At 39.5% G+C, this 144,179-nt stretch overlaps 4 protein-coding genes and 1 long non-coding RNA gene across 6 annotated transcripts; 2 read left to right on the top strand and 3 right to left on the bottom strand.

Moving 5' to 3' along the window:
- Positions 1-42,549: 42,549 nt before the first annotated feature.
- IMPA1 (inositol monophosphatase 1) lies at positions 42,550-71,909 on the bottom strand. Of its 2 annotated transcripts, none has more exons than XM_026012953.2 (9): positions 71,524-71,909; positions 68,864-68,929; positions 68,364-68,497; positions 66,189-66,293; positions 64,644-64,689; positions 62,354-62,462; positions 60,827-60,935; positions 45,100-45,251; positions 42,550-43,996 (listed from the first exon to the last, which is right to left on the bottom strand). In XM_026012953.2, exons 2-9 carry the CDS (start codon positions 68,924-68,926, stop codon positions 43,881-43,883), a joined length of 834 nt encoding a protein of 277 aa, XP_025868738.1. In that variant the 5' UTR covers positions 68,927-68,929; positions 71,524-71,909; the 3' UTR covers positions 42,550-43,880. The 2 variants fall into 2 exon arrangements, with proteins under 2 accessions (XP_025868738.1, XP_072590523.1); XM_072734422.1 differs by lacking the exon at positions 71,524-71,909 and adding an exon at positions 69,775-69,865.
- Positions 71,910-77,656: 5,747 nt separating this feature from the next.
- Positions 77,657-80,961, bottom strand: SLC10A5 (solute carrier family 10 member 5). The gene is given in 8 exon segments (XM_072733699.1): positions 77,657-78,170; positions 78,172-78,336; positions 78,338-78,386; positions 78,389-78,694; positions 78,697-78,774; positions 78,777-78,881; positions 78,884-78,933; positions 80,927-80,961. Coding segments are annotated over 8 exon segments (1,215 nt in total). The 3' UTR covers positions 77,657-77,743.
- ZFAND1 (zinc finger AN1-type containing 1) lies at positions 80,355-100,922 on the bottom strand. The gene is made up of 8 exons (XM_072734423.1): positions 100,695-100,922; positions 95,248-95,290; positions 93,638-93,677; positions 91,249-91,376; positions 91,072-91,163; positions 90,066-90,187; positions 81,595-81,750; positions 80,355-81,506 (listed from the first exon to the last, which is right to left on the bottom strand). The coding sequence occupies exons 1-8, from the start codon at positions 100,747-100,749 to the stop codon at positions 81,336-81,338; spliced, it is 807 nt and encodes a 268-aa protein (XP_072590524.1). The 5' UTR covers positions 100,750-100,922; the 3' UTR covers positions 80,355-81,335.
- A 371-nt stretch (positions 100,923-101,293) lies between these two features.
- LOC140595176 (uncharacterized) lies at positions 101,294-102,857 on the top strand. Its single transcript, XR_011996594.1, has 3 exons — positions 101,294-101,607; positions 101,745-101,868; positions 102,033-102,857. It is a non-coding gene; the product is annotated as an uncharacterized lncRNA (long non-coding RNA).
- Positions 102,858-115,316: 12,459 nt separating this feature from the next.
- On the top strand, positions 115,317-142,195 carry CHMP4C (charged multivesicular body protein 4C). Its single transcript, XM_026012962.2, has 5 exons — positions 115,317-115,677; positions 134,484-134,661; positions 137,648-137,762; positions 140,916-141,081; positions 141,270-142,195. The coding sequence occupies exons 1-5, from the start codon at positions 115,488-115,490 to the stop codon at positions 141,329-141,331; spliced, it is 711 nt and encodes a 236-aa protein (XP_025868747.1). The 5' UTR covers positions 115,317-115,487; the 3' UTR covers positions 141,332-142,195.
- Positions 142,196-144,179: the final 1,984 nt, after the last annotated feature.

Below are 144,179 nucleotides of genomic sequence, written 5' to 3'. Positions count from 1 at the left end.
ACCTCTACCTCCTTTAATCTGTGTCTCCTTCAGAGTAAGGAGATTAAACTCGAGACTGCAGACTCAGGAAGGTGCTAACTTCAAGACCAAGTAAGCAGTTGCAAGCTATCATAGCTCACTCAGAGCCCAATTTATCCCAAGGAGTTTTTAGAATGAAATATGTTCCTTTAACTCTTAACTTTAAAAAAAAAACTAGCCCTTTGCTAGTTACAGAAAAATTCCATCTGGGTGATAATCAGAATTTTCTTTACTATTACCAAGTGCTTTCAAATATCCTATCTTACATGAGGAAGGATTATTCTCTTTTTATAGATGAAAAAACTGATTTCAAAGAGACTAAGCCACATAGATAGTAACTGGTAGAGGTCAAATGTGAACCCAAAAGTTCTTTTTCTAAAAATATCTTAAGTGTTTTTCTGTGCTCTCGTCCTTTTAAATTTCATCAGTCAAATTCTGGGGTCGTTTAAAGCCATGGCTTTGAAATTGGTGAAACAAGTAACAAACCCAAGGCAAATGTTAATTTTCATAAGCCACTTAATGCAGATTTTATAGGATAAAACCAGTTTAAAGGTTATTTCCTACTATTCTCCAACAATTATTAAACTTGTCACAGTACACATTCAAAACTTTTCTGTTGTATTGTTTTATAAAACATTCCATATGACTATAACATTGTCTTTTAAATGCTGAAACTAACTTCCCTGTGTACGTGCTCTGTCTTGACTAGAACATAAGAGTTTTTAAGAACAGGGCCACTTTTGGTTGGTGCCAAGGTTGAGGGATGAGAGGGATGGGGAGACAGAGGATCTGGGGTTGAGATCTGGTCTGGTTAACTCAGGTGTCCAGAGAGGGCGCTGGAATGTCCATAAGAAGCCCTTAATCTCAGATGTGCCAAATATTTTGCTAATAATTAAAATTGTACTATGTTTTAAACTTGAATATGCCTAGGATGACATTTGTAAAACATTAGGTGACCCTAACTATGTTTTAGAATCATCTATATTGGCTACTTTTGAGAAGTAACAAATATTCCCAAGCTCCCATGTCAGATAAACAAAAAAGGCAGCAGGGAATGTTTGAGGAGGAATTATAGACAAACTGGCCAACTGTGCCTTGACCCACAAAATTGCACGTAGCCTAAAAGGCGCTGAGTCAACTGGGAACGATCTGATATTAATGAGCAGAGAATCAAGAAGAACATGAACTTCCTGCCAATTCAGGCAGGTGGGGCCATTGCAGTTACTGTCTCCTGATCGGCCTTCACACAAGTTCAGACCTGACCCTGCTCTTGCAGGGAGAAGTTCCCCAGTGCAGGCAACCACAAACTTAGTCCTCTGATCCCATCCTCACCCAGATCTACTAGAGAAGACCTTTCATCTCTCCTGTGGATTTCCTCATTGAGACACCTGAAGAGTCCTAGGTAGATGACATTCTCCCCTAGACCAAGACTTACGTAAAAACCAGGAGGGCCACATTCTGTTTTCTAAATGAATACTTTCCCCCGGCAGGTAGGTGTCTGCTTGAGTGACTAGGAATTAGGTGCTCAAATTGATCAAACCAAGTGGTTTCAATAAAACTTTATTTTTAAATAATATCCTAATTTCTATTTCTCTACTTGAGTGTACAGGAGGGGAATAGAAGAGCAAACACCAATAAAAAAAAGAGCAGAGTAAAACAAATCATATATCCAGAATAATAAAACAAGCCAATTATAGACAAAACAATACATATGGACATTTTACCAAGAGGCATGAATAAGTACATAAAAAGCTGTCCAGACATTAGAGGAATTCAAATTAAAACCACAGAGTAAGGGGATGCCAGAGTTGCATAGTTGGTTAAGCAACCAACTCTTGATTTTAGCTCAGGTCATGATCTCTGCTCAGCTTGAAGTTCTGCTTGAGGGTCTTTCCCTCTGCCCTCGCCCTGCTTGTGCTCACTCTCTCAAAATAAATAAATAAGTCCTTTAAGAATGAATGAATGAATAAATAATAAATATATAAATATAAAAACCACAGTGAGATGCCAGTATACACCTGTTAGAATGGCTAAAATTAAAACAACTGACCATCTAGAATATAGGCAAAATATAGAACAATTGAACTCCTAAGATGTGCTGATGGGGACATAAAATGGTACAGCCACTTTGGAAAACACTTGGGCAATTTCTTAAAAAGCAAAAAAAAAAAAATAATAATAATACAGCTCCTATATAATCGAGCCATTCCATTCCTAAGTATTTCTAAGAAAAATGAAAGCAGATGTCCATATAAAAATGTGTGCATTAATATCTAGTATTTGTCAAAAACTGAAAACAATCCTAATGGCCATCAATGAGGTGAATGAACAAACATGGCATATCCATACAATGGACTACTACTCAGCAATAAAAAAGGCATGAATATTAATACACCCAAAACAAGGATGAATCACAATGTAACTAACCATAGTGAAATAAGCCAGATATTTCTTTTTCTTGATTTCTACTACTATTTTTCTGGATTATGTCCTCAAGTAACATATGAAAATGATGCCTGGCACCTAAAGGAGCTGCGACCTTCCATATTGCAAGTGGTCTTTATGCTCTTCCTAGACTTCATTAAATTGTCTAGAGTATAGAATGCTAGGTTAAAATTATTTTTCTATGAACATTTTACTTTTGAAAAGTCTAATACACAAATTCAATTTCTTCTTCTATGCAGATCTATATTTTTTTTAATCTCGGAAGAGGTTTCTATTTATGCCATATCTTAAAGTACTGAATTTTCATGAAGTTACATCTTGATGAGGGTCTTCTTTATTTAATCTTCACTTCACTTGGTAGATTGCTTCCATAAGAAGGTTCTCTAGCTCTCGGAAATTCTCTTAGTTTTTTTTTCTTCTCCCTTGATTTTCTCCCCTCCCCAGCCTTTTGGTTTTGTCTTAATTCTTTTCTTTCTGAAATTCTTACTATACAACTTATTGGTATTTTGGCTTGACCTTCTGTTTTGTTTTTTTCTTTCTATATTTTCCTCCTTTTTGTTTCTCCGTTTTACTCTGTTTGAAATCATTTTATAACTGTAATTCAAACCCTTCTAAAAAATGTAGGGGGAGGTAATAATCATAGAGTTAATTCCTAAAAGCTCTTTTTTTGTTGTTTTATGATTGCCCAATTCTTATTTTATGAACACCACATCTTCACAGTTCTCTTTGAGGACAAGAAGTAGAGTTCACAGATTTAAAATCTTCTTTTGTTCTCTAAATTACCAGTTATTTTCCATTTTTTCCTTGGTCTTCCAAATGGTGGATTTTCTTTTTATATAGTAATGTTTGGTTGTTCTTTTATATTTATATTTTATGTTCACTATTTCAAGGTAACTGATGTAGGTTTTCTTTCCTGCTGCATATGCATTTCACTTTCCCAGTAGGGAAAAGGCTCCATGTTAGGCTGAATAGGGCAGAAATCTCCCAAATGGAGGGAGCTTAATAATATCTACCCAGACAGTTCTTTAATTCTTTCCTAGAGAGTTCTAAGTTCAGAGGAAGGTATGTGGGAGAAGAATGTGGGAACCAACTGACAAAGTCATTTCATAACCAGATTTTTAATTAACCCCTGGGTTTTTTTTTTCAACTTATTTTGAAACAATTTTAGATTTACAAGAAATTTCAAAAATAATACAGATAATTCCCATGTACACTTTACCCAGATTCCCCCAATGGTAACAGCTTACATAACATTATAAAAGCCAAGAAACTGATACTGGTACAATACTATTGATAATATAGACTTAGACAGATTTCAACAATTTTACACTATTATATTTTTTTAATTTTTATTTATTATTTATGATAGTCACACACATAGAGAGAGAGAGAGGCAGAGACACAGGCAGAGGGAGAAGCAGGCTCCATGCACCGGCAGCCCGACGTGGGATTAGATCCCAGGTCTCCAGGATCGCGCCCTGGGCCAAAGGCAGGTGCCAAACTGCTGCGCCACCCAGGGATCCCTACACTATTATTTTTTATGCTGCATAGTTCTATGAAATTTTATGATATGTGTAGATTAATGTAAACATACTAACAGAATATGAGACTATTCTATCACCACCAAGAAACATGCTTCCTGCTATCCTCTTATAGTGACCTTCTCATCCCACCCCAACCCTAAGCCCTAGCAACTACTACTTTATTCTTCACCATTAAAACTGTCACTTCCAGAATGTTACATAAATGGAATCAAATAGAATGTAATTTTTTGAGATTGGCTTTTTTAGCTCATTACAATGCTCTTGAGATTCATCCAGTTATTTGCTTATTAATACTTTGTTCTTTTTTTATTGCTAAATAGTGTTCTATAATATGGATTACTACAGTTTGTTTATCCAGCCATGCATTGAAGGACATTTAGGTTGCTTTGAGTTTGGGACTATTGCAAATAAAGATGCAATGAACATTCATCTGCAGGTTTCCATGTGAACATAAATTTTCGTTTCTCTAGGATAAATACCCAGGAATGTAATTATATAGTCAGATGGTAACTCCATGTTTAACTTTTTTTTTTAAGATTTATTTATTCATGAGAGAAACAGACTAAGAGAGAGAAGCAGAGACACAGGCAGAGGGAGAAGCAGGCTCCTTGCGGGGAGCCCGATGCAGAATTCGATCCCAGATTCCTGGATCACAACCTGAGCCAAAGGCAGATGCTCAACCACTGGGCCACCCAGGCATCCCTCCATATTTAACTTTTTAAGAAACTGCCAAACTTTTACAGAGTGGCTGTACCATTTACATTCTCACAAGTAGTGTATGAGAGATTCAGTTGTACTGCATCCTTGTCAGTATTACCACATTTTTTATTGTAGTCATTCTAATAGGTATGTAGAACTTTAATTTGCATTCCCCAATGCCTAATGATTTAGAGCATCTTTTCATATGCATATTTGACATATGTCTATCCTCTTTAGCAATATCTTTGGTCCAATCGTGCTTGGGTTGATTGCCTTCTTTCTATTGTTCAGAGGTCTCTATATTTTCTGGATATATATCTTATAGTTTAAATAACTGAAAACTCATTCCTGAAATGAGGAAAAAGAAGCAATCTCCAGGAACGATTTTTCAAATTAAAAATGTGTTTTTCACTTGTTTCTTCATTTTCTCAGCCAAGAGACAAAATACTTAGGTTGACAAATATGCCCTGAGAAAATCATCAAATAAAAATCTCCTTGACAGCAAATGTCATTTTTGATGCAATTCATTTTTGATTCTCACTTGTCTGGCACCTGTTAAAGCATTTTTCGGGTGAAATATTATACTCTTACTGGCATGTTACTAATTATCTTTAAACACGTGAATATTATTAATGACCATGTTCATAAACATATTTTGATTGAATTGCCTTGAATTAGGATAAAAATGAGATGACTTTGATAAATGACTGAAAGTGGGATTTCTTGAGAAATTTCTTTGATAATATGAAGTCAAAGCTTTGAATATATTTCAACAATAATCTGAAGATGGGCTTCTATCCTTAAAGAAAAATATAGGAATGCCCATTTTATTTCTATTTATTCTCTTTAATATGCTAAAAAAAAAAAAAAACAACAACAACAACCCAGAGTAACAGTTGTTTCCTAGAAGCTATTTCACAAAAGGAAATTGAGTGCTCTTTTGAGATGAGGCTGAGATATAAACATACTGATTTTAAATTTATTAAAAAAAAAAAAAAAGAGTGCAGGGCTCAGACTACAATTTCACTCAGAAATTTCCAGGCTTTTCCACTGGTGTTCTCAAAAGGCTATGACCATCTCACATTTCCATTCCTCCACCCTCAGTCCTTCCCCATGTCCTCAAATCATGGCACTGAGGTCAGTTTTCTGGCCATAAGAGGGGCTTCTGTTGGCATCTGCTGACATCACTCTCACTGGGGTTGCCAGAGGCTCGCAACCATTCTGTTCTGGCAAATGCTATTTTAAAGTCAAGGAAATAACTTTGTCTGGCTTGGGTCAAATCTTGGCATTGGTAAACACCAGCGGTTCTCGGTAGCAGAGCCACTGACATTTGGACATGATTATTCTGTTTTGGGGCTGTGTTGTACAGTTTTGGGAAAGAAGAAAATCTTGCCATTTGTGACAACATGGATGAACCTTGAAGGCATTACACTAAGTAAGATAAGTCAGAAAGAGACTGACAAATATCATATGATATCACTTATATGGGGAATCTAAAAAAGCCAAATTCACAAAAACAGAGAGTAAAGTGGCTGCCAAGAGCTGGGGGGCGGGGGGGTGAAAGAATTGAGGAGATGTTGCTCACAGGTACAAACTTACAGTTAGGAGACAAATAAGTTCCAAAGAGCTAACACACAGCATTGTAGTAATAGTCAACAATGCTGTATTATATACTTCAAAGTTGCTAAGAGACTAAATCTTAAACGTTCTCACCACAAAAAAGAAACGCTAATTATGTCACATAATGGAGGTGCTGGATAATGTTATGGTGGCAATCATACTACGATATATAAATATATCAAATCAACACACACAATGTTATACGTTAATTATACCTCAATTTTTAGAAATAAAATAAAATATAAAAAGCATTTTCCATGCCCTGAAAAAAAGAAATAAGCATACTTAAGCATAGCTTCATTGACCCAAATCCCAGTTACACTTGCTAGGTCCTAATTCTTAGAATTAATATATTTGCAAATCTTCAGGTTCTGAATATAAGTATGCTTACGTTTTAAAAGAAAAAAAATTTAAGAACTAGAATTTGGTGCTACTTTTTAGTTCAATGTATTAATGCTTAAAATTGAAATTACTAGAATTATATATCTTTCAATAATGTCTAGTTTACTTTTTTCATTCATAGCAACTCCTAAGCATTAGCCAAACTAGCAAAGATTGACTTTATTCTTTTTTTAAGATTTTATTTATTTATTCATGAGAGACACAGAGAGAGAGAGAGAGAGAGACAGAGGCAGAGACACAGGCAGAGGGAGAAGCAGACCCCATGCAGGGAGCCTGATGCGGGACTCGATCCGGGTCTCCAGGATCGCACCCTGGGCCAAAGGTGGCACTAAACTACTGGGCCACCCGGGCAGCCCATAAAGAGTGACTTTAAAACTTAAACATCTTTGCTCTGAAGATATGAGCAACAAAATAAGCCCCTAAATAAAACTGTTCCTTTGATTCCAGGGGCACTAGTCTATTCAAGAACTGCTTTGTTGTGCTCTGTATGAGTAGACAAACATGTAATGCTGGCTAAAATGAAGGCTTATCACAAAAAAGATAAAAAAGACCAGCGTCTAGTCTCCCTTGGTTGTTTTAGGACTCACCCCGTGGAAGAAGTTCTATTTCCCCATTGAGGATGAAGATATTGGTCACAATCTATCCCCTTGGAGGTTCCTATTGTCCCAGTAAAACAAGCTTCTATCAACTGCCCCCAGAAGCACGCTGGGTACAAGTCCTGCCTGCGCTTACCCTGCCCCATTGTCCCCCGTAATGGGCCTTTGTGCCCATATTTCTGAGGTTGGCTAGAAAGAGAATATGTAGTCAGACAAGGGACTTTAGTAAAACACACAGCAGAATAATTTATCGAGACATTAAATTCGATCTTATTCTCCCTATTCAGTAAGACAGAGTGCAAATTTTTTTCTCTCTTCCTCATGCTTTTTATATAAGCAGTTTCATCCAGGAGACTTAGGGCCTTTTTTTTGGCAGCCTGGCCTGGAAGATGCCCTGGAGCAAACCTCCAGGACCAGGGGAAGAGGGGGTTGATGGGAGGGGACAGACTGGGAAGGGGTTGGTTTTCAAGAGTGGTGGAGGCCCAGGCTCTTGCTGAACTCTAATGGGGGAGCCAACAAAAGCAGATGAAGGCTGGGTTGGATACCAGGAATGAGGGAGGAGCCAGCTCAGATGGGCTCTTGTGCCTCTACTCAGCCTAAGTGGGCTGGAGCCGCCCACCAGCTGAACTTGGATGTTTGGGGGCTGGGGGAGCATTACTGTGATCAAAACACCTATTCCCTAACGTCCTTAATTGTGAAAATACCCTCCTGCTTGACCCTCAGGAAAGGGGAAAAAGTTCCCCAAACCTGACTGGGATCAGAAAAATAAAGCTCACAACCAGACCAGATTTAATTGGATTTTGAACAAATGAAGGAATGTGACATTTCTCAGACGCAAGTATTATGCAGCAAATCCATTGTTACTACAATGCCACACCCGCTGCAGCTGCTTAGGGGTTTCAACCAGATGCCTCCAGAGAACATTTAAAAAAAAAGAAAAAATCTCGGGACACCTGGGTGGCTCAGTGGTTGAGCATCTGCCTTTGGCCCAGGGCATGATCCTGGGGTCCTGAGATGGACTCCTGCATGGGGCTCCCCACAGGGAGCCTGCTTCTCCCTCTGCCTATGTCTTTGTGTCTCTTATGAATAAATAAAATCTTTTTTTAAAAATCTCTTAGCAAAGATTACTGCTTACAGTGGGTAGTCAGAAGGGCTTTCAAGCTTGTTTAACACACTCACAATTTATTATTTATTGATGTGATCAGTAGAATGAGACACGTGAGAATTAAACCTTACAAGTCTCATTTCACATTAGACAAAAACTGGGTTCTAAGAGAGCTGGGAGGTCATAATTGTTTAGTTCTAAAAAACCAAAGTGGAGGACTGGTGTGGAACACCACACGTTCTGCAGGAAGACCTCATTTGGTAGAAGTCTCACGGGGAGAATCAGCTGTGGCTTACGATGGTACAGGATGGGCTACCGAGGGCTAGAGACCAAAGTACAAATAGCAGATGAGTGAAGCCCAATTTAAGGTTGAGCCTGAGAACAGCAAGAGGGAGGAATGATTCAAGGATAGCCTCTCAGGTGATATTGTTCCCTTTAAACTTTATATGGGGTTGGCCATATACTGCATTTCCGATCCTTAATTTGAAACTTCATAGGATTTTGTGCATAGATTTTCCAAATGCTTAAGATAATTCAATTCTACAAATATTTACTGAGTATCTACTGTGTATCATGCATTATAGTAAACACGTGGGAGAGAGATAAAGGTGAAGAAGGCGCAGTCCCCTCTCTTCAGGAGCTCTCAACTTCGTGGGAGAGATGGAAACAAACATAAATCAGTCTAACACAGGAAACAGTAGGTCATATATTAAAAGAAAGGTAATAGGGGCACCTGGGTGGCTCAGTTGGTTAAGCATCTGCCTTCGGCTCAGGTCACGATCCTGGGATTGAGCCCTGCATCAGGCTCCCTGCTCAGTGGAGAGCTGGCTTCTCCCTCTGCCACTCTCCTTGCTTGTGTGCTACCCTTTCCTCTCTCTCTCTCTCTCTCTCTCTCTCTTTCTCTCCCTCTCTCTCTCTCCCCCAAGTAAATAAATAAAATCTTAAAAAAAAAAAAAAGAAAGTAACATTAGTAGCTAAGATTTGTTGAGAGCTTTCTAAGAACCAACCACTAATATGTGCTACAACATTCTAAGGGATGTATTATTATTATCCCCACTTTCTAGATGAAGGAACTAAAGTCCAGAAAGGTTAAGAAATATCCCCAACATCAGATAACTAAGAAGAGTAGATCTGGAATTTGAACCCAGAGATACAGATCCCACAACTCAAGCTGTTAAACTCTGCTGTGAAATACAAGTAATGTGTGATAGTAGAACAGGATAGACCAAGGTCAAGTCGTTCATAGAGGAGAAATCAGGAACCAATAAAGACTTCTTGATCCTTCTACTTATTAGGAGAAGAAGCAAAATGGGCAAGCTCTGTATTAATTTCATTTTCAAAGGCAAATACATTCCTATTGCTTATTTATATTCTCCATATAAGCCAAAAGGTTATTAGATTTTAAAGTCCTTCAAAGAGAAAAGAAAACTGTCATTTAATTATCTTGGAAACCAATATATTTTTCACATATTTTTCCCCATAGATAGATATTTTTTCTTATCCCCGCAGGGAAAGTATAATGTTCTTTTTTGTGAGTTTTGTTTTTTTCCAATATACTTCTTTTTGTTTGTTTTTATTTACATTCCAGTTAACAGACAATGTAATATTAGTTTCAGGAGTAGAATTTAGTGATTCAACACTTCCATACAACATGCAGTGCTCACCACAACAAGTGTACCCCGCAATCCCCATCACCTATTGAGCTCTGCCCCCTCACTCTGTTTTATTTAGAATAATATAATCTCATTAGTCTATCTTTATGTCTACAACTACTATGATGTCTACGTAGAATAGTATTTACATTGTTCTTTTCTTTCAAACAATCTAACCGTTTGTGAGAAGAACCTGGGTGGCTCAGCGGTTAAGCATCTGCCTTCAGCTCATGGAGTGATTCCAGGGTCCTGGGATCGAGTCCCCCACAGGTTCCCTGCTTCTCCCTCTGCCTATCTCTCTCTCTCTCTGTGTGTGTGTGTGTGTGTGTGTCTGTCATGAATAAATAAGTAAAATCTTTAAAAATTAATTAATTAACCCTTCATGAAGCCCTGATCTTTTTCCATCTTTGGGAGACCCTTATCAATAGTTTCATATAAACTGAATGGGACGAAGGACTAAACAAAATAGAGTGTGTGACTTTTCTAGAGGTAGAGATTCCTCACTGGAGGAGACTGGAATAGAACATGTAAATTCACTCCCAGTCTTGGGCTTAAGCAATACCGAAGGGCAAAGTAAATGAGGTTTTGGCAAAGCTGATGGAATAAACGTGGAACAATGCAAATAGGTGAACAACAACAACAAAATCAATGTAATGTCTCTGAAATCCTCCTGTAAGAAATTTTATTTTATCCCAGGACCCTGGGATCATGACCTGAGCCAAAGGCAGATGCTCAACCCCTGAGCCACCCAGGTGCCCCTATAAGAAACTTTATGTGAGGATTATTCACACCCACAGTTGCCACTTTTTAGGTTTTCTCTTTATAAAATGTCCCTTTCTTCATCTTCATCCCAACGGTACGTTACACCATAATGTGTCATTTGTACAAGGAGAGTCACTTTGTAGGCGTAAAGAAAGCTGTATTAGATAATCATATGTATTCCTTTCCTGTGGCTGCTAGAGCAAATTCCCAAACTCCCATCTCCTGGGTAACTTAGAGCCATAGGAATTTGTTCTCTGGGTCCTGGAGGCTGGAGTCTGAAATCAAAGTCACTGGACCAACATCCCAACGTCAGCAGACGTACCTTCCTTCTGGTGGCTCTGGGGGAGAACCCCTTCCTCGCCTCTTCCAGCTTCTGCTGGAATTTTGGCAGCTTCTGCTGGTGCTCAGTGGCTCTTGGCCCCACCACTGGATGTCTGTCCTCACATCACCTTCTCCTGTGCATGTGTGTAAGCGCCTCCCGTTGCCTCCCTCTTATGAGGACACTTGGTATGGCACGTAGCACTCCCTCAGTTAATCCAGGGGAATCTCCTATCTCAAGATCCTGAATCCCATCTGTCAGGTTGTGTGGGGTGTGTGTGCAGGCATGCATGTGTGTGCCCCTGTGGATGGAAATAAATATCTTTTGCTGTTCAGTTAGGGTTCCACTAACTGAGTCTCCTTAGGGGTCTAGATGTCCTAGGCCCTGGCCTCTGCCCCCCAGCTGTCACACTGTTGTTTGATGACCACTGTTTGTGTGCCTCAATCCAGCACCTGAGGCCTGTTTCTTGTGTCTTCTGGCCTGTGGTGCCATGTAACTTGTGTGGGGACTGTGAGGTCACAGCTCACTCACTACCTACTCTCCAAAACGGGAAACTTCTCTAATCCTCAGTGGCTTGACCCCCCCGTCCCCCCAAGTACACAGCAACACAGAGCCCAGGCCCCCAGGGTCCCTTAATATTGAGTGGCTTTCTCTGGGTGCTGGACCTCTGGGGTGCTCTGGGGCCAGGAAGTCTGTAGTGACAGGACCTCAGGGGCCTCCGACCTGGAGCTGATCATGCACCTCAGCTAAACCATCATTCTTATCTTAGACTCGGGGATGGCTCCTTAACAGGTAGGACGTTCACTGACCCCAATCAGGGAAACAAGAGCTCGTCTGCCCTTGGAAACTTATTGAACCGTGGTAAGGCTGCAGCATCCGTGGCCAAGAGCGATGCAGCTTGGCTCTGGAATTACTATTGTGACCAAAGACTCAGCCCCCATTGGAAACCCCATTGGGTTCAATCATAAGCAATATAATCCTGCCATCAGAGGAGGTGAGCCCACGCTTCCAGATCTTTCTCTACTGAACCTGGACATGCCCAGCTTCTGGAGCTCCAGAATGAGAGCCCATCTGACCACAACTGGTGCTACTTTGCTGCTGAATTCCCAGGCTTCCGTTATTAAAGGTCTTTGTTTGCTTCCTTCCCTTCCTTGCTTGCTCACATTCTAGCAAAGTGCCTCTCTCCTTGCACAAATGACACAACGTTCCAGTGGAACCTAGAGTGGGCATGAAGATGAAGAAGTGGACATTGTATCATGAGAAAATGGACAACGTGGCGACTGTGGTTGTGAATCATCTTTAATTATCTGCCCTTGTCCCATGCATCGTATTTGAAATCCCCGAGAGTTTTAGGAGATGGTAGGAAAAATTGAGTTTTGCACGCTCAGCGTGTCAGTGTTAACCTCCTCCTCATTGGGCCATTGGACTCGTGAACCAAGTTTCGAGACCCGCCTCCAACCCGCCTCCAACCCTGGCCTCTGACCCCCCTTTGGTTGTGCTGTTGAGGGCAGTTTGAGGACTGGAGGAGAACGGTTTGTAATTCCTAAATTGCAACAACAACAACAAAAAAACCTCCTAAATTGCTATAGCAGTTGTTGATGTCATTGTGTTTCTGGGCGTTTTCAGGAGACCCTCTCTGTTTGAACAGTCAGCTTGAATGCTGATTTTATCAAACTGTGTGAAAGCTCTTCCTGTGTCCCTCCTAAACTATCAACCTCCTCTTGCTACTTGGTTCCCAAGCTCATAAACTATTTCTCTCTCTCTCCTGAGCTTCCCTGCAGGCTTTCTTTCCTCAGAGCTCATAGGAATTGTTTTCAAATATAGTTTATAAAATCTCCAATGGTAAAGCCCTTAGTCCCCATTACCTGCCTTCCTCCCCTTAACTTCATTACAACCTGTCTCTCCTCAAACAGTCCTAAAACTTGCTCGTTTCCAAAACCAGAGCTTTGCAGGTGTTCCTCATCTCTTTCTATCCTGATTACTCTTCACCTTCCCATCTATTAGCCACGAGCCTACTCAAACACATTCTGAACTTTTCAAAAATTCTACCTTGCTCTACATCTCAGAGCTATTAATAGGTCCTCTAAGTCTCTTCCTTGCTACCTAGAAGGGTCAAAAGTCTCAGAGTCCTCCCTGGATTTTGTCAATGAGAAAACGAGGTTATGTCATTGGCCCAAGTGCTACAGCAAGTGGCTAAACACAGTAGGCAAAGATCTGGATTTTAGGTAGGTCATCTGACTTGGGTTCGAAGAGAAGGACTTGAGAGAGCCCCTTTGTCATATGGGTGGATGGACTAGAATGCGAGGGGATGCTCACTCAGGGCTCTAAGCTGCCATGACTCTTGGGAATCCAACAAAATGCAAGTGGCAGGGCAGTAACGGGAGGTGCTGAGCTTGGATCCATGAGAAGCCACGTCTGTGCCTCAGCACACCAGTGTTCCATTCCTGACTGAACTGGAGTGAATGCCATCTTCCTTTTTCTTTTTTTCCTAAAATGTGTGTAAAGTAGATAGTTTTAAGGGGAAAAAAAGGTTGAGATTTGAACATAAAGTGATTTCGATTTCTTCTAGCAGCTACCTCCATGCACATGGTGTTGGAGTTTCCCTTTCTTACTGGTTATTGAGTCCCTGCACGATTACTGGCCATAGTTTATAACTTCCAATAAATTTTGGTTATCACAGAAGTCTTGTTTCATCTTTCAAAGATTCATTTCTGTTCATTTTTAAAAATGAAATTACTAATTTAAAAAAAGCTTTCCCCATGATCCCAGGACTGGCTAGATCCAAATAGACAGGTCCTATGTTTTTCTTTTGGGGAAGGAGCATGGTTTGCTCTTTATGAAGCTTTGCCTTCCCCCCTCTTTTAGCTGCTAGCTCCCCCAGCGTCCTGAGAAGACTAAACATCTCCTTACTTAACTGGGAGGTGGCAGTTGTGTCCCCGGTTCGCCATAGCTGCTAACCTGGGTGTGATCCTTGGGATGGACACTGGCTCCAACCTGCCCTGCTCAAGCCAGGCTCGAGCCTTTGAAGCTTTCCTGGGCATTGTCCATTCATTCTTAAGTTTGGCCACCTCCACTGCTGACCCCTAGCTGGCACATTCACATGCCCTTCCTCTGTCTATGCTGCTTTGCTTCTCCTGCTAGATGACCACCCTAGTTAGCTTTCCCCCTGCTTAAGGAGAATGGGGGCAGATCAACAAGTCCCTGAATAACAGACATCTACTTAAGAGGCAAAGTGTCCATGTGCTTTCAGGCAAGGCCAAGCCTTATGAGGATTCTCCTGACACCCTTGCCTTTCTGGGTTTGGAGGAACAAAGCATCTGACCCTCTGCAAACTGCATTTCCTACCACAGGCTGCCTTCTCCCCTCTCAGTAGCATCATACTCCTTGAGGAGAAAGCCAGCTCCAACAGGTATGTCTCTAGATAGACTTTGGGGAGGTAGCTGGCTCTCTCACAGATGCCTCCTTGAGTTTGGAATTTGAATCATAGAATGACTTCTGTTCATAGCTTTGGGTCATCAAAATTTTAACCAACGTGAAAAACTCCTCACAGCATCGTTGTCTATACATATGTAATAAAATAAAGGCATTTCTAAAAATTGTTCTTATTATAACAAAGTAATTTTCATTTAAGTAGAAGTATGTCGGGGATCCCTGGGTGGCGCAGCGGTTTGACGCCTGCCTTTGGCCCAGGGCGCGATCCTGGAGACCCGGGATCGAATCCCACATCAGGCTCCCGGTGCATGGAGCCTGCTTCTCCCTCCGCCTGTGTCTCTGCCTCTCTCTCCCTCTCTGTGACTATCATAAATAAATAAAAAAAATAATAATAATAAGTAGAAGTATGTCATACCTGAGAGTTCCAGGAAGTCACATAATTGTCACCCAAGGAAGAAACCTGGGATTTACCTGTACAGCATGCAAAGGCTGCATTTACCAACAATCCCTGGAGCTTAGAGGATTACCAGGCCCTTTTGAAGATTAATGCTCTATTTATACTTCTTGTCTCATCATTTCAGCATATGTTCAACACTGGTTTAACAGTGACCCTATTTATACTTTATAAACTCCACCCATGCATATGAGATAGAAAGTGGTTTTAATGAAAAAATGTTATAATTCACAAATTATCTGGATCAAGCATGCAAGAAAATGTGCAAAGGGATGCCTGGCTGGCTCAGTTGGTAGAGCATAGAACGCTTGATCTTGGGACTGTGCATCTGAGCCTCCACATTGGGTATAGAGATTATTCAAAAGTAAAATATTTAAAAATATATGCAAAAGATTGAATACTGCCAAACTTTGATTTCTAAAATAATCAAGAATATTTCCATAATTTTGAGCATCATAATTTGAGTACCCAAAGATTAAGAAATGAGCAGATACATGCCCTTCATAATACATACTGTTCTTTTTGCAATTAATTAAACAATGATTTTCTTTGATTTGTATTCCTCTTTTAAAGTTTGAAAGATTATCTGAATCACATTTTGAGTAATCGTTTTGGCGACCACTTAATTCGATCTGAGACTCTTTTTTTTTTTTTTTTTAGCAATCTACTTAAATTAAAACAGGTGGGGCCTCAGGCTCTACTTGCTCCGTTTTGACCCTTTTGAAGAGCTTCACCTTCACACGTGTTGGGAGATTGACTCATGGTGGGTAGTGTTCTCCCCCTGGTGGACAAACAGAAAAGGAAGCCTCTCTTCATTTGAGGATTAGATTACAATTTTTTTTTTTTTTTTTTTTTTTTTTTTTTTTTTTTTTTTTTTTAGCATTTTCTACACTTTTATTCTGTGATCATGATTAAAAATTTTCAAGCACGCTGTTTGGGGGGGCTTAGTTTCTCCCTAAAAAGCTCCACTTTGTTACATTCAAGTTACCAAGACTCCATCAAGCAGTCTATGGATCTTTTTCGTTGTTTAATTTTATCTCCACTTTTGTCTTTTTTTTTTCCTTTATGGTTCTCTTCCTCATTAAAATTATTCAGCCAATAATATTTCTTAAATGTTGGCCGTGTGTCAGGCACAGCTCTAGGCACTGGGGATGCAGCAGTGAGGGTGATTCAAAACCCTGGCACTGGGAGCTTATGATAATGTCAGATCGTGTTCACTGTGCGTTCCCTACATACCAGATTATGTACTTAGTGATTTTAAGTATTATTTAACTGAATACCCCCAACAACCCTATGTGGAAACTGAGAGGCTAAGCAGTTTGCCCAAGACCCAAACCAGGTAGGGAGAAGTTTGCAACACCCCCAACCCCATGGGAACTCTGAACCTTGTGGCCTTCATTTGATTCTCATTATAGCCCTTTTTTTTTTTAATTGCCTGTCTCCTCTGACTAACAGATGTTCTCCATGAGGGCAGGGACTGTCTGCTTGTTCACCATAACCCAGAGCCTAAATCCTGCCACAGCTCTTCTCCAGAATAATTGGTTAAATGGCTTCATGGTAATGGAATCAATGAGTTGAAAACTGAACTCTGGACTGATGGACTTCAAAGCCCTTCTCACCAAGGGACTCTACTACTCCAATGAGACTCCAAAATAGCAACCCTATACTCATTGGCTCATCTGAATTATTTTGGAATTATACATCCTCTCTATTTCCTTAAAGAAAAGGTGAAGACAACAGATCTTGTTCTAAAATGAACAAGATCTGATTCTTTAGATTAAAAAATCTTTTTTTTTTAAGATTTTATTTATTCATGAGAGAGAAGCAAAGACATAGGCAGAGGGAGAAGCGGGCTCCCTGTGGGGAGCTCGATGAGGGACTCGATCCCAGGACCCCAGGGATCAAGACCTGAGCTAAAGGCAGATGCTCAACCACTGAACCACCCAGGTGTCCCTAGATTTGAAATCTTTGAATGGATTTTCATTTGCCTCCTACTCTGAATTTTACAGCTAGGGAAGACAGGAAGAAGCCAAAGCAACATTCCCGCTGGGCCTAGGGGATCCCCCCCTTTAAAAGCCATTGATGCCTTGCGGTGGAGGATGGAGGGTTGAGCAAGATGGTGGAGCAGCCCCTTCCCGAGCTACTGAACCTGCAGTGAGTACCACCTGTGCCTGTACAAACAGGTCAATCTCCATGGTATTTCCCTGGTATTAGTTATTTTATAGGAGTTATTCCCAGAATCATTATATACCCGACATCATTATTTGCCACTTGCCAAGTGACTTAAGAGCATGATGGCCATCATTCAAATCTATTAACCTTTCTTACTGTGTTTGCAAGTAATCAGCAGCATTCTGGTCTCAGTTGCCTGGGGCAGAATGGTAAATATTGAAAGAGTAGTCTTGTCATTTGAAGGGCTTCTGGCTTGAATAAATGTTTGCTGAGGCTGCAGCGATGCCCAGGTGATTCCTTGGCAATAGAGCAGGAATCACCTTCCAGCACTAGGGAGAGCAGGAAAGATCACCAGATGCAGGGACAGCTTGCAGGGTGGATGGCTCCCAGCCTACCCTTTAGGTTTGTAGTTTAAAGAGGAAGTGCTGGTGTCTGCTCCTATTATAAGAGACCTAGTGAATAAAACAAACCAAAAGGAGAAAACAGAAAAGTGATTTCGGGTGACAGTTGTTACACGATGACAAGAAACATCCCAAGGGAATCTTGAACATCACAAATCAGAAGGCCTAGCCTATCATCCAACCTTTATTAAGATCAAAGGGATAGTTCTTCTCTAAGTCTCTTGTAGGGGGGGAGTTAGCTCTGTAAAGGTGAGTTTGCCAGTTAATTCCATACAGTTCTTCCTTCATTGCACACAAAGCTCTTCTCCCCAGGCAGATTGTGTTTACAGTTGATAACCACCATCTATTCTCTCCAATCTCTTCCTTCTCTCTTTTCCACCAGCCCATCTTCTCCTACAGTGCAAAACTCCTTTAAACCTCTACGCAAAAGTCTCTCACATTTTCCTAAATCTCCCTTTCCTACCTGTAGGTGCCCAACTGCCCTCTGGGCATCTCTCTTTGAACTTCCTATTCTTGCTCAACCTGTCCCAAACTGAACTCATCCCAAAATCTGCTCCTACTCTTTCTAATCAGTGCCAAAGTCCTGAGCCGGGTTTTGGATGTCCCTCCCTCTCATGAGTTCCTGGCTGCCCTCAGTCAACTAGCACTCACTCTTTTCTCTGAAATTCTTTTAATTGGCCTCCATTAATGCCATTCCTGTATGCAACCTGCCCATTCATCTTTTTAAGCACAACTGCTGTCCATCTCTCCGCTGCCCAACAACCATGAGTAGCCCATTAGCAATTTAGAGAGAGACTCCCTGGCCCAGCTGCGCCTCCAGAACTCTTCACAATGGAGAGTTCCTGGATTTACCCTGAATGCCCACTAAACTGCAGAACTCCCCCTCTGCCAAACCAACCAGTCCTCTCCTGTCTCCAGGTGTTCCCACAGCTGCTTCTTCATGGTATGCTGGTCTCAATTCCATCTTTCCCAATTCCTTCCATTCTTATGGCCTTCAACTCAATTCAAAATCCAGTTTCCAATTCCTCCTGAGTCTTTCTCCCAACTCTTCATAGCACAATGTTGTTGTTCCTCCCATCACACATTGCTTATTTTCTTCCTCTTGGTATTATAGTTATTGATTTACATATCTTATTAGACATACATGCCATACCCCTACCCTGCACATATGCCCCCCCATGACCCACAGACAACCCCCACCATATTCACATCACACACACCCCATACCCCCCCACCCCCGACACACACACACACACACCATGCTGGAGGTGGTGACTTATGTAGTTAGGGGAAAATAGCATCTTTGGATTGTAACTCTAACACCTACCTACATGGCTTTGGGCAAATTTCTTATCTATTCTGGACTTAGTTCTCTGATGGTAAAAAGTAATGCTCAGCTTTTTCAAATTAAATTAAATGTTTATTAACTGCCAGATGCTCACAAAATGCTGGCTAATTCTGGCCCTTGTTATTCTATCACCCTTCTTGTCTGCAGATCATCTTACCTAGCCCATACCTTAGACAAAATAGTTTCTCAGAATGTTGGTTGTATTGAAAGATCTTGTCTTTAGGTGGACCTTTTGCTTAATACTTATCTCAAAATTTAGTAGCAGTTTGACAAGCATTGTGTTGACTTACAGGGCACTGAAGAGCATTTCCCAATTAGATTTAAGACTCCAGGGTTTTCAGCTGGACCACACTGACCCACTTCCTACCCAATTATTGTAAAGCTGATCTTGGTATGATGAAGACTAGCTGTCACTTCTGTTTTAGAACAGATGGATCTGTATGACAAATAGATATCCAGAAAGTGAAAAACCGGCAAATGCATTGAAGCCTAACAACATCAAGTCTGGTTTCTAAGACAGAGAGCCAGTGTCAGACTACATCAACCCAAAGGCTCCCTGAGGTCATTTAGCTGAGATGTCTCAGACTGTGGTCTCACCAGAGCTTCCTCCTGGGAATGATTGAGGAAAGTAAAACAGGAGATGAAAATCTGGTTTTCCCAGCCACAGACACATGAGCAGTCATTCAGATAAATAAAGCAAACAGTTACCCATGTGTTACAATTCCCAGGCTTCATCCCACTGACAGTGATTCGCAAAGGCTGGAGGTTGTAGTAAAGACAGAAGGGCAGAGAGTACATTTCTCTCACCGAAACATATCCAGACAACCTAGGGGTCCCCTTCTCTTCTAGTAATTCTGAGAATCACTCTCTAAAACTCCTATAAATTTATGCCTACTTTGAGGATTAAGTAAAGGAAGACAAGCAGGGATTAAGACAGAAAGGTTTGGGGGCCAACCAGGAAAGGGCACAACAGAGAGAAGGGTAGTCTCATCAAAACATCCATCCACATTACTGCTTCAGACATGAGTTTTCTAGCTGGTACGTGTACCACGAGTTTAATGAAGAACAGCAAAGTACAGTTGCTTTTTGATAGAAAAATTTAAAAATCATTCACTAATTAGCAGTACACTAGTTCTCTAGTTCACACTCTTGTCTTCTCCCCTTTCCCCCAGGATGAGTGAGCGTGTGTGCTCGTGTGTGTGTGTGCACACACATACATGGGGCTTTCTCCAGGTCAGCCAAAGGTGTTTACTCTGCATCTGTTGCCAAGAATATTTTTTCTCTATAGAAGCTGAGTGCAATAATTACTTACATATTTGTCTGGCTCTCTGCCTATCTGTTTCTTGTCATGTTCCAGAAAGAATTTAGGATGGCTTATGTGGTTATTGTACTATGATAAGAATTTTAAATTGGAAGTGAGGTGAAAGAAGAAATAAATACAAACCAAAGATGCAAACACAAGGGGACAGGAAAATAATTAAGTATAATAAAATGATCTATATACCTGCTACCAGTGAACCATACATTTGCTTTGTAAGCTTTCCAGCGGCTGAATTTAAAAATTAATCAATTACATAATTCTCATCTATAAGAGGGATTCCCAAACTTTTGTGTGTACCTGAATCACCTAATGAGCTTCTAAAACTATAATCATTCAGGCCCCATCAATAGATTTTAAAATTCTGTATATCTGGGGTGAGATCTTGGAGTTTATCATTTTAATGCATTCTTATTAATCTCTCAGATAAAAGGACACCAATTTCTCAGGGCAAGAACAATTATTCCTGATGTTAAGATCTACAGGACTTTTGGGGTGCCTGGTGGCTCAGTCAGTTAAGCATCTGACTTCTGCTCAGGTCATGATCTCAGGGTCCTAGGATCCAGCCCTGCATTGGGCCCCTCAGTCAGCAGAGAGTCTGCTTGTTTTTCTCTCCTTCCCTTTCCTTCTCCCCCCGCCCCCCAGTGGTTTCTGTGTCTCTCTCTCAAGTAAATAAATCTTGTTAAAAAAAAATCTACAAGATTTTCTTCTAGAGATTGACAAAGAAAACCTTGGATTTCACAAGAAACACTTTTACAGAGCTTCAAGATGAATTTCAGAGGTCCACAGGTTGCTGCTTATAATAACCTTCAAAATAGGCTTTTATGTAGTTATATGAAAGTAATTATGTTGAGAGTTGGTAAAGAGGGGACAAGAAACAATAATGTTCTCCAGGAACTTAATTTTTGCTAGTTTGCCCTGCCCTGGAATAGGAACTAAAAGGATTTTAAATGAGAAAAAAAAAAAAAGGATTTTAAATGGACTCAATCCCATTATCACTATATGGAGCCAAAAAATTAAGAGCTCTTTAGTAAGTATGTCAGCAGAGTGTGCAAGCTACAGGGCTATGTCAGCACTGAGGTTTCTCTACAAACTATAATATGAGTTTGAAGAAATGTAATCTAGTTAATCTTATCTTGTAAATTTATTCTTGAGGAGTCGTATTGTTTCCCAGTTTGAATTCTAGTAGAGAGGCGAGGCAAAGGGCAGCATGGAGTGGGAGGGTAGAAAAAAGTGAGCTCATCCTTATCATGGACATTGTTCTTCATGAGACCCAAGTCTGTTTTTAGTGAATTCAAATCACTAAAAATTCTCGATGTGGTAAAGCTCTTATGATACACACGAACTTTGTGTGATCTTGTAAAATTTCCTTCATTTCGATTTTGTAGCAAAACAGACTTAAGTTTTATTGTGTTTTTCCTGTCTCACACCTTGTCACCTTGAAACTGAAGTGAATCTGTAATATTTTGGGGTTTTCCATGTTCTGTTTTTTAAATAAATCAAGAATTAGTTGGGGTGCTCTTTTGTTTGTTTATGAAAGGGACAGTTAGGGCTGGTTTTAGACCATTTATGATTTGCAGGTGTGCACAAATTACTGCTTTTACCTGGGTACAAAATGACATAAGAAAGACGCTATTAGATGTTGAAACCTCACTCACTTGTTCAATAAATATCTATAGAGAACTTGGTATTTGCCAAGCACTGAGCTAGATAATAACAATATAAGAATAGCCAAGGATGCCTCTATGGTGTTTGAAGTCATATGTCTACAGTCACAAAGAGAGGCATAGCATAACATAGTGTGGTAAATAGTTTGAGGAGAAAATGTAAAATACTCAGGAAACAAAGCTGTACTTCATTGGTCAGGGAAGGCTTTTGGGAGGAAGTTACATTAAGCTAAGACATAATGTGTGGGTAGAAATTAAACGTGAAGGTGGGGTAAGCATGATTTGGATGAAGTTCAGTATGAAAGATAAGAGAGAAAACAAAACAAAATAAAAACCCTCCCAGCTCATTGTGAACATTCATGAGACAGAAGAAGGTATGTTGCTGGAGCTGAAATAAATCTAGTCTGACCTCTACATGGCATATGTAGGATTGAGGGTGAAAAGGTTGGGAGATAAGGAGCAGGGGCTAGGTCTTGAATAACCTTATAATCCATGTTAAGGAATCTAGACCATATTCAAGAGAAATGGGGAGCACTGAGCTGGTGATCGTTTATTTGCACTTAGAAAGATTAAAACTGAATCTCTCCAGTCGTTTCATCATGTATAAATTCAGGTGAAAGATATTGATCGTTTAACACTTGAAAACCTAAGGTAGGGAGAGAAATTTAGAATGGAGAACCCAACTGCACCTGGAAAAAGTCTAAGACATGTGTGCCTGTGTCAGCTGCTCTGGGGATGCTAACTTAGTGGGGGCTAGGCTCCTTTGAATTCAGGAATGTGAAGGTACTTTGGCTGGTTGTGAGATCCTAATAAACGATCGTGTTAATAGAATCGTCTTATAATGTGCCTCACATACCCTACCTCTGCAGTTCCATTATCCAAGCAAACACAGTCTCTAAGGAGAAGGGGAAATGGGGGTGCAGACCCAAGCACCCTCTGCCTTGCAGGTTGGAGATGTGACAAGATCCCTAAGAAAGGTCAGCAGGATATTTGTAAATTTTTTTTATAATGAGCCAATTATTTGACAGGAACATTAAAATCTATTGGTAGAAAGGTGTTCTCAAGTATAATAAGGAAGGACAAATATTTTATTTCATATAGGCTTATGATTAACAAAACCCTTTCTAAGGCGAAAGCTGCAAGAGGACTAAAATCCAGGCCATTCTATATACAGGGTATTCATGGCTCTGCTTAAAATAATACGAATTGACCCATAATACAGAGTAATTCAATTTACGAAAAAATTACCCTGGTTTTAATGCTATATTTTTAAACTCGAATATTGGCTAATGAGGTTATTTAAAGGAAAAATGTTCCTGAAATGAAAATGCTTAACATGATTCCCTATGCGTCGTCTGCCATCTAGTGTTGATTTGCAGAAATTAAAAAAAAAAAAAAAAAAAAAAAAAGCTGGTACAATAATTTTCAAGTCAGGCTCACCAGGTGACGAAGGGATGATTCAAAACATTTCGATGTTAAGACATCAAATTATACTTTGAGACCCTCTGAGGTTTGTGGAAGTGAGGGAGTGATGGGTGGATGGGAGAGTTGGCTGTTGGTAAGACGTTGGTTACTTCTGGGAAGCAGGAGTGTGCTCCTAATGGTTCTCAATTCTGTCTATACAATAGAATCACCTGGGAAACTTTTAAAAAATACAGATGGATAAGCCACACTGCAGACCAAAAAAAAAATTAGATTCACTCAAGTAGAACCCAGCAATGGCATATTGAAAATCTCCCAGGTTATTCTAGGGGCACTGGGTGGCCCAGTCAGTTAAGCATCTGACTTCCGCTCAGGTCATGATCTCAGGGTCTGGGGATCAAGCCCCACATCAGGCTCCCCGCTCAGCAGAGTCTGCTTGTCCCTCTCCCTCTGCCCTCCCCCCACCTCATGCACTCTCTCAAATAAATAAATAAAATCTTTAAACACACACACAAATCTCTCAAGTTATTCTAATGTGCAACCAGGGCAAGTAAGCAGCACCGGGTAATGGGTTAAGACTGTGCAATCTAGCTCTATCTCTACATGGGTTTCACCACTTAGTTGTGTGACTTTGAACAGGGAAATTAGGATAATTAACATCTATGTGCCTCAGTAAAATGGGGATAACAACCTCTTCTTGGCTTACTGTGAGGATTAAATGTCATGTGTTCAGCATAATGCCTGGCACCTTGTGTTCAACAAATGCTAAATATTAATACAACTTTATTATCAAGGAAAATATTTTAGGAGATTTTTAAGGGAATAAACAACCCAAGAGATATGAACACATGAATATGGCATATCAGAAATTAGAATGTGTTACATCTGACTTCTTTAGTGTTGACCTGAAGTGCTTTATAGCACAGTAAATTATTCTCAGTCATCCCAGTCTTTATCCATGGTTTCAAGATGCCCAATTCCCTAGCACACTTCATTTATCCTCCTTGGGTCAGATGTCCTCTCCTAAATCAAGGGGCAGAACCACATCTCTACATATCTTGTGACAGTAGTCACAGTCCTATGTGTTAGTGGTACCTCCTAAGAAATGGAAAATCACTGTGACCTAGAGTATCTTTACAATCAAAAAAGATCTATTACTATTATTAAAAGATCTACAACTACTATTATTAGTACTGTGGACAATTTGGGGCAGAAAGAATATCATCTGAAAAGACTCAGAGGAGCCCAGTGAAGAACAGGAGTTTGTTTGGCTGGGTATCTGATGGGAATAGTAGGTGGGACCATATTACTCTTTTTAAGATTTTATTTATTTGACAAAGAGCACAAACAAGGGGAGCAGCAGAGGGAGAAGCAGACTCTCTGCTGAGCAGGGACCCTGGGATCATGGCCTGGGCCAAAGGTAGACACTTAACAGACTGAGTCACCCAGGCGCACCCCAAAGTGGGACCATATTATAAAAATTTTGGTTATGACAAATTGGATGTCAGGGACTAGGGTAAAGGAAACATCAAATGTAACCAGTTCTAAAAAATAAAATAAAATAAAATAAGATAAATAACAAATGCAACCGGTTCTAATTTGAGAGTGAAAGCATGCATTTGAAGGTGGGGAGGAAATGCATACATTACGAGGAAGTAGCAGAAAATTCTGAGCAGAAATTCATTAGTTTGATTAGAGACATGTTGAGCTGATAAAAGGAGATGACGTTCAGAAGGCAATGTCCAGCAAGGAGCTAGAGATGGGACTCCTGGGTGGCTCAGCGCTTGAGCATTTGCCTTCGGCTCAGATGGTGATCCCAGGGTCCTGAGATCAAGTCCCACATCTGGCTCCCCACAGGGAGCCTGCTTCTCCCTCTGCCGTGTCTCTGCCTCTCTCTCCCTGTGTGTCTCATGAATAAATAAAATCTTTTTAAAAAAAAGGGGGGGGGGATCTAGAGAAACAGTGACTACTCAGAAGGGAAGTGTGGGCCTTGCATCAGGATTTGGGAATCAGAGGAACAGGTGCGATAGCTGAAGTCAGGCACACACATGCATTTTCTCAGTGACTCGATGGAAAACTGGACCGAGGATGGCATCCTACAGAGTGGTGTCATTACCATCGGAAGAGAAGCCACCAAAGGGGCTGAGAAGCAGTGGACAATGAGGAAAATTTTAAGTGTGATTTTTAAAAACACAGAAGAAGCAAAGGGAAAGAACTGTAGAGAGGCCAAGTTAAAGGCAGGAAAGATTTGGCTTCTGTAAATTGGGACCTCACTGCCAACATCAGGAAGGGCAGGCTCGCTGGAACCATACGTGCGGCCAATTGCTTCACACCCTGATTGGTATTGCTGATGGCTTATTCTGTTTGATGTTGATGTCACTGGGTTTGTTTTGTTCTCATTCTGGCATGTGTAGTGGCAGATGATTAACTTGGATGTCTTAGATAACATACTATTGAGTACTTCCACATTTGCTTATTATTTGCATACATATTCTTATGGAGTATGTGTTCAAGTTATTTGCCTATTTGGTAATTATCTTTTACCTTCATTGAAGTGTAGTTGGACACACAATGTTTCATTAGTCTCAGGTGTACAACATAGTGATTCGAAAACTCTGCTTTATGCTGTGCTCACCCCCCAGTGTAGCTCCCATCTGTCCCCACACAGCACTATTACAATCCAGGGACTGTATGCCCTGTGCTGTACCCTGTGTCCCCATGACTCATTCATTCCAGAACTGTAAACCTCTACTTGGCACCTCCCTTCACCTACTTTGCCCATTCCCCCGCCCCTCCCCTCTGCAACAATTAGTCATCTGTATTTGAGTATGTTTCAGCTTTTTGTTTATTCATTTGTTTTGTTTTTTACATTCCATGCACAAGTGAAATCATAAAGAATTTTTTAAGGTTTTATTTATTTATTCATGAGAGATCCAGAGAGAGAGAGAGAGAGGCAGAGACTCAGGCAGAGGGAGAAGCAGGCTCCCTGCGGGGAGCCCGATGTAGGACTCAATCCCAGATCTGGGATCTTGCCCTGAGCCGAAGCCAGATGTTCAACCACTGAGCCATCCAGGCATCCCAATCATACAGAATTTCTTTCTATATCTGATTTTTTTCCCCACTTAGCATAATACTGTCCAATAGGTTCAGTCATGTTACAAATGGCAAGATCTACAGCAATTCAGCAGTGTGGCCGGATACAAAATCAGTGCCCAGAAATCAGTGGCATTTCTATACACTAACAATGAGACTGAAGAAAGAGAAATTAAGGAGTCAATCCCATTTACAATTGCACCCAAAAGTATAAGATACCTAGGAATAACGTAGGAATAAACCTAACCAAAGAGGTAAAGGATCTGTACCCTAAAAACTACAGAACTCTTCTGAAAGAAATTGAGGAAGACACAAAATTGATGGAAAAATATTCCATGCTCATGGATTGGAAAAATTAATATTGTGAAAATGTCAATGTTACCCAGGGCAATTTACACATTTAATGGGGATCCCTAGGTGGCGCAGCGGTTTAGCGCCTGCCTTTGGCCCAGGGCGCGATCCTGGAGACCGGGGATCAAATCCCACATCGGGCTCTTGGTGCATGGAGCCTGCTTCTCCCTCTGCCTGTGTCTCTGCCTGCCTCTCTCTCTCTCTTTGTGACTATCATAAATAAATAAAAATTATTTAAAAAAATAATAATAATAAAAATTTACACATTTAATGCAATCTCTATCAAAATACCATGGGCTTTCTTCAAAGAGTTGGAACAAATCATCTTAAGATTTGTGTGGAATCAGAAAAGACCCCAAATAGCCAGGCAAATATTAAAAAAGAAAACCAGAGCCAGGGGCATCACAATACCAGATTTCAGGTTGTACTATGAAGATGTGATCATCAAGACAGTGTGGTACTGGCATGAAAACACAGAAATCAATGGAATAGAATAGAGAATCCAGAAGTGGACCCTCAACTCTATGGACAACTAATATTCGACAAACCAGGAAAGACTATCCATTGGAAAAAAGACAGTCTCTTCAATAAATGGTGCTGGGAAAATTGGACAGCCACGTGCAGAAGAATGAAACTAGATCACTCTCTTATACCATACACAAAGATAAACTCAAAATGGATGAGAGATCTAAATGTGAGACAAGAATCCATCAAAATCCTAGAGGAGAACACAGGCAACACCCTTTTTGAACTTGGCCGTAGCAAATTCTTTCAAGATATTCCTATGAAGGCAAAGGAAACAAAAGCAAAAATGAACTATTGGGACTTCATCAAGATAAAAAGCTTCCGCACAACAAAAGAAACAGTCAACGAAACTAAAAGACAACCTACAGAATGGGAGAAGATATCTGCAAATGACCTATCAGATAAAGGGCTAGTGTCCAAGATCTATAAAGAACTTATTAAACTCAACACCCAAGAAACAAACAATCCAATCATGAAATGGGCAAAAGACATGAACAGAAATCTCACAGAGGAAGACATAGACATGGCCAACAAGCACGGGAGAAAATGCTCTGCATCACTTGCCATCAGGGAAATACAAATCAAAACCACAATGAGATCCCACCTCACACCAGGGAGAATGGGGAAAATGAACAAGGCAGGAAACCACAAATGTTGGAGAGGATGTGGAGAAAGGAGAACCCTCCTGCACTGTTGGTGGGAATGTGACCTGGTGCATCCACTCTGGAAAACTGTGTGGAGGTTCCTCAAAGAGTTAAAAATAGACCTGCCCTAAGACCCAGCAATTGCACTGCTGGGGATTTACCCCAAAGATACAGATGCTATGAAACGCCGGGACACCTGCCCCCCGATGTTTCTAGCAGCAATGTCCACAATAGCCAAACTGTGGAAGGAGCCTCGGTGTCCATCGAAAGATGAATGGATAAAGAAGATGTGGTTTATGTATACAATGGAATATTCCTCAGCCATTAGAAATGACAAATACCCACCATTTGCTTCAATGTGGGTGGAACTGGAGGGTATTATGCGGAGTGAAGTAAGTCAATCGGAGAAGGACAAACATTATATGGTCTCATTCATTTGAGGAATATAAAAAATAGTGAAAGGGAATAAAGGGGAAAGGAGAGAAAATGAGTGAAAATATCAGTGAGGGAGACAGAACATGAGAGACTCCTTTTTTTTTTTTTTAACATGAGAGACTCCTAACTCTGGGAAATGAACAAGGGATAGTAGAAAGGGAGGTGGGTGGGGGTTGGGGTGACTGGGTGATGGGCACTGAGGGAGGCACCTGACGGGATGAGCATTGGGTGATATGCTATATGTTGGCAAATTGAACTCCAATAAAAAGATAAAAAAATAAAAATAAAATAAAACAAAAAACAAGTTGCAAAATCTCATCCTTTTTGTCTATAATATTCCATTTATATATTAAATTATATAATTTTAAAGATCTATAATCATATAGAAAAAATTATATATATTATATATCCATTTATATTTTTTATATATACTTAGAAAAAATTATATATATTATATATCCATTTATATTTTTTTATATATATTACATCTTCATTCATCTGTCAGTGGACATTTAGGTTGCTTTCATGTCTTGGCTATTGTAAATACTGCATTACACATAGTGCATATATCTTTTCAAATTAATGTTTTTGTTTTCTTTGGGTAAATAGTGGAATTACTGGATCATATGGTATTTCTATTTTTAATTTTTTGAGGGAACTTCATACTGTTTTCCTCAGTGGGAACATTAATTTACATTCCTACCAATAATGCACGAAGGCCCCTTTTCTTCACATCCTCACCAACCTCATTATTTCTTGTCTTTTTGATTCTAGACATTCTGATAGGTAGAAGATGGTATCTTGTTGTGGCTTTGATTTGCATTTCCCTGATTACTAGTGATGTTGAATATCTTTTCATGTGTTGCTTGAACATCCATATGCCATCTGGGGAAAATGTCTATTCAGGTCCTCAGCCCATATTTAATCAGATTATTTGGGGATTTTTTTGGTGCGGAGTTGTATGTATTCTTTACGTATTTCAGACATTAACCCCTTATCAGCCATATCATTTGTGAATATTTTTTCCCATTCAGTAGGTTGCCTTTTCATTTTGTTGATAGTTTCCTTTAATGTTCGAAAGTTTTTTATTTTTATTTTTTAAAGATTTTATTTAGTCATAAGAGATGCAGAGAGGAGAAGCAGGATCCCCACAGGGAGCCCGATATGGGACTTGATCCCAGGACCCTGGACCATGCCCTGAGCCAAAGGTAGATGCTCAACCACTGAGCCACTCCAGTGTCCCCAAAAGTGCATTGTTTTGATATAGTCCCAATAATTTATTATCCTTTTGTTTGCCTTGCCTTAGGAGACCTATCTAAAAAAAATGTTACTAAGGAAGATGTCAAAGAAATTACTATCTATGTTTTCTTCTAGGATTTTTATGGTTTCAGGAGTCACATTTAGATCTTTAATCCATTTTGAGTTTCTTCTTGTATCTGGTATAAGAAAGTGGTCTAGTTTTATTGTTTTGCACATAGTTGTCCAGTTTTCCCAGCACCATTTATTGAAGAGATTGTCTTTTTCACCATTGTATATTCATGCCTGTGTTGTTGTAGATTAATTGACCAAATAAGCGTAAATTTACAGGCTCATCAACCTTCTCCATTGGTCTACGTGTTTATTTTTTGTGCCAGCACCATACTGTTTTGATTACATCTTTGTCGTATATGGTGAAATTTGGGACTGTGATACCTCCAGCTTTGGTATTCTTGAGTGCTTTGGCTATGTGGGCTCTTTTGTGGTTCCATACAAATTTTACAGTTTTTTTGTTCTAGTTCTGTGGAAAGTGCTGTTGGTATTTTAAAGGCAGGGATTGCATTGAATCTGTATATTTCTTTGGGTAGTATGGACATTTTAATAATATTAATTCTTCCAATCCATGAGCATGGAATATCTTTTTGTTTTTGTTGTCATGAATTTCTTTAATCAGTGTTTTATGGTTTTCAGAAATTGTTTACCTCCTTGGTTAAGTTTATTTCTGGGTATGGTATTCTTTTTGGTACAATTGTTAGTGGAATTGCTTTTCTTAATTTCTCTTTCTGCTAGCTCATTAGAAGTGTATCAAAATGCAACAGGCTTCTACATATTAATTTGTGTCCCATGAGTTTACTGGATGCAATTATCAGTTATAATAGTGTTTTGTTTTGTTTTTGATGCAGTCTTTAGGGTGTTCTCTGTATAGTATCATGGCATCTGCAAGTAGTGACAGTTTTACTTCTCTTACCAATTTGGATGCCTTTTATTCCATCATCTTGTGTGATCGCTGCAGTTAGGACTCCCAGTAGTATGCTGAAGAACAGTGGTGGGAGTGGACATCCTCGCCTTATTCCTGCTCTTAGAGGAAAAGCTCTTAGTATTTCATCATTAAAGATGATGTTAGCTGTAGGTTTTTCATATATGGCCTTTATTATGTTGAAGTATGTTCCCCTAAAACCACTTCATTGAGAGCTTTTAACAAAAATGAAAGTTGAAATTTGTCACACATTTTTTCTACATCTATGGGTATGATCATGTAATTTTCTTCATTTTGTTGGTGTCATATGTCATATAGATTGACTTGCCAATATTAAACCATCCTTGCAATCCTCAGAATAGATCCCACTTGATTATGGCGAATGATTCTTTAAATGTACTGTTGAATGCACCTTGCTAATATTTTGTTGAGGATTTTTGCATCTATGTTCATCAGACATACTGGCCTGTTTTCTTTTTTGTGGGCTTTGTCCAATTCTGATATCAGGGTAATGCTGGCCTCATAAAATGAATTTGGAAGCTTTCCTTCCTCTTCTATTTTTGGGGGCTAGATTGAGAAGAATAGATATTAACTGTTATTAAGTGCACCTGTGAATCCATCTGGTCTTGTACTTTTTTTTTATTGTAATTCTCTTTGTTGCTGTTTTTCATTCCAGCATAGTTAACGTACAGTGTTATATTACTTTCAGGCATACAGTATAGAAATCCAACACCTCCATACGTTACCCAGTGCTTCATCACAAGTGCTATCCTTAATCCTCATCACCTATTTCACCCATCTTCCCACCTACTTCTCCTCTGGTAACCATCAGTATGGTCTCTAGAGTTAAGAATCTGTTTCTTCATTTCTCTCTCCACCCCCCTTTTCCCCTTAGTTTATTTGGCTTGTTTTCTAAATTCTTCATATGAGTGAAATCACATAGTATTTGTCTTTCTCTGATCTATTTCACTTACCATTCATGTTGATACAAATGGTAATATTTCATTTTTATGGCTGAATAATATTCCATTGTGTATATATACCACATCTTCTTTAACCATTCATCTATCAGTGGACACTTGGGTTCTTTCCATAATTTGGCTACTGTACATAACACTGCTATAAACATCAAGGTGCATATATCTCTTTGAATTAGTGCTTTTGTACATTTTGGGTAGATACCAAGTAGTGTGATTATGGGAACATATAGTAGTTCTATTTTTAACTTTTGAGGAACCCCCATACTGTTTTCCAGGGTGGCTGCACCAGTTTGCATTCCCTCCAACAGTGCAAGAGGGTTCCTTTTTCTCCACATCCTCACCAACACTTGTTTCTTGCGTTTTTGATCTTAATCATTCCGACAGGTGTGAGGTGATATCTCATTATAGTTTTGTTTCGCATTCCTCTGATGTTGAGGGATGTTGAACATTCTTTCATGTGTCTGTTGGCATCTGTTTGTCTTCTTTGGAGAAGTGTTTGTTCATGCTTTCTGCCCATTTCTTAATTGACTTATTTGTTTTTGGATGTGGAGTTGTATCAGTTCTTTGTATTTTTTGAATACTAACCCTTTATTGGATATACCATTTGCAAATAACTTCTCCCATTCAGCAGGTTGCCTACTGAAATAAACGGCAACTACTAATTTGCGGATTGTTTCCTTTGATGTGCAGAAGCTTTTTATTTTGATGTCCCAATAGTTAAAATTTGCTTTTATGTCCCTTGCCTCAGGAGACCTATTTAGAAAAATGTTGCTACTGTCTGTCAGAGACATTGCTGCCTATGCTGTCTTCCGGAATTTTGTGGTTTAAGGTCTCACATTTAGATCTTCAATCGGGCAGCCCGGGTGGCTCAGCAGTTTAGCCCCGCCTTCAGCCTGGGGCTGATCCTGGAGACCTGGGATCCAGTCCCACATTGGGCTCCCTTCATGGAGCCTGCTTCTCCCTCTGCCTGTGTCTCTGCCTCTGTCTCTCTCTCTGTGTCTCTCATGAATAAACAAATGAAATCTTAAAAAAAAATAGATCTTCAATCTATTTTGAGTTTGTTTTTGTGTATGGTTTATGAAAGTGGTCCAGCTTCATTCTTCTGCATGTAGCTGACTGGTTTTGTTAGCACCATTTGTCTTTTTCCCATTGGATATTCTCTCCTGCTTCATTAAAGATTAATTGACCATATAATCATGGGTTTGTTTCTGGGTTTTCTAGTCTGTTCCATTGATCTATGTATCTATTTTTTGTGCCAGTATCATACTGTTTTGATTGCTACAGCTTTGTAATATAACTTGGAGTCTGGAATTGTGATACCTCTAGCTTTGCTTTTCTTTGAAATTGTTTTGGCTTATCTGGGTCTTTTTATGGTTTCATACAAATTTTAAGATTGTTCTAGTTCTGTGAAAAATGCTACTGGTATTTTGATAGGGATTGTATTAAATCTGTAGATTGCATTGGGTAGTATACATTTTTACAATATGCTTCCAATCCATAAGAATGGAATGTCTTTTCATTTGTATCATCTTCAATTGCTTTCATCACTGTTTTATAGTTTTCAGAGTATAGAACTTTCACCTCTTTGGTTAAGTTTATTCCTAGGTATCTTATTTTTTATATAGTTATAAATGGTATTGTTAATTTCTTTTCTACTGCTTAATTATTGGTATATAGAAATGCAGTAGATTTCTGCATATTGATTTTATGTTCTGTGACTCTACTGAATTCAGTATTCTGAATTCTAGTATTTGTTTTCTTTTCTTGGTGGAGTATTTAGAGTTTTCTGTATATACTATCATGTCATCTGCAGATAGTAAAAGTCTTACTGCTTCCTTGGCAATTTGGATCCCTTTTATTTATTTTTGTTGTCTGATTGCTGTGGCTAGGACTTCTAGTGTACTATGTTGAATAAAAGTGGTAAGAAGGATGCCTGGGTGGCTCAGTTATTTGAGCATCTGACTCTTGGTTTCACCTCAAGTCATGATCTCAGGGTCAAGAGATCAAGCCCTGCATCTGGCTCTGCACTCAGCAGGGAGTCTGCTCAAGCTTCTCTCCCTCTTCCTCTGCCCCTCTCCCCTAAGCTCACTCACTTGTTTCGTTCTCTCTCTCTCTCTCTCTCTCAAATAATTGTTTTTAAAGTGGTGAGAGTAGATACCTTTGTCTTGTTTCCAATCTTAGGGGGGAAGCTCTGCTTTTTCCCATTGAGTAATGTATTCACTGTGGGTTTTCCATATATGGCTTTTATTATGTTGAGGTATGTTCCCCCTAAACCTACTTTATTGGGGGCTTTTATCTTGATGTTGTACTTTGACACATGCATTTTCTGCATCTATTGAAATGATCATATGGTTTTTATCCTTTCTCTTATTGATGTTATGTAATACATTGATTGACTTATGAATACTGACCACCTTTGCATCCTAGAAATAAATACCAATTGATTGTGGTGAATGATTTTTTTAATGTATTGTTGGATTCAGTTTGATAGTAGTTTGTTAAGAATTTTTGCATCTATGTTCATCAGAGAATTTGGCCTGTGGTTTTCTTTTCTTTTTTTTTTTTTTTTTTTTTTTTTTGTAGCGACTGTATCTAGTTTTGGTATTGGGGTGATACTGGCCTCAGGAATGAATTCTGAAGTTTTTGTTCCTCTTCCTTTTTGGGGGGAATATTTTGAAAAGAATAAGTATTAACTCTTCTTTATATGTCTGGTAGCATTTGCCTGTGAAGTTGTCTCTGGTCCTGGACTTTTGTTTGTTGGGAGTTCTTTGATTACTGATTCAGTCTCCTTGCTGGTAATCAGTCTGCTCAAATTTTCTATTTTCTTCCTGCTTAAGTTTTACTAGATTAAACATTTCTAGGAATTTATCCATTTCTTCTAGGTTGTCCAGTTTGTTGGCATAATATTTTTTTATAATATTCTCTTATAATTGTATTTCTGTGGTGTTGGTTGTTATTTCTCCTCTTTCATTTGTGATTTTGAGTCCTTTCTCTCTTTTTTTTCCCCCCTGATGAATCTGGCTAGGGATTTATCAATTTCATTGGCTTTTAAAAGAACCAATTCCTGGTTTCCTTTATCTACTCTACTGTTGTTTTCTTTTTAAGTTTCTGTATCATTTATTCCTGTTCTAATCTTTATTATTTCATCCCTTCTGCTGGATTTAGGTTTTGTTTTTCTTTCTCTGCCTTCTTTAGGTGTAAGCTTAGGTTGTTTGAGATTTTTCTTGCTTCTTGAGGTAAGCCTGTATTGCTATAAACTTCTCTCCTAAACAGCTTTTGCTGAGTCCCATTGTGTTTTCGTTTTCATTTGTTTCCATGTCCTTTTTTATTTCATGAAAACTTATTTCATGATTTCTTAGTTGATTCACTCATTGTTTAGTAGCATGTTAATTAACATCTGTATATTTGTGCTCTTTCCAGATTTTTTGTGGCTGTTTCCTAGTTTCATAGCATTGTGGTTGGAAAAGATGCATGTTATGAATCCAACCTTCTTGAATTTGTTGAGGTTTGTTTTGTTTGCTAATATGTGACCTATTCTAGAGAATATTCCATGTACACTTGGAGAGAATACAAGTTTTAGGATGTTCTAGGATGAATTCTGATGTTTTAGGATGGAATGTTCTGAATACATCTGTTAAATCTATCTGGTCCAGTTTGTCATTCAAAGCCATGGTTTCCTTATTGATTTTCTGTTTGGATGATCTGCCCATTGATGTAAGTGGCACTTAAAGTCCCTTACTATTGTTATATTACTATTGATTAGTTCCTTTATGTTTGTTATTGACTGTTTTATGTATTTGGGTGCTTCTGTGTTGGATCCACAAATATTTACAATTGTTATGTCTTCTCATTGACTGTCCCCTTTATTATATAATGTCCTTCTTTGCATCTTTTTACAGACTTTGTTTTAAAGTCTATTTTGTCCAATATTAGTATTGCTGCTCCTGCTTTCTTTTGGTATTCATTTCCATGATAAATATTTCTCCATCCCCTCACTTTCAATCTGCAGGTATCCTAGGTCTGAAATTAGTCTCTTATAGACAACATGTGGATGACTCTTGTTTGTTTGTTTGTTTTTTAATCCATTCTGTCACACTGTGTCTTTTGATTAGAGAATTTAGTCCACTTACACTCAAAGTAATTATTGACAGATATGTATTTGCCATTGCTTTACTTGTCTTGTGGGGTTTTTGTTTGTTAGTTTGTTTGTTTTCTTTTTTGTTTGTTTTTGTTTTTGTTTTTTGCAGCTTTATTTTTTTTAAAGTAGGCTCCATGCCCAGTGTGAGGCTTGAACTCATGACCTTGAGATCAAGACCTGAGCTGAGATCAAGAGTCCAATGCTTAACTGATTGAGCCACTCAGGCACTCCATTTGCAGTTTTTTCTAATCCTTTCTTCTTTTTCATAGTTTGTTGGTTTTCTTTAGTCAAGTACTTGGATTTATTACTCTTCATTTTTTGTATATCTATTACTGTTTCTGGAGTTGTAGTCACCACTGGATTTATGTATAACTTCTGTGTATAGCCTATATTAAGCTGATGGTCACTTAATTTTGAACTCATTCTTTACTCTTCCACATTTCAGATATTTGATATCCTATTTTACATTCTTTTATTTTATGAATCCCTTGGCTTATTTTATAGAAATACTTATTTTTACTGTTTTTGTGTTTTTTTATTGTTTATACCCTTACCTATTGTTTTTCCACTCAAAGAGCCCCCTGGAATATTTCTTACAGGGCTGGTTTAGTGGTCATGAATTCCTTTAGTTTTTATTTGTCTGAGAAACTAACTCTCCTATTCTGAATGAAAGCCTTGCTGGATAGAGTATTCTTGGCTGCAATTTTTCCCTTTCAGCACTTTGAATATATTGTGCCACTGCCTTCTGACCTGGAAAGTTTCTGCTAAAAAAAAAAATCAGCTGATAACCTTATGGGGTTTCCTTTGCATGTAACTGTCTTCTTTTCTCTTGCAATCTTTAAAATTCTTTATCACTATTTTTTTTTTCCTTTTTAATTACTGTGTGTCTTAGTGTGGACCTCCTTGGGTTGAATTTGTTGGGGAATCTCTGTGTCTTCTGAATGCAGATTTCTGTTTCCCTCCCAAGATTTGGGAAGCTTTCCACTATTATTTCTTCAAATACATTTCTGCCCCCCCTTTCTCTCCCTTCTCCTTTGGGGATCCCTATAATGCAAATGTTTATACTTGATGGAGTCACTGGGTTCCCTAAGTCTCTTCTCATTATGCAGTATTTGTCTCTTATGTGTTCAGCTTCATTATTTTCCATTACTCTTTCCTCCATGTCACTCTGCTTCCTGTAGCCTACTGTTTGTTCCACGTTTTGTATTTTTCATTTCATTTATTGAGTTCATCTCTCATATTTTTTATCCCTTTGTCAAGGGTCTCACTGATGTCCTCTACAATTTTCTGAGGTCCAATGAGTATCTTTATTTCATCACTTTGAATTATCTATCAGGCATACTACTTATTTCTGTTCTTAGATCTTCTGTGATTTTGTCATGTTCTTTGATTTGGGACATATTTCTCTGTCTCATTTTGTATTTCTCTCTGTGTCTGTTTCTTTATGTTAGGAAAGTTAGCTATGTCTTCTTCTCTTTAGAGTAGTGGCTTTATGAAGACTCAGAGGTTCTGTAGAGCCCTTCAGTGCAGTGTCCCCTGTTCACCAGAACCTGGCACTTCAGGGGAGTCTCCTATGTGTGTTGCCTGCATCTTGCTATTGTGTCTGAGTCACTTTCCCATGCAGTCCAGACCTCTGCTGTGACCCTCTGCCTCTTGTGGGTTGTGCTTACTCTGTGATGTTAGTGAGACCCACTCAGGCTGGTTCTGAGGAGGCAGACCACAGGGCTGGCCTTGTTAGCAAAATTTGTGCTGAGACACTAGTCCTAGGCTGATGCTCCAGATCTCAATAGCCTCCAGGGGCATGGAGCATGGAGTGGCTGGGTGAGGTGCACTTGGTGGTAAAAAAAATTTTGCACCACCCTCTGGGCTAAGGCCCAGCAGGCTTGAATTGGGTGAGTCCTCAAGAGAACGTGTGGGTTGCGTGCACTGCTAGCAGATTAGGTAGCAAGTGTCTGTGCCACTCCCCTTTGGCCTGCAAAGTCTCTGCTGAAAAATTAGCTGGTAGGTAGAGGGAAACTCCATATAGCTTTTTGTTTTTCTCTTGATGCTTTAAAAATTCTACTTTTATCTTTAACCTTTGCTGTTTTAACTATTATGTGTTGTGGTGTAGATGTCCTTGGCCTCATCTTATTTGGATGCTTATTTGGAGCCCTCTGTGCTCCCTGAACTGGATGTTTATTTCCTTCCCTAGGTTCAGGAGGTTTCAGCCCTTACTTCTTTCAAATAAGTTTTCTGCCCCCTTGTACTTGCTCTCTCTCTTCTCCTTCTGGAACCCCTATAATGTAAATGTTTGTTTACTTGATGACCAAAAGCTCCCCTAACCTATCATTTTAAAAGATTATTTTTTCTTTTTGTTGTTCAGGTTGGGTGCTTTCCATTACCCTGTCTTCCAAATTGCTCATCTATTCTTCTGCATCCACTCATCTCCTATTGATTCCCTCTAGTGTATTTTTCATTTCTGTTATTGTATTCTTCAACCTTCAAGTTCTTTTTTATACATTTTTTTTAATCTTTGTCAAAGTTCTCATTTTGTTCTTATACTCTTCTCCAGTCTGGTGAGCATTTTTACAATCATTATTTTAAACTCTTTATCAGATATATTGGTTTATCCCTGTTTCCTTTAGTGTTTGGGGGTTTTGTCTTGTTCTTTCATTTGAGCATATTCTTGTGTCTCCCTGTTTTGCTTGACTTTGTTTGTTTCTATGAATTAGGTAGAACAGCTGCTTCTCCTAAACTTGAAGGAATGGTCTTGTGTATGGTCACCTGCTGTGCAGATTGTGTGCCTGGTAACTTTGGCTGGCTGCTTGGAGCTGTGACTGGCATGAGGGTCCCTGGACACTGCTGGGGCTGCCTTGGGTGGGATAGCCAGAACTGAAGTGGGCAAGGGCTAGGGTGATCCTGGGACTCTGCACAGTGTCCTGGCAGGTCAGTTAAAGCTGAAGTAGGTGCAAGTTCAGAGGCCTTCTGTGCAGAGGTCACCCTGGCAGGACAGCTAATGCTAAAGTGGGCATTGGCTGGGGCAGTTTCTGGGTCCTCTGTGTAGGAGGCATTTTGGCAAAATAGTTGAAGCTGAAGTGGGTGCAACCCAGGTTGTCCCAGGGATTTCTACACACAGGGCATGCTGGCAGGTCAGCTGGACCCAAGGCGAGGCCTAGGCCAGGAAATCCTGGGGCATGCATCACAGGACCACCGCAGTCGGGGAGCTGAAGCTGAGGTGGGGCACAAACTTGGAGGGTCTTGGAGCATTCCACATAGGGGGAACCCTGACAGTACAGCTGAAACTAAAGTGGGTGTAAGCCCCGAGTGTGCTCAGCAGAGGGGGTCCCCTAGCAGAGTGATTGGAGCCAAGGCCGAGGCTCATTAGGGTGTCCCAGGACAAGGTGCTTAAGGGGCACCTTGGTGGGATGGCTGAAGCAGCTGTGAGTCAGGAAGTCCTGGAGTGCCCTCTGCCAGAGGTGCCTTAGGCAGCCACCTGGAGCCAAAGGGGTATGGGCCTGGAAAGTTCTGGGGAGGCTTGTGCTTGCTGTATGCACCTTGGTCTAACAGTGGAGCTACAGTGAGCATTTACTAAGACTGTCCCACCCAGCGTTTGTCACACTGGGGCCACTTTGGTGGGACAGCTAGGGCTGATAGGGGACAGGGACTGGGGGCTCCCTGAGGGGGAGGCCAGCTATGGCACCTGACATTGTTCCCACTATCAAGGTGGAAGGGGAATGTAAACCACGGTGCTCACCAGCCCCTTGGACCTGGAGAGTTCCAGCAGCTCCCTTGCCATTTGGCAGCATTCTAGGGCTAGTTCCTTTATATTCTATTTGCTCTTTTGAGCTGTTGCTTTTTTTGTGCCCCAGGGCTCACAGATCTGCTCAGTCCTTCAGTACTTATGCCATGTGTGTCCTGAGTGGGGGATTCCCTTCATTATTGTCTCTCTCTTGCCATTCTCTATTTGGTCTTCCGTTGTGTAGCTTAGCCCTCAGTTCTTCAGGAGGAATTGCTTTACACCTACGCTTATATAGGTGATTTGGTGTGTGGAGGAGGTGAGTCCAGGGTCTTCCTATGTAGCCATCTTGGGCGAGAGTCCTGATGACCTTTTTCATTAATAAGGAGTTAATTTATATAATCTGGATAGAATTGATCAGATACATTATTGCAAACTTTGGGGGTTGCCCTCTGACTCTACTTGTGTACTTAGATGATAAAATTTCCTAATATAGCCCAGTTAATTATCTTCCTTTATGATCAGTACTTTTTGGGGTCCTCTTTACCAAATCGTTGTTTACCACAAAGACGGGAAGCTCTCCTCCTATACTATCTTCTAGAAGCTTTCTTTCTTAGTTATGATAATCTGGAATTGATTTTTGTGCATGATGTGATCAAGATTTTTCCCTCTTTGGATGTTCATATTGACTCCACACATTTACTAAAAAGAGCACCTTTTCCTTATTGCATTAATGATCATAAACTAGACCAAACACATAAATTTTTAAACGATAGCTTTATTTGACACATACAGAGCACCAGCAGGGGGAGCAGCAGAGGGAGGGAGAAGCAGGCTCCCCAGAGCAGGGAGCCGAAGGTAGGGCTGGATCTCAGGACCCTGAGATCATGACCTGAGCCACTCAGGTGCCCTTATTTCTTAACACTATTCCATTGGTCTATGTGAATATTCTAGGGCTAGTAGGATCACTTATGGTACCTCTATAACAAGTATTGATCACTAGTGGTGTAGTCTTCTAACTTCACTAGAGTGCTTTACCATGGTCTTTGCTATTTTTGGCTCTCTATACTTCCATGTGAATTGTTAGCCCCCCTACCTTATGCCCTCACTCCAAACTATTAGGATTTTGATAGATTACATTCAATCTACATTAGTTTGACAGGAATTAACATCCGAAAAAGTGTTCTAAACAATAAACATGTATATTATTCTATTCAGATCTTTTAAAAAATTCTCAGTAATATCTTGTAGTTTTTCTGGGTAAAGAGAGCTCTTGCACATCTTTCATTACACAAATTAGACTAATTTCTAGGTATTTGATGGTATTTAATTAAGATGCATAGTATTTAAAAAGCTATCTTGTACAAAGCTACCTTATACAAATGATTTTGTACATTGACCTTACCTCTAGTAACACCACAAAAGACACTAATTAGAAAATCTAAAAGGATCTGCAAAAAACCTAAGTGGGAAATCACAGTGAATTAGTTTTATTTCTCCAATTTCTATACTGTCCTGTGGTTGGGTTTTTTTTTTGGGGGGGGGGCCTTGCATTTAAGGCTATAGATTTCTCTATAAGCAGTGCTTGACCTGTACCCATGAATTTTAATGTTAAATTTTCGTAACAAAAAACCCTGCAAACTTGAAGAACCTTGAAAGGGACAATGCAGGGTATAGAATCAAGTGATGAGCATAACATTAAAAAAGTGAATAGGGGGGTTGGAAGGTAAAGAAGTCCCTTGGAAACAAAAGCAAAGAGATGTTAGAGAAAATAAGAGAAATTCCAGAAAGAGGACAGAAAATGAGGAAGGGAGAAAACTATGAAAGAAGCAAAACACTACAGGACTTGAACTTTCCAGAATGAAATGACAGGAGTAATTAGCAAAAATGGATTGGGGGGGGGGGGGGGGGGGCGGAGAAGAAAATCTTATCACCAGGAAAATCAGGATTTTCTTTTGATTTCTGGAGTTTTCTAAAATTTTCAATCAATAGTACTTGTTTAATGGATTGCAAATTGAAACATTTCTCATCTTTAATTCTGAAGTGAGGCAAATTCTGAGGGAAAACTTTTCAACCTAACATTCTAGAACTAGCCAAACTATCAATGAAGGACTCGACATTTTCTTGTGAGATTTCAAAATTATACATTAAGCACCTTTTCACACAAAGCACCTGGAAGATGGGCTAACCAAAATGAAGGAATGAGCCAGAAAATATCAAGGACACAGATGACTGGACAGAAGAGAAGCAAAGGGAAGCCTCAGGAGGACTGCTATGCAGCACACTTAGCCAGTACCAAGTCACACTGGAAGAAAAGGAGGAGGGACCTCCCAAAAATGTATGTACAGAGGGAAAAGAAAACAGTGCTAAGGGAAGAGAATACCTGATTATGGTCAGACAAGTAAATAATAGAGAGGTTTTGCAATCCTGAGGAAAATGTATTAATTTCAGGAAGAATATAAGTTGCACAGGAAAGAAAAATATAATCCTCACACACTACTAGTTAGGACTTTAACTTAGCTAACCAGTGAATATAAACTTAACAATAACAAAAAAGATTACTATACTAGAAGGATGAAAAGGAAGAGATAAAAGTAACTCATGGGTGAGTTAAAAGTACAAAATCCTCCTCTTCTATAACAGCAAGTTAACAGATAAATAAAGCCAATAAATATGTAACAGTACATCCATCTTTAAAAAGATGGAGGTAAATACTAGAAGAAACTGCTGAAAGAGCTGGAGAGAAGACTCCTAATTACTCAAAAAATTTTCAAACTATTTTCAGATAACTCACTTGGTCAATCTTTTTTCAGTGTCCAAAGAAATTCAGCCTCAGATTCTTATCTAATTGCATTTAGAATAAGTCTTTTAGAAAAGTTGGGAAAACTGCAGGCAAAAAACCAAGAACATATAATCACAACTGCAAAGGTCAAATATTTACAACACAAAACCCCTAAAAGTAGTTTAAACTATAAGCTTTAACGACATTCAATCATACTTTATAATTTTATTTTTGAGTCTCAATTAAAATACATTTAATTGAAAAATTAACCGTAGAATATAGTACAAGATATTTTTATTGAACATGATCAACAGTACAAATACAGTAATTATACTCAAATCTAAGTACCACATTTTTAAATATATTAGATGTGCACAACAATAAAATTACCTACTTTACAGATGTACTTTTCATTTTATCAAATACAAGACTCACATGAGACCATAACAAAACCTAATACTCTGTTCAAGTACCCAGGGACAAGGCTAAGCAGTCAATTAACCTTTTAAAAAACTATGAACCAGAACAATTTTTAGTTTCATAAGCCAAAGACTATTAAGGAATATTTTAAGACTGAATAGAATCCAGTGGCAAAGAAATTAGTTTTGGGGAAAAAACATAGCTTAAAATGAACAAAACAGTATATCTACCAGGTTCTAGGTTTTCTGTGAACATTCAGGTCAATATGAACATCTTTAAAACATGAATATTGAGTTTAGTACAATTTTATAGTGTATCTAACTACAGTAAAAAAAAAAAAAAAATAGACCCCTGATGAGAATGATTTTCTGAAACAGCTTGTTTTACATAGGAACTTTAAAAGAATCCAAATAAATACTGTAATGCAGTGTCTTACAAAATACATTAAGTGCAGAATGTCCACAATTAGAAATGATAGCTAGCAGTACGATAATTGAAATGGTATGGCAATGTGAAATGCTACAAGGAATGATAATGTAAGATATGAAAATGTATTTTTTTTTTTACCTCAAAACCTAAAATAAAAATAAAGAGTGGTGAGCTCATTTCTTTTATGTTATGGAATTGCTACTTCCAAAATACTATTTCAATGCTTATTTTTGAATTGCCCATATTTGACTGGTACTCTGCTAGCTGCTATGTGTACACAGATGAATAAAAGAAGGTTCTCTGCAAAGAAAAAAAACTTGGTCTAGGAAGTAGCCATTATATTCTTACAAATTTAATTAAATATACCTTTGGGAACTAAAGACATTTTTTCCAAAAAGTTACCTTTCTAATTAAGAATGCTTATGTACATAGTCAAACTTTCAGAGACTCATATATTTAGAAACTCTACACTGCTAGTTCAGTTGATGTGATCGATACCTTGTCTCAACCACCTGTGTATTTTTCCCCAACATACTTACACACAAAATTTTTTTAAAACAATGAAATATTTCATCACCTATTCTTTCATACCTAGTCTTAGTAAAATATACAACAAACTGCATTTTAAATATGAATATCAAAGACCATTTTAACCAATCATATTTTACATCTGAAATGTCCTAAATTTTATTAACACCATCAGTGTGTCAGCAATTATGGGAAGATACAGCTGTGACTGAACATGTGGGGCTGTTGCAATCACTCTTCATCATCTCTTTGAAGTGGTATCACCTGAATTTCTTTGGCTATCCTTTCTGCTAATGTTTTACTATTTGCAGCAATTATTCTTCGTGACATCAAGTCAAATGGCCCACCTAAAATCAAACCAAACATAATTCCTGTAAAATTAGTATAGCAATATATATGTACTATGGTTAGTCATAACATTTTAATACTATCAGTTTTCTTAAAAAAAAAAAAAAAAAAAAGTAGTCACATAACCATAATGTTTAAGCTTTGGTAAGACATAAATGAGTTTTAAAAAATCTTTTAGTAAATACCAGGGTTTTTTGAGGGGCCGGGGTATGCCTCAATCATACCAGTCTAAAAAATATCCTCTAGTTTAAGGTTTTATTTAATATTATACTGTATGTTAACTAATGAATTTAGTTTCATCTTCTTCTTTCTTATGTTCTTTTTCTATTCTTTTTGTTACTCTTATTTACCTCTTTCATGTTTGGGAATCTAATGGACAGGAAATCTGACTCCACGGCATTTTCATATCATTTTCCTTCTCATTTCCTTATTTCTTTGTTGCCTTTCTCCAAAATCACTGGTTAATACTTTTGGCCCAGGTTCACTCCTTCACTTTATAGAATTTCACCATCAGTTCAAAGCAAGAAGTTAACCTCTCTAGGCCCAAAGCAGAAAGTAATGGTGGGGGAAGATCACTGTCAAATACCACCATAGTCACCAAAGAGCTCTTGGTACAAACTTCAGATTCAGTGACCTTCTATAATTTTCTGATAGTTTCTCAAAAGTTCCCAATACTCATGTTTGAAGAGGCTTAGTCATAGATCATTAATCCCACATTACAATTAGCATCTTGCCTCTATCTCTCAAAATGTTATTCTGATTTTGCAGAAAAATCACATGGCTTGTTTTTGCTTTTAATATATATTACACTTAAATTCTTAAACATTAAAAAAAAAAAGCCACATGTAAAGGAAAATCCAACAGAAAGAAAAATGCTGGGGCAGCCCCGGTGGCGCAGCGGTTTAGCGCCACCTGCAGCCCAGGGTGTGATCCTGGAGATCCGGGATCGAGTCCCACATCCGGCTTCCTGCGTGGAGCCTGCTTCTCCCTCTGCCTGTGTCTCTGCCTCTCTCTCGCTCTCTCTGACTGAATAAATAAATAAATCTTTAAAAAAAAAAAAAAAAGAAAGAAAGAAAAATGCTTTCCTGTCCCATAATTTTACCTGTCACATCCATTAGTACTCCACCAGCTTCAGTAACAATAATGCCAGCTCCTGCCATATCCCAACAGTGAATTCCCATTTCATAATATGCATCTGCAACTCCAGCTGCCACAAGGCACATATTAACAGCTGCAGTTCCAACACCTCGGATCCTAACAAATAACATTTAAAAATAAGATTAAAAAATTTTTCAACAGGGCTCCTCCTTTACGTGTTGAATTGACAAGTTAAAAAAGACCTAATTTTAAAATAAAAATACATAAAATCTAATTATATGGTACACTATACAGATGACAAAATTAATCCTCACAGAGTAATCATTTAGTAAGAAACACTAAAATTTTCAGGAAAACAGAAGAAAATGCCATCATTCTTTTATAATGGCAGGCATGTATATTCATATTTGTCTCAACTCAGGGACTACAGACCCCATAATACAAGCAGTCTCTAAGAGGAGTAAAATATGTTATTATTGATCATTGCCATATATGTACACATCAGTATGTGTGATTAGAGGGATAACAGCACACCTGGGTTCTGGTGTGATGGAGGCCTGCCTGCCTGAATAGAGTATTTCAGGTTTGTACCTCTTCCCTAATAAATTAAGGTAACTATGGACACTACTTGATAGCCATTACAATAATAACTGATTTATTTATATAATGTCAAATTATCTCCCCCTAAGATACATGTTACATGCATAGGTCATTTTATTGTGCTTTGTTTTATCACAAAGCACAGATAATTGCATTTTTTACAAACTGACGGTTTGTGGCAATCCTGCATCAGGCAAATCTATTGGTACTTTGTGTCTTGGTCACATTTTGGTAATTCTCATAATACTTCCAATTTTTTCATTATTTGTTATGATTGGTGATCAATGATCATGACATACTGAGAGCTCAGATGATTAGCATTTTTTTAGTAATAAAACGTTGATTTTTATTACTAAAAATTTTTAGACATAATCCTATTCTATACTTCATATACCATGGTATAATATAAACACAACTTACATGCATTGGAATACCAAAAAATTTCATTTGATTTGCCTTGAGATTAGTTGCTTTATTGTTGTAGTCTAGAACCAAACCTGCAGTATCTCTGAGGTATGCCTATATGTATAATGGAAAAGCATCTTTATAATGGTCTACCACTATCAAGTGATCTAACTTATTATTACCAATAATGGGACAACAAGGTATCAAGTACCTCCTCTTGCTTCTCTGGTATTCTGACAAAAATGTGTAACTCTAATCTTGAGGAAACCAGAGAAATCCAAATCAAGACACATACTACAAAATAATTGGCCTACATTTCTCAAAAACAGCAAGATCATAAAAGACAAAGACTAAGCAACTGTTCCAGATTAAAGAAAAAGAAAATTGATGAGAAATGACAAATGCAATGTTTGATCCTGGATTGAATCGGAGATCATTTTTTTTTTCCAAAATCCGAATAAAGTTTCTATATTAGGTAATATATTACTGTTAATTTCCTGATTTTTTTTTTTTTTTTACAATTGTATTCTGGTTATGTTAGGAGTATCCCCTTTATTAAAGGAACACACAAATATTTAAGAAAAAGCATTCATCATATCTGCAGTAATTTTCAACTGATTTTTACTCAAACTCCTTTTGTAATTCTTTAAACCTCTGAATATAAAGCAATGAGATCTGTTCACTGAAAAGGTAAAAACAGGAGCTGGGGAGAGCAGGGAGAGGGAGTGGGTAGGAGACTCCTAAACTCAACTCCTTCTACAGACACACCAAGATATAACAGCTACATCTGTGCAAATCACTCTGAAAAATGACCCAAAGTCTGGCAAAACAGACCTTCCAAAGTTAACTGTGAAAGACCACATCAAAAAGGGTACAAGGGGACAGAGATACAGCTGGGAACCAAATCCTCCAGTGAGACTAACCACAAATGAGAAGAACATCACAAGTGTGGAGAAATGAGATGATGAGACTCCATGCCAGGTACCCCAGGTACCAGAGAACCACACTGGGAAGATGGGTTCCCATAACATTTGGCTCTGATAACCACTGCAGCTTAACTTTGAAAGCTGTTAAAATCAGCAGGGTTTAACTCCAGGTACTTTAAAAATCAGCAGGCTTAGCTCTGGAAGCGCTGGAGGGCAATGGAAAACCATCCCTGCCCTAAAGTAATCTAAAATAAATAACCTATAATAAATACTCCAGCTTAGACACAGCATAGAAGCAGCAATTTGAAAAGCACCTGTGGTATACATGGAAAGAAACTGATTTACTAATCACAGAACACGTGCTGGAGGGGCAGGATCTTCAGTAAACTCCAAGAACAGAAGTATGGGCAGGCACCACTTCACTTCATCTCCCCAGCCTGAAGAGCCTGACATGTGTGGAAACCTGTGCAAACCTTCTCCACCTATTTTGCTAGCACTGCATACCCTCACGCTTACATTCAGCTGCAGACCCACCCCATACAGTTGCCACCCCCCAACTTGTAGGTGTCCCTCAAAAGCGGCTCCAGCCCAGCACATCCTACAAGCAGCCCCAAAGTGACAACTCCTTGGGTGGAAGGGAAGATAACGCAACACACCAGCACACCGAGTTCCAGCAGCCAAATCTTTTAGCTGGCCACCAAGGGAGAGTGCCCTGCAGATGGTATGCCTGTTACTAAAGCAGACAGACTGGGTACAGACATGTAGTCTGACTGTCCACCTCTCCCACCAATAAAAGCCTCTCAGGAAGCCGTGCAAGGGAGAGTGCCCTGCCCTCTGGTGTACCCATCGCTGGAGCAAACTGGATGTCAACACTTCCCACATACAAGCATGCAGTGGCCTCAGGCCCCTCAATAATGCAGGACCAAACCTGGCATGATGTGCCCACAGCAGGCAAAATAAAATAGGTCACTGTAGACTACTGGGCTGAAGGCACACGTGACTCAGCCACAACAGTAGGGTGAACACAGCCCACAGATGAGACACCCCTGGATGCCTGGTTCTGATGACCAGGGGGTATTGGGCAGGGCACTACAGAACCTTTTCTCCACAAAGCCACTATTTTCAAGACCAGGAGACAGAGTTGTCCTTCCTAATACACAGAAACAGAGTCAGATAAAATGAGGGGACAGAGGAATATGCCCCAAATGAAAGAACAAGAAAAAAATCACAGCAAAAAAGTTAAATGATATGGAGATAAGCACTATGCCTGCTGAAGAATTAAAAGTAATGGTCATAAAGATACTCACTGGACTTGGGGGGGAGGGGAAAGTAGATCTCAGATCTTCAACAAAGAGATAGAAAATATAAAAAAGAACCAATCACATAAAGAACTCAAAAATGGAAAAAACAAACAACACACCATAGTGAATCAACAACAGAACAGAGGATGAACAAGAACAGAAGACTGGGTAATGGAAAGCAACCAAGCTGGACAGCAAAAAAGAAAAAAAAAAAGATAAGGAAATTCAGTGATACCAACAAGCATAATAACATTAGTATTATAAGGATCTCAGTAAGAGAAGAGAGTAAGAAGTAGCAGAAAACTCGGGGAAAGAAACACATCCATATCCAGGAGGCAGAGACCCTCCAACAAGATGAATCCATGGAGGTCTATACTCCCTACATTATTGTTACTTTTTGCCACATTAATTATTTATCAAGAGAATTTTAAAAGCAGCAAGAGAAAAACAGTTACATACAAGGGAAACCTCATAAGGCTGTCACCCAATCTCACGAGAAACTGTGACTATATCATGACACCATCTTCTGGCCTACAAAGTGCTTAAAGGAAAAAACTTGCAACCAGAATACTCTATCCAGCAAGATAATCATTCAGAATAGGAGAGATAAAGAGTTTCCCAGACAAACAAAAGTTAAAGGAGTTCATTACCACTAACCCAGCCTTACACAAAATGTTGAAGCCAATTCTCTGAGTGGAAAATAAAAGGCCCTAACATTAAGACAATTATGAAAGGAAAAAATTTCACAAATGCAAACATCTAATAAAGGTAGGCAAATCTCTTATAATATCAGCATGTAGGCAAAAACACAAAAGCAGTAAAATGAATTATATATACAAAAATGAGTCAAGTATACACAAAATAAAATTATCTAAAATGTGACATTCATAAAATACAGGTAGGGGAGTAACTAGTGTTTTTAGAATCTGAACTTAAGTGACCATCAACTTCATATAGACTGCTATACCCACAAGATGTTATATATGAACCTAATGGTAACTGCAAATAAAAAACCTACAATAGATAAACACACAAAAAAGAAAGAAATCAAAGCATAACACTAAAAAGCCATCAAACCACAAGAGAAGACAGCAAGAGAAGGAACAGAGAAAAATAACCAGAAAATAAGTCACAAAATGACAGTAAGTACTTACTTTATAAATAATTAAAGGTAAAAAACCAGAATGCTACAATCAAAAGATACAGGGTGACTAAACACATTAAAAAACAAGACCTATCCATGTGCTGCCTGTAAGAGGCTCATTTTAGACCTAAAGACATACATACTTAATGGATGAAAAAAGATTCCATGCAAACAGAAGTGAAACAAAAAGCCACAGTATCAATATTCAGATCACACGAAATTGTCTTTTGTTAGTCTTTATTTTAAAGTCTAAGAAGGGCATTATATAATGATAAAGGAACAATCTAAAAAGAGGTTATAACAATTATAAATATCTATGCACCTAACACTGGAGCATCCAAATACTTAAAGCAACTACTAACAGACATAAAGGGAGAAATTGACAATAATACAATGGTAGGGGACTTTAACACAGTACTTACATCAACGTATAGACCATCCAGACAGAAAATTAACAGGGAACAGTATCTTTGAACAACACATTAGGCCAAAGGACAAAAAACATATAAATATATACAAAAAATATACACAAAGGACATAAAAAGATCTACACAAAACATTCCATCTAAAAACAGCAGAATATATGTTCTTTTAAGTGCACATAGAACATTCTCCAGAACAGATCACATGTTAGGCCACAAAACAGATCTCAATAAAATCAAGAAGACTGAAATCCTAACAAGCATCTTTTCTGACCACAATGGTATAACACTATAAATCAATTGCAAGAAGCAATCTGGAAAGAACACAAATTCACAGAGGCTAAACAACATGCCACTAAACAACCAACGGGTCAACCAAGAAAGCAAAGAGAATAAAATCTATGAAGATAATAAAATCTGTCCAAACTCCTGGAGATGCAGCAAAAAGCAGTTCTAAGACAGAAGTATATATCAAAACAGGCCTAACTCGAGAAACAAGAAAAATCTAACACCTAACCTTACATCTAAGAGATCTTTAAAAAGAACAGAGCCCAAAGCTAGTAAGGAAATATTAAAACTAGAGCAGAAATAATGGAAACAAACAAACAAAAAGGTCAATGAAACTAGGTTCTCTGAAAAGACAAAGCTGATAAACCTTTAGCCAGATTCATCAACAAAAACAGAAAAGACTCCATCAGAAATGAAGGAGGAGGGATCCCTGGGTGGCGCAGTGGTTTGGCGCTTGCCTTTGGCCCAGGGCGCGATCCTGGAGACCCCGGATCGAATCCCACATCAGGCTCCCGGTGCATGGAGCCTGCTTCTCCCTCTGCCTATGTCTCTGCCTCTCTCTCTCTCTCTCTCTCTGTGACTATCATAAATAAATAAAAATTAAAAAAAAAAAAATTAAAAAAAAAAAAGAAATGAAGGAGGAGAAATAACTGATAGCACAGAAATACAAAGGATTATAGGAGAATATTATAAAGATTATATTGGGCAGCCTACAAGACATGAATAAATTCCTAGAAACATATGAACATCCACACCTGAATCAGGAAATCTGAGGAGAGTAATAGCTAGCAATGAAACTGAATCAGTAATCAAACCCCCAACAAACCAAAACCTAGGATGAGATGGATTCACAGGTGAATTGAACCATTTAAGAGTCACTAAAATAAATTTTAAAAAATAAAGAATATATATTCTTCTCAAGCTATTCAAAAAAAAAAAAGGAAAGCTCCCAAATTCATTCTGAGGCCAGCATTACTCGGACACCAAAATCAGACAAAAACACTACAGGTTAATATCACTGATGAACAGAGATATAAAACTCCTCAAAATATTAGCAAACTACATTCAATAATACATCAAAATGATCATTCACCATGACCAAGTGGGATTTATTCTGTGGATGCAAAGATGGTTCAATATTGTCGAATCAATCAATGTTATATGCCACATCAGTAAAACAAAAGATAAAAGATCAGTAAAACAAAAGACCACTTGATCATCCCAACAGAAGCAGAAAAAATATGTGATAAATTTCAACACCAGGTCATGTTAAAAACCCAAAGCAAGGCTGGTTTATAAGGAATATATCTCAATATAATAAAGGTCATATATGAAAAACCCACAGATAACATTATCTGCAATGATGAAATACTAAGAACTTTTCCTCAAAGAGCAGGAATAAGATAAGAATGTCCACTCCCACCCCTTGAATGTTCTACTGGGAGTCCTAGATGCAACACTCACACAAGATGATGGAATAAAAGGCATCCAAATTGGTAAGGAAGAAGTAAAACTGTCACTATTTGCAGATGCCATGATATTATACTGAGAACATCCTAAAGACTGCATCAAAACAACTATTAGAACTGATAATTGCATCCAGTAAACTCACGGGACACAAAATTCATATGTAGAAATGTTTCATCTTGATACACTTATAATGAACTAGCAGAAAGAGAAATTAAAACAATTCCACTACCATTTGCATCAAAAAGAATACCCAGGAATAAACTTAACCAAGCAAAGTAAACGATCTCTGAAAACTATAAAACACTGATTAAAGAAACTCATAACAACAAAAACAAAAAGATATTCCATGCTCATGGATTGGAAGGATTAATATTAAAATGTCCACACTAACCAAAGTAATCTACAGATTCAATGCAATCCCTGCCAAAATATCAACAGCACTTTCCACAGAACTAGAACAAAAAATTGTAAAATTTGTATGGAACCACAAAAGAGCCCACATAGCCAAAGCACTCAAGAATACCCAAGCTGGAGTATCACAATCCCAAATTTCACCATATATGACAAAGATGTAATCAAAACAGTATGGTGGGCAGCCCGGATGGCTCGGCAGTTTAGCGCCGCCTTTAGACCAGGGCCTGATCCTGGAGACCCAGGATGGAGTCCTACGTTGGGCTCCTTGCATGGAGCCTGCTTCTCCCTCTGCCTGTGTCTCTGCCTCTCTCTCTCTCTCTCTCTCTCATGAATAAATAAATAAAATCTTAAAAAACAAAAACAGTATGGTGCTGGCACAAAAAATAAACACATAGATCAATGGAAAAGGTTAATGAGCCCATAAATTTACACTTATTTGGTCAATTAATCTACAACAACACAGGCATGAATATACAATGGTGAAAAAGACAATCTCTTCAAAAAATTATGCCGGGAAAACTGGATAATTACATGCAAAGCAATGAAACTAGACCACTTTCTTATACCAGATACAAAAATAAACTCAAGATGGATTAAAGACCTAGGTGTGACTCCTGAAACCATAAAACTCCTGGAAGAATACATAGGCAGTAATTTCTCTGACATTAGCAACATTTTCCCAGGTATGTCCCCTAAATCAAAAGTAATAAACTTGATCAACTTGATAAGCAAAAATAAACTATTAGGACTACATCAAAATGAAATGCTTTTACACACTGAAGGAAACCATTAACAAAATGAAAAGGCAACCTACTGAATAGGAGAGGATATTCACAAATTACATCTGATAATGGGTTAACATCTAAAATATATAAAGGACTTACATAACTCAACACCAAAATGACACAAATAATCTGATTAAAAATGGGTAAAGGACCTAGACATTTTCACAAAGAAGACATACAAATGCCAACAGACACATGAAAAGATGCTCAACATCATTAATCCTCAGGCAAATGCAAATCAACATGACAATGAGATACCACCTTATACTTGTAGAATGGTTAAAATCAAAACAAAAGAAATTACAAGTGTTGGTAAGGATGTGAAGAAAAAGGAACACTTGTGCACTGCTGGTGGGAATGTAAATTGGCACGGCAACTCTGGAAAAGAGTATAAAGGTCCTCAAAAAATTAAAAATAGAAAACCAGTAATTGTACTACTGGGTATTTACCCAAAGAAAATGAAAACATTAATTCGAAAAGATATATACACCCTTATGTTTACTCAGGCATTATTTACAATAGCCAAGATATGGAAGCAACCCAAGAGACCACAAACAGATGAATGGATAAAGACAACAGATATACATATAAATAGATAATATTACTTGACCATAAAAAAATGAGATCTTGACATTTCCAACAACATGTATGGACCTAGATGGTATTACACAAAGCAAAATAAGTCAGACAAAGACAAATACCATATGATTTCACTATATGTGGAGTCTAAAAAAATAAAACCAATGAACAACAAAAAGACTCAAACACAGAGAACAAAATAGTGGTTGCAGGGGCCTGGGGGAGATGGGTGAAATAGATAAAAGGGATTAAGAGGTAAAAATTTCTAGTTATAAAATAACTCATGGAAATGAAAAGTATAGCATAGGGAACAAAATACTTTTGTAGAACACTGGTGACAAATGGTGACCACTTACTGTGGTGAGCACTGAGTATTTTACAGAATTGGTGAATCATGATGTTGTATCATGATGTTGTACATCTGAAATTAATATGACACTGAATGTTTATACTTTGATTTAAAAATTTTTTTTAAAGTAGGAATTGATGACTACTGTATTTTTGTATCTAAAATACGAAAAATAAAAATGACATTGCACTCCAGAAGATCCTTTACACCAAGGCATTTTTTAAAAAATGATTAAAATCAAAAAGGCCTGGGTGGCTCAGCGGTAGAGCGTCTGCCTTCAGCTCAGGGCGTGATCCCAGGGTCTGGGATCGAGTCCCACATCCGGCTCCCTGTGTGGAGACTGCTTCTCCCTCTGCTTGTGTCTCTGCCTCTCTCTCATGAATAAATAAATCTTTTTAAAAAATGATTAAAATTATATGATACCTTAGATTTTGAATGTTTTACTGCCTATTTCTTACTGTATATCAAATTTAAGAACCAACTAGTAACAAATGCTAAACAGTTGTTTGACTGCTTTCCAAATACATAAAACCAAATTAACTTTAGTGACTCTTATTACTTTAAAGAATGGCATATTTTTCCCTTTTTCTCATGGGATATATGATAGTTCATAGCTCATTTCATAGAAAGTAGATACCAAGATCTTTCATAAATAACTCCTTAGTATTCTCTTCAGAGACAGAATCATAGGATGGAAGAACAATAGTGATACCTATTGGTAATGCTTCAGTCCATTTCTAATAAAGATCATGAGTTCTCAGGGAAGGAGGCTTATAGTCAGAGAAGAACAAAAAGAACATACTCTTTTAAGGACAAATATTACCAGAGAGAATACTTAATTACTGAATAACCAAGGCTGTGGTCTAGATTTTACAAACGTGTTCTGAATTCTTAGTCTGATCCTTCTATAGAATTAATATGGTACAAAATAAAAAGGACTATCTATCTTTGGTATCACAGAGATTTGAGTGTGCATACCTAGTTAGCTGCTTAAACTTTTTTTAATTTTTATTTATTTATGATAGTCACACAGAGAGAGAGAGAGAGAGAGGCAGAGACACAGGCAGAGGGAGAAGCAGGCTCCATGCACCGGGAGCCCGACGTGGGATTCGATCCCGGGTCTCCAGGATCGCGCCCTGGGCCAAAGGCAGGCGCTAAACCGCTGCGCCACCCAGGGTTCCCTAGTTAGCTGCTTAAAACTGTAATCTGAAAGTTTCCCCTTAAAGTTTTACTTTTCTTGTCATATAAATGGGAAAACCAACCTATTTTGGACCACCGTTGTAATAGTTAACAATAAATATACGCAAAGCACCTAGGAGAGTGCCTAACATATAAAAGGACCTCAAACTCCATGTTTAAGATGAAATTATTCCCAAACCATGATGCCAGAAAATACAGACGTAAATGGACATGACATGTATTTCATCTAAATAAGTCCCTAGGGATGCCTGGGTGGCTCAGCGGTTGAGCGTCTGCCTTTGACTCAAGGAGTGATCCCGGGATCCCAGAAATGAGTCTCACATTGGGCTTCCTGCATGGAGCCTGCTTCTCCCTCTGCCTGTGTCTCTACCTTTCTCTCTCTCTCTCTGTGTATCTCTCATGAATAAATAAATAAAATCTTAAAAAAAAAAAAGTAATTTCCTAATTAGGAACCTATTATTAGGCTGTTGCTATTTGTTTAAGGCATTCATTCAAATTATGACTCTTTAGTTTCATGTACATGTGTGCGTGTGTGTAAGTAACCCTTCCGAACTGAGATTGAAAAACTCAAAACTGGGCAGCCCCAGTGGCACAGCGGTTTAGTGCCACCTGCAGCCTAGGGCGTGATCCTGGAGACCCAGGATCAAGTCCCACATCAGGCTCCCTGCATGGAGCCTGCTTCTCCCTCTGCCTGTGTTTCTGCCTCTCTCTCTTTCTCTGTGTCTCTCATGAATAAATAAAATCTTAAAGAAAAAAAAAAAAAAAAAAAAGGAAGAAAAACTCAAAACTCAGCAGAACGCAAAAGAAATCAGTACATCAGCACTTCTACTTGGTAATATTTTCCTGGTTATACTTTTAAGAAAATCTAAAAATAAAAGGTCACTGTTTACTTTTTACTTCAGACAATGGAAAAATACAAGGTTAAAGTTATAAAGCACTTACAGCTCTATTATGACTAACATAAACATTTTATTGCCCACAGTTAAAGCCCTTGCTTCAAAATAGCACACTATAGCTGTAGGCTTTTAAAATCATATTGCTCTTCCCTCAAGGACATCGGTCTGGGAGGTTCTATACCTTCTCTATCCCCCTCTCTATTTATTAAGTAGGTTCCATGCCCAATGTAGGGCTTGAACTCACAAACCCCAAGATCAAGAGTTGCATGCTCCAGACTGAGCCATCTGAGTGCTTGTAGGTACGTACCATACCTTCTTGACAGGAACTCTTCTCTTTTTACTTATTAGATCTACTAAATAGATCACAAATGTAAATAAATCACAAATGTGCTTGTAGGTACGTACCATACCTTCTTGACAGGAACTCTTCTCTTTTTACTTATTAGATCTACTAAATAGATCACAAATGTAGTTTGTACCATGGCCAAACTATACATGGAATGTCCTGATTCCTAAAAGAAAATTCTAATGTTGGAGAAAGAGAATTGGTCTGGAAGCCAGGGGTCTAGTCGCATCTCCATTTACCTGTGTGATCTTAGGCAGTCACTTTACCTTTCTGAGCCTCAGTCAACTCACCTACAAATAAGTCTGAATTATCAGATGTTTTAAGTCAGTTCTAAGAGTGTTAAAGTCAGTGATTATTTTCAGAAGGAAAAAGATAAGCACAGCTGGTAGTGAAATAAAATCACAAAAGTCTGTAATTATTTTTCTCTTCTTTTCATGAAAACAATTACAATAAAAGAGAAATGCTATTTAACTATTAAATTTAAGAACCTCAAAACTCTAGCTTCTCTTAAGGACAAATGTATATATTTATTAATATTTGCTTTTAATTTTGTCACTTATAAAACTTCAATTATAGAAGGACTCTGAGGTTTGGAGAATAGTGGCATTCTGATTTAAAACGCACCATTACCTTTTCCCCAAAATAAAAATAAATCAACAAGGACAAGTAAAACCCACAGGACCCATTCCTTCAGCAGTTCTAGGAACCAGAAAACACAAATTCTCTACCTGTAAGTATAAGGAAAAACAAAAGAATCCTAATAGAGCATTGCAAGCTCGTGGATGCAGAGTTGGGGAGAGGAGGCAGAAAAGACTCTGTCACAAGGAGGAGAAGGAAGCAGAGGACCCAGAGGGCATACAGACAAAGCTATCTTAAGAAAGAGAAAGTGAGACAACAAATACAAAAGTGCTGAACATGTATAAGGATTGGTAATTTAGTCCTGCTACAGGGAAGGGGCTGGAAAAAAGTAGAACCTAAATTCACAGCTGCAAAGAAGCTGTACTTGGGAAGAGTCAGATAAGATTGCCCATATATGTAGAATAACCAATTAAAAAGAAAACAAAATAATAAAGCAATCAAGCTCTCAGACATGGAGAACAGACTGGTGGGTGCCAGGGGGAAGGAATTAAGGGGACTGGCAAAATAGTTAAAGGAGGTCCCAAAGGTACAAATTTCCAGTTATAAAGTAAGTCATAGGGACATAATATATTGCATGGTGACTACTGTTTTTAATTCTGTATTGTGAGGCACCTGGGTGGCTCAACTGGTTAAGTGTCTGCCTTTGGCTCAGGTCATAATCCCAGGGCTCTGCATTGGGCTCCCTGCTAGGTCGGAGCCTGCTTCCCCTTCACCCTCTGGTACTCTCCTTGCTTGTGCTTGTTCTCTGTCAAATAAATAAAATCTTTAATAATAATAATAGTCTATATTGTATATTTGAAAGCTGCTAAGAAAGTAGATCTTAAAAGTTCTCACCACAAGAAGAAAAAAAATCTTAACTGTAAGTGGTGATGGATATCAATTAGACTTCCTGTGGTGATCATTTCACAATATATACAAATACGAAATCATTATGTTGTATACCATAATGTTATCTCAATTATATCTCAATGTTAGATGTCAATTAATGTTAGATGTCAATTATATCTCAAAATATATGTCCATCATATCTAAAAAAAAAAAAAAAAAAAGAGGTGGCATCTCTTTTAGACAAAGAAGGAAAAGAGAAGTGAAAAAGTATGGATCCTGCAGAAATGAAAGAAACAAGACTGGCCAACCCTCACCACCCCCCACCCCCCAATTAAATAGATTATCATGGAAGAAACTGCAAAAAGGGCAGAACTGACAGCATAAGGAGCTCTGAAACCAGGAACCCTAATCACACAATGAATAGAAATAGAAAAAAGGAGACCACATCCATACAAAACTACAGACAGACAAACATCAGACAATTGCTAATGAAAGTGTTTGGGGTATTTTTGCCTGATAAAGTCTCCCACAAAAAGTCAACAATGAAGCTATAAAAAACTGAAAATCAATCCAACCCGGATTAAATATCCTCAAATATTTGTAAATATGGGGGCGGAGGAGGGAGTTAAATGAAAAATACAAAAACTACTGCAGAAATTGGGAGGCAGGGTTGGAGGAAGAAACAAAAAAGGGAGTTAACTCAGAAAAGAAGGTGCGGGAGAGGAGAGGACAAGATTCTATCAGGAATGAAAACTCAATTACAAGGTACCTGAAGAATAACAGATGCCAATAAAAATATAATCGAGGGCAATGAGGAAAAGCAAGACAGGAAAGTAAAAAGGACCAGAGAGAAAGTGGCTGAAAAGAAGACACAAAGGTAGCTGAACATTCCTAAGAGTGTCCTGAAGAAAATGAAAACTGAACAGAAAATGAAAACAGAAATAGTATTTAGAACTAGAACTCAAAAAAAAAAATGTTCCGGAATGAAAAAAAGACCTGAGTATACATATTAAAGGAGAAAACTACCAGAATGAGCAATTCCAAGATATATCCCTTGTAAAACTATTAGCTGTGAAAAATTAAAAGAAAAAAATTCTCAGTCTCCAAGTAAAACATGAATTTAAAAGCCAAAAACATTGGAATGGCATCAGATTTCTCAAAAGCAACATACTTTGAGAAGTTCATACTTTGGAATGTGCTAGAACTCATGGAATCCCAAGCACATGTGCTCTCAAGGAATTATAGAGGATGAGTTTTATATAAAAGTGACTCATAAAACCTTATAAAATGCTTCCCGTTCTTCCTTGAAGTCAAGCAAAAAAACTAAGACCAAAGGGTAGATTTGAGACTAAACAAAACAATCATATATTAATAAATGAATAGCCCTGTTTTATTAAAAGAATAAGTATTTAATTCATTTGCATTTTTTTTTAAAGATTTTATTTATTTATTCTTGAGAGACACACAAAAAGAGGCAGAGGGAGAAGCAGGCTCCATGCAGGGAGCCCAATGTGGGACTAGATCCCGGGTCTCCAGGATCAGGTCCTGGGCTGAAGGCGGCGCTAAACCGCTGAGCCACCAGGATTGCCCTTCATTTGCATTCTTAAGCAGAACTCCACTCCATACTGTAATCAAGACATACACTTAAAAAAGTTATTCAAAAAGGCTAAAAGAGTGAACCAAGATTTTACTAGGCAAATAGCAATAATAAGGAGGTAGAGTTTGCAATTTTGATGTCAAAATAGACTTTCAGTCTAAAAGCATGAAACAAGACAAAGTATACTATATAAAGTTAAAATTATACAAGGCATAAAAGTTGTATATAGGCATCACATAATGCAGCTTCCATCTTATATAAGATAAAAGCTCTAAAAGTTGCAAGGAGAAATAAAGAGAAACATACCAATTATAGGAGAATTTAACAAATCACTCAGTATCAGGCAGATGAAGTAGACAAAAAAACATAAGGTCAATCTTTAGGTTATATATCAAACATTGTACCCTTATAATGGAGAATATACTTTTTTTCAGTGCATACAGAACTGTCCCCAAAATTTAATCATGTAGTAGGCTCTATAGCAGATTCATTATGATGTAATAAAACTACTTAAATTAAAAATGAAATTTTAAAAAAATTTTTCTTTGTAGAAATTTAAGAACTCTTAGGTGAAATGGAAAGTACACATTACAGATTTTGTGAAAAATAATTATAATGAAAATCCTACGTATGAGAACCTATGAGGTACATTTAAAACAGTGGTAAGATAAAAGTTCATAGCCTAAATACTTATATTAATAAAAAAAAAGAATAAAAATAAATTCAAGGCAGAGAGAAGAAAAACTGTAAATCAGATTAATTAATTACAATCCTGGTTCTTTGGAGAAAAAAAGACAAACCACTAAAACTTTAATCAAGATTTACAAAAAGAAGAAAGTAAAAATATAGAAAATAAGTGACAAGGGGAAACTAATACAAAGAAACCAGAAATGAATTAAGAGTCTACTTATATTTTTCAATACAAATAATTTGAAAACTGAAAGGAGGTGGCTAATCCCTTAGGCTGTGGAAATATTCCAGATTAAAAGTGGCTAAAAGAGACATGATAAATACGTGTAATGTTTGACCTTAGGCTGATTCTTGCAAGGGAGAAGAAAATGCTACAAAGGACATTGTTAGGTCAACTGTCAAAATTAAATGTGGATGGTAGATTAGATAAATAGTGAATTTATGAAGTCAACAATTTACTGTGGTCATGGAAGAAAATATCCCTAATTTCAGGAAATAAAGTATTTAGGAGTGAAGAGCCATAAAGTAAGTAATTCACGCTAAAATAGTTAAGGGTAAAATACGGTGTTATATGTGCATGCACACACACACAGAGGGAATGATCAAATGACAAAGCAAAGGGATAAAATATTAACAGGTGAATCTGCGTAAAGGGTATACTTTTTTCCCCTATTTCAGTAAATTTTGTTAAGTTTGAAATCATTCTCAAATAAAAAGCCTTTTGGAATTACAAAATTAGAATTATGGTACTGATCCCAAGCTATTAATTAAAAATTTCATTTCTAAAGGAAAATTCATTCTTGAAAATTTTAAACTTTCTGGAGCTTCAAGAAAGAAATGAAAAAAACTTACCCATGAATAGGAATGCACAAAAGCTTTTCCAGATTAGAAAGAACAATTCTTACAGTCTCTGGTGCTCTGGAAGAGCCAAACTCTGTCACCAAGAGTGATTTGGTAATATCTAAAAGAAAATGTTTTAAGTAATCACTAGAGTTTAAAAATAAGAATTCTGATTTTAAAAATATGATGCCTGTAATTCAGAATAAAGATTTTTATCCCTCATCCTGAATGGTATCAAATTTCTTTCTAAGCCTTAAAGTATTAAAATTCTGATAAATTTATTAACCTCAAGTGACTGGTTTTATAATCATCAAAGAGTCTGCTTTTTAAATCATCCTCTGAAATTGTAGAATATAACCAATTTGCTTGCATGCATGACCCCATTAGTGAGAAACAAGCAAATATTATATAAACATTTAAAAAGTAGGATTTAGAAATAATTTATACATTTGACAGAAAACAAAAATTAAAGTGGTGGCTGGCCTCCATTTACTAACTTGACAGATTACCCCATGCTTTCCATTCTGTCTTTGAAACAACATGACTAAAAAAAAAAAAAAAAAAAAAAAAAGAAACAACATGACTGGGGCTCACGCCACACTCCATACTCTCCATTAACAGGCTTCCTGGTGTACCCTCCACTTCATCTCCTCCCACCAGGGTACGCTTAGTAGCTTGTTCCGAACATATTTACAACTGCTATTTCTCTAATCATTACATCATCTAATTAAAAACTGTAAGAAGCCAAAAAAAATTGTAAAACGGGAAAGGTTTGGTTTCTACAAAAGCTACTACAGTAGTTCGATATATTATAAGATGCATGTTTTTTCACATGTTAACATCAGCTTCCAATCTTTGGGGTCTTAGAGTTCAATAAAAAAGAAAATGAACTAAAAATCTGCTCTCCTAAAAAGTGTTTGAGGAGAAAAATTATAAAAGTGTAGGAGAATTATGAATGTAGACTGATTTGCAAGTATCTAAGTTCTTGCTGCACTGAAAAGAATCTGAAAGTACAAACTGCGAAAAATGTTAGACATGGTTTATGGAAAGAAGGTGCCTTGAAACTTCGGTGAGCTGTCACAAAGACAAAACGCCAATCATCAAGGTCATTAAAATGTATATACATCATTTTTAACGATTCTCAACATTAACAGACTCCCCCATCCCTCCCAATTTGTGGTCTAACAAGTCCTAGCAGCATCAGATCAGAGGAATTTTGACAAAGAATTTAAGATGTAGCATCTGAAACAATAAACCATGAACACCATGGGAGCGGGAAACCATTCTTATTCATCTTTCTATCACTTAGCAAGCCACCAGTCTGAAGTGGTGTTTGCTGGAGTATACCTGCTTTCCTGGCCTCACTACCACATACAAAACTGTGGCGGAAATAAAGAAAAATAAAGGGAAAATACACACAATTTGTGAATCTGTTAACAACTGGGATAAGTCCATCAATTAAGTAAAAAAAGAAAAAAAAAAACAGTAAAACACAGGTTTATAATATCAACCACATCAAAAATTAGAAGATAAACCTACCTTCTTGTTGTGAAACCTGCAGTTTTTGGCCGTTACAAAAGGCTCCTTTTCCTTTCCTGCCAGTATACATCTTATCCTCCAGGCAACTGTATACAACTCCAAATTCCATCTGCAGAAGGAAAGAAGATTCCTTTACCAAACCGGAGTATGTTTTATCATTAAATCAACGTTTTTAAGGCAGTAACAAAAAACCTGGTATACTGAAAATGTTTTCAAATAACTACTATGGGATACTTAAAAAATGCTAGTTTCCAGCTTAAACAGAGAAAGAGGTCATCACACTGGAATCCTGGACTCGTGTCCCATCCATTTCTCAACTTAGGAGCACCCACTTTGGTCTCTAACCTTCCTGCCTCAGATAGACAAATATTTCCTATTTTCTAAGGTGAATACTTCCTTCTGTATTGTGATTCCTACCCTCTCAGGCTTCTCTGAAAATCTCTAATCAGCTGATAATCTTCTCTCAGATTTCCATTCTGGTACGTTCACACCAAATTTCTACTGCCCTTATAAAATTTCCAAGATGTTATCTTCTTTTCCCTTCACTGCCAAAGGGTAGTCTGTACTTTGCCTCTCCTATTCTCCTCTTGATAAAAATTACAGTTTGGCTTCTGCCCTGATCACACACACTTCTGAAACTTCCTTGAAAGAGAATACCCATGAACTCCTCCCAAATGCCCACTCGGAAAATTGGAAATTGCTGACCATCATCAACTCTTCTTCATTACTTAATCCAGCACCCCCATGTTTCTGGCAGTACCCTTAGTCCTACACCTCACTAATCTATCTTCGTGTCACTTTTCTTTTTTAAGGGCCTCGTTCTCTGTCCAATCCTTAAATGTTGTGTAGGTCAGGATTCGTTCACTCTTTCACTTCTTTCATTTCCCTCTTGGAGGTCTGTATTCTTATAGGGTTTGGTCTTTGCAGTCCATACATTCAACTACCACCTATAACCCCCTTATCACATGGAAAAACCTATGCTTCCACTAGCCTTCCAGGAACCTCAACCAAAGAGGTCAAAAATAATTTACCACCTCATCATACCTCATTCCTTCCCCATGTGTCTGTCTTCTTCAAATTTTATCTTGAAAGCACTTCTTAATTTTGGCATTTCCTCGGCCACCCTCACTGCCCCATCTTAGTTGAGAATCACCTGCCATGCCCCTCTGGTAGGATTCTACAATGCTAGAATTATCTGTCACTCTGTTCTTGAAAAACTGCTACAGATTTTCTACTACCTAAAAACAAAATATAAATATGCTGGCAGAGACAGGCCACAGTGCCTCACAATAAAACCACAACTAATTCACTTCATCAATTCTGCTCCTGCCACTTTCAGGGTTTCGATCACAATGAACATCTCACTCCCCACAAACATCATGCTCTATTCCAAGTTGTTCTTTCTCATTAAAATGCTTTCCTCCTTTTCTTCTTTACCTGGAAAACTCCTAAGTTTCTAAAACCCAACTCACATAATCAAATTCTAAGACCACTTCTGTTATGAAGATTTCCCCAAACCACTCTTGGTAGAATTGGATATACCTTCATGTTCTCATGGCATTTTTTTCATAGTTCCACTACATATTTATCTGTTCGCACATCTAACTTTTGCATTAGCTGTGAGTTAGTTCAGTGGCAGGGACAGCACATTGCCCAGGGCTAATTTTATGCTAAAGGCTCCTTTAGCTTCTTTCAGATGTTCTTACTAATTAACACAACCCGTGCTTAAGATGTGTTTTTATTTTCACAGATTTAAGTCTCTTGAATTCAGGTATGTAAGATGTTAGCAAACATCATTCATCGTTTGATCAAATAGCCAAACAGCAAGGAAATGCAATAGCTACAGATTGTATTCTGCTGGGTTTTAGATATAGCAAGCTTTTGGGTTCCTGAACATACTCGCCATTTCCCAACCATGCTCTGGCCCCTACCACTTTCTGGTCTTTCTAAGTCTCCTTTCACTGACACCTACTAAGGCATTACCCGCTCAAATCCTACCTTTCCATTAAGCATTATAGATCACCCATCAACTCCTATTACATCTGACTCTATCACATACGTAATGGTGATTAAATACGGAGTTGCATTTCAGTTACTTGCATGTATTTTTCCTTTTAATTCTTGCTGCTCAGAAAACATTAAATCTTCTTTACTGGAAAAGGTATCATGCCAATTTTAACAGTTCTGCAGCTTACTTTGAAATAATGCAGCTATATAAATTACAGACACACATTTACTCTTTCTCAGAAAATGAGAGCAAGGCATTTTACCATAAATTTAAACAGCATACCTTTTTATTTACCGTAAAGCCAATGGAAACAGCTACAAAAGGAAATCTTAAAAAAAAAAAAAAAAAAACACAAATTTACCAAGATAAAAAAATTATTTTCAATAAACACATTTTTTCATAAGGTAAATGACTATATAATTTTTTCATATAAATAGTCTCACCCCTCCTCTCCCCGAACACAGTGTATAGTATGCAGCCCTTTGTGTAAATAATGGGAAATATAGGGAGAAGTAGTGGATACACATACATACATACAGGATATTTCTACAGGCATGAAACATCTCTGAAAGAATTCACAAGAAACTGATAACAGTAGCCACCTTCAGACTGGTCCTGGGTAACTGGGGTCAGAAGTTGGAAGGACACTTTGCACTGCGTGGCATTTTATATCTTTGGAAAGTTGAATGCCATGAATATATTAACTGTATTTTTACTTTTTGAAAATATATTTTACAAAGTCAAAAAAATTATAATTGTTCATGGTTAAAAAGAAAAGTTTCTTTTCTTGGGTCATTTCTCCCAGAGTCAGGACCTATAAACACAAGTATTAAATTATACAGAACAAATTGTTACTTGCCCTTCATACCAAACTTGGAGTTTCATATCTGAAAAGTACTGTTAGCTACACCTATTGCTATGGCTGTGTGACAGTTTGAACACATAGGTTATAATTTCTGACTCAAGAGTTAAAAATGAAGAAAATATGACAAAACGTGTCAACTACTGAAAATAAAAAATTTAAGAAATACTTAACCAAAATGGAGAGTTTTAACCAAAATGGGATCATAGTATACACACTGAATTAGAATCTTCTCTATAATATACCATGAGCATCCTTCTACATTAACTCTCCATCATAGATTCTAGATCTTGGTTTTACAGACTTTAACAATTCTGTATTAGTAAAGATATGTACAGCTACATGGCAACTTCAAATATAACATTTATGTGTAATCCTCCTGAATTAGGCTATCCAGGCTTTCTTTTAGTGCTAATATACTGAGTTACAAACTTACTTTGTGCCAGGCGCTATGCTAAGTTCTTATATAAAAGCACTACTTACTGTATCCCAAGAACAAACATTTCTATGAGGCAGGTACTACTAAAGTGCCCATTTTACACATTGAACAATAACAACTGGGGCTTAGGAAGATTAAATAACTTGCCCAACGTCACAAAGCCTATACAAGCATTTGGACTCAAGCTCAAGTCTGTTGATCCTAAAACCCATGCTCTTTTTAACAGTTTTCTCTCTTGGACTGAACCCCCTACATAGACAACATTCTTTATGACCCCCCAAAATTGACTCCATTAGTTCCTTAATCTCAAAGCAGCACTGTTGCTTGCTTACATTTTTATATGGCTCTACCAGTGAGAAAAAGAATAGTAAACACCTCAAACCCACGTTCATCATCTCTTCCATATTTGATGAAAATTCTGCATAAATACATTTCGCTCTACAAATGATACAATTCTCTAAAGTGTCTAGATCCATTCAGTTTGTCTATAAACAGCAATTATAATATTAACATTTTAAAAACCTACCTATGTACAAAATTAGTTGTTCCATCAATAGGGTCGATGATCCATGTAGGGCTGTCAGTTAAGATGCTTTTCTCCCCAGCTGCCACAGATTCTTCACCAATGAAACTAAAAGCAAGAATGACAAATTCCAAATCTTCATACTGCTTTCAACAGTGTTCAAACCTTAACATTTCCTTAGATTCAGTCTACAATATAATACATAAGCCCATACACTTTTCTATTGTTCCTTCTTTCAGACTGATAAAGTGAGAAAACTTTATTTCCCTCAGAGCCAAGTCACATGAAAAATTCAAAATTCTCAAATATAATAAAGGCGCACACATGTGTACACACACATTTGCTGCAGATAAGAACTGATTAAGGAAATGTGGTGATTTTAAAAAGAAATCCAAATTCCCTCATGTTCTTCTCTTTAAGAGGTAGAACCTAACACCCCTTGCTTTGAGTGTGAATTTGAACTGAGTGACTCTCTTCTAACCAGTAGAACAAAGCAGAAGTTACAATATGCAAAACTGAAGACTCATTCACAAAAAATGGTATTGTAGTTTCCATCTTATCTCCTCTTTCTCCCTCCAACCTTTTCCCTCTCTTGCCCCAGGGGAAGCCAGCCACCCGGTTAAGAGCTGCTCTAAGGGGCAGCCCCGGTGGCTCAGCGGTTTAGTGCTGCCTTGGGCCCAGGGCGTAATCCTGGAGACCCAGGATTGAGTCCCGCATTGGGCTCCCTGCATGGACCCTGCTTCTCCCTCTGCCTGTGTCTCTGCCTCTCTCTGTGTGTGTCTCTCATGAGTAAATAAATGAAAGCTTTAAAAAAAAAGAAAAAGAAAAAAAAAAGCTGCTCTAAGGAGAGACCCACAAGGCAAGGCAATGAGGGAAGCTGGTAGCCGAAAACCCATGAGAACTGAGGTCACCAACAATCACGTAAGTGAACTGTCAGGCCTAGTTGAGCCTACCACAGCCTGACCAACAGTTTGACTATAACTTTGAGATCCTGACCACAACCAGGCAGTCAAGCCACTCCTATATTCCTGACCCTAGAAAACTCTAATAAATGTTTGTTGTCTAGAGCTGCAAAGTTTTTAGGATAATTAGCTATGCAGCAATAGACAATATAGAGAACATTAAATAAATCAATGAAAAAGCAAAATACCCACCAAAATTACTGCGTCTAAAACATGCTGCGTAATAAATCTCAGGTGAATTTTGTAAGTGGTGCCTGGTTTCTACTTTCTTTATTATTTTATTTCCTTTATTTAATACAGAACTCTCCTAATCCTTATGATTTTCTTTCATCCTTTTTTCACTTAGCTGTAAACCTTTTTACTAGGAGGAACTATTTTTTAGCCACAGCTTTAAAAATGTTTTCTTCTCAACAGCTAAAATATCAGGAAGAGTTAATGGCATGACCAAGAAATAGAGAATGAGGGGTGCCTGGCTCAGCCAGTTAGGCATCCGACTCTTGATTTCAGCTCAGGTCATGATCTCAGGGTCGTGAGGTTCCCTGCTCAGCAGTGTCTGCTTCAGATTCTCTCTCTCCCTCTCCTTTTGCCCTCCCACCCCCCACAGCTCGCTCTCTTTAAATCTTAAAAAAAAAAAAAGCAGAAAATGGCAACTTTAAAATGATGACAATGTTTCTGCCATATGTCTCTGTGTAAGAGAGCCCTGATTTTAGTATTTTCTCTCAAACTCATTAAAGTTACTACCACTCCACCACATAAAAAAATTTTGCAATATAGAGAATACAATTTCTAAATCATGCCTATGGCAGACATTTGTCATATTAGCTTCCCAGCATCCAAACACTCCTCTTACTATCAAGAAATCCAAATACCTTGTTTGCTCCTTCCTGGCAGGCTGAGCTTGGGCAAACAACCTGAGTTCAGCAAGACACTCCTGCTCAGGATTTATAATCCTGAAATAATGAGGTAAAGGTATCTAAAGCCAACAGTTACGAGGCTACTGGTGGCATCTGAGGTAATGGCTCCTGTGGCACCTACAGCTCTGACTTCCATCCTGATTTCTGCCTAAGCCCTGCTCTTAGGGCCAACACTCTCCAAATAAATTCCTTCTCAGCTCTAGTTAACTAAAGTCAATTTCTGTGTCTAGAATCAAAATCTGTCTAGTACATTGGCTCCAACCTAAGTTTCAATTACCATGTGAAACTAAAATAAAAGATACCTGTGAGATGGATACTTTTCCTTTATGGAAGAGAGAAGCATTTTTTCAATTTTTTGGTCAGTAGCAGTTACCAAATCAGCTGGAGAACTTTTAATCATAACATTCATTTCATTTTTTATAGCTTCACGAACTACCTAAAAAGATTTTTTGATAAGCAAACAGAAAAGGCATAAATCATTTTAAAATCAAACTAAAAGATGAAACAGAAATGGTTTAAAACATTCAATCTGCTTGAAACGATGTTCTTAAAAATGTTTTACCCCAATGTAAATAAACTTTTAGTGGTTATGACCTTCTAGGTACAAAATCATACAATCTTACATCCTATTTTAAATCCACAATTATCATCATAAAAAGTTTAACAATATAATATCAGTATTGACTCCATTTAAAACGTTTAGTAAATGGAAAATAAAAGATTAAAATACATGTTTTATTTAATAGGACAATCACACTGTCCACATCCATCATATTATGGCTGATAAGATTTCAGTTCATACCTCTCCAGCTTGTCTTGCCAGGGTTACTGCATAATCCATGCATTCCTGCCAAGGATCAGCCATCTTCTAAACAGATTTAACATGTCAGGACAAAACAGTTAAAAATCTCTAAGTCTTAATTATAGAACAGTTCACAAAAATATCTCAATTAGCAACATACTTTCATTTAGGAAATGAATCACACAGTGTACAAAATCACAAATGTAATAATTGCCCTCTTGCTGATGTTAGAATTCAAAGGTTTTTAAGATTCACTGATAGGGGAGAATATTTCTTAGTGGACCTAAGACACTTCTAGTGTATAAACATTTACATTACAAAAAAAAAAAAAAAAAACACTCTATAAAGTGTTTCCCAACACTTTAGAACAGAGAAATAATTAACACTGGGAATGGAGAAATTAAAGCAGCTCTGAAAGGAAGGTACAGAAGATACATACTCAATTCTGATACTAAAGTACTCTGATCTTTCTACTGCAACATGTGAAGAAAAGAAAATTCCAGGACTACAAAAATAAATTTATTTCCCAGAAGAAACCAACATATTTTCATCTTCTAACCTGTCCAGCTTTCCACTGACTTCTGAAGAGAATACCAAAATAACTCACCATCAGCTTGACCACATTCTAAACTCAGTACCTAGGACACTGAAGTTTTTCAAGCTCTCAGACTCAGAAAAATGTGCTGTCATTTATAAAGCAATCCAAATTTGTCACCTTTATAATGGAGAATAACTGACACACAGTTTCACCTTAAAGACTACTCAAAATCCCCTACAGTGGTGCTCATCATGTAGGAAAGAGGAGCAGAAAGGAGGGGAGGGCAAAGAATAGATATAGTGAGCTGTTTCTGCTAGTAGTTGCTCTTTTTCCCTGATATTAGATTTTTTAATATAAAAGGGAAGCCACTTACTGAGTTACAGAAGTCAGGGCTTAGTGTCTCAGGAATCGTTTCCAAACTCTCTTTTTTCCATTCTTACTCCCATTCCTTTTCCAGGCTTAACAGAACCAAATTAACAGAACAATGCATCTGTTTTCTTGTCAGAAACTCTGCTCAAGCCACTCATATCTCTGCCTTCTAACAGCACGGATAAAACTCCTACCAATTCTTCAATGACCATTTCAAAAGCTACCCTTTCTTCTAGGGATTCCCCAACCAAAATTCATTATTTGTTTAATCATTTGAGAGCTATTTGCTGAATACCTATGACATGCTGCACTACATCATAGTGAGGAAAAGTGACCCAGTTCATTTACTTGCTAGTGGGGAGTCAGATAATAATAATAAATTTTAAAAAGTCAGGCCACATGCAAAACCACAAATGTAATAAAGGTTAAGTAGAAGTACAATGAGAAGCAGGTAATCAAAGAGCTTTCACCTGGCCTTAGGTATCTGATAAGGTTGCCCTGACAATGTGATTAAACCAAGATCTAAAGGACAAGTGAATAAGCATTAACTTACTCAATTACAGGATGCAAGCCAAGAATAACTAAAAGGCCTAGGTGTCACAGCTCAGAGATCAATGGAAGGAGGAGGGGGATGAGACTGGAGATAGTAGGGATCAGTCCAGGCAGGACCTTGGAGGTAAGATTTTGACTTGAGAGCCATGAAGAATCATTTCACCATGGCTACTGAAGAGAATGGATTGGGGCGGGGAGGGAAAAGTGGAGAGTAGGTGCTGAGTAGACTGGAGATTTAGATTTAGGATGCGGCAGTCCAGGGAAGACCTGAAGGTTGGCTTAAATCTGGGAGAGTGGAGGGAGAGGTGGATAAAGAGAAGTTGAGAGGACAGAGAAATATTTGCTTTGGGAAGTAAAGTTGGGGACATTTAGCAATAATTTGGATATGGGGTATGAAGGAGAGGAAGAAGAGTTCAATGATGCCCAGATTTCCCACTTTCAGCAACTGCATGGATTACAGTCACGTCCACTGAAACACGGAGTAACAGAAGAGAGTGGGTTTGGAGCTTTGGGTCAGAAGGGGGGAGATCAAAAGTTTAAATCCGGAGAGGATGAGAAGCGTTTCTGAAACCAAAAAGGGATGTCAATTAGGCACCTGGACTATAGGTCCCCCGCTCACGGAAAAGAGATGACCCGCAAATACTGCTAAGTCACGTGAGCAGGCAACGCCGGAGCCCGGACGACACCCCTAGGGAAGGAACTCCAGAGGGAGGCTCGGAGGACACCTCGGCCTGAAGAGCCAGGAAACTCCGTGCTTCACACTCAGGGGACCTGCCGCTTCCGGGCGCCTTCACTTTCCCGAAGGCGACGCCTGAGGCATCCCCGCCCGCCGCCCGCCGCCCCCCCGCCCCCCTCCCGGCGAGGCGCGGCAGCACCAGGGGAGCGGCTCACGCCGGGACCACCGCCACCCCGGGACCACGCCACGTGCCAGCCGTGCCAGCGCTCTCGGCGCTTCCTCGGAGTCAGTACAATGGGAAAATTCCCGGTGAGCTGCCCCAACGGTTGCGGGAGCAGGCGCGAGCGGACCCCGCAGGACGGGGTGGGAGGAGGCGCGGGGGCGGCCCTGTCCGCGGTGGCCCCCGGCGGCGGGGTCTGAGGAGAACCTGCGCGGATAAAGGGGCCCCGGCTGCGGCCTCGTCCTCGGGCGCCCCCGCCTCCCGCTCCGGCCTAGACCGTGGACTCGCACCGACGCGGGACTTACCTCAACTCGAGGTCAGGCGCGGGCGGCGGGCGGCTGGCGGCGGGCGGCGGGATCCGCAGCGGGGCTCTTCCTGAAGGAGCGACAGGCCCCCGGCAGGAAGTCCCGCCCGCGGCCCCGCCCCGTGGGCGTGGCCTCCCAGCCGGCGGCCGAGACCGGGTCAGGCTGCTCCCCGCCCTGCCCGCGGGCCTGCCCGGGCGGCTTTGGACAAGTGGCCTCTTTATTTTGGGTTCTAACGTCCGTTCTGCAGCCTCCGCTTTCTTCAGAAATTCAGAAACACTTGAGACATTTGTTTTGAGTCTTCATTGTCTTAAAATAATCCTGGCAACTGCATAGCGACTAGTGTTGCTCTGTAATCAGATTTTCCAGGCACCTGCAGGAAATGTCACCCGAGTCCTCTTCAAGCCTCCTTTAAATGAACGTGGTCCCACTGCTTTGGCAAAGCTGTTATAGCTAAAACCAGTGTAAGCCATGTGAAGTCGGAAGATCAAATCTTATTCCTTATTCAAATTAAAATCACTTCACACTTCCTACCTCAAATAAGCAGGAAGTCCAGTCTTTTTTTCTAGGGGTCTCAGCTGCGACCTCACGGTTGTTCTCAAGTAACTAAGTATTTTCAGTCCAAAGCGATTCCAAATGCCGGAACGCTGTCGTGCACAGGGAAGCCTGGGGCGCGGGTTCGGTTTTGGCGCAGTCGCACACTGGTCCCACGCAATCCAAAAGATTTTATTCGGTGCCGTGAGTTCGGATGGCCGCAGAGATCTCAGCTCCCGTGCACTGCCCTAGGTGGCCAGAGGGGCAATTCTTAAAGCTACAGTCATACCTACAGCCATTGTTCCCAGTCCAAAGATCATCCGTTGTTCCAAGGCCCTGGGGGTTAGGGGTCAGGTTCCAGCATCGGCCGGCCGCATACCTTGCCAGGACAAAATTTGCTTCCTGATGGGACATCCCGGTCACCATTCCAGACTTCCCTAAAGGCAAGTTTCCTCTTCTGAATCTTTGAGATATCCTCTCCTACAGGCTGACTTCCATCCATGACAAAAGTTCTAATTATGCTAAACTTCAAAAGAGAAAAGAGGTGAGATCCAATGCCCTTGACACTTTAGCTGACACCTGACTCTACAAAAAAGGTGGCTTTGGGGAAGATGGTCCTTTATCAAGCCACAGAGTGCTGAGGTCATCTAACAACAGAAGCAATAAGTGCCCAATTGCCCTGCATTTGAATAAAGAGGGACCACCTTGTTAATTCCTTTCCTAGCAATCTTGGGTATCTTGTTAACTCTACTAGAGTCCCCAGAGCTGATTTCTTTTAAAGGGCAACTCCTGGGGGGCGGGGAGGAGGAATCAGATTCCACATACCATTCCACTTACCAAGACTTTATTAGTTAATTACTTAGTGGGCTTTGATCTTAAAATGATAAAAATTTAAAGTGCAGGTCCTCAGGGATGGAGTCTCTAAGATACCTAACGAGATTTCATGTTTTGACATAACACAGGTTAGAATTGTAGATAGAACTTTTATTCTTGGAATAAAAGTCCTCAAAATCCTCAAAATCACCTCCTAAGGGTCAGAAAAACATTAAAAAATGTCTTACCCCTCTACCTCTGGATCTTTTGTCTAACCAATCCTGGCTATATAAAATGATTGGTGTGAACTCAAGTAATTAGACAACATGCTTTATACCTCTCATTCTTTAACAAAAAACAGACACTTCATCCCCATCCAAATTAGAAAATTTTACCATGCAAAAATCTGTCTTTCTTGATATATCTATCAAGAGAAATAAAATATATTCCTACTTCTGTCATGCATTTAGCTGCTCTTAAGGTTACAGATCATTCAAATATTTATTGAGAATGGGAAGCCCGGGTGGCTCAGCGGTTTAGCGCTGCCTTAGGCCCAGGGCCTGATCCTGGAGACCAGGGATCGAGTCCCTACATTGGGCTCCCTGCATGGAGGCTGCTTCTCCCTCTGCTGTCTCTGCCTTTGTGTCTCTCATGAATAAATAAAATCTTTTAAAAAATAAATAAAAAACAAAAATAAAAAATAAAAATCATTTTAAAAAATGTATAGAATAACAATAGAATTTACTATGTGTTAAGCATTGCTCTGAGAACCTTCCTAATTTAACCTTCACAACAATATCATCATACTTTCATTATCACCACTTTCTATATGAATTTGGGCCCAGGGAGAGTAAGTAACTTGACCAATGTCACCCAACTGGTGACAGAGCTAGAAATGCAGACCCAGGCATTGTCTGGTTCTAGAGTATATGATCTTGACCTTTATAGATAGCTCTCATTAAGCAGAGTTAATTAGCAATAAGTCTATTCAAGGCATTGAGGTAAATAAACACTGTAGGAAATTCAAAGAATAGTATTTGGTCCCTCTCAAGAAGCTCTTATTTTTGTTGTCTTTACTAGAAAAGGCAGCAGCTGCATGTGGTTATTCCCCATCAACCTGAATCTTTTTCACTTTATCCTGTAACTCTCCTTATGGTGCTAGGTCCTAGAGTTTTATGCCAGAACCACAGACTTAAGGCATCGAGCAAGATCTTAAACCTCAGTGGAGTATCTTCATTTTACAGATTTGAAGATGAAATGCAGAGAAATCTTATTTGAGATCACAAGGTTAATGATAAAATGTAACTAGAAATGCAATGTCTCCCAATCAATAAAGTATGTTCATGAAAATATATGTATGTTAAATTTGTATAAGCTTAACTAAAAACTCCTAAGTGGAGATTTCTGTTTAAGGGAATCAGTAAAATATTCTGAGTGGGCAATTATTATTTTATAAAGTGAATAATAACCATCTACCAGCATGCCAAACCAGGTCTTTTATAAATCTTGATATTCACATACTGGGTTTGATGAAGTTTAAAAAAAAAAAAAAAAAAAAGAACGAACTTAGGTTGTCACTGTAGTTGGCAAAATAAACAAAAATTCCCTAATACTATAGGTAAGACCGTGATTATCACTAATAGGAAAATGTTTGAAGTTTTAGGCTCCATATAGAATTATCAGATTCATATTCCAAACCAGTAAACATTTCAGGGTCAAAAGTTTAACCTATGATAAACCAGCAGCAGCTATCACTGAGCACGTACTATGTGCAAGGTACTGTTCTAAATACATCAAAAGTATGATCCCATTTAGTTCTGTGGAATTGCATAAAATTTCTGAACATGAGAAATTCCATTTTGAAGCTTCATTTTTCCTTTCTAACTAGTGGATTCTTGAACTGGGCCAAAAGTGGTAATTATTTTACAAGCATTTGCTAAACAGAACTGGCATTAGGACCATAAAACTGTTGGTATGAAGTTTATGAAGACAATAGTTAAGTAAAACATACTAAGATTAATTGGTGCTGTCAAATGAAACTAAAGTAAGTAATCAAAAGCAGCTCAACTGGTTAGTACCAATTAGCAGGGTTTTATTTTTCTCTTTATCAAAAGCATATAATTACCCTAATTCTTTCTCAGAATAACCTCTTGCGATCCCTGGGTGGCACAGCGGTTTGGCGCCTGCCTTTGGCCCAGGGCACGATCCTGGAGACCCGGGATCGAATCCCACATCGGGCTCCCGGTGCATGGAGCCTGCTTCTCCCTCTGACTGTGTCTCTGCCTCTCTCTCTCTCTGTGTGACTATCATAAATAAATTTAAAAAATTAAAAAAAAAAAAAGCTTCTTATCTTGGGGATCCCTAGGTGGCTCAGCGGTTTGGCGCCTGCCTTTGGCCCCGGGCGCGATCCTGGAGACCCGGGATCGAGTCCCGCATCGGGCTCCCGGCATGGAGCCTGCTTCTCCCTCCTCCTGTGTCTCTGCCTCTTTCTCTCTCTGTGTGTGTCTATCATAAGTAAAAATAAATAAATCTTTAAAAAAAAAAAAAAAAAAAGAATAGCCTCTTGCCTTCTCCATGAGTGGGACATTTTTCTGGTTGCTAACAGACTCTGTGCTCTCTGAATTGCAATTCTGAGACCCCAAATAAAAGGCCTTTGTTTCTTGTTCATTTTCACCTCCTTTTCTTGGTTGACAATTACCACAACAATCTGACAGAGTTCACATTATTACCTCCGTTTTTTTTAGACAAGGAAACTGGACTACAGGAAGATTCATTTGCCTACAGCTACAGGGTAAGGAAATGTGGGAGGCAGAAATGTGGGAGGTGCCCACACTATCTTTGGAGAAGAGTGCAAACTCGAACTAGATACTAAAATTGCCACTAAACGTTCAAAAGTGGTATTAAAAAAAAAAAGCACACTACTCTTTTGGGGCTTCATCTGTGCTTCAGTTGTTTATTTTTCAGTTGTTTGAACGAGCACATAGGAAATGTGCTAGACATGGGGAGTATCAAAATGAATATTGTTTATACTATCATATTACAGTGTTTATATATTATGATTGTAATTCTTATATCCAAGGTTTTATAGCAAAATAGAGTATGACAGGAATATGAATAGGTATAAAACAAGCCAAGTTGATTAAATATAAAACATAAAAAATTGTGAGAATGTAGAGAAAACGCCCACTTAAAGTGGGATTAGCAAAAGCTTCATGGCAAGGCTATTATTCGAGCCAGGTCTACAGGAATAGCCAAAATTTAGATAAAGTTGAAGCCTGCCCCTCAGTATGTAGGAACAGTGTGAACAAAGGCATATTCACAAGATACCAAATCATCCAGTTTGAATGGAGCAAAGGCTGTGGTAAACAGCCTTTGGAAGTGGAAGTGGAGATAAAACTGGAAAATGAGAGTGAAGTCAGTACAGTATAATAAACAACTGCCTTGCTAAGGAATACAGACTTTATTCAAAAAGCAAAAAAGATTGTAGCAGGGAAGATACATAAAGTTAGATTTTAGGAAGATTAATCTGACAGTGATTGGAGAGTGGACAGAGGGGACAAAAGCCAGTTAAAGGCTTAGGGAAGCAAGAAAAGCAGAAAAGTAGTGATATTACTTGGAATGAAGAGGGGATTGATGAAAAGATATTATAGGAAATAACTGGACTCTAAGGGAAGAATGAAGAAGGAAGAAAGGAGAAAAGGGGTAAGAGATGACCCTGTGTTTCAGGATATATAGCAATGTCTTTAGTGACACTTGTGCAAGACAAGAGGAGTACAGTTAAGAGCAGAGATGCTACATTTAAGACATTGAGGGGAAAAAAAAGACTGATTCTGATGGAGCCGATGAGAGATCCAAATAGGAATTCACATATTCATTCACTATATGAGCATTTACTGACTGCCTATTAAATGGAGAACCCTTCCATAAATACTTGGGATGTATCACAATCACTACAGAAGAGTTATTTTTTGTTCCTCTTTCCTGTTTAAAAGATCATAATAAGCCCAGGGCGCGATCCTGGAGACCCGGGATCGAATCCCACATCAGGCTCCAGGTGCATGGAGCCTGCTTCTCCCTCTGCCTATGTCTCTGCCTCTCTCTCTCTCTGTGACTATCATAAATAAATAAAAATTAAAAAAAAATTTTAAAAAAAAGATCATAATAAAGGGTCATATTCAGGGGGCGCCTGGGTGGCTCAATCAGTTAAGTATCTGCCGTCAGCTCAGGTCATGATCCCAGGGTCCTAGGATCCAGCCCCACATCAGGCTTCCTGCTCAGTGGGGAGCCTGCTTCTCCCTCTCCCTCTGCCTGCTGCTCCCCTGCTTGTGCTCCTGCGTGTGCTCTCTCTCTCTCACCAAATAAATAAAATTTTTTAAAAATAAAGCATCATATTCAAATCTAACTCTGTATTTCCAAACCAACACAGTTTGAAAAGTGGTCTCCTTCCTCTGAATTTCTGTAAATTTAACTGTCTGTACTATTCACGAGGTGTTTAGCATTCATTCCCCTAATATCAGGCTTTCAATCAGATCATAAAAAAGTATATTGAGGGGAATGCCTGGGTGGCTCAGTGGTTGAGCATCTGCCTTCGGCTCCAGTACTGATCCGGTACTGATCCCGGGATCCAGGGATAGAGTTCCGTAAAGGGCTCCCTGCAGGGTGCCTGCTTCTCCCTCTGCCTGTGTCTCTGCCTCTCTCTGTGTCTCTCATGAATAAATATATACATTATGAATAAATATATATAATATATATTATATATATTTAAAGTATATTGAAAACAGGCATCATTTTAGATATTCCTTGAATCTCCCACAGTACCTCATTCATAGCAGGAATTCACTAATGCTTTGTTAGACCAAGGGATTACTTTTTCCTTTCATATTCTATGATAAGGACACAACTTTCTTAGCCTTGTAGAACAGAAAGGAAATAGTAACCTTTCACATCCAGAACTCATGACCACTGTAAAAAAAGCCACAGAAGCTAAGTTGGTCTTGGACTGTGAAAAAGAGCTGAACAATGGCAAGAGCTGAGAAACTAGTATACCACTTTTGACAGCAATGGGTTTACAAACAAGAAGAGGCAACACAGAAATTTTAGCAAAGGAGTACCCAAGCAAATCCAAAGCAGGAACTTAGACACCCAATAATAGCACCTCTATGTTAACTATTTTTAGAAACATTCTGAAAGTCACCTAAATCCCTACAGATATTAAAATAAAATTCATAGTTCTAATTCTCTCCAGGAAGTTTGCTTTTTCAGGTATTCTACAGTTGACTATTCCAACTGATATAAGTATGAAAGGTATATATAATTTTAGAAACAGGAGTATTAAACGTACATGATAACCGTAACATCCTACAGTATATGTAAGAATTAGCCAACATCATTATCAGTGCCAAGAATGCTGATGCACAAGTTATCAAAATGGCCAAAGTGAAATTTCCTTCTAGAAGCAGAAGAAACAGACCTCACTCCTCCTGGACATGTGCAGGTCATTACAAATCCAAAAGCTCCTACAATGCCAAAATCTGTGTCCAGAGAAATCCATAAAATGGCATAAAAAAATATTGTGCAACTGCCCCAAGAATTATTGGCAAAGGTCTCTTTCATACTTTTTGAAACACCTGCAACCCAATATAGCAACCAAATGTATGTTGGTAGAATAAGCATCTAGAATTTCAGTCAATATGTATTGATGCCTTGAAAAGACTGTCTTTTCTTTGTTTAAGCACTTTAACATTATTTCTTGAATCTTGCCTACCTTCAGAATCCCATAGTTGAACAGTCAAATTTGTCTCTCCATCTTCATCTGTCACAAGATTCCTGATAAGGTTTTATTCACATTCATCACTTGCAGCAGTTTAAGATCTCCTCATTGCAAGAAGAGATAGCTAGAGTTGGCCACTCATCTCCATAACTTGATCTTACACTGATAGTTTCTTCAGTCTTTGTGAAAAATAGCATTTCGGTCTTTTCTATATTCAGAACACCGAGAAATGACTTCCTTGCTTATCCCAGGTCACAAATGACAAAAGCAGAGCAGTAACAAGTTTGCTAATTGTTCTGAAAGTTTAAATAAATCACGTATGAAAAAACCTAAAGAACATTCTTTGTATAGGTTCAAGTGACAGTCTGAGGTTTTTAGGTTGTTCTTGCTATCAAAGTCCACTAGGAGGGACTTTTGTGCTTTTCAGAATACGAAGCTATCTAGTGAGTGACACAACTTGTTTAACCTGTAGTTATGAAAATGTTAAACCATAGCAGAAACCTCATCTCTTTCGTCCGAAATTCCTCATTTCTGCTAATGAAAAACAGCCTCCCATTTACCCTTAGTGTCATCACTTTTTTTTTTTTTAAGATTTTATTTATTTATTCATGAGAAACAGAGAGAGAGAGAGAGAGAGAGAGAGTCAGAGACACAGGCAGAGGAAGAAGCAGGCACCATGCAGTGAGCCCGACGTGGGACTTGATCCTAGGTCTCCAGGATCAGGCCCTGGGCTGAAAGTGGCGCTAAACTGCTGGGCCACCAGGGCTGCCCAGTGTCATCACTTTTTAATTCTTTTTCTTCCTAAGAAAAACCCACACTAAAAGCAGTCCCATCCAAAAATCTCAGATACTGAGGAGGCCTATAAATAGGTATTACTATTTTATTCATTCAACTCAAAATCAAAATATACTGAACATGTTTACTGGGGCACTGAGCTAGGAACTGGGTATATAATAGCAATCAATCCAAAAGCAGTCTCTCCCCTCTTGGAGCTTAGTCAGGTAACCTCTTATCACTTAGAAAAAACTACAGTGCCCAGGGGTTACCTGAGTGGCTGAGTTGGTTAAGCATCTGACTTTTTTTTTTTTTTTTAAGATTTTATTTATTTATTCATGAGAGACACACAGAGAGAGGCAGAGACACAGGCAGAGGGAGAAGCAGGCTCCATGCAGGAAGCCCAATGTGGGACTTGATCCAGGGACTCCAAGATCACGCCCTGGGCCAGAGGCAGGTGCTAAACCGCTGAGCCACCCAGGGATCCTCAGCATCTGACTCTTGATCTCAGCTCTTGATCTTGGGGTTGTGAGTTTGAGCCCCCATTGCTATTTTTCCTGGTATATTTAACTTTAGTTCAATTCATGAGGCATGCGTTGATCACCTACTATATGTAAGTAATTATGAGAGATGCTAAAGTCTGTATTAAAAACTTTCTGTATCTGGGAATATATTTAAAGACTATTTCTACTTTTGGCCTTGTAATTCCTAATAAAAGAACCCCTGGAACATCTATATTTACTATCTACTCATTTGGTACTTGCTACACAGCTTTGTATTTAAGTATGCATATATCTCCTTATATCCACCATGGCAATTATAATCAAATTCTTATATTTAGTATGTACTCAAATAACTACCTTAATAAACATATATGTATCTGACAGAAGTCAGAAGTTATCTCCATTCCTTGCATGAAAATAATATTAAGAGATGAACATTCTGAGCTTAATTCCTTTATTTAATTATACATAAAGCCACTATATGGGACCTTGACAATTAAGATAGAAAAGGGACAAAGCCTTCCCCAACAACAAAAAGGGAAAATAAACCATTTCTATTCCTTCTATATAGTAGTACTTTGTTGAGTACTGATGGAATATATCAATCAGAAGCAATAATTTTAATGTGATGGTAAAATATAGTTCCTTTTGGTATATATTTTGCTTTGATATATATATAAAGATACTGTAATGAAGTTGTGCGACTTCATCTTACTCTCATTTGTAATACATTTATACAAAAAAAGAAAAAAAAAAAGGTAAATCCTACTAGAGGAGGACCTTTATCAGAGATATGCCCCAAAGCAGTTAGAAGACACCAAGACAACTGTTTCTTCTTCATAGGCCTGAGATTCCTCATCTAAAAACTTAGAAGAGTGAATGAGATGGTCTCTAAGTTTCTATGATTCATGTACACACATCAATGTATACATCTGGATATACAGTTAAGGCCATATATCCTGGCCTCATGATGCGAGGCTTGGCCATGTTACTTGCTTAAAGCAAAAGTTACATGTGTGTTTTCTTAAAGCCATCTCTTTCTTCCATTGCCTTAAAAGTAGCAATGACTCCAAACAGGAGTCATTCCTTCAGCTTTGATCCTAGAGTAAAGATGGTATGCAGCAGAATGTCATGACAACGGACATTAACTAAATGAAATACACCTTTTTTGTTGTTACTAAGCAGAACCTAATAAAAGCTAAAGACATGAATTTGCTGATAATTCAATGTCCATTCATAGTTAAACTTTAACACAAAAAAATTCAAATTCAATTTAAGAGAAAACTGATAATGTAAATTATGACATAATGGAAATAAGTTAGAAAGCAACTTTTAAAAATAAAATATATTGTATTTGCAGTAAAGGAAATTGACTTAACATAAAATTTTCCTTGTCATCTCCAGCTTGAGTCCTTACATGATTATTCCAAGTAAGAATCAACATTTTTTAAAAATTGTTCTTCATCATTAAGATATTCCAAGATAATATTTCCACCATTATATAAAGGGCAATCCTCCTTAGCAATCCAGGTTTCCAAAGTATGATCCAAGGGTAAGGCTTCTCCTGAAGTAATGTGACATAACCTTAATTTCTGTTAAAGAAAATAAATCATACTATTATAAACATGTTGGTACACAGTATCCTAAAGCTTTTAGGGAAAAATTATAATCAATTGTTACCTTAGCTGTTAATTTGTTATTGTCATTTTTAAGACTGGTTAAAGAAGCTGCAAAGTCTATGACCTTTCCAATGCTCCATCGGTGGCAAAAGAACATTGGTTTGCTCTTCTCTTTGCTCCCCTTAGGTAAGAAAACCTGAAAGTAAACTCTTTCTGTCTGCAAAAATAAAAAGTTAAAATACAGATTACATATAGAGAGAACCTCTTTTGGTTTGGTGACTTGTCTTACTCTCCTCCTGGTTAGAGGATTACCCTCTAGTGATGCAACGTTTAGTGGGAATACCAATCACAGAACCCAAGAATCTACCTAAATGCATGTGCATAAGACCGTAGGCTAGGGTGGTCTGTGCAAAGACAAACATGCGACACAAATTAAGCTAATCAAGGTCTTTTCCTGGTGATATGTTAAAAAACTAGGAGAAGGGAGGAGCATTTTTTTCCCCCAAGAAAAAAAAATTTTTGAGTCTTATTGAATTCAACCTAAAGTTGCCTGTAGCTATCCCTCCATAACTCTCAGCTATTCCTGAACTAATGTGGAAAAGTTTCCTCAAGTGGAAACAAATGATTCCAACACAAAAATGTCAAGGAAAGAGATGGACTCTTTCAACAGGATGAGTCCCAGAATCTGGTCATCCCTTGAGATCAAATCAATGCATCACTCCCCATTATAGAAGAAGAAAAAAAAATTGTTTTAAGCTAGTTGTTATCAAGTTTGTCACTTGCAATTGAAAGATTCTTGATACATATAACATTCACCTGTAAGACCTTACTACATATTTAAATACAGCAGGGCTCTTGAGAACAGAGGTCCTAAAAATAAATAAGACAATTAAGTACCTTATCAACAAAACAGAAGGTTCAGAGATTTGGAGGTTCCTATAGTATTTTATGCCTCTTATGCTTCTTTATATTGTATCTTCTTGCTAGATTAAAAAAGTGGGAGAGCAGGGTACTTAGGTGGCTCAGTTGGTTAAGTGTCCGACTCCTGATCACAGCTCAGGTCTTGATCTCAGGGTTATGAGTTCAAGCCCTGTACTGCACTACACACTGGGCATGGAGCCTAGTTAACAATAAATAAGAAATAAATTTAAAATGGGGGGAGGGGGGCAGGGAGGGAGAAAAGGAACAAAGTTGTTTGGCCTCTAATCTCCCCTGATTCCTAAAAATTGCTTTAAAAAAGTACTGACTTACAAACCAATTCATCCTATAATAAAAATTTTGGTATAACTGGACTATCTCTAAATTATACAGGAAAAATCACCATTATTCTAAGATATAATAGATTCAACACAATTTCCCTCTAAGCACTAAGGAATTTAGATTTGTTGAAAACTAATGGAATAGACCATAACAGATAACAAGTATTAAAAGAAAAAAGTCAAAAATTTAAGCCATGGGCCAACTCTATAATCTAATAGTTCCTGCTCCAAATTGAAGTAACAAGAGCTTAAATACAAAAGGAAAAAATTTTAAATCTATAGCCTCAGCAAAAAAAAAAGAAAAGAAAAAATAACCCTGAGGATTAAAAATGAAACAAATGCAAACAAGTGATAGGCCAGTTGAGCCACAGACTTTCAAAGCTCCAGAAGAGAAAGTAGTTGTCAAGAGTGTAGCTGTGGGTTAGTGGGAAACAACAGTGTCGCATGGAGATGAAGTACCTGGGTCAGGCTTACTGCCTGGAAGCAGAGACTAAGCATGGGGCTTCTGCTCCAGGAAAGGACACTCAAGAAGGTAATACTGAATGCTGACGTAAGCTACTGCTTACAAAAAACAGTACTTAGGAAGGCAGGGAAGCACAGATAGAACCCCTTGATAGTGAACAAAGCCAAGGTCTTCCAACTCAGTAAATAGATCCACAAAAATCCAAAAGTCTCTGTAGAGCAAAAGCACACACTGCCAATCTCAAACTTGGACTGCAAAGTCTTGAGTAGATGGGCCAGTGGGAGAAAATGCAAAATTGCTAGAGAGGGAGAAGTGAGTGACCACAGTGAGCAAGATAGTAAGAACCTCCTACTCAAGATGGACATGCAGAATCTATAAATGGAAATTCAAAACAAAGGTTTAACTTACTATGGGCAGATGAACTAACTTAAAAAAAAGATACTTTTATGGATATATCCATAAAAAAGGAACAAGAATCAAAAATAGGCAGCAATGAAACAAGACAAGCTATGAGGATCCAACGAGAAATCTACAAACCTTAAAATACAGTTTCTGGGGCACCCAGTGGCTCAGCGGTTTAGCGCCACCTTCAGCCCAGGGTGTGATCCTGGAGACCCAGGATAGAGTCCCACATCGGGCTCCCTGCATGGAGCCTGCTTCTCCCTCTGCCTGTGTCTGTTCCTCTCTATCTCTGTGTCTCTCATGAATGAATAAAATCTTTTTAAAAATAAATAAATAAATAAATAAAATAAAATACAGTTTCTGAAATAAACACAGACAGAAGAAATTTCAATAATCTTCAATAAAAAAGGTTTAACTGACAGATGTATTTGAGAAAGTCATCTAGAATGCAGCACAAATTGACATGAAGACAGAAATTATAAATATCAAAAACATGTCTAACAAAAGGTCAGAAGAGAAGGAAGCGATATTCAGAGATAATGACTAATTTTACAAAAGTAAAACAATAAGTCAAATTAAAAATATACCTCCAGAGCCAATCTAATTAAAATAAATCTATATGTAGAAACACTGCACTGAAATTGCAAAATATCTATGTTCTCTCTTGCTATTTATAATAATTTCTCTCAGTTTCTCCATTTCTCCCTTAAAGTTAGCCCATAATTTTAAGGTTACCCACTGGAGTCCGTCACTCAAAATCTTGTCTCATCAGACAACTATGAAAATCCTAAGAGGGTTTTTTTGTTGTTGTTTGTTTAAGTATAGTTGACATACAATGATACATAAGTGTACAGCATAGTGATCTGACAAGTTTATACATTATGCTATGTTCACAAGTATAGCTACCATCTGTCCCCATATATTGTTATTACAGTATCATTGACTATATTCCTAATGCTGTGCCTTTTAGTCCCATGACTTATTCATTCCATAACTGGAAGCCTGTATCTCCCACTCCCCTTCACCCATTTTGACTCCTCCCCCAGAAGTTTCATTGAATATAATAAAAACGAATAATATAGATGAATAAAGAATAAAACTAATAAGGAAAATATAGATAGGAATTACATTATCATATCTTAGAACATTCTATAAAGCTATTGCATCAAATCAATTTGGTACCGATATGAGTAAAAAAATGAGTGGAATAGAACAGAAAATCCAAAAATGGATCCAGTAAAACTAAATCTTAAGCTTCTCATTAATTGAAATATCAAATATCACTTTCAATCGGAGAATGGCAAACCAATTGTGATGGCAAAATTAGCTAAAAAACTGGAAGAAAACAAGATTGGGTCCTTAGCTCATAATATATGCTAAAAACAAATTCCAGATGGATTAAAGACAAATAAATGCAAGATGCAAAGAAAGAAAAATCCTAAAGAAAACCTTAGCATGATAAACTATTACCTGTGTTAAGAACATGGTTTCTGAAGCCAGCCCACCTGGTTTCAATTGGTAGTTCTCTACTTAGATGCTATGCTACTAGCAAGTTACTTAACCTTTTTGTGCCTGAATTCTATTAACTGTTAGGCAGAGATAACAGTACATGTCTCACAAGCTTGAGGATTAAATGTGTTAGAAGAGAGCCCAGAACAAAGTAAGTGCTATACCAGTTTTTACTATTATGCTTAAGTAATGAAACAACTACAAGGTAATTCGAACAATATTTTTGGAACCTTAGGGCAGGCCTTCTCAACCTTGTCAACCAGAAAATTCTTTATTGTGGGCATTGTCTTATGCATAGTAAGATGTTTAGCAGCATCTCTCACCTATGCCCTCTTTATCCATAGAATCCCCATGTCCAGTTGTGACAAAGCAACCCTTAGGAACAAAAACCACACTCAGTTGAGAACCACTGCTTCAGTGGGAAGGACACAGGAAGAGGATGTTGTGCTGGTTTTTCCCTTTATACATCTTTTAAAAGCTACACATGCAAAAGCATGTACTATGTTTGCAATTTTAAAACCATCAAATCAAGATTTCAAAAAAAAAAAAAAGAAATAATCACTAAGACTATAATCAACGGTTTCTAAACCAGAATAAAAGGAAATATAGAAAATGTTATCAATACAAAAGATGTGAGGAGGGAGAAATAATCAAAGGAAAAGGTTGATGAGCCAAAAGCCTAAGATGGAAGAAATATGTTCAAATATATCAGTGATCACAATAAATATAAATGGATTCAACTCACCTATAAAAGAGCGATACAATCAATCTGGATTAAAAAAAAAAGAAAGAAAGAACAAAGTCCAGCTATATGCTGCTTACAAGAGACACCCTAAAACAAAACACAGAAAAGGTGAATATAAAGAAATTTTACAGAGACATAATAGTTAACTATTCACTAAAAGAAAGCTAGTGAAACAATATTATCATTCAAAATAGAGTTGAAGGCAAAATTCATAAAGATATAATGAAGAAACTCCAAGTACCTGATAACATGTTTGGAAAAACCATTAGAATTACAAAAAAAGATATCTGACAAAACCAGTTATAGTGGGAGACCTTAACACCCTCAGTCTCAGAAACTAATAGATCAAGCAGACCAAAAATTAGTATGCACATACACACAGACATGCATACGAATACACACAAATGGGAGGGTGGCAGGAGAAAGACTACAAATGACAAAACCAAAAGAGCAAAATGTAAATAATTAGTTCTTTAGCACATAAAGAATATGGAAAAATTCTTTGTACTACTCTTATTAACTTTTCTGTGTTTAAAACTATCAAGTTACTAAATAAATAACCCCACACCAAAACGAGTAGGTTGAAAATAAATTCACTATTTAATATGGGAAGATGGAAAAAGAATACCAGATAATCTAAGCAAAGCAGATAAAAGGAAATATAAAAGCAGAATTTAGTGACACAGAAAAAAACAAAAACAAAACTCAAAAAACAAATACAGTAGAGAGATCAATAAAACCAAAATATGGTTCTTTAAAACAACTAAAATATAAATTCAAAATAACACATATGGGGGATCCCTGGGTGGCGCAGCGGTTTGGCGCCTGCCTTTGGCCCAGGGCGCGATCCTGGAGACCCGGGATCGAATCCCACATCAGGCTCCTGGTGCATGGAGCCTGCTTCTCCCTCTGCCTGTGTCTCTGCCCCTCTCTCTCTCTGTGACTATCATAAATAAATAAAGCAGTGCTCTTTTAAAAAACAAAACAAAAAAAAACCCTAAATAACACATATGCACAAACCTCTAGCAAGATTATTCAAGGGGAAAACAAAGAAAAGTATAAATGGAAAATACTAACAATGAAGTGGAATGCACTACGAAAGACGTAAGAGATTTTGGAACATAAGAGAATAAGCTGAACAACTATGTAACAAACTGGAAAATCTACATCAAACAGTAAGTTTTAAGACAAATTTATATTTACTAAAATTTGAGGTGCCTGGGTGGTTCAATTGGTTAACTGTCTGATTCTTGATTTCATCTTAGGTCATGATCTCAAGGTTGTGAGATCCAGCCTGAGGAACTCCATGTCAGGATCTGTGCTCTGAGGGAAGTCTGCTTGAGACTCTCTCCTTCCCTCTTAGCCCTGCCCCCTGCTCAGGTGCTCACTCTAATAAATAAAATCTTCAAAAAAAAATTTGCCAAAATTTCAGATGACTATCCAAATAAACCAAGAACTATTTAAATATTTTTTTTTAATTTTTATTTATTTATGATAGTCACAGAGAGATAGAGAGAGGCAGAGACACAGGCAGAGGGAGAAGCAGGCTCCATGCACCGGGAGCCCGATGTGGGATTCGATCCCGGGTCTCCAGGATCGCGCCCTGGGCCAAAGGCAGGCGCCAAACCGCTGCGCCACCCAGGGATCCCAACCAAGAACTATTTAACACAATGAAATAGTATTCAAAATTCTCACCTCAAAAAAAGCAACAGATTCAAAGGTTGTAACACCTTTTAAAACAACCCTTCAGGAATATATAATCTCCACTCTCTACAAAAATTTCAAAGAATTAAAAAAAGCCACCCAACTAATTTTATGTGTATAATCTTGGTACTAATATCACAACCACTACTAATATATTCGTTAATCACCTAGCAGTGCATTTTAAAGTAATTACATATCACAGTCAGGTAATTTACTGTGATATATGTGGGTGATTCAACAAAAAAATTGGTTAATGTAAAACATTTGTAAAGAAAAGGCACCTGATCATCCTGTTGGATGTAGAAGGGAAAAAAAAAAAAAAAAAACACCTTACAGTAAGAATTCATACCTATTCATGATATAAATTCCTAGCAAACTAGGAAAAGTACTGCTAACTTGATGAAAGCTACTACCAAAACTTTACAGAAAATATAGTATTTGATGATGAAATTTTAAAGTCATTTGCATTTAAGTGCAAAAAATGCTTAAGATGCCTACTGTCACCTACATTATTCAAGACTTTCAGGAGATCTCAGCCAGTGCTGAGAAGGGGGAAAGTTGGGGGGGGGGGGGGGGAGGAAACCATAAAACTGTCATTTGTAGAAGATATGGCTACACAGAAAACATCCCAGAAAATCTACAAACTATGGGAACTATTAGAAAGATTATTTGCTAGAAAAAAGGACAACATACAACAATGAGCAATAGTCAGGAAAATATATATATTTTTTAAAGTTATCATTTACAATAGCAGCAAAAATAATGAGGAGCCTAAAATATATAAACATGTATAAGCATAATAAAACATTAAAGACATTTTTAAAAAACCTAAAGAACAATTGGAAATCATAGACATGGATGGGAAGAATCAAAATTCTGAAGATGTCAACTGCCTCTAATCTAAAATTTAACATAATTCCTATTAAAATTGCAATTTCAAAGAGTAGGACAAAGTGATCCTAAAATTTTTACAAATGAATAAATTTTTACAAAAGAATAGATGTGGTTGAAAGTAAAGAATAAGGTAGAATGACTTCTCCCACTAATTATAAAACTATGATAATTAAAGCAGTTTGATATTAATGGAAAGACAGACAACCGAACCAAAGGAAATGAACTGAGATCCATAAATTAGTCCTACAAGTATGAAACACTCTGGTGTACAACAAAGGTATCAATGTAAGGACGAACTCTTCAATATCTTATGACAATCAGAAATCCCTCGGGGGAGAAAAAAATATTTCACTTACAAATTCCAAATGGAACAAAGAGTTAATAAATATTTTTAAAACTTTTAAAGGAAATTATAAGAAAATCTTAAACAACTTATTTCAAAAGGTACAAAACTTAAGGATTTAAGTAACTGAGTACATTAAAATTTTAAAGTCTGAACTACTAAAGAAATCAAAAAGACAAGTCATATACTGAGAAGATATGTGAAATCCACTTACTCAAAGCATTAGAATTCAGAATATATAAAAAGTCCTCTAAATTTTTTAAAGTGCCAAAAAAAACCCAATAGAATAATGTGCAAAGGATATGAATTCAGACATAAAATGGCCAATAAATCAATGCAAAGTGGCTGAACCTTATTAGTCACAAAGGAAATTCAACTTTATAGTTCAGTAAGTTTAGAAACAAACACTGAAACTCTCAGACACCACAGGAAGGAGATAAATCAGAATAACTACTGACAGCAGAAAGCTGATAGTATCTAGTAAAGCTGAAGATGAGCAAACCCCATGACCCAGCTTTTCTATTCTAGAGATATTACTACAGTAGTATTTTTCAATCTGATGGTCTCACTCTGTTAAGTGTTATAAAATCAACAATCTTTAAGATAAAACAAAATAGAACAAAACCCATCAGAGAATGTTAACACAAAAGGCTAATATATAGTATAAAACTAGGTATTACTTACTGAAACTGTGTTAAAGTATGTATATACATAGGTATGTACGTACATACTGGGAGATTACATAAAATACGATTGATATTATGGAGTCTTAAAGGTACCATGCTAGAAAAGGGTGGTTTTAAAGGGACCATCCATTCCCATACATACACAAGGATGTTCACTGTTGGAGCAGTTTATAACAGCAAAAGATAAGGAAAAAAATCTGAATCTTGTTCATTAGGAAAATGGATTAACTGTGGTATATTCATACTGTGGAATAATGTGCACCTATCAAAATGAATGAACCAGACTAAATATATCAGCACAGATAAGTGTTAAAAACATGATGCCAAGTGGGGAAAAAAAGGTTGAAAAAGAATACATATGGTTCACTGACAAGTCTGTGAAGTGAAAAACCTCAAAACTATATACCATGCAATACTAGTAACAATACATATCACGTTCAGATTAATTGTTACTTGATGGGTGGGAGGAATGAAAAGGGCACTTCAATTATATTTGGGAACACTGTTTTTCCAAATCTGAGACCAACCTGTGGCAATGACTTATCTCCGTCAGCACGCATCTTTAATTTCATCAACGCTACCTTTGCAGCTGTTTCACTATTTTTTGCACCTTTCCTTCGTTTACTTGCCGTCTCTCTGGTCTTGGAATCTAAAAAATAAGCTTAAGTATATAAGCACACAGAATTTTTAATTACATTTTCCAGAGTTCTATTATTAGTTATGGCCTTGAAATGTATACAGATTACAAACAATAGAGCTAGAGACACCACACTCTTCGTTGGTATCATAGTTATGTGACCATTATAAAAACACCATTAGGGCAGCCCGGGTGGCTCAGCAGTTTAGCACCACCTTCAGCCCAAGGCGTGATCCTGGAGACCCGGGATTGAGTCCTACGTTGGGCTCCTGCATGGAGCCTGCTTCTCCCTCTGCTTCTCCCTCTGCCTGTGTCTTTGTCTCTCTCTGTCTTTCTCATGAATAAATAAATAAATTCTTAAAAAAAAAACAAAAAAAAAAACATTAAACTAACCAGAGGGACGGTCTACGTCACAGATCTATTCTTCCTGGCACTTCAGATTATCAGCAGCATTCACAGAACAGCTGATGAGATTTAAGATTAGTATTTAGAGAAAGCAGACCACTACACTAGCGTTATGAGTGCCACTTCCAGCCATGATAGTTAACCAACTGACCTAAGTGGCCCAGTAAAAGACCATCTGGTAGGGTACACTTCCATGAGGCCATTAGGAACACCTTCTATACCTTGCAAGCTGACTTAAGAAGCAGGACTCTGTAACAGATACGTAGCAATAAGGAAACATGGGCAGACTGGGTGGCTTAACGGTTTAAGGCCGCCTTCAGCCCAGGGCGTGATCCTAGAGACCCAGGATCAAGCGCCACGTCAGGCTTCCTGCATGGAACCTGCTTTTCCCTGTTCTGTCTCTGCCTCTCTCTCTGTATCTCTCATGAATAAATAAAATCTTTTTTTTAAAAAAAAAAAGAAACAATAAAACAAGCTTTCTAGATACTTGCCAATAATGTCTTTAACAAGTTTCTGAGTGGCAACCATACGAGGCCTAGGAATTTCCAGTTTTTCACATTCATGATCCGATTGATGACGGTGCCTAAGAGCAACAGAAGAGTGACACTAGTTCATGTATTTGCATAGTACTTAAATATACACAGAATTTGAATGGTGTGAGTGATTACCTCAGGCAAAAATTCTTCTCACAATAAGGACATGTAACTGGCACAAGCTCTCTTTCTGCACAGTCCTTGAATGAGCATGGGTAAGATGTAGGCTTATCTGACTTCAGTCTCTCATGGATTACAGTTACCTGAAAATATACAAAGGACCAAGTGGCATTATATATTCCACATTTAAAGCAAAGTAACACCTATTTAGAAGGCAACGTTCATATCATTTTTGCTTAAACTTGTCAGAACTTACATATAACAGATTATAATAAATGTGTGAGAAATGATTGCTGTGCTGACTGTTCTACATTTTCATAACTTTCTTACTGCAGGATACTTATCTTCTAAGTCAAGTTAAAATGACTATTCAGTTACTCTTTATAATTTAGTCTTCTAAATTGTAAACTTTGTATCAGTCCTAAACAAAGATCCCTAGGTAATCATCTCATTAACCCTCAAATAGCAAGTCATAACAACTTTCTAGGCCAATTTTAGGAAATTAAATATATTATTTATATGAGAAAACTTAAAATTATGTTTATCCATGATATAGAACATTAAAGATGGTTTTCATCAGGATATACTCTCTATTCTGCTACATTCTCTACTCTGCATTATTGTATTACCAGCAAATACTACAATAGACAAAGAAGAGATTTTATAAGATTAAAAAAAGAAAAAATCCAGGTCAGGCTAGTTTGAATTTTATGTAACTAGGTTTCTAGAGTTGAATGAATTTAGTGAAATAATTTCTTAAAGTCTACAACCAAAGGGCATTCCTCCATATGAATGGTAGTTCTATCTGGTTGGAATTAACTTCTTGACTATTTTTCCAAATTTGTTCTAATGTTCTAATGGTAAAATGATTTTCATTATTTAATAAGATCTAATTGACATTGTATGAGAGACATAGAAATCAAAAGATATCATAAAAAAAAGGAAAGCAAAGATTTACAACCTGTAGAAGACACATTATATGACTATTTCTCTCCAATTATTCCTGCATAATACCACAATGTTAATTTTTATTTTCCTCACATAAATCACCTAAACCGCAAATGAACAGATTTGGGCTGAAGCTCTTTTAACCTTCATTTTCTATAATTGAGAGAACAGATATAAAAATCCTCAGTAAAGTGCTTGGTAAATGCTGGGTAGGAATAAATATCAATTGAAAAATGTGAGGCACATGCTTTCTTCCAAATGGAGTGAATTCAGTTTAACTTCCTGACTCTGATCAAAGGAAGTAAAGCAACTTCTTTTTATTTTTTTTATCTTATTATAAATTTGAGAAAATTACATTTGGCATGATGGGCTGTTTTCTCTTCTTCTCTGTTCAAACTGAACTGCCCTCGAGGGAGGAGGACTAACCTGGGGGAGCACTGCTATAACTAGTGGGGAAATCTGCTTAATTCTAGATTTTCTTTCTAGCCTCTTAGGCTTTACACTAAGCCTAATCATTCAATTTACCCTTTCTAAGTAGTAACAATGATATTTTGGCTTCTATCAGCTCTTATAAATTTTACAATTTGATCAGAATTGGGGTGGGGATGTTATTGGACTAAAGGTATGTTTATGGTGATGTCAGGCTGACTGAGTCAGAACAAGTTTTAACCACAGAATCCCAGCATCAGGAAATAGAGAAAATGAACAAAACTGTGAAGAAAACTTGAAGGAGTATATGATGAGGGTGTTAACTGTTGGGCTGGCGAGACTGGGGACCTCAAAACGGCAGACCCCAGGCCAGCAACCTCCCAATACAGCCACCTTGGCGCCCTACCCTAACTTAGCACACAAAGACCTGTAACCCTTGCCCTAACTGGAATGCCACCATACTCCCATCTTCCCCGCCAACACGACCTTACCTCCCTACCCTAACTTAGCTTACAAAAACCTGTAATCCTTGTCCTAATAGGAATGCCACCCTGCCCCCATCTTCCTGCCGAAAATTCTTTATAGACCCCCCTGTGGTTTGCCTGGGCCAGACTTCCCTGACTCAAGCCCCTGTGAGTCACAGAACCTCACCAGGGAGCACTCCCCATTAGAGCACTCTTGAACCTACCGCCTGGCTCTGCCATTTTTAATTTCTCTGCCATTCATTTGGGAAAAACCTAACATTAATTCCATAGTATATTTATGTAGAGCCCACAGCTGTAAGTGGGCTACCCAAACATAACTGCAATGCACAAGACTTATAACACTTTGTAAATACCAAGGAGATCAATTTTTCTTTAAAACAAACTGAGAATAATAACAGAAAATGAACTAAGAGTTTCTTATATGATCAATTTAATATGCCAAGTTCTAATCTGTGGTACACTGACTGGTTTTAAGTTCAATCAGATTCTGAATGAAAGTACATAAATACAAACATATTTTATTAGGAGAACTAGTAACATACCTCAGGGCAGCTATGGGACTCTCTGCTTCTGTGTTCAAGGCTTAAATGATTAAAAAATAAAAAAAGAAAGCTTATTTAAATGCAATAAAACGGGATCCCTGGGTGGCGCAGCGGTTTGGCGCCTGCCTTTGGCCCAGGGCGCGATCCTGTAGACCTGGGATCGAATCCCACGTCGGGCTCCCGGTGCATGGAGCCTGCTTCTCCCTCTGCCTGTGTCTCTGCCTCTCTCTCTCTCTCTCTCTCTCTCTCTCTGTGACTATCATAAATTTAAAAAAAAAAAAAAATTTTTTTTAAATAAATAAATAAATAAATAAATAAATAAATGCAATAAACTAATGTACTTAAAGGTAACTGTAGTAATTGGAGATATTTTAATGATTAGTATCCTTAAGATCAGTTACTCACACTACACTAATAACTCTGTGTATAAGAATAAACTGAAATATGCCAGACAAATTAAAGATAGAACATCTATAGTCTCAAAAGTTTCAAAACCCAACTGTTCAACTTCAGCATGAATAAAAACAATTCACCACTCTAAACTACCTCTGAATGCTTTAAGGTGTGTACAAATACAAAGAGTCTTTTAACTCTTCTCAAAGACCATCAGGAATAAAATGTCAAAGTGCTCTAGTTCTGAAGGACTTAAAAATGTGCATTACTTTTATTTAATCCTAATAAATGTTTCTGAGTTATTTTCTGAAGATAATTTATTCTTTCTGTGTTCTATGTAATAAATTAAATGCCTAAAACACGGGGGCACCTGGGTGGCTCAGTTGGTTAAACGTCTGCCTTAGGCTCAGATCAGGACGTCAGGGTCCTGGGATTGAATCCCAAGGCCTGCTTCTCCCTTTCTGTCTCCTCTTCTGCCCCTCTCTGTGTTTGCGCTTGCGTACTCACACACTCTAATAAAATCTTTAAAAAAAAGCCTAAAACATGAAAGTTTAACTACAAAGAAAACACATTTTCCAAAATCCCTGGTTAGTTCCCAGGTTTTACTTTGCATGTAATGTGTGTGCAAAGAATGTGTAATATCCAATTAAAGAGATGTATAGGTTGGGCTCATTTTAATTAATAAAATACCTAGATTGTTTTCTACCATATTCTTTATATTGTGGATATGTTCTCTCATGTGATTACAAGACCCAAATATAACTTTTATGTAAAAAAAAAAAAAATCACACATAAATCCATTTCTGAAAGTTTAAAGTGTAGCCACATATATATATGCACAAGTAATCAGAGCCTAAGACTATACTTTTTTTCTAAGTAATTACTATAAAATATCAATGGCTAAAGTAAAAACTAAATCATTCTGCTTTTCAGAAATAAATCTCATATTACAAACATTAAAATTACACCCAAATCTGGGCAGCCCGGGTGGCTTAGCAGTTTAACGCCACCTTCAGCCCAGGGCCTGATCCTAGAGACCCGGGATCGAGTCCCACATCAGGCTCCCTACATGGAGCCTGCTTCTCCCTCTGCCTGTATCTCTGCCTCTGTGTGTTTGTGTCTCTCATGAATAAATAAAATCTAAATAAATAAATAAATAAATAAATAAATAAATAAATAAATAAAAATTACACCCAAATCCTGCATAAAAAACTTACCAAAATACTCCTGAACAACCATCACACACAAATGGAAGAAAATCTAAAATGGAGGGAAAATGTTATAGGCACTAATCAGTATTTGATTTTGATTTAGTTTTCTTAAAAACATTCTTAAAGTACTAAATGACATCTATAGGAGAACTCTTTTTAACCAATAGCCTAGTGTAGGAAGTAATGGTTAAATAAAAGCTATCACAACCTCAAGCACTCTGAGAATAACTGGATCATCAGGAGATAAATGTTCTTTGTAGCAGTTTGCTAAGTCAGAAAAAAAGTACTGGGTTTTTTTGGATGCCCAGATTTAGTATATGTTGTTTCTGAGTACTGTATACTGCAAAAACCCTGCATTTGTAGTGAAAATCCTGCGTTTCATTTCCGATTCCACAGTTTACCTATTTGGCAAGGTTAAGCACACTATTTAATAGTAGAGTTTTGTGGGGGATAGAAGGAAGACAGCAGCATAGGAGGATCCTGAGCTCATCTCCTCCCAGACACGCTGAGACAACAGCTACATCTGAAAAACACCTGAAGATACCAAACAGACCTTCCCTACTTAATGCTACAAAGGGAGCCATTTTGGAAGGGTAGGAGGGGTGGAGACACAGTTGGGAACCAAACCTGAGGTAAGACTAACCATAAATGAGACACCACAAGCACAGAGAAGCTAGAGGATCAGAGCCTGGACCAGGCACCCCAGCTCCTGAGAACCTGTATTGGAAGGAGGAGTCCTCATAATGTCCGACTTTGAAAACCAGTGGGCTAACCTTCACAAGCTTTTAAAATCAGTGGGGCATGGGACACCTGGGGGCTCAATGGTTGAGCGTCTTCCTTTGGCTCAGGGCGGGATCCCGGAGCCCCAGGATCAAGTCCCACATCGGGCTCCCTGCAAGGAGCCTGCTTCTCCCTCTGCCTGTGTCTCTGCCTCTCTGTGTGTCTCTCGTGAATAAATAAATACAATCTTTAAAAAAAATAAAATCAGCAGGGCTTACCTCCAGGTACTTTAAAGATCTTTAAGAGCTGAGTCCTCACCCTTAAAAAGCTAGAATAAGTAACAGGTGACAACTAGCACAGAAGCAGCAGTTTGAAAAACAACTGGGGTATTTATGAAGGCAATTTATTTACTAATCTCAGAATATGCAATAGAGGGTCAGGGATCTTCAGACTTTTCAAAGAACAAAAGTGCTAGGGGGCACCATTTCTCTTTCCCTTTCTCAGGTGATTCCTGGATACTTGGAGGAGCCAGCACTAACACTCTGCAACCACCTTGCTAGTACGGTATGTCTGCCCACACATTCACCTGTGTTCCTACCCCATCCAATCTGCTTACCTTAGCAGACTCCCTCCATAGTGGCTCCTCTCCTGACATACCTGTGAGCAGGTCCCAGTACCACTCCAAAGGGACTCCTGCCCTGGGGAGATGCAGATACCCCACATACCAGCATGCCCAAAATTCCAGCAACTTCTAGCCGGCCCCACAAGGAGAAAGTCCTGGCATTCAGTGGGACCACAGAGGCTGATAGCAGACACCTAGTCTGACTGCTAGTCTGCCCATCTACAAGCCCAACAAACTTCTCAACAGTGCAGAAACAAACACACCGTGCCCATAGCAGGCAAAATAAGTCATTGCAGCCAACAGGGCTGAACGTAATGAGGCTCAGTCACAACAGTAGTGGGCATGCAGGCCAGAGAGAAGATATCCCTGGAGCATCTGGTTTTGGTGACCAGGTGGCGTTGTACTACAAAGCATCACTGGACCTTTTCTACACACGTACACTAACTTTCAAGACCAAGATACATAGCTGATCTAATACATGGAAACACAGAGCTACACAACATGAGACAGAGGAATAAGTCCCACATTAAAGAACAGTACAAAAATCACAGCAAATGAGTTAAAAGAAACTGTGATAAGCAATACGCCCAATAAAGAAAACAATAGTCATAAAGATACTCATTGGACTTGAGAAAAGAATGGATGATGTCAGTGAAAACTTCAACATAGATATAGAAACTATAAAACAGAACTAGTCGAAGATGAAGAATTCAATAACTGAAATAAACACACTAGAGAGAACAAGAGATGAGAGGTAGAGGAACAGATTAACAATCTAGAAAGACAGGACCATGAAAAGCAACCAAGCAAGAGTAAAAATAAAAAATGAGAATAGGATAAGGGAACTCAGCATCAAGTGTACTAACATTCACGTTATAGGGAACCCAAAAGAATAGAAAGAACAGGGCAAAAAACTTATCTGAGGAAGGAAACAGACATCCATACCCAAGAAGCAAAGAGAACCTCCAAAAAGATGAACCCAAGGAGGTCCATACCAAGACATATGATAATTAACATAGAAAAAAGTAATTATAAAAGAGATAATTTTAGAGGCACTTCAGTGGTTCAGTTGGTTATGCATCTGACCCTTGGTTTCGGCTCAAGTCATGATCGCAGGGTCATGAGATTGAGCTCTGCACTGGGTTCCATGCTGGCATGGAACCTGCTTAAACTTCTCTCTCCCTCTCTTGGCCCCTCCTATCCCCACTCTCTAAAAAGGATAATGTTAAAAGCAGAAAAAAATACCTAATACGTAATAAAAAGAATGCAAGCCTAACACTAAAGAAAGATATCAAACCACAAGGGAAGTGAGCAAGAGAAGAAGGGACAGGTGAACTACAAAAACAAAATCACACTGAGCTATCATGACCTTAAATCTGTCACAATGGCTAAAATCAAAAACACAAGAAAAAAAACAAGTATCGGTGAAGACGTGAAGAAAAAGGGACCCTCACACACTATTGGTGGGAATGTAAATTGGTGCTGCCACTGTGAAAAATAGTATGGAGTTTCCTCAAAAAATCAGAATTAGAACTATCATATGATCCAGTAATCTTACTAAGTATTGACCCAAAGAAAATAAAAGCATTCATTTGAAAAGACCTATGCACCCTTATGTTTTACAGCAGCATTATTTTCAATAGCCAAGATATGGAAACAACCCAAGTGTCCAATGATAGATGAGTGGATAAAATGTAGTACATATATATACACTACAGAATATTACTCAGCCATAAAGAAGAATGAGATCTTGCCATTCCTGACATGGATGGACTAGAGAGTATAATGCTAAGTGAAATAAGACAGAAAAGACATACCATGTGATTTCACTTGTATGTGGAAGCTAAAAACAAAACAGAGAAACAAACCAAAAAACTCACTCTTAAATACACAAATCAAACTGCTGGTTACCAGAGGAGAGGAGGGTCGGCAGATTGGTGAAATAGATAAAGGGAATTAAGAGGTACAAATTCCAGCTATAAATAATTAAGTCACAGAAATGAAAAGTGTAAGGAATATAGTCAATATTATAATAATACTGGATGGTGACAATGATGACATTTATCATGGTAGGCAATTATATATGGAATTGCTGAATCTATTATACACCTGAAACTAATATTAACATATGTTAATGTCAATTTAAAAAGTTATAGAAAAGTAAAATGAAACATCCACATCACTTAGTAAGAAAAAATCAGTAGAGCTTTGGATACATACATATACTTGATATAGAATGTAGTATAGTATGTTGTGTGTGTACTTATACACACAAAACCAAAGCACTATTAGGTAATATAAAGATACACATATAAGCACATCAGGTCTCTGTGTACATGTATTTTAAGATTTTATTTATTCATAGAGACACACACAGAGAGAGAGAGAGAGAGAGAGAGAGGCAGAGACATAGGCAGAGGGAGAAGCAGGCTCCACGCAGGGAGCCCCACGTGGGACTTGATCCCGGGTCTCCAGGATCAGCCCTGGGCTGAAGGGGTGCTAAACCGCTGCGCCACCGGGGCTGCCCTCTGTCCATGTATTTATGTATGTTTGTACATATATATTTCTATACAATATATTACACCTTCACAGAGATTTTGGTTTGCAAAACCAAATGAGATACATGTAAAAAATATGAATGGTAAGTAGCTATAAGAATAACTGCAACAATTAACTTGTTTTGAATATGCTGGACTCAGAAAAACCCCGTGGTGACGTGGGAGAAATGTGTTCAAAGAAATTTCAGAAATTCAATAGATGAATTGATACTGCCAAATTTAGCCTTTAATTATTTCTTTCCCTTCTGTAGAGGAACAACTAAGGAAATGAATTTCTGAAAAGCACACAGAAGTATTTACTCTTCCACTAGACACAATCACCCCCTAATTGTTTTGACTGCACCTCATACTACAGTACAGTCAAGTGAAGCTGGATACGTCCAATGTCACCACTTTTAGAGTGACAACAAAAGGCACTGCACTTGAGAGAAGACTACAATTGCCCTCAAAAGAGCTCAACCAAAACAGGAAGAGGTCCTATTATAACCCAAAGGGATCCCTGGATAATTCTGCTTTTGGAACAAGGAGGGCTGAATACAGTCCTTCCTCAGAAGTAAGCTAAATGGGGATCCCTGGGTGGCTCAGCTGTTTAGTGCCACCTTCAGCCCAGGGTGTGATCCTGGGGTCCAGGGATCGAGTCCCACGTCGGGCTCCCTGCATGGAGCCTGCTTCTCTCTCTGCCTGTGTCTCTGCCTCTGTTTCTCTCTCATGAATAAATAAAATCTTTCTTAAAAAAAAAAAAACTATATTAAAAAAAAGTAGGCTAAATGATTGGCCCTCTTGTTATGAAGGCATGATACTGTGAGCATGTTTCATGCCAAAAAAAAGTACGTTATACGTTTGTCAACAAGAGCAAACTGAAGCATATAACATTCTTATGTGTTTCAAATTGGGGGGAAAACTGTGCATGCTTGCTATCTTGAGACTTCTGGCGATGAACTAAATCTTCAAGGCACACCAAGAGGACCTGGAGGGAAGAGTGAAGATCAAGGTAACCTCCTTGGCACTATCTTTCTATCCGTTCAGAAGCTAAGGGAGATTTAGGACGCTCGTTTAGTAGCCTCTCCATCCTAACCCCCTCCCCACTACTCCAAGAAGGCTAAACGCTGGCCTCGTTTCACATACGACTTGTATTCTAAGAGACCCTGGAGGGTGGCAGACCCCACGGACCTGGTCATCGTGCATACCTGAGATAAACCTAACTCAGAACCCAGGTGGCCACGCTTCTCTGCGAACGACCTACAAGGAAACGCTGCTCCCTGAACAGCTGGCCACGCCGGCCCGAGGTGGGACACACACAGACCGCAAGCCACGGGAGTCTAGAGGAGACGGTGCCCCTGCACCCGCCGCCCGCGGCAGGCAGCGCCCCTCGCCCGCGAGGACGCTCGAGAGCCGGGGAGCGCGCACGCTCGCCCCAGCCGCCCTCGCTGCCGGCCACCCCGCCTCCCCACACCGCTCCCCAGCGCGCGGCCGCCCCTCGCCCGCCACCGCCCTCCGCGAGGGCGCAGCGGGGCTCGGTCCGCCCCGCCGCTGGCTAGGGGGCGCGGGGTCACCTCGCCGCCGGCAGCGCTCCACCTGGCAGTGCCGCCCCACGTCCAGCTCCGCCATCACTCCGCGCCGCAAGGGGCGGGGCTGCGGCGCACGCGCGGCGCCTGCTGGGACCGGGGCGGACCCGGTGGGGGGAGGGGAGGGGAGAGGAGAGGGGAGGGGACGGGAGGGGAGGGGAAGGGGGCGGGCCCGGGCCGAGGAGGGGTGCAGGGGCCGTGCCGGGGCCGGGGCAGGTGGGCGGAGGCGTGGCGGGCTCCGGGCGAGGAGGGGTGCGGAGGCCGTGGCGGGGCCGGAGGAGGGGACCGGGGGCGTGGCGGGGGCGTGGCCGGGACGGGGCATGCGGGGGGCGGAAGGGGCCGGGGAGGGGCATGGCGGGGGCGTGGCAGAAGGTGGCCGGGGGCGTGGCGGGACCGGGCAGTTGGCGGGGCGGGGGGGGGGGGGGAGGGTGCGGGGGGTACGTGCGGAGACTGGCGGACCCGGGGCAGGAGGGCCGGGGGACGTGGCAGGTCCAGGGCGAGGGCGGGTGGAGGGCGTGGCCAGGGGGAGGGCGTGGCCAGGGGCAGGGGAGGGCGTGGCCAGGGGCAGGGGAGGGGCCCGCCGGAGAGTTGGTGCGTCCCCGGAAGCAGTCCGCCTGCTGCGGGCGCGTAGCGTCGTGAGTGTAAAAGCGACCTCGGCTGCGCGAGGCGGCGCTTGGGGAAGGGCGTTGGTCTGTCCATCCTTTTGCAGGGGGGAAGTCTGCGGCTAATCCTTAAGGAAACCACCCAGTTGCCCTTGTGGGGACTGCGTGACGTTCCTTCGGTGCAGGAAGCCACGTCGGGGACGACCCCACGAGGGTGGTCTTCAGCGTGGGCCTCCGAACCAGCACAGCGCCTGGGGCAAGTGTCCTGGATCATCGCGCGAAGGAGAGCGGCCCCCTCAGTTCCGTATTCGCCCCGCCCCAGGGCTACTTAATAATAGAGTTCAAATGCCTCTTGCAATGAAGTCATTAGGCTTTTTTTTTTTTTTTTTTTTTAGGCTTAACCTTTTTAAAAAATCTTTTGCTTTTAAAATTCTAGGTCGGGATCCCTGGGTGGCGCAGCGGTTTGGCACCTGCCTTTGGCCCAGGGCGCGATCCTGGAGACCCGGGATCGAATCCCACGTCGGGCTCCCTGCATGGAGCCTGCTTCTCTCTCTGCCTAGGTCTCTGCCTCTCTCTCTCTCTGTGACTATCATAAATAAATAAAAATTAAAAAAAAATAGTAAATCAATTATAAAAAATAAAATTCTAGGTCTTTTTGGGGGGTGGGGGTGGGGTCTGTAGCTCTTGAGGCCCGAGTGTTTACTGAACCTCCTTGGCCCCTCAGACTCTCCCGAAGAAGCCTTGTGATGCCAAGAAAGAAGGGGAGTCTCAAGTACTTGAAGAGTCGCTTCGAAGGAACCAAGGAAGTGGAGGTGTCCTAGGCGGGGAGCAAATGGATGCCAGTCCACTGACGGGACACCAGCCGCCACTCAAGAGTGGGACGAGAGGCAACGGAAAGTGTACTCATGACGGGGGCTGGAAAGGTGCCCAAGGCCTCTCCTGGGACCGGGTCGCCCCAAGTCCGTATTCATGGGGGAGGAGAAGGGTGAGAGCGGGAGACTATCTTCTACTTCAGATTTGCTCTTGCATGACCCTGTTTAAGATTTCCACCTCCCACTTGCTTGGATCTCTGGAGAAACCTTAGATTTTAGAGCTCGAGGCAACCTGAGGTATCATCTCGCTACCCCAGCATCCCGTTGTGTTTTTAAGAGGAGAATTCAGGTTCATAGCATTTAAACGATTTGCCTAAATTAGTGGAAGAGCCAGGACTAAAATTCCAGCATATTTCTGGTATTCTTGAATTTAAGGACCGACGGCTTACCTGATTTTGTAGGTTTCTTTTAGCTTGTTGGGTCAATCAATAGCAGGTTTTCTAGAATTTTACTGAGTGTTTGGAAGGTTCTAAATAGGTGGCATGTCTATGATCAGTCCAGTCATAAAATTAAAATGCTTGGGGGCAGCCGGGTGGCTCAGCGGTCGGCGCACAGCGTGACCCTGGAGACCCGGGATCGAGTCCCACGTCGGAGCCTGCTTCTCCCTCTGCCTGTGTCTCGGCCTCTCTCTCTCGTCTCTCATGACTAAATAAATAAAATATTTTTAAGAATTAAAATGTCTTTTTTTTTTCCAGTTCACTTACCCTGGGAGTATAGGAAGCATCTGATGATTAGAGTAGCCTAGACTGCAGTTGGTAGCTCTTCCGTCTCTAGTCTCCTTTATTGATTTCTCCCTTACGTGCTACTTCAGCATGTCTATTTCCCCTTAACTGTGTGCTTGGTTCATTTATCAATTTATATCCTCACAGAAATGAAATTCTCTTGTTTCCAAATGACTCCCATAACTGTGTTCTTTATCTTGAGACCTCGCAAACCAGAGGTCTCTATTTCTGCCTGTAGGTGTATGCACTTGGTGTCATCTGTCATATAAAACTTAAGCCAAAATGGGATGCTTTCTTACCCCTCCCTAATAAAGGCAGTCCACCATATCAGAAACCTTGAATTTATTCAACACTCTGTTCTTATTTCTCTCGTGGAAGTAGCCATTAAGTTATCAATTATGCCTCATAAATGGCTTAAACTTATACTCCAATTTCTCAGGTTATTTCCTCTCCAAAAAACTCACTTCCTTACCCAACGTCTTCTTATGGTCCTTCATTATTCACAAGATTGACTTAGTAAGGAAAAAGCTCAGCCTCAGCAATAACTACTTCCCCTCAAGCCACCCTACTCTCCAATAATTTCCTAAATGTATCTTCTCGTTCTTTCATATGTACGTGCCTTTACTTTTCCCTTGGATGTGCTCTATACTAGGGTTTTCTAAACTTTGAAAATAAGAATCAGGTGGGGTGCTTGTTAGTAACTACAGCTGCCCATTCCCGTCCCTGGGCCTAATTTAGAGGGTCAGGAACGGATCCTGAGAAACAAGATCTTTAACAAGTGCCCTCACATTCATTCTTAGTAGATCAGTTAAGAAAAAAAAAAAAGTGTTTCTTTTTTACTCCACCTTCACAATATAATTAAGTTATCCTTTCAAATGAGAGAGCTTTTTGATTGCACAGGCAAAATTCGGTCCTCCAGGCCATCAGGCACCTGCTACAGTAGCAGTCACTATGTCCTCTGACTAGCAATATTGTAATTCACCTAACCAAAACAACCTTCAGTAGATCCTATTAGCTAGGAAATAAAATCTGCACTCCAGTCAATTTAGCAAACCTATTCTAGGTTTGATACAAAATTGGATAAGATACGGTCTCTGACCTCAAGGAGCTCGAGAAGTCTAGGGAAGAATATCTCTGCTTGGCATTCAAAGTTTTTTCCAAAAAAGCCTTGCCCAGCCTACCTTTCTCATTATCACTCCAAGGCCTCTGCACGGTCTGCGCTCTCCATAGCCTCAGCCTATAGGTGCTGTTCCTTCTACCTGGAATGCTCTTTCCCTCTCCCATTGGAGCTGGTTTGTTTTTGCTTTTCCTTTAGTGGTCACCTCAAGTAGCTTCTCCCTAAGAGATTCTTCTTTGTTCTCCTGACTAGGAAAAGTCCTGTTATTACATTCACATTGTATCTCCTTCAAAGCGTTTGTCCCCATATTTGATTAGAGTTTGTCTCCCCCTCTAGGCTGTAAGCTCCACGAGGACAGGGGACTGGTTTTTTTTTTTTTTGTTTTTTTTTTTAATTTTATTTATTTATGATAGTCATACAGAGAGAAAGAGAGAGAGGCAGAGACACAGGCAGAGGGAGAAGCAGGCTCCATGCGCCGGGAGCCCGATGTGGGATTCGATCCCGGGTCTCCAGGATCGTGCCCTGGGCCAAAGGCAGGCGCCAAACCGCTGCGCCACCCAGGGATCCCCAGGGGACTGGTTTTATGGTTATACAGATATTCACTGTAGAACTCTTTGTTAATCTGTCTCCCTATGTTAATGCACTCGTCTGTAGGATTTGTTGTATCTCTGGATAAGTTTATCTTATGTGCCATATTCTACACTAAATCTTTAAACATCTTAAGTTCGAACTTTAACAGTTAGCTAAGATTCTTTGAGTACTTTGTGATGTACCAGGTACTTAAATGGATCCTTTAATTTTTACACTTTAAGATAGGTATTATTGTTCTCATTTCATAGAATGCCTTATAAAAATTATTCGAACTCCTGCCTCCTTGTCTCCAGCATCAGAAACCTGCTTTCCTGCTTCATCTTTTCACTGACTTAGTTCATTATACTTACCAGCTATCTTCCTGGTGAACCTCATAAACTAGTCTCTTGGTGTGAAATATTCTTTATCCTTTCCCCAAATTTGCTTGCCTATCTCCTCCTCATCTTTCAGCTCTCAAAGGGTGCTTTTCAGGACCTGCCTCTGAGTTCCTATTGTTGCTGTAAGAAATTACCACAAATTTAGTACCTTTAAATGCCATAATTTTTTTACCTTAACTTCCTGGAGAACAAAAGTCATAAAACCAATATGTTAGTATGGCTGTGTTTCTTCTGAAGGTTCAAAGGGAGAATCCAATTCCTTGCCTTTCTCAGCTTCTAAAAATCACCTGCACTCTTTCCAAAATGGCATCCTTGAATATCTCTCTTTTTCCTCTCCTTCTCCACGCCTCCCTGTTCCCATCAACCTGCTTCTCTTACTCTGACCCTCTGCCTTCCTTTTTAAAGAATCCTTATGGTTACATTGGGCCCACCTGGATATTTCAGGCTACTCTCCCCATCTCAAGATCCTTAACTCAATCTCACCTGCCAAGTCCCTTTTGACATATAAAGAGACAGTTACAGGTTTCAGGGATTAGAATGTGGAAACTTTAGGGGACCATTATTTTGCCTACTCCAATATACATTCTCATACTTCCCAGAATTGACACATGAAAAGGTCTCCAAAAATATGTCTATTGAATCAGTGAATGAACAAGTCAACATTGACATATACCCCCTCCCAAAAAATTTACTATTTTTTAAATTTAAATTCTATTAGCCAACATATAGCGGTACATCATTAGTTTGAGAAGTAGAGTTCAATAGTTCATCAGTTGCATATAACACCCAGTGCTCATCACATCATGTGCCCTTCTTAATGTCCATCACCAATTACCCCATCCCCCACCCACCTCCCCTCCAGCAACCCTCAGTTTGTTTTCTGTAATTAAGAGTCTCATGGTTTATTTCCCTCTCTGATGATTTCCCATTCACTTTTCCCTCCCTTCCCCTATGATCCCCTGCACTGTTTCTTATATTCCACATATGAGTGAAACCATATGATAACTGTCTTTCTCTGTTTGACTTATTTTGCTCAAAATAATATCCTTCAGTTCCATCCACACTGATATAAGTGGTAAGTATTCATCCTTTCTGATGGCTGAGTCATACTCTATTACATATGTGAGATATATATATGAAGAACTACAACCTAAGTGATAAAATATTCAAATGGTGGTATAAAATATGAAAATATCTAGAAGGACATTTTTCTAGATCCAGTAATCTAAAGATACATATCTCACATCTTCTTTATCCATTCATCTGTCAATGGCATCTGGGCTCTTTCCATAGTTTGACTGTTGTGGACATTGCTGCTATAAACATCCTCCAAAGGCATTTTATTTATTTTTTATTTTTTATTTTTTATTTTTTTTTCCCAAAGGCATTTTAAATCTTAATCAGTATTAACGAAAATAGAATCATCAGAACAAGGAACATCAACATGATAGCTTGATTCACTCTGCTTGACTGGTCAAAAAACACCTGGAATATTATATTTGGTTCTGAGTATCACACTTCAAGTGTGAAAGAGGCAAAATTGGGACACATTTAAAAGAAGGCAGGGGCTCCTGGGTGCCTCAGTTGGTTAAGCATTTGACTCTTGGTTTAGGCTCAAGATCTCACAGATCCTGAGACTGAGCCCAGCGTCAGGCTCTGGGTGGGGAGTCTGCTTGAAGATCCTCTTCCTCTGCCACTCCCCCCTGCTCACCTGTTCTCTCTCTCTCTCTCAAATAAACAGATAAATCGAAAAAAAAAAAAAAAAGGAAAGGAAGGCAACAGGATAGTGAAGAAGGAGAAATAGTATTATATAAAGGGACACTTAAAATGCTTAGGGCTTAATCAGCAGGATTGAGGAAAGTACAAAGCAAAGAAAAATCCATAAGACCACCATCACCACTATTGTTACAGCAGCCAGTGTGCATGTGCATGCATGTGTGCATGCATTGCATGTGTGTGTTTTGGAAAGCATCATCTTTTTTTAGCAACAGTTTGTTTCAGAAGGAAACTTTGTAACATTTTCATAAGAAATTACTTTTTAGAGGGATAATTTAGTCATCTTGATAAGCATACATAAAATTATTTTGAATGATGACTTAAATTGCGTTTGGGCACAAATCGGATATTCACATGTATTAGTTAACTATAAGGTTTTCTTTTCTTTTTTTTTTTTTACATTTATGAAGCTTTAATTTTTCCCCAAGACAAGTCTGGCTCAGTGTCTTTGCCCCTCAGACCCAGAGGGGGAGTTCTTTTTTTTTTTTTACCCTTATTATGTATGTATGTATTTTAGTAGGCTCCACACATGGCATGCAGCGTCAGGCTCTGGGTGGGGAGTCCAACATGGGGCCTGAACTCACAACCCTGAGACCAAGGGTCAGACACTCAACCAACTGAGCCACCTAGGCATGCTGGGAGTCATTTTTTTTTTAATTTTATTTATTTATGAGACAGAGAAAGAGAGAGAGGTAGACACATAGGCACATAGGCAGAGGGAGAAGCAGACTCCATGCAGGGAGCCTGACATGGGACTCGATCCCAGGTCTCCAGGATTAGGCCGTGGGCTGAAGGTGGGAGCTAAATGACTGAGCCACCCAGGCTGCCCGTCATTTCTTTCTTTCTTTCTTTCTTTCTTTCTTTCTTTCTTTTTTTTAAGGATTTTATTTATTCATGAGAGACGTAGAGAGAGAGGCAGAGACATAGGCAGAGGGAGAAGCAGGCTCCATGCAGGGAGCCCGATGTGTGACTTGATCCTGTGATGTTAGGATCATGCCCTGAGCCCAAGGCAGATGCTCAACCGCTGAGCCACCCAGGCGTCCCTGCCCGTCATTTCTTAATAAATACCTATACTTTTCAGGCAGAGATAGTAGGGGAAGGGAAGAGCCCCTCTACGTTGGCCTGGGCCTTTGTAGGGGGACCTGGGTGGCTCAGTTAGTTAAGTATCCGACTTAGGCTAATGTCATGATCTCTGGGTCCTGGGATAGAACCCCCGAATTGGGCACCACACTTAGCAGGGAATCTGCTTCTCCCTCTCTCTTTCTCTGCCCCTCCCCTGGCTCATGTGCTCGCTCTTCCCCCCCCCCCCCCCCGCCACTTTCAAATACATAAATAAATGGGGTGCCTGGGTGGCTCAGTTGGTTAAGTGTCAGCCTTTGGCTCAGGTCATGATCCCAGGGTCCCAGGAATCAAGTCCCACATCCGGCTCCTTGCTGGGTGGGGAGTCTGCTTCTCCCTCTCCTTCTGCCCCTCCCCTCTGCTTGTGCTCACTCTCTTTCACTCTCTCTCCCTCTCAAATAAATAAAATCTGTAAAAATATGTTTTAAATAAATAATCTTAAAAAAGATTTTTCGATGTGTAATAACAGCTATTATTAACTTTCCTCTTGAAATTCTCACCAATAAAAATGAGTCAGATATTTTAAAAGATGAATTAAGTTTCTAGAACATACATATGTAAAATATGAGAAAGTGATTACTCCTTCTCAAGTGCTGGGTACAACATATGTCCAAAGTTGTTTTCCATTGCCCCAATTAATATGGCCAGAAATTTTGAGAGAAACTTTGCATACTGGTCTCAGGATTTAAAGCTTCAAAGTATACGTTTCTCTTCTGTATCAGAATGCTAGCACAGATTACTGGATCTAGAAAAATGTGCGTCCCAATATTTTCATATTCTATACCACCATTTGAATACTTTATCACTTATATTTCTTCATTCAGTTTTCAACGAATATTGATATAGAGCCTTTGATGTGCCAGGATCTGTTCTAGAAACTGGGAATACACTGGTAAACAAAACAAAGATCCCTGCTCTTATGGGGAGCATTCTGGTGGGGAGGGTCATGGAAAATCAACAGAAAAAAAAATCAACAGAATAACAAAATCAAAACAGCATATATGATAGTATTATAGATTGTAGTAAGTGCTATGGAGAAAAATAAAGCTGGGAAAGTGAATAGGAGTTCTGTAGGAGTAGGAGGTTGAGGGGAGCAGCCTGCAATTTTAAATAGGGTGGAGTGAGAAGGCAAGACAATAAATTAAGACCTACAGAACCTGAAGGAGTAAACAACGTGGATGTCTGGGACAGGTTTCTAGGCAGAAGAGCCATGCGAAGGCTCTGCCCTGAGAATATGCCTGGTGAATTCCAATCAGAGTGGGAAGGCCTGCCTGGCTGGAGCAAGACCCATGGGGTTGGGGAAGGGGAGGGAGGAAGGAGGGACTAGAATGGCAGGTGGGCAGGGAGGTACTGGTGATATGACAGTGCTGTAGGTAGCACTCCCTGTAGGGACTTGAAGATACTATGAAGGACTTGGCTTTTTACGGAAGTGAGGTAGGAAATCAACTGGGGCTCAGGAGGTCTGACCCAGGCTGACCCTGGCTACTCTGCCAGCAAGGTGTTGATGCTCACAGGGAGGTCAGTTAGAAGTCCTCAGTATCTAGTCGAGAGTGGAGAGTGGCCTTGAGCAGGGTGTTGGCAGTGTTGGCAGCAGCAGGTGATCAGGTTTCTGTAGGAGTTAGAGCACATGGGGCTTGCTGATGGATTAGATGGAGGTGAGAGAGAGGTGTGAAGGATGAATGACTCCAGGGCTTTGGGCCTGAGCAAAGGGAAGGCATCATTATTTGAGGAGGGAAGGAGCTGAATTAGAAACAATTTGCGGGGCAGCCCAGGTGGCCCAGGGGTTTAGCGCCGCCTTCAGCCCAGGGCCTGATCCTGGAGACCTGGAATCGAGTCCCACGTCGGGCTCCCTGCATGGAGCCTGCTTCTCCCTCTGCCTGTGTCTCTGCCCACCGCCCCCTCCCCCCCCCCCCCCGTGTCTCTTGTGAATAAATAAATAAAATCTTTAAAAAGAAAAAAAAGAAACAATTTGTGGGTTCCTTGATGGTATAAATCTCATGTGATTGCACTCAGGTACAGGAAATTCTGGAGGTAAAGGAAGGCATAAGAATCAACTTTGGTAGATCATGCAATAAGGGTGATATTGAGGTAGAGGGATACATCTCATTTTATATTCATTCAGTGGTTGAGCAAAGAATGTCAATGTTTGATCTGATAACTCAGATTCTGTGACTTCTTTCTGATCAGGGATAGGCAGAGATATGGGAAAACATGGATGAAGAGCTATGCAGGCAAAACTCAGTCACAGGCATCATATATCTTCATTATGCACGAGAGCAATAAAAGCTATTTTTGCAAAATTATTATTTTTTCATAAGCACTACTTTTGTACTCATTATTGTGATTATTATATAACAATGAATATTTGGTCCTAAGAAACAAAAGGAACTGCTGATGAAAAGAATGTGTACATGCTTGTTGAGCTGCTTAATAAATAACTATTTGATGATGATTCTGCAGTATGTTTAAAGGGTAATTCTTCTTCTGTTGCTTTAGAGAATTCATTTGGCATTCTAAAAATGGATGTAATTTCAAGCAGTGGCCAAAATGTATCAATTAGCCTGACATCTAGGTCTTTTTAACAGATCTATAAATTTCCAATTTCCTTTGCCATCTTAACCATGGTAAATCATCCTGAACAAGATCATTCTTTTGAACAACAGCCTCCTTATTAACTGAGATCAATTGAGATTAGAAAATGAAAAATACACTAGATGCTGAGGACTCTTTATGAAACCACATTTGTAGGATGAGTATTGAATGAAGATAAATGTGTTATTTTCAGCTTCTACATCATTGATTTAAAAATTTATTCTCTATATCCTATTGCTGGGTTAAACACTAATATATAGTTGGATGGTTTACTTGCTTGCAAGCATTATCTTTTCCCTACTGAGGTGATGTATTAATGGAAGGGAATGATTTTTAATTCAAATGTATCTTCCGTTGCATACCACATGCATTTCTACACATTAAATTGGGTAAAATTGATTTTTTATTGATTTATAAATTAATGACTAAGTCCTTTGTTTTAATTTCTGATTGATTTTCATTTGCTCTCTGGATAAATTGCATGATGCTTAGCACATCGTGTGGACCTTATGTGCCCACCTTTAAAGGCAAACTTACAGCATAGTCCTCTTCTGTCTCCAAACCCCAGCCACCCTGGCCTTCTTTCAAATCCTAATATTTCACACTTAAGATTTTTTGCACATATTGTCTAAAATTCTAGTTCTTTAGCTCTGCTTGCTTTATAGTTCTGTGTAACACATGTACTACATTACTTTCTTAACTAATGAATTGCCTGTCTTCTAGCTAGAAAGCAGGCTCCAAAAAATAATGTGGATTTTAGTCTTTCTTTCTTCACTGCTGAATATAGCATCTAGAATTATGTTAGGTATAATATGCACTCAGAAAAGGTGATGAATGAATGAATGATTCCTTATCCTGGAATACCAGTTTTCCTTCTCTAAATATAAGTAACTTCTACTCGTCATCCAAATTCCAGTTTAAATGTCACTTTTTCAGGCCACCTCTTTTTGTCCCCTAAGACAAGTCAGCTTTCTCTATTATTTATTCTTACAGTTTTCTATATTTCTAAGTTCTCCATAGAACTTATTAGAATTTTAGCTTATAAAGTCCCTTTTGTGACATAATTAGCTTAATTTGTTTTATCCCCTAAACTATAAAATATCTCTATCTTGTTCTTTTTTTTTTTTTTTTAAGATTTTATTTATTTATTTGAGAGAGAGAGAGAGAGAGAGGCAGAGACACAGGCAGAGGGAGAAGCAGGGAGCCTGTTGTTGTGGGACTCAATCCCAGGTCTCCAGGATCACGCTCTGGGCTGAAGGTGGCGCCAAACCGCTGAGCCACCTGGGGATCCCCTCTATCTTGTTCTTTTTTTTTTTTTTTATGATAGTCAGAGAGAGAGAGAGAGAGAGAGAGAGAGAGAGAGAGAGAGGCAGAGACATAGGCAGAGGGAGAAGCAGGCTCCATGCACCGGGAGCCCGATGTGGGATTCGATTCCGAGCCTCCAGGATCGCGCCCCGGGCCAAAGGCAGGCGCTAAACCGCTGCGCCACCCAGGGATCCCCCCTCTATCTTGTTCTTAATAGTCTCTCCAACATCTAGCATAAAGCCTGGAACAAAGGGATGCTCAATGGTCAATAGGGCGCCTCGGTGGCTCAGGGGTTGAGCATCTGCCTTGCTGTCAGATAGTGATCCTGGGGCCCTGGGATCGAGTCCTGCATCAGGCTCCTTGCAGGGAGCCTACTTCTCCCTCTGCCTATGTTTCTGCCTCTCTTTCTGTGTCTCTTATGAATAAATAAATTTTTAAAAAGTTGTTAGTGAACCACAAAAGAATGTTTTGTTATACTGGAATTCTCGGTGGCTCAGTGGTTGAGCATCTGCCTTTGGCTCAGGGCATGATACGGGCTTCTGGGATGGAATCCCACATCGAGCTCCCTGTGGGGAGCCTGCTTCTCCCTCTGCCTATGTCTCTGCCTCTCTCTGTGTGTCTCTCATGAAAAAATACAATCTTTACCAAAAACATAATGCTTCAAAGATCCCTTAATGTTAAGGCATCATACCTGCCTCTTTATCCCCCACTTTATTTCATTAAATAAATACTTAATGGGTTTCCCCTCTGGACCAAGCCACATAGAGGGAAAGAAGGTCATGTAAATACTGAAAAGACTATAAGCTTTATTTTTTTTAAAATTTATTTATGATAGTAACACAGAGAGAGGGAGAGACACAGGCAGAGGGAGAAGCAGGCTCCATGCACCGGGAGCCCGAAGTGGGATTCGATCCCGGGTCTCCAGGATCGCGCCCTGGGCCAAAGGCAGGCACTAAACCCCTGCGTCATTCAGGGATCCCCAACTATAAGCTTTAAAATGGAAAGATCTCTTACCCTCTAACTGTCTGTGTGAGCTCAGCAAAGTTACCAGTTGAGCCTTTGGTTCCTTATCTGTCAAGCAGAAATAGGAATTATCTATTTTGTGTGGTTTATGAAGGAATTATTACTGATGCATGTAGTGTGCCTGCCACACAGTAAGTGCTCAAAAGGTTTCAGTTGCTACTACTATCAGCAGAAGGTATGCTCCTAGAGGGCAGATTATACTTGCATTTCTAGTACCTTACATATCAAATACTCCAATAAAAACTGTAACCAGCAATGAGAACTATGGTAGAACATGTGCTCTTCCTCAACTCCCTAAGCAAGAAAATAAGTTCCAAGACAGTTCATGAAATACTTAGATAATAATGAAATATAATACTCACTATAGTTTATAGTACATACGAGATTATAGTAACATATGGTCACAGACCCTAAGTTTTTGCACGGCCAGACAGGAAATGATCAGAGGTGGCTGGCTGGAGGTATCGGGAAATAATTTCACATGTTTGTGTGTGTATGATCTATATCAGTGAGCCTCCTGTGTAAATGTTTTACTTCTTTGTCAAAATTTGATGCTGGCTACACCAATGTTGGAAAAAATGGATCAACCTGCTGCTTCTGTTGTTACTATAATGGCAGACAAAATTGGGTTATTGATCTTCGGTATCACAGCATCTTTGTTATAGTAATGGATGCTTTTCCCCCCTTTAACAATTAGTGGTTGCTAACATCACAAATAGGTTCTGATGGTATTGGGTAATGTTGCTCAAATAGGGGTGCATTATGTGGGAGTATATAGTGGCCCTTCAAAACCATAACATAGACTCTATTCCATATTCCATGTCTTTGTAGCATGCTCAGCCCAGGTTTTCAGGTGTATGACATCATCCATAATCATTATCTATTACTCTCCTTTCATCTTACCAAACTCTTGGCTTGCAGCTCTAATAAATGGGACTGAGAGATAATGAACGGAGTATTTTTTTTTTCTCTAGGAGGCTCTCTCCTTTTTGTTCTCAGGTGTCTTTGTAAAGACATTTACAAACACATGGTACTCTGTTAAAGGTTTCTGCCACACCAACATTCCCACCGAAAGCTTCAGATGCCTAATTACAGAACTGAACGCAGCAAACACAGTCCTGACATTAGGAAAAGCGATAACTACCACCTTTCACCCACTTCAAGCCATGGGAGGACGATCCAGGACCCACCCATGCCAACCGGCAGCCAGGCACACATCAACCTGCCCAGAGCCTACATCTGCAGAGACAAGCCCAGTCAGACAAGTTGCTCCCAGAGTAAACCACTTGACCACTTGCCCACAGACCTGCGGGGGGGGGGGGGGGGGGGCAGAGGAACATGCTGAAAGCCCTTGCCTGGCACACAACACGCACCTACACCAACACACCTGAGTGTTCTTCTAGGAGTAGAGAGACCTGAATACGTGAGCACTGTGCTGGCACACGCTCGCAAGTAAGCACACGTGGTGGAATAAAGCTTTTTAAAAATTTTAATTTTTTTTTTTTTTTGAATTCTTAAAATCTGGGTGGGTAAAGCGCACTTTTCAGGCCTCCCTAGAAGCCGTTCACAAACTAGTCAGTCCTTCCAGCCTGCGCGGGCCGCTAAAGCGGCAAGTTGGTTGCAGTCTTGTCGATCTTTTTCTTTTTTTTTAAAAAAGATCTTGGGGATCCCTGGGTGGCTCAGTGGTTTTGTGCCTGACTTTGGCCCAGGGCGCAATCCTGGAGTCCCGGAATCGAGTCCGCGTCGGGCTCCGGGCATGGAGCCTGCTTCTCTGCCTACCTCTCTCTCTATCATGAATAAATAAATTTTAAAAAATCTTTTAAAAAAGGATTTTATTTATTTATTCATGAGACACACACACACACACACACACACAGGCAGAAGCAGGCTTCCTGCAGGGAGCCTGACATGGGACTTGATCGCAGGTCTCCAGGATCACGCCCCTGGCTAAAGCCAGACGCTCAACTGCTGAGCCACGTGGGTTGCCCATCTTTTTTTTTTTTTTTTTTTTTAAGATTTTATTTATTTATTCATGAGACACAGATATATATATAGAGAGAGAGACAGAGACATAGACAGAGGGAGAAGCAGGCTCGTTGCAGGGAGCCTGACATCGCCCGGGACGCCAGGATCATGCCCCGGGCCAAAGGCAGACGCTCAACCGCTGAGCCACCCGGGCTGCCCTTTTTTTTTTTTTTTTAAGATTTTATTTATTTACTCATGAGACATAGAGAGACAGAGAGAGAGAGGCAGGTGCAGGCTCCACGCAGGAGCCCGACGTGGGACTCGGTCCCGAGACCCCAGGGTCACGCCCCGGGCTGAAGGCGGCGCCAAACCGCTGGGCCACCCGGACCCCCCCTTCCGCTCGGGTGGCGGAGGCGCGCGCGGCCGGCCCCCCCCCCCCCCCCCCCGGCCCCTCGGCCCCTCGGCCCCTCGGCCCCCTCCGCCCCGGCCCCCCGGCCCCCTCCGCCCCGCCCCCTCCGCCCCCTCCGCCCCCGCCGCCCCGCGGGGCGGGCCCGGCCGCCAGGAACTGCCCAGGGGCGTGTGTCACCTGCCCCGACGACTCGCCCGCCCGGGAGCGCTGCCTGTGGGCGGTGGGCCCAGACCCGAGCGCGGCGTCGCTGCCGGGTCCCCGGAGTGGGGCGCTCCCGAGGCCGGGGCCGCTCGCCCCCCGCAGCCGCGGCCATGAGCAAGCTGGGCAAGTTCTTCGGGGCCGGGCGCTCTTCGAAGGGCCGGGCCGCCCCCAGCCCGCAGGAGGCCCTGGCCCGACTTCGGGAGACCGAGGAGATGCTGGGCAAGAAGCAGGAGTACCTGGAGGCTCGCGTGCAGAGGGAGCTCACCCTGGCCAAGAAGCACGGCACGCGGAATCCGCGAGGTAGGCCCGGAGCCAGGGGCAGGCGGGACCCCACCCCACCCCACCCCCACCCCCACCCCCACCCCCACCCCGCCTGCAAGCCCGGTCCTGGGGGACCCGCCCGGGAGGCCGCACCTCCCCCCGCGGCCTTTCCAGGAGCTGCTGTTGACCCCCCGGCTCAGGAGGCACAACCCTGGAGGGCAGGCTGTTAGGGAGGCCCAGTAAAGAACACGCTTTAAAAAGCTCAGAATTAATACAAAAGACCGATGATGAGCAAAACATCTACATGTAAAAAAAAAAAAGAAAGAAAGAAAGAAAATAAGAATTGGTATTATTTTTAAGATTTTATTTATTCATGATAGAGAGAGAGAGAGAGAGAGGCAGAGACCCAGGCAGAGGGAGAAGCAGGCCCCACGCAGGAGCCCGATGTGGGACTCGATCCTGGGTCCCCAGGATCACCCCCTGGGCCTAAGGCAGGTGCCAAACCGCTGAGCCACCCAGGGATCCAAGAATTGGTATTATTGATTTTTTTTTTTTTTTTTTTTTTTTGCCTCTGGCCCTTACGTCGTTCTACAAGGCACTTCTTTTATTTGACTTTTTTTTAATGTGTTATTTTGTCCATTGTGAATTTTGAACTTTAAAGACGTTGCATTAAAATATTATTTATCTTGATTCCTGACTTTTTTTTTTTTGCCTCCCATCTTAAATTTACTCCTGTCTTGCCTGACCCTAGCCCAGCCCTGCTGACCTCAAATATCAAGTTTTCTGTCGTGTGTTTATATATATTGGATCACACATTTTAACTTGCATAGAAATCTCTAGCGGAGTATATTCTAGTATGTTCTGGTTTTACCTTGCTCCTAAGCCGTTGAAGAGTTTCGTTGGCTGTTCTGCTGTTGAAGTTATTATTTTTAAAAAATAGTCGAGGAACTAAATATTATATTTCCTCTCACTGGTTTTTACCACACGAGGGACTTTGAACCAGTAATGACACTTGGTGCTCCTGTCGCACCTTGAACCCTTTGTTGCTTTACAGAGTTAATTGGTTTCTTCAGCGTACTGCGCTCTTTATAGAGAGTAGGTCTGAACAGCACAGTGACACATATAATAAAACCCAGGGAGAAGTTGAAATGATTTGGTCTTGTAACACCAGAAAGAAAAGTGGTTTTGCAGTGGCGGACTCAGAAATAGGAGCGGCAGTAACAGAACTCTGCCCACCACCTAACCCTGAACTTGCATCCACAAGTCAGGCTTCTTTAGTCATAACAAAGGCTTGGGGAGATTTACTCAGCCCCAAATGATGCTGCCATTGTTTAATGCAGGAAAGGAGTAATGTCTTCTGGAGTTGACCTTGAAAACCCTGCTGCTTCCCATAAAAATGTGCCTGATACATTTGCGTCCACTTAACTACCAACAGTAAAAAGGCCAAGTTTCATTTTTCTCTGCTGCTGCTGGGCTGCTATATCCTGGCCTGTTTTAAATACTGGTTTCTGTTTTTACTTTCTGTCCGAAAACATTTTGGGAAGCGATTTAATGGCAATTTCTAAAGAGATACTATGCCATTATGGCTTGCTAAAAAGTCATTGGCAGGTCTTTTTCTCTGCTCTTCCTCTTCAGTTTTGTTTTGTTTTGTTTTGTTTTGTTTTTTTTCCCCTCTTCAGTTTGATAGGCACTCTGAAATTTGCTTGATGTCTGTCAAGGGATGTCTCTGTCTCTCTTTTGGGTCTGTATATCGTTTTATCTACAGTGGTTGCTCAGTAAATACTGGTGTAAAAAAATCTTAAAAATTGAACATCTGCTCCTAGGAAGTGGTGAAAATGTAGATTTGCTTTCAGAAGACAAAAATGTAAGGTAATCTACATTTTATTGATTTTTTTTTTCCCAGAAATGGTCTCCAACTGGTAATGCATTAAAGTATATTGCAAATGGCTTTATTAAGATCCTCCCACAGAATTAAAGACAACATTAATTAAGAGCATCAATCTAACTTCCTTAAGTCAGGGAAGTTACAGATGCGTGTATCGTGTGCAAATAACAAATTGGGGTTTGAAAAGGCCACTTACTCTTTATCATTTATCCTTGGGAACTTCACAGGTTTTAGCCCAGGCCTAGTTCTAACAGTGGTTGTGGGAGCGGAAATAGGCTAGTTAGCATGAGTTCATCTGTACTCTAAACTGTGGAAAGAATTTAATCCCAGACCCACATATTAGAAGACCTGTCAATATCAGCATTTTTCAAATAAATGGGATAATGTCATGCACACATAGTTTCTGTTTTCCATTAGCTACTAAGAAATATTTTCACATACATGGTTTAATCAAGCCCAATATAGTTAGTACAAAATGGGCCTTGTTTATACAAGGCTGTATTTTACACAGGGCTGTATATTGTGCTATAAGGGCTGTACTTTATAATCTGAGTGACATTATGTACATGCAGTTAAAGTTTTACTTCTAGACATGATCCGTCAGCTAGCTTGCTGCCAAGAATAGGAGGTTGAATGGCCAGTTAACATTGTATCAGAAAGGGCGTTCCCTGCATGGAGCCTGCTTCTCCCTCTGTCTCTGCCTCTCTCCCTCTCTGTGTCTCTCATGAATAAATAAATAAAATCATAAAAAAATATATGTTAAAAAAAAAGAAAGAAAAAGAAAAACAAGGGGCAAACTCCTGGCCAATACATATTCTGCGGTAATCTATTTCTCCACAACAACAGAAGCTTTGGCAGCCTTCTGAATGTCAAAACTGGGTTTTATTGGTAAAGCAAGTAACTTTTAAATTAGCATGGTGTTAGAAATGAAATCTCAGTGGTGAAATTATAGATACTCTAAATACGTGGGTTGGCTAAACTAGTCTGGAGACACTTCCTTGCTTCCCATTGTAAGAACAAATGATTAGAATCTACTAGATGTATAACTAATTTAACATTAAAATGGTACTTGAGGCTCGATCGCAGATGAACACCGTGTCTGGTTCTCGGTTCAGGTATATTTTTGACAGAGTGCACCTCGCACGGAGCACAGCACCCTACCAGGGCATGTCACTGCCTTCAGTGAGACTTACTTACTTATTTATGAGAGATACACAGGCAGAGCGAGAAGCAGGCTCCCTGGTGGGGAGCCAGATGTGGGGCTTGATCCCAGGACCTTGGGATCAGGCCCTGAGCTGAAGGCAGATATTCAATCCCTGAGCCACCCAGGCGTCCCTTCAGTGAGCTTTTCATATGGGGTATATTGGAGCCCCTGAGGGGACATTGAGTCAGGCTTCATTGTTTTGCTTGCCAGTGTATGTTTGTTTATGCAGAATTTAGTCTGAAACTTGTTCTTACCGTATCTCATCTAAATTGTGCAGGCGTCGCTAATTCTTCTCACTTCAACTTCTTTGGTAGTTACCGTAATTTCCCAAAAAGAACCTGAGTGTTCATTACCAAATTGGTTGGGCAACACCCATGGTATTCAGGACCCTGTTGATCTAAAAGATTAACCCTTGGAACAAGATTTATAATTTGGTTAAAAGTTTTGGAAGTTGGGTGGGGGCATGGGGTAACTGGGTGATGGGCATTAAGGAGGGCACTTGTTGGAATGAGCAGTGGGGATTATATGCAGCTGGTGAATCACTAAATTCTACCTAAATTATTAGTTGAAACTAATAATAACAAATTTCTAGGGATCCCTGGGTGGCGCAGCGGTTTAGCGCCTGCCTTTGGCCCAGGGCGCGATCCTGGAGACCCGGGATCGAATCCCACGTCGGGCTCCCGGTGCATGGAGCCTGCTTCTCCCTCTGCCTGTGTCTCTGCCTCTCTCTCTCTCCCTCTGTGACTATCATAAATAAAAAAATAAAATAAAACAACTCAATTAAAAAAAAAACAAAAAACAAATTTCTAGTAGTCCCATTTAAAAAATGAAAAAAAAACATTGGAGGTCAGGAATTCTTTAATGCAGTTTATGTAGAGTACCCCTGCTCTACAACTGGTAATCTGCTTTGTGGAAAAGCAGACTTTTTACAGACTACTTAATTTTTTTCTTTTGAGCACTGTCATCAGGAGCAGTTTTGATTTTTTAATTTTTAAAAAAGATTTTATTTATTTTGTGAGAGAGTGTGCAAAGCACAAATGGGGGAGGGGCAGAGGGAGAAGCAGGCTTCCTGTTGAGCAGGGGTCTCTGATGGGGGCTTGATCCCAGGACCCCAGGATCATGCCCTGAGCCAGCAGGTGCTTAACCAACTGAGCCTCTCAGGCCGACCCTGAGAGTCGACCTTGAGAGCAGTTTTCAATCCTGGCTGTATATAAAGTCCCCCTGATGCCTGGGTCTCACCCCTTAGATTCTGATATAATTGACTGGGGTGGGGCTCAGGCATCAATATTTTTTTTTAAAGTGCCCCCAGGGGGAGCTTGGGTGGCTCACTCTGTTAAGCGTCTGACTCTTGATTTCCACTCAGGCCAGGATCTTGGGGTCATGGATCCAGCCCCGCCTTGGGGCTCAGTGTGGAGTCAACTTCAGATTCTTTCTCCCCCTCCTTCCCCAGCTGTTCCTCCCGCTTGAGCCTGTGCTCTCTCTCTCTCTCTTTCTCTCTGTCATCAATCAATCCATCTAAAAAAAAAGGCCCCCACCCGTGATTCTTCCCTGTGGTGGTGGTGGTGGTGGGGGGGGGCTTAAGGATGAGGAGCTTAAATCCATAGTAATGTTAATGAGTTAGGAATATGTGGTCCTTAAGTCTTGGAAGTGCTTCCTAACCTTTTCTCACATCATGGCCTCTATGGCACTGATAATATTTGTGTGCTTTTCTGGGATAACCAGGGACAAGCAGCTTGGGGACTCTTGGTGCCCCAGGGCCTCAGGAGCTAAAGGGATCGGTATCCCAGCGTACTGCAAACCCCTCCTGCCACACTAGATTGGTGGAACACCTTAGTGGTCACTATTCCAACCTCCCTTTTGAGGTCTTTTTAAAAATAATCTCTTTTTTATTATTAAAAAATAATCACCAAGAGATGGCCACAGGTTTTGTTTTGCTTAAATATAAGGTCCTGATCCAGTTTTTACACATTTGATAGACAATAACTTAGTGTTGCAGTCAGGAGCCTCGGCTTCAAAGCAGACAACTTTGGGTTCAATTCCTAGCCCCGCCCTGCCACTTAGACGCGGTGTGGCTCTAGACCATTTCCTAGGCCTGCCTAGTTCTCGGTTTCCTCATCTGCGTCATGGCAAGGAGAAGATTAGTCCTCAGAGTTATGAGGATTAATGACATTATTGTATAAAGCCCTTAATTCAGTGCTCTATAAATGTCAGCCCTCGTGATAACAGTATTTTTTTTCCCCCAGCTGAAATTGGCTTCCTACTAAGTTCCACCTACTGGTCCAAATTTTGTCTTCAGGAATAACATAGAATAAATCTACTCCAGGGGCACCTGGGTGGCTCAGTAGTTGAGTGTCTGCCTTTGGCTCAGGGCATGATCCCGGGGCCCTGGGATCGAGTCCTGCATCAGGCTCTGCACACAGGGAGCCTGCTTCTCCCTCTGCCTGTGTCTCTGCCTCTGTCTCTGTGTCTCTCATGAATAAATAAAATCTTTAAAAAAAGAGGAATAAATCTATTCCATCTGTCCCACGTGAAGGCCTGCAGTCATTTTTCTGTGTCCCCTGTTCTGCGGACCTGAACTCCCTCAGTCACCTCTCAGTTACCGCCCTACTGTGCTAAGGTTTGCTTCCCAGGGCCTGGTCTAGTGGGAGGTAAGAGAGACCCCTGGCACACACTTGTGTGCCCCTGAGAGTGATTACCTCTTAAATTTGCACCCTAGGTGCCTCTGTTGCTTACCTTTTCCTAGGCTGAGCAGGAACTTCAAATATGTAATTATGTGGAGAGGGATGGCTCCAGTCTGGGTTATCCACAGGCCTCAGGCCGTGGGCAATGGGCTGATAGGGATGAAAGGTTAAGACCAAGAAGGAGCAAATTCGGTCACAACCCCTCTTCAGTATCTTTACGCATGATTCCAGTGAAACCTGGCAGCTGAGGCCCTTCTGCTCCTCCATCAGGTATCTGATGGGTGAGATCTGAGGGCAGAGTCTTATTTGGAGTAAGAGCTCTCTTTGAAGCCCGGGCTATTTCTTGGCAAGGCCGAATTTGCTTTCAGAGTTGTGACGCAGACTTGATGTTCCTTGGAGTTGGGGTGTGTGCACGCTCCCATTGGCTTAGCCTCATGTACGAACCTCCTTGGTTCCTCTTCAGTTTGCTTTTTATTATGGTTGTCATGGAGCTGAATTCTGCAGTCTCAGACACAGACGACCGGACGGACTTCTGTATAAAAAGAATGCCGTCTGTGTCAGTTGTGTATCAGCTTTGTTGCCCAAGTAGTGAGCGCACAGGCATGCATGGCTCAGGTGACATGAGACTGATGCAGAATGCAGGGCCCTGATGGACGGGAAGTCTCTTGGGAGATATCACTCACTTGGTGACCTCCTTTCTTAAGAGAGTTTCCCAAAACGTGGCCCTCAGGTCACCCCCATCAGACTTCCTTGAAGATGTTTGTTAAAATGTACACTCACAAGGACCCCCCTCAACGTTCTAATATAGTAGGTGGAGTATGGGGTCCAGAACTCTGAACTTTGAAGAGATAACTCCGTGATTCCGATGCCCACTACAGCTTGGGAACTGAGGAGGCAGGTAATATTCCATGAGCTGCTAAACTAGAAACCTCTACTCCATCTTCTACCCTCACCATTCCTGTTGTTGCTTCTTTCCTCCTCTATTAATCAGAGACTCAGAGGAGAAATATCCACCCACCTCCCTTCTGTTTCTTGCTGAAGAAACATTCCTGAAGCTTCTGACGGACGACCATTAGCTACCCTGTATTAGTTTTCTTGATGGAAGTCCACCTGGTACTGTGACTCCATAGTCCTGAAGAGTCTCAGAGTTCTCCAGAATTCAAGTTAAAACCAAGCATCACGATAAAGTATTCTGCTTGCCTTTGATTATCTGATTTTTTAAAAGATTTTATGTATTTGAGAGAGAGAGAGAAAGCAGGAGCAGGGAGAGGAGCAGAGGGAGAGGGAGAAGCAGACATGGGCCTGTATCCAGGGACTCTTTGATGGTGACCTGAGCCAAAGGTAGACGCTTAACCAACTGAGCCATCCAGATGCCTCGATTATCTGATAATTTTGTACTGTACTCCGTGTATTCTAGGGCCAAAGAAAAGAAAAAGTTTTATTCCTGGGGCATTAAGGACCCATATGCGAGTCAGGTCTCGTTCTCCATTCAACTACTTTCTTCTGGAAAACATACATCAATGGAAATGTGACCCTTCTTCAGTTTTCACCTTCAGTTTCTCTGCCCCACCTCAGAAGCTCCCCCTGGGCTTTCACCCCTGGTGGGGAAACCTAAGATATCTGAATGGGCCCTGGGAGCCTACTCACTTAAGCTGGGGTGTTAAAACTTCTCACTTTCCTACTACCTCCCTTCCCTCTCTCAGCCCTGGCAGGGATCCTCTAGACTTATACCCTCATTCACCCACTTAGGTACCGGGACCAGCAGAATGCCATGGGCTTGTTATCTCTTTTGTTCTGTTAAGACGGTCTCAATTTGCTTGTGCTTTTTCAGATGCAGGTCAGTTGCCTTCTCCCAGTGGATTTGGAAAGAGTGCAAAATCCCAGCCAGATTTACCCTCTCCCCATTTAAATCAATATGTTAGGCTTGCATTCGGTATTTTACATTTATTTCTGTTCGCGATCATCTTATTTTCAGTTAAATCTTGAAATTCTAATTTCATTGTCTTATATATGAGCTATTTCTTTTTTGTTGAACCAGTCACAAATTTTTTAAAGATTTATTTATTTATTTATTTATGAGAGACAGAGAGAGAGAGAGAGAGAGAGAGAATGGCAGAGACACAGGCAGAGGGAGAAGCAGGCTCCATGCACCGGGAGCCTGACGTGGGATTCGATTCTGGGTCTCCAGGATCACACCCTGGGCTGAAGGCGGCGCTAAACCGCTGAGCCACCTGGGCTGCCCGAACCAGTCACAAATTTGATCAACAGGTGTTTTTGGTTTTTTTCTTCTGTCAAAGTATTTGTTAAAATACATTGAATAAGACAGAACTCAAGGACAGAGCCTCATGGCATGCCTCTAGAGACTTCCTTTCAGGATAACCTTTATATTCCAGTAATAACATTTCATCTAAGATTTGAGTAAGGCATCATTACCAATTTGACAGATCAGTGCTCAATGAATTCAGTTATTCATCTAGCTATGAAGATACCTGATGTACATTTCTAGCCCATATCATCTTACTTCTCCACCTTTTTCTCTTTTCCCTAACAATGCTTCAATATACCTTGTGAGTTATATTCCTGAAACCAAACTATATTCACACACCTCTGATTCCCAAATGCTGATTTATGAACTGAGAGTATATTAGCTTCACCAGATTCACCTGGAGAGCTTTTTAAAATGCCACACCAGGCAATTCTATCTCAAGAAGTCTAGGGTAAGTTTAGGATTGTGGTACTCAAGCCTTTCTGGTTAATTCTGATGTGCATAATGTGAGAAGGCTGGTTGAGAGGCCTGTGGTTTTTTACCTTGAGTCAGTATCTAGTAACCCAAAGAAAACAGGTCAATGAGATTAGTTTGCTATTTTTCATCTTTGTGAGCTCATATTGGCTTCTAGTTATCATTGTCTTCTTTTCTAATTTCTCAGAAACTAGAGTGTAGGGTGTCTCTGTTCTAGAAGCATTCTAGAAAAAGTCTGTGGAACAGATTTTTGACAGTTTGCTGATGTGTTGTAGCTACTTCTAGAAGGGTAATTGGTACTATTTCTTATGTAACTAACTGAGGGTTTTTTGGTGTTTTTTTTCCCCGTCATGAATATGGAGCATCATAATACATTTTGGAACAGTTATTATTATTATTCATTTTAAGTTTCACAAAGCTGGATAATAGAGCTTTTTTTTTTTTTTGCAAAATGCATTATATGAAGAATACAATTTTCCTTGATGTATACTATTTTGTAATTAATTGAATTAGCCACAAAAAGGTAGAAAATGTATTGACACCATGATTATGCAAAAGTCATATGATTTATACAGTTTTGAGAAACGATAGCAGGAGATTATTGTAAGCTTGCCCTCAGATGTACTTAGAATTACTGTGTTCCTCAGTATTTAGAACTACTAATTTCAGATCAGATTTTGTTTTCAAGAAAACAGGACACATGCATGATAGTCTAACCAGTGAGATACAAGGCCATTTCTAAGACTGAGATTTTTTAAGTTTACAGTGCTTTGCTTTGGCAATCAGCTTTGGAAAAGATGAGAATGATTTATGTTGGCATTTATTTTTTGTTATATACTTAAATATATGTGAATCTATTTGTACTTTTGTAAAAAGATTCTTTTTTTTTTTTGTAGAGAGAGAGGGAGCTCGAGCGCACCACAGTGGGGTGGGCAGGGAGAGAGAATCCCAAGCAGACTCCCTGCTGAGCATGTAACCCAACACAGGGTTTATCTCAGGACTCTGAGATCATGACCTGAGCCAAAATCAAGAATCTATTGCTCAACTGACTGAGCCACCAGGCACCCCTCCATTTGTACTTTTAAAGAACAAAATTATCGCAGGTACTTAAAAGACGTAGGTAATATTGAGGATTTATTTTTAAAAATTCCATTCTCAACCTTTTGCCATAGGAAACTGTGACTAGAACTTTAGTACAGACTGGTAATTTTAGTTTTTCCTACTTTTTTTTGACTATCCTTTGATAGAAGTTCAACAAACACAATTGGCTTATAAGCTTACAGAAGGAGAAGGAACAAAACAGCAAGAGTCTGGAATAAATATAAAGCAAATAGTAATCTATTTCCCGAATAACTGACTTTCATATACCAGTGATCTTGATTTCTTACCTCAAATAAGTGGTTCTTAATAGAGAATTGCTTATTGGAAATATTTGGGATTTAGTCCAAAATTTATGCTTTAAAGCAATGAACTCCTAAATCCAAACCAATGAATCTTTGAGCCCACTGCTAAGCCCTTCTCCCAGGTATCTCTCGCTTGTGGGTCTTTCCAGTGAGAGGATGGGGTTAGCTAAAGCCCGACTGTCATCTGCGCAACCTCTATCAACTCTTCCTCCATCTAGCGACCTAGTGACTTACATGCCAAAAACAAAACCACCCCTCAAAAGCCAGCAACAAGAATGGTGATTTAAAAATTACAGGCAAGGAGAAGTTGATTATTCTCTGTTAAAAGTTGGGAATACTTGCAGCAGAAGCTGAAGTATTTAAAAATTAAAATTTAATGTCAACCATCCAGCTTAAATGAAATACAATGTATACTTTTACATTTGGCTCACATATAAACTTAGAGGAATAAAATCATGCAGCCAGATATTCGACACTTTCTGACATTTTATTCTCTATTTAAATATGAATTTCTGGTGAATCTTTTTGATTCTTTCACATAGTCCTATATACTACATATCCATACCTTATTTGCTTTAGAAGTAATATTGGTCAATAGAATAGGCCTTTCTCAGTGAGCAGTGTAAATTCCATGACCATATTTAGTACATGTAGGTGAAAGTCAATATAACCTTGGAGTCAGAACAAAGATATTATCCTAACTCAAAACTTATACTTTGTTAACTGCAGCAGGAAAAAATAAAATCATGTTAAACCAATTTACATGTATTTTAAAGATCACATATATAAGAGCTTTTGGTTTACCTTTTTGTGAGGAGTTTGAAAATTTTTATTATATAAACTATCTTCCTTTGTTGAGTATTGTTCTCCCACTTACACTTGCAAAGTTAAAGAATAATTCATCACCAATTGCAGGGTAAACCTTCTCTTAAAGAAATTCAAATAGAGGGATGCCTGGGTGTCTCAGTGGTTGAGCATCTGCCTTTGGCTCAGAGTATGATCCCAGAGTTCCTGAATCAAATCCCACATCGGGCTCCCTGCAAGGAGCCTGTTTCTCCCTCTGCCAGTGTCTCTGCCTTGTCTCTGTGTCTCTCATGAATAAATAAATAAAATATTTTTAAAAAAAGAAATTCAAATAGAAATTGGATAGGAGCTTGAGGATAGGAGCTATATATTTTTCAAGATTTGTTGATCATAGAATCTCAAGGGAATAATCATGGAATCATAAGACAGTGAGAGTTAAAGGGCACTGTAGGGGTATAGTTTGTTGGTTCTCAGGGGCACCTGCAAGCCACAGTCAAAATAGTAGGAAATGTTGGTGTATCATATGAAAAGGAATCCTTGCTGCAAGTAGAAAAATAGAACTATGCTGTACATATATGTACACACATTTATATACATGTACATATTACATATGTACATGTGTAAACACATGTACATACATGTATATAGCTACATACAACCATGTATATATGTACACATGTGATATGGAATTACATTTATAGGTACATATGTCTACCCTAGAGTTAAGTATAATCACTATTTCTGACTTTTTTTTTTTAAGATTTTATTTATTTATTCATGAGAGACACACAGAGAGAGAGAGGCAGAGACACAGGCAGAGGGAGAAGCAGGATTCTTGCAGGGAGCTCGACGAGGGACTTGATCCCGAGTCTCTAGGATCATGCCCTGGGCCGAAGACGGCGCTAAACCGCTGAGCCACCCGGGCTGCCCTGACTTTTTGTTTTTAAAGATTTTATTTATTTATTCATGGGAGGCAGAGAGGGAGCCAGAGACACAGGCAGAGGGAGAAGCAAGCTCCTTGCAGGGAGCCCAATGCGGGACTCGATCCCAGGACCCCAGGATCACGCCCTGGGCCAAAGGCAGACATTAAACCGCTGAGCCACCCAGGTGCCCATATTTCTGACTTTTTCTATTTAATATTTGCTGGTTTCATATTCATCCTATTTTCCTTGCATTTTAGGCAGTAGCAGCCCCATAGAGGTTACCAACGTGTGAGGTTACTAATAATACTGGTAGCAGGTAAAAAAAACTCATCCATTCAGTTATATATGCTTCCTAGTCAAACATTTAATTGGGTTTTTACAAAGAATATCAAGTACATTTTAATTACTACATTGGTATGTTGTTCCAATAGCAGGTTAATTTGACTTTCGGAGCAATCGACCTCAGAAGCAATTAATTATAAGAAATAAGAATTTCAGTGGATATATAAAATGAGTCTTAGGCAAGCGTTCTTCCTTTTTCGACAGCTCAAGGCTGATAGCACTTTTTGGTCATGACCTTTCGCTCTCAGATTTAATAATCTCTCATGCAACATCCTGGCAGTAAGAACTGCTTCGATCTCCAAAAGTAGCTGTGAGCTTTTCAGAAAAAGGAGAGTAGCATGATTTCTGTTGGAAATGAACTTTAACTTCCTTTGTCCATTTCCTATCTTTCCGGAGATGGGATAGGGTGTTAATTACCTCTTTCTAGTCTTTCATACTTTATCAATCACCATTTCTCTTTTTTTTCCTGCATTTTCAGTCCACCGTCACTGGCTTGCTTACAGCAGCAGTCCACTTCCAAATGTCCTTTTCCTTGGGATATCTCTTACTTTCTCCAAACTCTTTCCTTTCTACTGTTTTCTCAGGCATCTGCTTCACCATTGTATAATTCACCACATCGTTGCCATGTTCTGGTCTTCTTTTAGCTTGCTCTTGACCCTTTCTAGGACATTTAATATTGGTGAGACCTCTGAAAATAGGGAGGTTACTTATAAGATCCAGCCAGTGTGGCGAGCTGGTGTGATGTGCTCTGTTTTGGGGTTTATAGTTTCTGGTTTCTCATATATCTCAGCCAGAAACTTCACCTTGTCTTGCAGGAGATTTGCGTTGTGGAGGTGACTCCATCCTGTGACACCTTTTATCATTTGTGTTCTTTCCTATGCTGTGTTTGCTGTTTGTGTATACGTGTAGACTGTCACCCTGGCTTCATCTCCATTGCCTCTGTGACACCATCCCTCGTCCATTCCCTGTGTGTGCCCACCCTACCTTCTACAAGTCTCTTGTTATTCTATATGTCTCCTCTGCTGCTTAAATGTAACTTATACCTGTTAGTATCTGTGGTCACAGTTTCTGGAAGATAGTAGGTGCTTAATAAATGCTTGTTCAATGATGAATAAGTGGTTGAACACCCATTGCATATTTGATCCTCTGAGATTATAGCCTTATTTCTTTGTCCCTGCAGTGCCTAACATAATAATACTGGGGGTGGGGGAGATCTTCAGTGTATACTCATGGAGTGGCTGAAATGAATGGATAAGAATATATATTTTTTCAAACTGAAGATGGCCAGGGAAATTCACGATGGGGTGGTGCTGGGCAAATGAACCTTACAGTTTTCTAGTATGATCCCAGCTGTTTTCAGTCTAACCTGTGACTTTAAACATTTTGTTTTTATGTCTGTAGAATGCTTACCATCATGCTTATTCAGATTGTGTTTTTCAAGAACTAAAACAAGGTGCCATAAATAGAAGGTATTATTTAATTAACAAAGTGATTGGTATGTGAGTAAGAACAGGGCTTACCTTAAAGTTTCTCAAATAAAATCACATGATTACGACACTTCCCAGTTAAAAGCAAAGGACAACATGATCAATTATGTGTGACGTATGTACCTGAAGCACTCTGGGATTTCTCCTCCAGACCCCATCTTTTAGGCCTTTTCTAATGATCATCCATTCCTGGTAGAGGGAAGAGCTGTCATAATGCAGTTTCATATTTCACCAACAGGTTTGTCGATAGTCACTGGATATGATGGTTTCTAAATTTTTTTTAATTTTTATTTATTTATGATAGTCACAGAGAGATAGAGAGAGAGGCAGAGACACAGGCAGAGGGAGAAGCAGGCTCCATGCACCGGGAGCCCGACGTGGGATTCGATCCCGGGTCTCCAGGATCGCGCCCTGGGCCAAAGGCAGGCGCCAAACCGCTGCGCCACCCAGGGATCCCGATATGATGGTTTCTAAAATATTTTTTTTTTTTGGACCACTAGTGGATTAACAATGCACACATTTAGATACTCAGTGTGTGAAAAACAGACTGACCTTTAAAACCAAGATGCCCTTTATATTATAGGAGCAATGAAACTGTAACTTTTTTTCCTGCCATGTATAGTTGTTTTTAATAGGTGACTGAAAGCCTTCCTCCTCTGGCAATGTAGTAGTGGAGTAAAGTTGCTTAAGGCTGGTGGAATTTTGGTTCAAGTGAGTAATTCTTAAGTTTCAGCCCCTATCCTCACTGAGCTGTAGTAAGGGCTCTTCATGCGACCCTTACAGCAGTGTGGACTACTCACTGTTCTTTGAATCCATTGCCGAGGGGACATCATTGTGAAGCTCGGAAGCAAAACCCTTGGCTGTTTCTCCACTGCAAAACAAAACAGTAGATAGCTTTGTTTTAGAAAGAATGTTGCCCAGCTCTCACCAGGTGCTTAAAAGCACAGACAGGAGTTTGAAGATTGAATTGCACCTTCTACCCAGGTTAAATTACATGGCTTTAAAAACATCCTTCTCTCCCAAAACAGGAGCAATGTGAAGTTTGCAGTATTTGTTCCATGTCTTTGAAAATATGCAGCCATTTCTTTCCCAAATTGTTTATTATAAAACAAAATCAATCAAGAGGTGCCTGGGTGGCTCAGTCGGGTAAGCATCTGCTTTCGGCTCAGGTCATGATCCTAGGATCCTGGGATCAAGCCCCATGTGGTCGGGCTCCCTGCTGCAAGGGGAGTCTGCTTCTTCCTCTCCCTCCATTCTTCCCCCTGCTCGTGCTCTCTCTCTCAAATAAATAATTAAAATCTTAAAACAAAAACAAAAACCCCAAATCAAAGCCTGTCTTAATTCATGGTGGGCCTGAGGCATCATCCTTTCATGTGAGAACCGGCTCACAAGGAGACTCCTCACATACCCTTCTTGGCTCCTTGGAACGTAAGCCTCTTGTCTTAGTGTTTGGGAGAAGTGTACTGTGCCAGACAGAAGTCACAGGAGGTGTCAGGTGTTCTGGGGCCAGATCCAGCGGTGCGGAAATCACTGGGTTTGCTCACACGAGGTGATTTGGAAAAATGTAAGTCAGATTTTAAATTTGGAAGACTTTGCATGCCAATCTAGGTTTCTTGCTTCTGTTAGGCCTCTGGAGGGCTGGGCATGGTAGTTGTGGACTGGAGCCCAGTGGGTGTTGCTTCTGGTAGATCAGGGTTATGCTTTCCTGGTTGCCAGAGTTCTGCTTCTTCCCATTGACTCCTTGATCCTGGGGGTCAGGGTCCACTATCCTTTATTATCACTCTTGTACTACTTTTTATTATAGTAGACTAATATTCCTCTGTCTTGTTCTCTCTCACAGGTGAGAAAACAAAGAAGGCCTTTCTCCCTAACCTCTCTCTGCTTCACTTCACTTTCATGACTTGCCTGGCTCCCTCTGAGATTAGGACTCTGGTGTAGGCCAATTCGTAGTTCGTGGTATGGGAATTAAAGTGTAAGTTGAGATCTCACCTCTTAGTGAATTTTCAAATTCCTCCCACACAATTTGAAGGGCAGAAACTGTATGTTAACATAGGCACTTAAAATTGTGTCCAAACCAGAACTCATTATTATTAACAACAGACATTTGCAAGGTTGGGCATTATACCATGCGGCTCCCACCATATGGTGCTGACAGCCCTGTGAAGGAGATAATGATGATGATTATGAAGGTCCTCAGTATTTAGTAATCACTCACTATGTGTCAGGCACCACACTAAATACTTTGCATATGTTATTTCATTTAATCCTCAACCACTGAGTGAGTTATATCCTTATTTTCCAATAACCACCTTATGTAAGGTCACACAGCTATGAATAGATGGAGTCTAGGTTTGGAAGTAGGCAACTTGACTCCAGAATACAATGGTCTGTTGTCATCTGCATATTATTGTTGTTGCTATTATTATTATTGTCCAAGTAGAGAATGTCACTTAAGAGTTAAGGTCACACTCCAAGGTTATCATGCACAGTCATTAATTGGTAGGGGTAGGATTAAAATGTAAATCTAGTAACTCTGAAGTCTCATCCTTTAAATCAAATTGCATTTTTTGAATTTTAGAAAGTAATCTAATATAAATTCTTACTAGGAAACATGGTGTATTTTTAAATAGAGAACATTAAAGTGTTTCTAAAAAGAGGAAAATACTTTTAGGTCAAAGGATACCAGTCAGGTTCCAAGTAAGTATAGACACCGAACCAGCCTAACAGGATAGGGAGGAGTCACATTTGTAACATTCCACTTCTGGGTATGTTGGGTGGAGATGTGTATTTGAAGGTTAGCTTCCTAAGGTTTCCTAACTCTAATATTTTCTAGTGTTTTCTAGTATTATGTTCCTGTTATGAGTTATGAAAAAATAGGTAACTTGTTACTCATTAGTCTCTGAAATAAGATATACAATTGCATTAATTAATAAGTGTTATATAAATTGCTATTTTTAATAATATTATCTAGTTGTTAATTGTCTACCTTGCATGGGGACTGTATAAGGTGTTTTCCATAAATTATCTCTGATTCTTAAACAATCCCTCAGCATTGTGGGGATTATATCCCCATTTCCAGAACAGCAAACTGAAGCTCAAACAAGGGAAGTGACTTACCCAAGAGTACGTATCTATTAAATCATGGGGGAAGGTACATTCTGGCCTTGAAGTCCATACATTTTCTATTATACCATCCTGTCATTATACTATGTTTACAAAATTATAGGATTTATTTATTTAATATTTATTTCATCTCCTGTAAAGTAGACCAATAATAGTGTCTACTCTTGGAGTTTTTGTGAGAGCTAATGACATAATTCACATAAAGCACTTAGCACCAGTTTGGCATATAACAAATACTCAGTGTTAATTTTTGTTTTGTATTTTATTGGCCATGTGCCAGAAACTGGGCCTGGGACTGGGGAAACAGGAAACTAGGATACCACATTTCTCTTCAAAGGGCTTCTAACTAGTGTAGGCAAGGTGGGGTAGAAGAGGTTTTACAAATAATTATAATACAGTGTAATAAATGCAACAGTACATATGGATCTACAGGTAGAGCCTTAACCCAGAGGGTCAATGGGCCATTCTTTCCATCTTGGGGAGAAAACCCTGACACAGCTCTGGTCATTCATGTGATGAGCTTCTCTACAGGATGATATTGTGTGATATCATAGAAAGGCCTTCGTGCCAGACAATTTTTAAAAAAATTGTTTTAGTTTTTTCCTAAAGGACAGGTTAAACAAGTAAAAGCTCTTTTCTAAATAAAGTGTAAGTGCTAGTCAGCAGGGACTTAAACTGTGATTTTGTACCTGGAGAGGGAAACCAAGCAGAACCTGATAATTCTGGACTTCCACAGTGGGCAGGGAAGGATAGGGAAAGGGATATCCCCAGGGAGATAGAGAGCAGTGTTCCACACCTAAAATAAAGCCTTTCTTTGTTAAGCCTGTCTGCTTGTTCCCTCCCATGGAATAACACAAACACTTCTTATACACAGCTTTGGGCAGCCTTGCCTTTCAAGAGAGAGACCTCATGGGAAAACATACTTATGTAACTACAAGAACCCCAGTTACTATACTAACTATTCTAGTCTTTCATTTATAAATATGAACTTTCAACACAGACTCAGAAGAATTTCGATGAAAGGTAATTGCAAGAAAGGGTTAAGATAAGCAAAGCAAACAACCAAACTCAAGAGAGGAGACATAATTAAAACAGAATTTAAAATAAATTGAATAATTTATTTTTTAAAGACATAATTTAAAAAATGATTAGAAATAATTAAAAATAAAGGAGCAAAAAATAGAATACATATAGGTGAAGACTAATTAGTAATTCAGAATGTAAACTTAAGGATTTATCCCAGAACATAGAACAAAAAGAGAAATAAATTTATAGATTGAAGGATAGAGCCAAGGAATCCAACATCCATCATATTGGGATTTCAAGAGAGAAAATAGAGAATGGTTTGGATAGGGGTATAATAAGTAAACCAAATCTCTTGGAATTACAAGAATAAATTGACTAAAACAGAGTTTGAAGAGAGACTTCTCTCAGAAATCTGTTGTTGTAATTTATGTGCTTCACTCCGAAACCATAAAGCTATTTGAGTTTTGTCAATTCCATTGAATTATCTTTATATTACCATTCTTCTGCTACTGTTTTCCTGCACTGTCCCTAAATACCCTATCAAAACTCATATTGTATTTTTTGGGGGAGGGAGTGCCAGAGTCAAATGGACCCTGTTAGTTTTGTGATTTTTCAGATAAAGCAGGTAAGGTTATTTTGCTGAAGAGCTAATGGGAGGGTATTTGGATATTTCACTGAAGGCAACACTCTTTTCTCTTACCAAGTGTGTCATATCATCCTTGACTATGACTCAAGCAGTGTTGAGCTTATGGATGCCCATGGTTGGATGTAACCTTGCTGACCATCTCATGATCATTTTATACCAAGACATGAAGCTCATCATCCTTGGTTTTGGTTCCAGCTGCCACTCAGTTTTTACCTTCAAGGAAGTCACATAACTTCCCTGGATCTCAATTAGCTTGTCTTTGAAATAAGGAAATTGGGCTAGAATAGACAATTATTAAGATTTTTTTTGTTCCTTCAGAGTTTTTATTTTTCTACTGCATGATTTTTACTCATATTTTTATCTATTCTATTTCTAAAATACTATACTGACAGAAATATTTATGAGATATATTTTATGGAATATAAAAGGTCAGATGGCAGTGTTAGTTTCTCAGCTTTATTTGGCATCCTCGTCATCTATAGGGATCAGCAATGCTGAGTCTATGGTTGGTGTTGAGCAAATGTCTCTTGATCTAGTGGCTTGGTCTTTCTCCTTATAAATGTGGCTTCTCCCTTATTTAGCTGCATTACAGGCACTAAAGAGGAAGAAGAGGTTTGAAAAGCAGCTCGCTCAGATTGATGGCACACTTTCCACCATTGAGTTCCAGAGAGAAGCCCTGGAAAACTCACACACCAACACCGAGGTGTTAAGAAACATGGGCTTTGCGGCAAAAGCGATGAAAGCAGTTCATGAAAACATGTGAGTGACTTTGGTCTCCCTTCAAGTCATTAATTCCCTCAACGTTGAGAAGAGCCTTTGGAACTATATGGTGACTTTGGCAGGAATGGAGTTACCCATTTAAGGTTTTTTGACATGTTGGAATGGAATGCCCCCTCAAAGAAAGAATAGAAGTTACAGTAGGAAAAAAAAGACCATGAGAAAAGTTATTCATTTCGCTTTCTGTTTCCCAGTTGCCTCAATATTGTCTCACATTCCACCTGTGAATACGTTCACACTATAGTTTTTTAAATTTTTTTTAAAGATTTTATTTTTTTATTCATGAGAGACAGAGAGAGAGAGAGAGAGGAAGAGACACAGGCAGAGGGAGAAGCAGACTCCATGCAGGGAGCCCGATGTGGGATTCGATCCTGGGACTCCAGGATCATGCCCTGGGCCACAGGCAGGCGCTAAACCGCTGAGCCACCCAGGGATCCCGGTTTTTTAAATTTTTTTTTAAGATTTATTTATTTATGATAGACATAGAGAGAGAGAGAGAGAGAGAGAGAGAGAGAGAGGCAGAGACACAGGAGGAGGGAGAAGCAGGCTCTATGCCGGGAGCCCGACGTGGGACTCAATCCTGGGACTCCAGGATCATGCCTTGGGCCAAAGGCAGGAGCCAAACCGCTGAGCCACCCAGGGATCCCAATTTTTTTTAATTTTTAAAAAAGATTTTATTTATTTATTTCAGAGAGAGTGAGAGAGAGAGCGTACAAGTGGGGGTGGGGACCAGCAGAGGGAGAGGGAGAAGCAGACTCCCCGCTGAGCAGGGAGCCCGATGTGGGGCTTGATCATAGGACCCTGAAATCCCAACCTAAGCTGAAGTCAGATGCTTAACTGACTAGGCCACCCAGGCACCCCCCACACTATAGTTTTTAAAAGGCCTAAATGTCTCAGGGTCCTGGAATCAGGCTCAGCGGGGAGTCTGCTTCTCCCCCTCCTGCTGCTGCTCACCCTCTGCTTGTGCTGTGTGTCAAATAAATCTAAAAAAAAACCCCAAAAACTTAAAAATGAAGTTAAAAAAAATTAAAAGGCCTTAATGTCAACATCTTTGAGAATGTTAGAATTATCGAATAATGGTTGTTGTCAAACTTTGATTATCAAACCTGGAAAGCTACAAAAGAGAACACAGATGCCCAGGCTCCTTGGACTCCTTGAAGAAAGGTAGGAATTGGGCCTTTTTGTTTTTAGCACCAAGTTTTCCCCAGGTGATTCTGATATTAACAGGTGTTTGGGAAACATTGACCTAGAATAATAGCTATGAGCATAGATTTGAGGTCAGATTTTCTGAGTTATAATCTGTTTCATTACCAACTGTCCTTGAGCAAATTACTTTGCCTTTCCCTGTTTCAATTTCCTTAGCTGTAAATTGGAGATAATAATGGTACTTACCTCGTGTAGTGATTGTGAAAGTCAATGAGATACTAGATACAATGCACTTCGCATGGTTTCTGGCACAAAGTAAGCACTCAGTGTCAATACTCATAGTGGTAGTGAGGCTCCTGATAATTTGCTTTATATTCATCCTGAGAAATCAATGCCTGCGACCTGATCCTTTCCCAAGATTGGGTATGATAGTGAATCTGGGTCAAAGGTGCACAAGAGCGATGAATGCCTGAGGAATAAAGAGAAGTGTCTGTGGATGGGAAAAGTGGATGCAGGGGTCAGTGAAGCCATCGTTGCTGACATTTTCTTGCCTTGATAACTCATTGATAACCAGCTGTCATTTGACAGCTTCAGAAAGATCATTAGAGTCATCATCAGAGTCAAAATTCTCTCGCGTTGCTGTAAGCAGGGTGCTGACTTTATCACAGAATCCTATAAGTGAGGTGCTGACTGTAGCACAGAACCACAGCCTCTCTCTCCAGGTAGCTGAGCAGCCGCGTTCCACTGTATTCCTTTTGAGAAAAATTCAACCTGAGGCCCAAACTCTAGCTGTGCCTTTCTCATACTCCTTTTCATAAATTAAGTTCCTTGTATATTTGTTATAAATATAATTATAATGATTGGAAATAAGTGATAGGAGGATGCTAAAAGAAAACTTTTTTTTTTTTTAAGAAAACTTTTTTTAATGTAAAAATATTTGGGTTTTCCCATAGTCTGAGAAACTTGCAAAATATTTATTTATTCCACTGGGAATCACAATTTCAGTGTTTAGGTCACTTAAAAATGAGGAAAATTGTCACTCCTCTGGTTCTCAATCAGTTTGCCCTAGTTTCAGAGTTGAAGGAATGATTCAGAGACAGGGTGGTAGCAAAGCAGTCCAGATCCTGGCCTTCAGAACGAACAGCCTAGGTTGATGGTTAGGGTCCAGGTGGGGTGGGGGGCTCAGGTGCTAGAAACTGTCTTCAGAGCAGCTGCCCATCGTGGGCCTGTGGCTACCTGGATTCCTGTGCCAAAGTTCTGATTCTTCTGAGGGCTTCCTAGGGCTCACCCTGTTCTCATTTGTATTCTCTGCCTGGCATCAGCAGCTATGGGAAAGCCCTCAGGGAGTCAGCAGCTCAGAGCCATTAGGTGTTCTAGAAAATCTCTGGTTCCAGAGTTCAGCCTCTCTAAAAGACTGCTCTCAGATAGTGGCTGTTTATCTTGGTCATAATGGTCCTTGGGGGTCCATGGCATCATTTCCTGCTGAGTTGATACATAGTGGCATATATTAAATTTTACATATGCCCTACCAGACAAAATCTCAAAATGCATCTACAAATATTGTCATAGTCTCTAGTGACTTCCAAATGTAATGGCTATTTATCAAATATTTAAAATATATGTGCATTTGCAGGATTATTAGTATTCTTGAAATGCAAGTTATTTTTAAAGTTGGTAAATCTTCTCATCAGAGATTTTTGTCATCCTACTGAAATAACTAAGAGTTTACATTAAATTGACTCATTTTTCATATGGGATTATATCTAAATTCATAATTTTAAAGTAAAATTCTAAAATATTTCAAAAACATATTATTGCCCAGGGATCTGAACAAAATAGATGATTTGATGCAAGAGATCACAGAGCAACAGGATATTGCCCAAGAAATCTCAGAAGCCTTTTCTCAACGGGTTGGATTTGGCGATGACTTTGATGAGGTAGGTATCACAGTGTAAAGAACAGAGGATGTGGTTGCTGAAAAGGATAGCTTCCTCCCATATGTATCAGGCAGGTTTTCCTAAATATTCTCTTAAATATCATTAAAGAATAAGTGATATTTGTTAGTGATGCACTTCTCTTAAGGGGGGAAATGAAGTGTTGGGAGCCCTGATTTAAAATAAAGATTAATATGGTTTAGCAAACCACCCCTAATTAAGTTTTCAGCTATTAAGGGAAGGCAGTATGTGATTATGTAGAGTTAGTGACTTTTAATGGGTGAAGCCTAAATAGCACCATTACGAGGAATCCAGTGCTCACACATCTGGGCAAAACAAAGCAGATTGTGTCACTCTGCAAGGAACAGACATATCATGCTCTGTAGTTGTTAAATTAGAGGTTAGTGTGCCTCTGTTTATTACTCAGGCTATGAAACAAAATAAATGTAGAGTGGCATTATTAACACATTCCATTTAGATTAATCAGTCCAATAATAGAGACTATAATTACAATGGTGGTGTCTGCACTGTGAATTTCAATTGTTCTACTCAAAGCACACATAAGTAAGACTAGTATATGTTTCAAAATGTTTCCAGCTCTCTGATTAGTATGGGAAAGAATCTGACTTCCTACATCTATGTGATATTAAAAAATGCTACATCTACTGAGATGTGGTTCCATGGAAACAGAGAAAATGAGAATTGAGTATCAAGAACTTTTTTTTTAAGATTTTTAAAATTTATTTTTTCATGAGAGACACAGAGAGAGAGAAGAGGCAGAGACCTAGGCAGAGGGAGGAGCAGACTCCCTGCGGGGAGCTTGATATAGGACTCGATCCCAGGATCCCGGGATCACGCCCTGAGCTGAAGGCGGATGCTCAACCACTGAGCCACCCAGGTGTCCCTCAACAACTTTTAAAAGTGCTGCAGACCATCACATGTGAAGTTTAAGAAACAGAACAAATAAAAAAAGACCAAAAAACCTGAGGCTCTTAAATATAGAGAACAAATTGGTGGTTGCCAGGGGGGAGGCGGGTGAGGGGAAAGGTGAATCAAGTGAAGGGAATTAAGACTGCATGTATCATGAGGAGCTCTGAGTAATGTATAGAATTGTTGAATCACCATACCGTGCCCCTGATACTAACATCACACTGTATTTTAATTATACTGGAATTAAAATAGAAAGACATATCTTCCTCCTCCCACTCAAAATGATGTAGACCAGGAGTTAGAAAATTTGGCTGTTAGGCCAAATCCTTCCCATGGTCTCTTTGTATGGTGCCTGAGGCCAAATCCTTCCCATGGTCTCTTTGTACGGTGCCTGAGCTAAGGAGGTTACAGGTTAGTAAGAGCAATAGCAGTAGAAGCCAAGAAGGCTGTGCAACAGAGACTGTATGTGGCCAGCAGGCCTACGATGTCGCTATGTGGCCCTGTACAGAGAATGTTGCCTACCCCCGGTTAGGGTAAGAAGCATCTCATGAGTGCATGACAAAATGGTGGAAGGGCTCTGGGCTCACCAGGACGCCTGGGTTCTGCAATTTGTTGCTCAACTTTGTGTAAGTCTCTTCACTCTTCTGACCCTTAGTTTCCTCATCTATAAAAGGAGAATTAATGGATTGCTAGCTTATCTCTGAAGTTTCTTAAATTCTTTTTTTTTTTTTAGTGTCTTAAATTCAAAAATTATTTTATCAGTGAACAAGTGTTTGATACTCAGTCTGTAAACGATGGAGGAGGTGACTATTCTATCATGTTTGCTTAAGAAGATATCAGTATCTTCTCGGTGCTGTTGAGGACTGTCAAGTGCTATTGGCAATTCCAGGCACACATTCAGCGTAGGATAGTGTGTCCAGCCATTACTGTACTTACTATATTTATCTCTAATTGTTTTGTGAGCAGAAATAGGCATCAGAATATTCTGAAGGCACTGTATTCACATAGCCTGTGGAAAACCAGAAAGCACATATTACACTGACCCTGCTATTTCACGTGGCCTAATGACATACACTTTCATGATTTATTTCCTTTTCTTGAGGTAGATTTAGCAGTGGTCAGATAATCATTAAGCTTGCTGCACATCTGATATAAATTGATTTGATTAAATGTTGTGGTTGGCTTAAGTATATCCTGTCTTGGCCCAAAGTTTTGTTACTCTCCTCTCATTTTAATATAAGATAATGATTTGTTTAGGTACCATTCTCCCACATTCAATAATGAGTTCCTTAAGTGTAGGGACTGTTGATTCACCTTTTGCACCCCCAATACTGGGTTCAATACCTGACCATGCGTGAGCTCTCAATAAATTTGTTCAATGATGAATGAATGAATAAACAAAGAATCTCCTTGGTCGAATAGAAGAGTGTCTTGGGTCATTTCTAATAGTGACAGCCCTAGAGTTCTGATAATGACAAATTTGGTTTTGATTCCCAACCTCTCTCGGGGGGATTGGACTCTACTTGGGTGCTCGTGGAGTCAGTTAGATCTGAACCTCTGTAGTGAGCTCATATCTGACGTAAGGTGACTTGTGCTCTTAAAATCTCAAACTGGTCTTGTCTCTCTGAAGAAGATTAAAACAGACTCTCTGAGACCATAGCTAAAAGAAAGAAGTACAGTGTACCTACCTTGAGTTGAAGTTTTCTTAACCCAACCACACAGCATGATTTTTACTGGTTTTGGTACTTTAACGGAGAAACCATAGTATCTTTGGTTCTTTTTACTTTCTGCACCTCATGGTTTTGCTGTACCTGTTGTTTTATTTTCATAGGCATTAGCCCAGCTGAAAATATGTATTTGCTCCAATTAAAGTTTTACAGATTCTTAATTTGTCACAGTAGAAAAGAAAAGATACATTGGAAACATGACAAGCAAGGTGCAAATTTCCTAGAAACTGTAGAGGTTATATATTCAGCAAGCACAAATTACTCGAATAACTGTTTACTGAAGTATTATAAGATTAACTACAACAAATTTGCACAACCCAAAATATTCATTTTTAATCATTGCTCAGTGTTGCAAGAAGGAGTTAGTCTTTAAAATAAATATTCCATTTCACCGGGTTCTCACATATCAATTGGGTAGCAGATGTTCTTATTATTGTGTTTGAGGAAACCCACTTCTTAAAACGTTAACTCCATAATTCTTTCTTTCTCTTATGTTCAGGATGAGTTGATGGCAGAACTTGAAGAATTGGAGCAGGAGGCATTAAATACGAAGATGACAAATATCCGACTTCCAAATGTGCCTTCTTCCTCCCTCCCAGCACAGCCAGATAGATTGCCAGGTGGAACGTCGGGCGTGTCCTCGACCGCACGTCGATCTCGAGCAGGTGTGCTGCCCCTCTCAACCGCCCACGGTCAGATAGTTCCTGAAAACCGCTAGCCAGGCCTATTCCATGTAGCACTTATTTTTTATTTCATAAACATATGCCATTTAATACCTGTATTCAAACCTGTTTTCTGTGCTGCAGGTGTGAAGGCCACCACTTGCTAATTTTTATCCATTTTTACATTTTAGCATCTTCCAAGAGGACAGAAGAAGATGATGACATCAAACAATTGGCAGCTTGGGCTCCTTAAACTAAAATGGAATTCGTCGACACCTGACTTAATGAACTGTACCTAAGACATAAAGAAATGTCTTTGCCACATTCAGAAGTTAACAAAGACCCCGTTTTATATTTACGCTGGACGAGTAATTGTCTTTTAAGCCTTATAAGCACAAGTCACAAGGAATCGTGTGTAGACATCCAATCAGGGGTGGAAAGGGACTTCCTGGTAGCTTCTGGGAGGATCTCGCCATGCTGATGGGAGGGGGTGTTTGTCTTGTTACAGGCCTGTATTTCCAGTCCCAGCACCTAGTTGGTGCTCTGTATACATTTGTTGAAGGAGAACGGATTCTATTAACATAGAAAACATATGACAGTTTATAAGCCACGTAAAAGTGATGCTAGAGAAAATAGCGTTCTCTTCGAAGTGAAGAGTTTTCAGTTTTGCTGAGTGTGCCTGTTAGAACCTATCTATCCCACAGTAAGTGTAAATACACTATGTCTCTTGTAGGAGAGACTTCATGTACCAGAAGTCTTATGTGAGTCCATACATAAATAGTTTCACTTGAGTTTTGCAGTTTAAAATCTTAAAGGAGCTTTAATTGACATTTATTATGGCAATTAAGCTTGGAATGGGGCAATGGATGCACTTCCCAAAATGTCTGAGAGCACTAACAGCTTACACTGCTGAGCGAGGATCTCCTGGGTGTAATTTAGCCACTTAGGAAGCCGTGTTAACACTCCCGGGCCATTACGATGCTGTTATGGCTTCAGCGTGCTGAATGTGTGAGCGTTCATTCTTTTCCATTTTGTGCTCTCTTGTACGTATTTACACCTTATGGCATATTCCTTGTAAATACATAAAGAGTTGATTAAAAGTATATCATGAGTAAAATTTCGGCCATCGTTATTTTTAAATGAAAATAAATGACAAAATTATGTATTGTTCCTAATATGTCATGGACCATAAAATGACAAATGTCATTATATAAAGTGTTCTAGTAGTCTCTGCATTTGCTGAGCTACATAATGGAGTGGAAAGGGCACTAAAGCTGGAGGTAAGAGTCCTGGATTCCAGCCCCTGTTGTGCTGCTAACACAGTATGACCAGCCACGTCATCAACCCGGAACCTTTGCTGCTTCCTTGGGAACTATAAGGGTTGGACTTGATCTCTAATGGGTCCATCCTGCCACAGGCCTTTTGCATATGCTGTTCGTAGCAGTCTTCCCACCATCCACACACAGATACCAAATCTTACTTATTCCTTAAATCTTAGTTAAAATGTTCTTTATTTTGGGAAACTTTTCCTGATTGCACAGATTAAGTCAAGTCTCCCTGTTATATGTTTTCACAGTACTCTCTCTCTAATCACCTGTCAGGGCTCATATTGGTTGAGTGATTGCTTAATTATTTTTGTCTTCCCTGCTGGGCTGGGAACCAGGAGGGTGTGGACTCCACCTCTTCCAGTTCAAGAGTGTATCGCCAAGGACTCCACTCGGTTCGTCATATACAGTAGGTATTCAGTAAATGCTTACTAAATGAATGACTATGAGCTTTTTTTACATCTTTTGGGCCATGATAGAAAAACAGGAACTGGATTTACTTCCCACCTTCAAACAACTGGACAAAATATATGAAACAATAGTTTACAGACATTGGACAATGGGCAGCACTTGACTATGATTCCTGAAAAGGAGACAAATGAAGTGAGCACTTCTGGTGCCCCCCCCTCCCCTTACTGTCTTCTCAGGCATAGCTTGGTGGTCTTAGTAGAGAAAATCTGTGGGGAAGATTCCTGCATGGGTGTACGTGCACACACATGCACACACACACACAGTTTAACAAAGCATGGTCCTGTCATCGTGTATATTTCTCCCCATGAGCTCTATCCCAAGCTTGAGTCAAGTACAAGAGGTTTCCCCTGGTTTTCCTGCCATCTCTTCAATATGCCATCTTTGACTTAAAGCCTACTTTGTTTGATATTAGTATAGCCACTCACAGCTCTCTTTTTCCATCTTTATTCTCAACCTATATCTGTGTGTGAGTGAATCTAAAGGGAATCTTTTGTAGATAGTATGTAATTGGACATTGCTTTTAAAAGTCCATTCACCAATTTCTGCCTTTTAATTGGAGAGTTTAATCATTTCCTTTAGTTCTTTAGAAATTGTTTGCTTTTCGCTCTTTGAACATATTTAAAATAGCCAATTTAAAGTCTTTGTCCAGTAAGTTTAACATCTGGCCTTTTTAAAAGGACAGTTTCTAGTTTACAGTGTAGTGGGTTTTTTTCCCTGTGTGTAGACCATACTTTTTGGTTTCTTTGTGTGTCTCCTATTTTTTTGTTGAAGACAGGACTAATAATTTTTATTATTATATATTTGAATAGAATAACCCCTTTTTAGTGTTTGTTGTCATTGGTTCTTGTTTGTTTAGTTCCTTTTCTGAACTAATTCTATGAAGTCTGTATTCTTTGTTGTATGTGCTCTTTGAAGTCTCTGTTCTATTAGTGGTCAGCTAATAATTGGCCACAGATTTCCTGAAGCATTTGGAACCAAAATACGTGTATAAATCAAAATATTCAGCACAACATGGTGTGTAACACTCTGTACCTTTTATGAATCCATAATAATCTACATGATTTCTTAATGTTTCAGTAAGACTTGTTTCCTTGAGTGTGACATATGTAAAGTCTGTACTACCTGGAAAATAAGGCTTATAGTTCATTTATACATTGCTCAATTCATTCATTCATTCATTCATTCATTCATTTGTTCATTTGTTCATGTGTTCTTTCACCAAAGACTACTTGATAGATGGTGGGAATTTAAACAAGACATAGACCCTCCTCTTAGGTAGGTCACAATCTAGCAGTGTGACCTTGG

Source organism: Vulpes vulpes, chromosome 13 (genome assembly GCF_048418805.1).
Source record: "Vulpes vulpes isolate BD-2025 chromosome 13, VulVul3, whole genome shotgun sequence".
Lineage (NCBI taxonomy): Eukaryota > Metazoa > Chordata > Mammalia > Carnivora > Canidae > Vulpes > Vulpes vulpes.
The sequence above is the reverse complement of the archived record's forward strand: the minus strand, read 5'-3'. Positions and strand labels throughout refer to the sequence as shown.

Coding starts and splice junctions, on each gene's coding strand:
- IMPA1 (XM_026012953.2), bottom strand. CDS start 68,926: ATGGCTGATCCTTGGCAGGAATGCATGGATTATGCAGTAACCCTGGCA. Junction 66,294..68,363: donor GAAAAGTATCCATCTCACAG/GTATCTTTTATT, acceptor TCTTGCTTTTAG/TTTCATTGGTGAAGAATCTG. Junction 64,690..66,188: donor ACAACTAATTTTGTACATAG/GTAGGTTTTTAA, acceptor TTTTTTTTTAAG/ATTTCCTTTTGTAGCTGTTT.
- ZFAND1 (XM_072734423.1), bottom strand. CDS start 100,749: ATGGCGGAGCTGGACGTGGGGCGGCACTGCCAGGTGGAGCGCTGCCGG. Junction 91,377..93,637: donor AGTCCCATAGCTGCCCTGAG/GTATGTTACTAG, acceptor GTATATTTTCAG/GTAACTGTAATCCATGAGAG. Junction 90,188..91,071: donor ACTTGTTAAAGACATTATTG/GCAAGTATCTAG, acceptor CTTATTTTTTAG/ATTCCAAGACCAGAGAGACG.
- CHMP4C (XM_026012962.2), top strand. CDS start 115,488: ATGAGCAAGCTGGGCAAGTTCTTCGGGGCCGGGCGCTCTTCGAAGGGC. Junction 115,678..134,483: donor CGGCACGCGGAATCCGCGAG/GTAGGCCCGGAG, acceptor TCCCTTATTTAG/CTGCATTACAGGCACTAAAG. Junction 141,082..141,269: donor CGCACGTCGATCTCGAGCAG/GTGTGCTGCCCC, acceptor TTTACATTTTAG/CATCTTCCAAGAGGACAGAA.